The 144,179-nt window shown below is 35.6% G+C and overlaps 3 protein-coding genes, 1 long non-coding RNA gene and 1 pseudogene across 4 annotated transcripts; 2 read left to right on the forward strand and 3 right to left on the reverse strand.

Annotated features, from left to right (window-relative positions):
* Positions 1 to 7,502: 7,502 nt before the first annotated feature.
* On the reverse strand, positions 7,503 to 81,759 carry LOC137398483 (G-protein-signaling modulator 2-like). The gene is made up of 16 exons (XM_068084601.1): positions 81,593 to 81,759; positions 75,763 to 75,871; positions 73,159 to 73,276; positions 67,141 to 67,276; positions 66,437 to 66,509; positions 62,781 to 62,974; positions 59,991 to 60,106; positions 57,243 to 57,408; positions 54,462 to 54,642; positions 52,796 to 52,883; positions 50,929 to 51,022; positions 44,589 to 44,730; positions 33,467 to 33,657; positions 15,129 to 15,257; positions 13,649 to 13,741; positions 7,503 to 7,994 (listed from the first exon to the last, which is right to left on the reverse strand). Exons 2-16 carry the CDS (start codon positions 75,863 to 75,865, stop codon positions 7,941 to 7,943), a joined length of 1,878 nt encoding a protein of 625 aa, XP_067940702.1. The 5' UTR covers positions 75,866 to 75,871; positions 81,593 to 81,759; the 3' UTR covers positions 7,503 to 7,940.
* A 76-nt stretch (positions 81,760 to 81,835) lies between these two features.
* Positions 81,836 to 99,832, forward strand: LOC137398690 (polyisoprenoid diphosphate/phosphate phosphohydrolase PLPP6-like). The gene is made up of 5 exons (XM_068084882.1): positions 81,836 to 82,112; positions 96,954 to 97,082; positions 98,036 to 98,158; positions 98,572 to 98,631; positions 99,180 to 99,832. Exons 1-5 carry the CDS (start codon positions 81,905 to 81,907, stop codon positions 99,254 to 99,256), a joined length of 597 nt encoding a protein of 198 aa, XP_067940983.1. The 5' UTR covers positions 81,836 to 81,904; the 3' UTR covers positions 99,257 to 99,832.
* On the reverse strand, positions 85,677 to 89,003 carry LOC137398779 (uncharacterized; annotated as a pseudogene).
* LOC137398749 (uncharacterized) lies at positions 92,122 to 92,910 on the forward strand. Its single transcript, XR_010979017.1, has 2 exons — positions 92,122 to 92,263; positions 92,417 to 92,910. It is a non-coding gene; the product is annotated as an uncharacterized lncRNA (long non-coding RNA).
* A 1,905-nt stretch (positions 99,833 to 101,737) lies between the features above and the next one.
* Positions 101,738 to 103,108, reverse strand: LOC137398203 (P2X purinoceptor 4-like). Its single transcript, XM_068084309.1, has one exon. The coding sequence runs from the start codon at positions 103,106 to 103,108 to the stop codon at positions 101,738 to 101,740; it is 1,371 nt and encodes a 456-aa protein (XP_067940410.1).
* Positions 103,109 to 144,179: the final 41,071 nt, after the last annotated feature.

Here is a 144,179-nt window from a genome sequence, read left to right on the forward strand (position 1 = left end):
TGAATTAATGAATCAAAGGGCTAGAGCCTTTTGTGCTGAGTCATTGCCTGAATACTATTAATTTATAGGAAATTCCAGAGTGGCATAAAATTATTTCTACTGTTTTAATTACTAACAGCTGGTTTCCATTCACTGCTACAAGAAAAATGTGGTGACCCAACTATTCTCCTACTGTGTCTGGCATGTGTTCATATTTTCAACTTTGTCATGTTCAGCTGCGGTTTACCTGCAGAAATTCATAAACTGCCATATATTCCTTTAAATATTAGATGTTTAGCAAAATGATTGAATTTCAATATCGATTTGAATAACTACCAATTTCAATGTATTGAATAATTCTGGAAAACCTGTTAAGAAATTTTGCCAAAGAGCTCCATAGTGAGCCACTTGGACTCAAGAGGAGATAACACCAGCTAACTCATTATCTTATTAATAACTAGTACTCTGGCAGTCTAGTAAGATATGAGAGGTCACCATGTGGGCCAATAAAACACAGAGAAGTACTGCACCTTCTGCACAATAATTCTAAACTACGTGAAGGTGGACAAGTGTCGCTGGATGCTCTGAGTTCAAATCTTCTGGGATGGAATCATTTTCAAATGGGAATCCGAGCTTTTATAAAGACGGACATGGCTCTTATTACATATAATAAATATTACAAGTAATACTTATCAGTCACATTGCTGTTGATAAATTTGATGGTGCTTCTTTTATTTAGAAACCCTTGTTCAGTAGCAAGAGCAGCCCATATTGTAAGCACTCACCTTTATTATATGCTCTGGTTAATAAGTATTTGCTTTGTTATTGTTACCTGTTTATCTTTGTCAATACTAGAAATTCAACTAGCTCTGAAATAATGCCTACACAATGAGCATTCAAATGGCAGTGTGCCTACAAGATATTGTAAAAGACGCTGCCCGGTCTTTCACAGCACACTAGCTAATTCCCCTTTTTCAGGCTACCAAATAATCACGCATGTGAGTAGAGTGGTTTAGTATATATTGGCGTATAACAGGCACAGTCGCAGCCAAGGGCTGCTCTGCCATCACAGAAAAAGTGCCAGCCTTTTATATGGTTGGCCTATGACAACAACAAGGCTTACATAAATTAGTCAAGATCGTGATGCCAACTACATAAGGCATGGCAATACTTAATATACAAGGAAAATTATATGATTACATAAATTGTAGCTCATTTCATTGATGTCATTAAATTAAATTCTCATTAAATTGACGTCATTTAATACACAAGGAAGACAATAATAAATGACTAAATACAGGTTAACTGTAAAGATGTTGCTGGCATTTACTTAAGGTGAAAGCACACTAGGAGATATTTAGAGCGATATCGCTGCGTGGCGCCAATCTGCGCTAGAATTCACTCAACGTGCTTATGCAGAGCGATAACGCTAGACTTTCTCTACACAACTTTATCACTAGCGAGATGCATTTCGATTGGATAGTTAGGCACGATCTAACTTATGATAATTGTTGCATAGATGTAAGAGAATGAGTGTGGTTTTCCTTCATTTTTATTAGCAAAGGAAATTCCATTAGTCGGGGAGCTTGCGACTACTGCTCTGCTCTCATCAAGAGCGCTCCATATATACACATGCATTTTACCCGTTCCGGATAATCGAACTGAGTAGGAAAATTCCGGATAATCGAACCGAGTAGGAAAGTTCCGGATAATTGAACCGAGTAGGAAATCGTACAAAACTAAAAATGACAGAATCGCTAATACCTTGGCATGGTTATTATAAACGAACCAATTATTATTGAAACAATATAAAAGAGCACACACAGCAAAATACAATATGAATAGTTATATGAATAAAATGCTAACAGAAAGTCATAGCCCGGCGTCCACCACAATACACACAATTACTTCTACTGAAGATAAAATAAAGTACAGTGAAACTCGGCTAACTCGAACTACACGAGACAGAGAGAAAATGTTCGAGTTATCATAGCGTTCAAGTTATGAGAACACTGTCACAAGTGCGTGTATTTATCAGTACATTTACAAACTATATACAAATCAAAAGCATTGATTGCTTGTTGCGAGTTAAGGGACCTTTCATGTAATGTTTTAACATTTTTCATCAGAAAGTATAAATATTTTCCTATTACATGATATTTGTTTGTTTGTTTTAGGTGATGTGACTGCCAGGACGTTTTCAAATTAAAATAGGCAAAACTTGATCGCGGTTGAAATGCTTAAAAAAGACGTATTTGTCTTTTGAGCATTATAAAAAAACAATTCTGTCGATTTTTCTTCAAGTTTATCTGAAGATTACCTCGCTTCTCCTTGCTTTCGAAGGGATATCCCAAAGCAGATGTTTGGTAAAATTATATTTTTGCAAACCTTTAGAAAAGTGGCTAACGAAGATATTTTGCCGATAATCAAATATAATGACGCCTAATAATTACTAAAAGTTGATGTTTATCTCTATGGCTTGGAATAAAGTGATAATCTACAACGATAACAATCGTCTCGGTCGCCATTGGGCAAAAAACTGTTCGAAATAAAGAAGTAAAGGCCGAGTAATCTAAAGCAATTTATCATTGCGTGAGAACAGACCAAACAAATCCATTCGAGTTAACCATGTGTTCGAGCTATCCGATGCCGAGTTATCCGAGTTTCACTGTACATGTATAAGGTTTTTCCTAAAATGTAGCCGGCGATGTCTATTTCACTGCACACTAAGTCTTCTCCGATTGGAGGTGCCGGGAGCCTTCAATCACGGTTCAGTGAAGACCATAGTAGTTTGGCTAAGCCGGCGTATCGTATGCTCAAAAGTTTAAGTAGTCTAAGAGCTGAGTCAATAGTAGTGTTGGGCCGGTATATAATTTAGTGCCGGATAGGATATCCGTGCACTTTTTTATTGGTTTTCCCGGTGTCGGTATCCTCGGTATTTACCATCTTCGGTATCCTTTTCTAACTAAGAAAGTTCGGTATTGTCAGTATTGTAGTTTGGCATATGGTTATCAGTGTGTGTTTAACTTAGCTTACCTACTGCCCATTTTTATATAACGCAGGTGGAGGATAAATCAAATATAAAACGTATACATATATCAAACGTACCAAATATCAAATGGGGGTTTATCAAATATAAAACATAATATACATTTTATATTTGATAAAATATAAAACGTATATTACGTTTTATATTTTGTCAATGTAAAACGTAATATAATACTAGATACCTATAGGTAGCGTGATAATGTTTGTTGAAGAAAGAGTTATAATATAATTCGCATGTGTTGTGTTTTCAGAATGTCTGAGAAAAAAGTTGTGATTGCCAATGTGCGCTGAGAGACTCTTTTTGATTAGCGTGTTTGTCAAAGATGCGTTTTTCAATTAACCATAACATCAATTGATGCATGATTGTAATCTCATTCCCTTAAATGGCGATTGTGCGCGAGACGTCAAATGAGCTCTTTCATAAGCAGCTTATAAGCAGCTCTCTCATCGCAGCTTATGCGTGAGATTCTCCGTCGCATCACATCGCTGGTAATGCTGTAGCCTGTCAAATAAAAAAATCTATCCGGATAACCATTTACCGATAGGCTTTTACGGATAAATACCGATCATATCAAACCGGCCGCGAATATTTAGCCGTCACCGAAATTATTGGTTTTCCCGGATACTGATAATCCCTCGGTGTCGGTAAGAGCGGATAACTCCTTCCCAGCCCAACACTAGTCAATAGTCATTTATCGTCAGGGCTAAGTGTCTCGTCGTGACCTTTTATATCCTTAGTTGCGTCTCTGGCTTTTCTCCAATGGGCTGCATCTTCTAGCAGCTGTCTGTAGCGGGGTCTGTGTCTTTCACCCATAGTCTGGCTGAGCATATTTTACCATAATAGTAAGTCTCCTGCGTAGCCGGAGAAGCTGTTCCCTCCCGTAGCCTAATATGACCCACTCTGGCTGGTTTGTTTGCTGTCACTTTTAAGGCAGGTCTACGAGTCACCACTTTTAAGGCAGGCTCTGCACCATCCACCGATACCACCACTTTTTAGGCAGGCTTCGAGCTGGCAGTACCAGAGTTCTCTGAAAAGCTGGTGTCCCCAGCATGTGTGATGGTATGGTATGCCCAGTCTCTGTACCGATGTACATAGTGTAAAGACACATTGATTTATATATCCATAGATTTATACATCCATTGACTTATATATAGCCATAGCAAGATAATCAAAATTACTGCAGATAATACTTACTTCTGTTTTGCGGATATATTGGGATGAGTGTGACCATAAAGGGTACTCCATGTTGCTATTCATCGTTCAGATACTGCGACTGCAAATGCAGCAACACATGCGGCGAGCTCGCGTGCACACCAGGTGCTTCCAATACACCCTTAATTACACCTGCATACTTAGTTAAGTGAAATGCTACAAACTCCTTCACTTTAAAAAAAGACATTAGCTTTGGCTTTGGATTTTTAGTCTGAGAATAGAGACTCTCTCCATAAAAGTGCAGATAGTTATGAAAGTGCAACCATGGCAACTAAATGCTACTTAAGAGTTTACTTAGCTGAAGTCTTGCTAAAAGAATAATTGGGAACAGACTGAAACCTTCTCTGAACATGTGCCAAAAAATATGCCGAGTGCAAATATTATAGTGCAATATATTCACACTGTAGTGAATGATCAAATATAGTACAAATCGGAGTTTTCTTCTCAACTTTGAGAAAAAACTTCAGCTTCATTATTGCTTACTGGTGATTCGCATACCACATACATTGTGTTTGTACTTGGTGGTAATTGATGACAATCAAGCTTTGAAATTATGTCTTAATAAGAATAAAAAGACAAAGCAGGAGAACCCAACTCCAATATATTAATTATACCACTAGCTAGCAACAGGTACAATAATTAGTTCGTATTCTGGTGCGGATCGTGAGTCTCTATTTTTTATCTAATAAATTTTTACTGTTAGTCGTCACGGACATCTAAAATAAAGTGCACAGACACACAGTTCATTAATACGTGTGACAATCCATCACCTGCAAGCCGGAGTTTTCTTCTCAGCATTTAGAAAATGCAAGGAAAAAGCAAACTCTCAAAACAAATAGGTAAAGTTGGCTAATGTGTCTAATTGTTTAACAAAAGGAGTGACTTAGAGAGCAAATGTATCGGTAATACAGCTCGGTAGAGAAACTCCCACTTCAGACCAAATTTTCAGTTTTTTTACTATTTGACAGTTGGTGAGTGGGTCGACCATAGCAGAGAGGTTTTTGGCTATATACGTTATAAATGTGAAATGACCCTGCGATTAGTTTGGTTTGCTGCTAAAAACTGTCACGCCATTCATTGCCTTCTAAATCACAATTGAATCAATCAGGTGTTGAAAACTATCAGTATTTTCGGCAGCACAACAACCTAGCCTATGTTAGAAACTTTGGCTAGGGAAATAACTCAAAGTAGTCAAAGTAACTGAAGAATAAAATCTCGCAACCAGCTTCAGCTATCAGCTTCAGAAAAGCTCAATTTGATTGGCCAGATACCATCAATGGTCACATTTGATTGAATGACATAGAGTAGTATTCGACAACACAATATGTATTTTCCATACCCAATTGATTCAATTGTGATTCAAAACTCAATAAATTACGTCATAATTAAAAAAGAAAAAATATCAGGAATTACATCAATTTCTGAATTTGATTCTGACAGCTTCACCTTTAACCTTTTCACTCCTGACTTCGACTATTTCGGGAGTTGTGTTCCCTTGGTTCGAAGCATAACTTTATCTGGGTCACATTATTGATACTCCCTTCATGTTTATGAGTTTTTTAAAGCATATTTTGAAAGATGACAGTCTGATGTTCATTTTGATACCTGAAATGTGGTTGATAAAAACATTTTACCAAGCAAATCTCATGATATGTTTCAACTTCCTGAACTTTGAAGGCCGCCATGTTTAGTACATTTACTGAAAGTCGGTGCTAGATTTCTGAGTCAATCCAATAAGTAGCAAAAAACAATTTTCAATTATTTTGAACGCAACATAATCTATGCTCAATCTATTCCGGCTCACTTTACTAAATTACGAGTTTGAAAAATTAATTAGGCCTGACCTGAGGTCAACTGGAAAATAACTCGGACTGAAAGGATTAACATACGTCTATGTTAACCCTTTCAGTCCAAGTCATACATAACTCTATGTTTCCATTGTGTGGATGATGCAGATTTGGAGTTGTGTTACCATGTGATAAGTGTTTCAAGGTAAATATGCATGTTGCAGATTAACCAACAAAGATAAGGAATTTTATGTCAGAGGTCATAGCAGCGCACTTCTTTCTCGTTTCGCAGCACTCTTTTGAAATAGGAATGACCTAAGTGTGGAAAATGTTTAAAATGAAATAGGTTCGGTGGCATTTTCCTGCGCATCATTCGTAAGTGCTGTTTTCATCATTTGCAAGCATGAAGCATTCGATAACAATTTGCAAATAAAAGAGTGAGAGCCGTACCTTCTGCTTCCTGTCAATCATGACAGGAAAAGCGGTGCCATGACAACATGACATGATATGCTTCCTGTCACGACAGGCTGGCAAAAATTTAGTGTAAGGTTAAAAAAGTAAAAAATACTGAGCAAAATAGTGGTCATTATCAATATATTCACAGCTTCTCCAATTACCTACTGAAAATTAGCGAGAAAGCAACTCCATATAAATGCAATGAATAATGTTGGAGTTGCCCATCTTGTTGAAAATTTTATGTCTACTGTATGGCTCGAAACAGTAGCGCTAGTGAGCTCGATAAGATTTCCCAAACTAAGATCTTCAGATCGAATATGATTACTATAACAGCAATGAACACTGAAAGTTCAAAATGCATGAGTAATAGCAAAAATTAAAAACCAAAAATTCAACTTACAGACGGATTCTACAATACTACTTAGACATTCTTGTCAGATGATGGTGAGTAGAGATTGTGAGCTAAGTTGGAGTTTTTCAGATTCTTTCAGCTACTTCTATGACCTCTCCGTCCCAAGCCATGGAGCTGATTATTGAGACCGAAAAGCATTGTTGAACATGACAGTTGAATGCATTGTTATCAAAAATGTTGCAAAATGAATTCTCATTTTTTCATTTTAACACCAGCAACCTCTTGCCAATTTCAGAGTCCATTCTCAGTTCTCACTGCCCAGTCTTGTAGAAGGTATTATCCTTGAGAACCAGGTCTAACTTAGCCAGCGTTGTAGGTTACAAAGTTATCGATATTGTCGAACAAGGTGACAAAGTATGTTTCAGAAACAAGCAGAACCGAAAAATATTGACTATTAGTGACAAAGCAACCTGCTTTATACCGTATTCAAACTTATCTACCAACAGAAGGCAACGCCAATACTAAATAAACAACATTGCTAGATTGCATCAGTAGCCAAGTTTAAATCTTTCTGGGTCTTTTCTAAGTCACCCACCATGTCAACAAATACCTAAGCCTTTTTGAGTTAAGAATGAGTGACACCCAATAAACTAGGGTTACATACTGAAGATACCTTTTATTCTTTCTTTTGCTTAGACACAATAAAATAATTACGTTTCATGTATACAAAATAATATCGTTCGATAGTAAGCAGTTGCTTAATAATACATGATGTTGAGCTTCACACAGTCGATACAGATCTAATGTTTGATTGGCTACTACCTCGAGTACAAACCAATAAAAAATGGAAATGCTTCAAATATTGAAATATAGTATTCAATAAGCGGGTAAAAAGAAATCAGCTTTACTATAGCTCACGTGTGATATGCATACCACATACATAATATTGCTGTTTGGTGTACATCGATTACATAAAAAGATTTTCGGAGTTATGCTTTCATGGAAAAAGAAAAAGCATGAGGACGCAACTCAGAATATATAAATTATTCAACTAGCTAGCAAATGTACAATAATTAGTTGGTATTCTTGCAAGGATCATGGCTTCCTATTTTTTCTTTTTTTTGTCTGATGAGTTTTTGCTGTTAGTCGTCATGGAAACCTAAAAATAAAAACACACAGATTAATAATACATATGACAATTTACAGACCGCAAATCGGAGTTATGTTATGTTTTCAGCGTTAAAGATGAGCTTACACAAAGTATTTGTAGACTTCATCAGAAAGTATCCGTATTTTCCCATCATTTGCGTTTGTTTTTGATATTTGAGGTGATCTGATTGCCAGGATGTTTCAAGATTAAAATTGATAAAACTTGATCCGCGATTCAAGCTCCAAGAAAGAAAAAGTGAGAAATGGCGTCACTAGCTGTTATGGTGACAGTTGATATCAGCTATTGTGTTCAAGTTGAAATGTTACCCGTGTCTATTCTGTCAGCCTCTTTGCAATTATGAATGTCATAATAGCGTTTTCGCTTGATTTGAGCATTTTAATCACAACAAGTTTTATCGATTTTAATCTTGAAACATCCTGGCAATCCGATCACCTCAAACATCCAAAACAATCGCAAATGATGGAAAGATACCGATGATTATGAAGATGATTTGTGAAAAATTTATGTAAAATTCTGTGCAAGTTCATCTTTGAGAAAAGGTGGAAAATAAATGTGTCTGATTGGCTAATGTGTCTGATTGGCTAATGTGTCTGATTGGTTGACAAAAAGGAGACTCAGATCAATCACATGGATCATATGGCTCGATAGAGAACCTACCAGCAGTTACCAACTACCATGTGGCAGTTGGTGAATAACTCAACCATAACAAAGGTTTTTGGCAATGAAGCAGTTACAATGCAGTCAGACATGAAGACCACTTCACATTTTAAGAGGCATTTGCTGGTAGTGATGATTTACTCCTTTATTTTTGCTAGAAACCACCATAAACCATATACCTTTAAATGCAGAATCTTTTAACAATTAATACGAAGTGAGTCTCCAACAAGCAGCAATGTAATTAGTTTTTTTCGAATGAAAATACGTATGCGACTGACCTTGACCATGATCAAAATATAGCCTAATTATTCGCTTATTAAATTCTCAACTAATTAACTTCGTGCTCCTACAACATAATTTGAACAACTCATGTAATAACTTGTGATCCTGAAAAGGTTCATAAAGCCTGGTTTTCATATACGTCGCAAAGCGCCGGCGACAGCATCGTAGGCTATTACCGGTGAAATGGGAACCTACGCGCAAGTTACCGCCGACGACGGCCAGTAGTTGCCGACGCCAACACAATAGTTTAGCACTGTTCAAATTTCGCGAACGGCCGCAGGCAAAACTTTCCCGAAATGCACTGTACAGGTGAAGGTCACCATTACAGAAACGGCATGGTGAGCGAACATTTTACTTGATTACGCGATTATGTTTAGCGATACAGCGTATAGGTGAACAGATGCCGCCGAGCCTAACGTCGCAAGCGTTTTGCTGCGCAAGTTACCGCCGGAGTCTGGCAATCGTTATGGGAATCAGGCTTAAGAGTGTGTAAAGCAATTTGTGATCGAGCGCTGAAAATACAACAGGACAACACAACTCCATCACCTAGGCCATAAAATGAGACTTAGGTTTTTGCTATATTTTACTAGAACAAGGAGAAATTTTTGCACAAAATGAGACAGAAATCGTGACAAGGATAAACAGGTGTGAATTACTGGGGTCTATTAATTTCTGGCTGTAATTAACGGGAATGGTTGACTACAGTCACCAGTAGAAATTCTTTTAACAAATGAAGTTGCGCAAAGTTTTAGTAAATTTTATCATAAAGCATCCATATTTTTTATCACTTGTGGTGGTTTTGTTTTCAGTGTTTGAAATGATCTGCCATATTTAGCCTTTTAACAAATGAATTTGCATAAAGTCTCAGTAGATTTTATCAAAAAGTAAGTATCAGTATTTTTCTACCATTTGCAATTGTTTTTTATGCTTGAGACAATCTGACTGCCAGGATATTTCAAGATTGAAACCAACAGAACTTGATCGCGATTAAAGTGTTCAGATCAAGCATAAGTGCGATTATGATATCTATAGTTGCGAATAGGTCAACAGAATAAAGACGCTTGATGGCACAACTTGAACACATTAGTCAGTGATGTAATTTCGCACATATATTTCTTCTGAGCGTTTCATTTCAACACGTTCGAGTTTCATTGATTTTATTCTTGAAACAATCTGGCAGTCAAATCACCTCAAACATCAATAAGAATCACAAATGATTGAAAAGAACCAAAATACTTTCTACTAAAACTTTTACTAAAAAATCTACTGAAACTCTGTGCAAGTGCTATAAGCATCTGTAAGTGTCTATAATGCTCAAAATGTGAAACAAAAAAATAAAAGCCCTAATCACTGGGGAAGTGAAATCAATCACTAGTACTTTTACGGATAATGGGAATGAACCAACTGATAGTAAAATATATTAAGAGATGTAGAGAGGCTATTCACAGTCATATAACAGTGAATAGCCTCTTTCACTGGCTTCATGCCGCGTTTCTATTAAAGCTGGGCGGTATGTCGGTATTACCGTGTTTTTGCGGTACTTGGTTTTAAAACCGAGCGGTAAAAATGTCACAATGAAACCGCGTGGTGCGGTTCGGTCGTTCACGCACCGAGAATACCGAACAATTATGTCAACATTCAATCGGTATCGGTACGCACTCAGGTAGACCGAGCAACTGTTGTCACATGGTAAAAGTGGCTCCAAAATAGAGCAGATTGATTGGTGGATGGAGATGATGATTCGTCGCAGGGGGCTATCCTTTGCAGGAAGAAGAGTCGTCATGCTAGAATGTACGGCGAGAGTATCGCAGAAGGTAAATGCTTTCATTGTTTCTTATTATACTCGATGTTAGGCCACGAGTGGTCACACTTAAGGTTTGTGTCGGTACTTGGTGCATTAGTTGGTATGGCTGGGAGGCATTTGATTTTTCATTCTACTCTCTAAGTCTAAATCTATCGTATGCATGGGTGCGGATCATCATTTTTTTATTTTTGATTCAATAAAGATTGATGCTAATCAGATGGACAGCCGTGAACATTGACTTGCCAGTTATTGCAGTTGTAGTGTCCGTACTATTTTTTTATAAATTTAAATGGAGAGGAAATATTAGCTAGGCAGCAGAATTAATGAGAATATTATTTATTCAATACTCGAACTCAAAATTTTCGAGTTTGTTATGACTGTCAATGATAATTTCCAAACCATACACTCTATCAGTTGCATTATCTTTTTAATTGTAATAATTAATTCCTTATCATTAGGAGTTTTGTTTCCAGTCTGGACATAACTAACCGCCTGAACTTAAATAAAATCTATCATTTTAATAATGTGCGTTATTTCTTTGAAGCTCTTGAGAACAAAATTTTATGATATAGACATTGTTTAAAGCTTTTAGAATGACAATTACTGGTATAGACATTGTTGCTTGCAAAATTTTACTCTTCGCCGACTGCTCTATATTTTATGTTTCTGTTTACTTTGTAGTTCGTACTCTAATTGATTTTTGTCATCATTGGTAGGTGAAGACACCGAGGATGCTGATTTGGGGTTTTTATCACCATCATCATCATTGAAATCTACCGAAGATGCAGATTTGGAAGTTTTAACACCGACATCATCGAAATCCGATGTTTGGCAATGCTTTGATACACTACATTAGATGTAGAAACCACGCTGCTTACTTCTTCCATGTTAGTTATTAATAAGCACGCAATTTATTTGTAGATGTATGTAGGATTGCAGTAAACGCTGTCAAGTTGAATGATGTTTTATATACGGTATTTGTAATTACATATATAAATAAAATAAATTGTCGTTCATTGCTGAAGAGCTGGGTTTATTCTCAACAAACATCATACATGATTTTATGTGTGTCTATGATTTTGTATTCTATGGTCGCTTTCTACACGCTCGCCTAAAATAAAGAATACACAATATTCAACTTTAAAGTTAAGAGTGGTGGAATGAACCAACAGGTGGATTTTGCAACCTAAATGCCATCCCTTGTACCAAGGGACCCTGTACTCAAGTAGAGCTGGCTAGTGTTGAGTAGCAATGGTAGGTGAACACAACTCCCAAAAATTCATGCGGTTTTGTCTCATTTTGCGGTATTTGTTGGTGTGTAAACCGAACCGTGTGTTTTTGGGAGTTGTTCTCTCAATGTCGGTATGCGGTACGGTATCGGTTTAAACACGTGCGGTCTCGGTATACAGTTGGCGCCCAAAACCGCCCAGCCTTAGTTTCTATATGTTTATTACTCATGTCCCGTTGTTCCGCCCTTTGACCTTTGATTACCCAGAGACACATTCTAAACCCCAGGGTCAGCTGTAGATGCTATTTCAATAATATCCATTTTGCGCTTACTTCTTAAAATTTTGCCATTGTAATACTATTGTACTATTCGCATGCAGAACTAGTACATCAGCCTAACTGCCAGCATGATCAAAACGGGTAAAGGATGTATGTATACATTTTTTTTGCATAAGCAACCATCAACAAAATGATGTTTTTCTTAACATGCCAAACACCAAATGAAAATACAGAATTCAGGAATTGTTAAGCGAGCTGAACAAACTACTTCAAAAATTGATAATCGAATAATATTGAGGAGTCGGAATAGTGAAGGTGAATTGAAGGTCATAGTAACAGAAAGTTCATAAACTGAAACATACGGTGGTGGGTGCAGTATTTTCGTGTCAGGAAACAGATAACAATGTTTGTCATGCGTGTGGAAGGATGGATACAAATGTTCCGGGCATAGTTTACGAAGAGTTTAAAAACCTGATAACTTTCCTTGATCATTTTAACCCTTTCGCCACCGTAAGCCGATGTATCGGCATATCAATAGGGTTTCACTTTTCTTTTCATTCCGAAGCCCTTACATTAGCTAGACCAATCCAATTTTGTCTCCAGTAAAACAACCTTGTTGTCAATCACTTGTTGTCAATCACTTGTTGTCACTCACTTGTTGTCAATCACTTGTTGTCACTCACTTGTTGTCACTTGCCAAAAAAATAAAAAGTATCTTGGTTCAGTGATTCTATTTCTAATTATTTTTCAAAACGGCAAAACCAGATCGTTGTCGTCATGACAAGGAGAAACACACCACGTTCGTTCAACGCAAATAAAACGTTAGAGATTGTACGAGAGTGAGATTCACTTTGTACTCATCTTGTAGAAACTTTTGTTCTGAATAAGATGCATTTTACAGTAAAACGATAACTGCTTTTATTCTCGAGATATTGCTTAAATACTAGCGGTCTATCGAGTTTTTGAAAACTTCATTTTATTAATTCAGGCAGAATATTCATTCGGTAAGATTTAATGAATGAATTTTAGTGAAAGAGTTAACAAGCATTAACAATGCAAGGGCAGTCTTGACAAACAATGAAAACAAAAAGTACTTTCTTGGCATCGCCACAATGCGCATCATTTAAGAAGTTATTTGCAGCTGCGCACAGAGACAAGGCTTAATATCAACAACTACAGCAAGAGCCCTTCAACCAGGTAATTTATGTATACAGCCGATATTGATGCATGAAATTAATTCTGTTGAACAAGAAATAGTATTGCCGACTCGGATGTACATATGGCAGGGACGGGTATGAAGTAACCAACCACATCCACATATGGCAGGAACTGGTATGAGTCAACCAATCGTATGCAGATATGGCAGGAATGGGTATGAAGTACGAAGACTCACCTTGCTGGTGCTAGCTTTTGGTGTACTTGCGGTCACTCTTGCCTGTGAATCCGGTTTTTTGAATTCGTATCGCTGTTCATCCAGCCGGTTGGACTATAACGATACAAGATAACTTTCGCAATTAAAAGTTATCTAATCTTGTCTGTTGCTGCCATATGCATATTAGTATGTATGAATTTTTATAGGCATTCTAAATAAACAAAGTGACGTTTAATAATTGAGTGTAAAAATCAAAAAAATGATGCTTTTCGTTAGAAGAAAAGGGACAGCAGCATCAGGAATTGAGTGAGTTGAAAAGTATATATTCAAAGTTGAACGAAACATATAAAAATAATATATTTAGTTTGTATAGAGACTCATCTATAACTCTCTGCGATATGATAGGCTTAGAGGATGTGCTATACATTATCAAAGCAACAGATCAACAATCCTTTAACGTGTAAAAAGCTCTAAGGGATGACAACTCCAGTACTAATGACAGGTACATCCATAAAATGAAAATTATCCCTTTCTATGATCTGAGAGCTTTGATTATTACAGTTAGCTTTGTATGGCTAGTTGCTATATAAATATATCTATATATACTTATTAAAGTTTCCTGTTTAGACATTTGAGTCCCCCAACAAAAGAAATTTATGGAAAACTATAAAAATGTGGATCTATAAGTGTTGATTCCAATGACCCTTTACTGACCCTTCTCTTCACAATAGTCTATGGGAAGAGTTATTTCAGCACTTGTGATAACATTAGCTAATTTCAAAGCAAAGTGAAGCCACTTGACATCGGAGAAAGGAGTTTCTATTAACGCAACTAGATATTTTTCAGGCATTTTTAAGTATTTCTTCAAGGTATATTGTTCAAATACTTTTTCTCAGTGTTTTATCGGCACACCAAACGATCTCTCACAGAACATTATTCTGTGAGGTACTAGTAACATGCCTAAAATGTGTAACATATCTGCACTTCAATAAGAACTGAGCCTATCTGTCTCTCCGGAGCCATGACGGGAGAAAAAGATTGCATCATACAAGATTTGAACCTGCGACATTCAGCTTTAACATCTGGCGTGCTATCATCTGCTACCGATCTTCCATGGTGTTAGAATTATTGTTCATACACTTATTGTCAGTGCTTAATTGGCAGACCAGACGACCTCTACCAGCATATTAGTAATTATAATATCACCTATGCTATAATAATAATGCTCATTCTAAATACAGAAGCAAAATGAAAACAAAATGTTTTCATATTTTGTCATTAGCAAGTTAATGACAAAATATGAAAACATGTTGATCCCCTTGCTGCCAGGGGGTTATCCTCCGGCAGCAAGTGGTCAACTTTTACTATGCTGTCGTGACAACCTTAAAGGCTAAAGTTCAGCAAGCTTAGGCCTACTATATATCTCAGAGAAGCCTAACACTTAGACCTACTATATATCTCAGAGAAGCCTAACACCACCCTCGCCTGGATATGCACCCACCTGCAGTCGAGATATCATACTGAAGAAGTCTTCATCCGGTACAGTTGGGGCAGACATTTGGTTGACGTCTTTTCCAGTGGCAGCACCCCCACGAGGCAAAGTGGTACGCTGTTCCTCTAGCCGTGTCGACTGCAACAATGGAATCATCGAATATCACATTCAGATTGTGACAAATCATACACCGTGTATGTAGTGCGATGGAGATGAACATGATAAATGGTAGGATAAGTTATCCTACAGGATGAAATTATTCGTGGAATTAAATTTCGCAAAAAATGTCTTTTCATGCATATTAGTGGACCAAGTTATTCGCACATGAACACATTGGCAAATAAATTGATCCGTGAAAGCTGCTATCAATAGAGAAAAACCTTCCCACGCGTATACCATGTGCTTAGGTTTCTATTTAGCTGAGAAATAAATGTCGATCATGCTAAGCTATAAATTTTTGGCTGCATCCGGAGGTTTTCATGAATGTTCGTCAATTTGGGGGCCTTCGGTGAGCCAACAACTTGTAGTAAATTATGAGTTTTTTAACGTAAAGAATTACAGGAGAGACTTTTTCGATGACGATGCTGTGCCATTTCCGAATAACTTGTGACAACCTTGAAAACTTTGTAAAGAAGTGTGATGCATTGGCAATGGGCTCAACTCAAAGCACCAGCGAAGAGTTTAAAAGAGTTTGGAACTCAGCAACGTTTACTAACTTTGCCTAGTGGCTAGTTTTTAATTTGAGGTAGTAGTTGTTCCCCCTTGTGTTAAAAATAAAAATAATTATTCGCGGATTTTAATAATTCGCGAAATTGACTGTACAGGAACTCACGAATTATTAAATTCATCAAATAATTTTATCCTGTGGGGTATTATTAGGAGAGAATGAGTGGAGACTATGGGTTAGTGGCCCATGACTATGTAGACAGTAGCTCTCTCTAAGGAATCGATGAATTGTGCCAGGAACAGTTCCATACCACTGAAATAAGCAAGTATCGAGTTTCACCTCATCCCGGTGCTGATTCGCAACACTGATTAGAAACGCTGCCTTTGACAATGGCAAGTCTTGCAGCGAATCCCAATGAGACTATGTTGGCACTGTCCAAGGGAATACATGCATTGTGTAATGATAGTGTCCGGACAGGTTGCAACGCAATGCATGCTGGGCCAGATAAATTTATCTCCCGAATTGTCCAAGCCGATACAATGATTGCGTTGCATATTAACATTGGATCTGGCATGGATGAATTTTTTGATTTCACAAAAAATCAGATGTTTACAAACTTGACAATCTTTAAAATGAACAATTTCAAAGCCCGCTTCAGTCTTTGGGATGTCATGAGCTGTGCACACAAAATCAACATAGAATAATAAGAGCCTGAAAGCCTGTCAAACAAAAACTTGCTTCAACTCTCATACAATAAAAGGTCCTTCATGACAATCCAGCGAACTTGACCCTTCAACCTGAGTATAATTATGTTAAAATGAATGACACATAAATCAGCGATTCCAAATACTTCAAATTTATGTTTCAGCATCAACACATATTTATAAACAGTATACATATCTAATTTACAAGAGTAGGAGTGAAATGGTGCGCTAACAACAGGGATAAATACCTATTATAGCTTCGAGAGAAATTTTTTAAATAGCCATGATATATATCAACTTTTCTTACATACAAAAGCTAAGAAATTTTTACTATAATATTAGCAGGGTCTGTTCATAGTTACAGTTGGAGGCAGGGAAAAAAGATTGCACCATCCGAGGTTTGAACCTATAAGAAAGAGCTTCAGCACCCGACACACTATCACATGCATCAATCATTTGCCTTCCGTGTTTAAGAATGATTATGCGAATACTTATTTTCTGTGCTTTATTGGCACACCTGACGATCTCTCATGGGGCACTCGCCTACCAGATTACTCGGGTCTATAAAACCTGCTATAAACAACATTATGACTGTATTGAAGCAACAAATGTGACATTCAAGGCTCAAACTGTGACATCTGGACTTCTACAAGAAAGAATATGGAGTTGCTTACCCTTGCTACGATGAAAGGCTCAATTGCTGCCGACAACAAGCTGTTACTGCTGCCTACACTAATTCTCATGCATGTGCAAAAATAAAAAAGCTAGAAACTGTTACTTGGAATCTTTGGATGGTCTTGTCAGCCTTTTTATAATATTTTTATTATATTTAGGAGGCCAAATAATGACAGAATAAAATATATAATAAATAGCACAAAAAACTCAGTAAATATTTTAAAATATTACAATAGTGATGTAATCAATAGCGATTAACAGCAGCAGACAATAGACTAAATTCCTTAATCGTGTGCAAAAAAATTAGTGTTCGTAGCATAGCCCCCAACTATATTTGGTTGGAAGCACGCACAACTATATTTAGATTAAATATTTTGTTAAAGTATTTGGATTAAAATTTGGTTGGATTAAAATGAAATGGGATAAGGTTGCCGTAGAACATATGAATTTGTAACGAATGGAGATTGCTGAAATTGATTCAGAGAGCTCCTCCGCAAAACTGCAAGTGGGGTCACTTCTTGGACAAGCAAATACAGTGGAACCACGCTAGACGATATTGATTCGTTCCAGTGTTGGCATCGTAAGGCGACAATGCCATATGGAGAGGTATAGAAACCCATAGTAAATATCTAATGCAGACACCCTCTGGTAAAACAACATCAAACTTCTATATATAGAATGTACAGTATGTATATATACGTACTGTACATATTAAAAATTAGTAACAAAATAGTATTGTAACCTCAGTAACTATAGCTACCTACAGTAACTTCAGTGTATTTAGTGGTTATGATCTGCAACAAAATGTAACATTACAATGTACTGTGCCGTACCGGAGGGAGTTCTTACCTTTAAGACAGACTTTAATATAATATAAACTTTGAATTTAACTTAAACAAATTTAGCTAATTAAACACACACTTAAAATTGAGTTTTAATATTTATTTTACTGAACTTGAAATTTTTCATCATCTAAAATTTTATCACTCATCTGTTTTCAGTTACGTACGGTTTCACTATGATTTATAATGCTGAACTGAGAGAGCGAGCATCGTAACTCTTTCAGGCGTTGTGAAGATTTTGGAAAATAGCATGTGCATCTCCATTATTTCGACGTATTCAGCACACCGATTGCCTAATTTGAATTTTGAAAAATTTTTTGACGTCATATGTCGACAGAAATGTCATATAGAGGGAACGGAAAAACATTGTGTTCCACATTGTAAGACGACATCGTAACCCGTGGCGCACTGTACATAAATACGATCAACATGGCCAATGACTCAGGAGTTGTCGGCCTAACAACTCTCTTTTTTAAATACCAAACCTCGTTCTTAGTAAAACTCTGTCTTATCTAAGAAGCATAACTTTTAGTAAACAAGTGATGCAGGAGAAAACAAATCCAATGAGGTGAAACGTGGAGAAGTAATCAGGTAGACGTGTAGTTATCCCTAGCGCTGCCGTGGGTAGAAGCTGCCTGATAAACTGCAATTAAAGTCTTATTAGCCAACATTCTCAACAGACAATAGATATTGACTCTGTGTAAGCTCGTGTCTGGAATCCCCGCGGACCGAATGTCCGGTATATTAGTAGGGAGATGTAGACAGACTGTGACACAGGACACAAAAGAGAGTTCATATCAGCATCTGATATCAGCTCAAGACGCTCTTCAACAATCAATGAGTTCGTGTGAGCCAGTGCTCTGACAATCTTGTCCCCAGTTTTTTATAACAACAGCTTAATAATCGAAGAGTTCTGTTATATACTTCAGATTATGTCGAACTAAATTTACAATTATTTACTATATATAATCCGACCGTGTCAGTCCGTAGGCACAGTCAGATGTTGAGGAAAAGTTTGCATTGCGAGGGATTTGAAATCAGAGAGTCGGCTTGGCAGCCAGGCACAACACCATCAGCTCTACTCGACCACATTGCTGCATTTAGGAATGATTGTCTACTTGTTTATTACACCTGATGAACTCTCATAGAAACGTGAGTGTACGAGTAACTACAGCAACAGACACATGATCTCAACACACAACAATCGCCTAAAACATGCTCCAATGAATTCCAGCTAGGAAGGGTTCTTTCTTCTGGTGCTGATGGTAAGAATAGCCAGAAGGAACCTTCTTGAAATCTAACTTGAAAAACTTCCTGAATCTAACTGGTTCAAGAAGTAATACAACCAGCCCAATAAGTAGTCATGAATCAGGTCCAAATGCAGGTATTTGGCTAAGTCCAGGTAGTAAATGCTGAATAGAGACGAGGAAATAAGACAAAGTAATACACATATCGTAAAAGCATCTAAGCATTGCAGATGGCGACACAAATAAAGCAATATTGGCCTGTTGGTACTTTTGTCAAATGGCTGGTTCACACTCTATTGTCGGATGTTGGTGTTAATTCCACAATACTTTGGAAGTCGTCTGTGATTTATTAATAAGATATTATGGGATATGTGAGATGTGATATTATTAATGAGAGGACATAGTCGACGTATTAATACTGAGAGGACATAGTCGACGTGTTATTACTGAGAGGACATAGACAACATATTATTACTGAGAGAACATAGTTGACGTGTTATTACTGAGAGGACATAGTCGACGTATTAATACTGAGAGGACATAGTCGACGTGTTATTACTGAGAGGACATAGACGACATATTATTACTGAGAGGACATAGTTGACGTGTTATTACTGAGAGGACATAGTCGACGTATTAATACTGAGAGGACATAGTCGACGTGTTATTACTGAGAGGACATAGACGACATATTATTACTGAGAGGACACAGTCGACGTGTTATTACTGAGAGCACATAGTCGACGTGTTATTACTGAGAGCACATAGTCGATGTGTTTTTACTGAGAAGACATAGTCGACATATGGCATTGTGCGCACCAGCCTTACAAAAAGACTGGTCATCATGCAATGCTACTGCTATCACTGTACTACGGATATACAACTGCAAGTATTACTGAACTATAAGTAGTGCATTGTAACTAGTACACTGATGTAATGCATTGTAACTAGTGCACTGATGTAATGCATTGTAAACAGTGCACTGATGTAATGCATAATAAATAGTGCATTGATGTAATGCATTGTAATTAGTGCACTGATGTAATGCATTGTAAATCGTGCACTGATGTAATGCATTGTAAATAGTGCACTGATTTAATGCATTGTAACTAATGCACTGATTTAATACATAGTAACTAGTGCACTGATGTAATGCATTGTAAACAGTGCACTGATGTAATGCATTGTAACTAGTGAACTGATGTAATGTATAATAACTAGTGCAATGATGTAATGCATTGTAAACAGTGCACTGATGTAATGCATTGTACATGGTGCACTGATGTAATGCATAGTGAATGGTGCACTGCTCTAATACATAGTAAATGGTGCACTGATGTCACGCAGATATCACATAGAAATCACAATGTACTTGAAAAAATGTGAATACAGTAGCCATTCCTACAATGCAAATAATGCATTACGAGAACGTCTACACTATAGGAAATTTACGTTATAAGAACAGTAAAATACATGTAAATTGCCTAATCCATGCCAAGATCTCCCCAAACTCACCCCTTTGGCCATAAAAAACAACTAAACTTAAGTTTTTAATTTATCGACTACAGTAACTGTAGCGTTATTGTTATTGGTTCGCATACACAACTTTTATTATTTTGATCTTTTCGTATCACTTCCACTTAGTCTATGATCCATTACTATATTAATTTTACAACACATTAAGAGAAGTGCACACGTTCAATGTCAACTTACATCAATTTTTTTTTCTTGACAGGAAGGTCTACTGTGCAAAAAAAAATTTTCATGTTAAAATGTGTAAAATATCTTCACTACAATAAGAACCGTGCTTATCTGCCTCTCCGAAGCCATGACTGGAAAAAAATTGCATCATACGAGATTTGAACCCGCGACATTTAGCTTTAACATGCGGCATGCTACCATCTGCTACCGATCTTCCATGGTGTTAGAATTATTGCTCATACACCTTTTCTCAGTGCTTAATTGGCAGGCCAGCCGATCTCTACCAACACACTAGTAATTATAATATCACCTATGCTATAATAATAATGCTCATTCTAAAAACAGAAGGGCTTGTTAGCAAGCTAATGACAAAATATGAAAACATGTTGATCCCCTTGCTGCCAGAGGGTTATGTCCACAACTTTCACTATGCTGCCACGACAACCTTGAATATATTGACAATATTGAATATCTGTCATTTTTATTAACAGCAAATGCTACAAATTAAATAGTACATTGAAAGATACGCTAAAATCTTCTTTTACTACCATGAAAAAATTATCAAAATATCTGACATGAAGTCTTTAAAACTTGTAACACTAAAAGGTTATTAAAACTTTTTTTTAAAACCATTTAGGGACAACATAACTGTGATTCTAAAACAAGATTATATTAAGTTCTGTTGAACGCCCGCTTTTTCTATAAAAAAATAATAAAAATCAACAATAATAACAATGGTGGCTGATGAATCGAGTGGACTGAATAACATTCATAGAGTACACACATTTATAGAGTATACACATTCATAGAGTATACACATTTATAGAGTATACGCATTCATAGAGTATACGCATTCATAGAGTATACGCATTTATAGAGTATACACATCCATAGAGTATACACATCCATAGAGTATATGCATTCATAGAGTATATGCATTCATAGATTATACGCATTCATAGAGTATACACATTCATAGAGTATACACATCCATAGAGTATAAACATCCATAGAGTATACACATTCATAGACAACATAGTTAAACATATCATGAACATTTTAACTGCTTCAAAGCTCTATGAAAAAACTGCTAAAACCGGAAATACAACAATGTTTCATTTTCATATCTTGACGATTAGGAAGGAATCTTTTTTAACGTAAATCCATATTTTAAAGAAAATCATGCATCCGACTTTAGCAGGCCGAGATGACATATCACTTTATGGAAACCGCTTAAAAATAAACTCAAAACTGTTCTAAAACAAAGTTATTATTTATAACAAGTTGTACAGTGGTCTCTTGAGGTATCTTGAGGTACATGTTTAATCCGTTTCAGACCTGAGCTTAGATTCCAAATAGCTCCTATTTCAAATAATTATTTTTTATTTAAAACAAAGGAAATAGATTGAATCCATTCCAACCATTTAAAACGCTTCTAACCCACCCATCATAACTTCCATAACTATTATACCACTATACAGTACTGTATATTTTAACGTAAAACGTCCTTAAAACTAAAAATCAAAAATATATGAAAAATGTTATAAATGAAGTGAAAAATTTATACTGTATTCATACCTTCATGACAGATGAATACACTAACAAAGAGCTTTTCCTTATCATGCTCTTTAGGATATTCTGGAAATACTTTGAAAATTGGGGGCGTTTGCATTAGATAATGATTATAGGTTGTAATGTCGACAAAATGTCATATGCACCTCCATACGACATTCTCACCTTACGATGTCAACACCAGAACGAATTACTGTTGTATGGCGTGGTTCCACTGTAAATATATTTACAGCAACATTTTACAACAAAGTTACTTGAAAGAAACTGTTAAAATGTGTTGTTGGTAAGAATGCAGATTTTAATATAGACTAACCACTAGTTGACCCTCTACAATCATAAAGTGACCTTTACGCACCCTTCTGTACCATAAAGACTCATTTCAATGTATCCAGATAACAACTCTATAGGCATGGCAGAAAATGTCTAAGAATATCTAACAACAAAAGCCACAGGCTATCTAGATAATGATGCCACTAGAGCAAAGAATGGACTAGTTTATCAACAATGCAGAACAAAATCAATAATTCATTAGCCTGTGAACCTACCTAGGTTTTGGCAATTATAATTTATCATATTTGGCTAGCTATGATCAGATCTAAACCCGACTACAATCATTTCACTAAGTAATGATGAATTCCATCACAGATTTCAACACAGTGAGCGCAGCTAGCATGCCATGCGACCCTGTCGCTGAACACAGCTGAAAATGGGACTATTTACAACTGTCAGCCTTTGGAGGTGATCTGGCAGTAGAGGATGCGGTCATATAACAATATACAATGAACGCTGCCAGCTGTCCCCTAGGCAGCTTTACAAAGGGATCAAAGTATGCTGACACATATTCCTCTCATCAAAACAAATACAGTAACAATGGAACTAACATACGATTAAGTTAGATATCTCGTGGAGAAATCCACAGGATTGTACTTTACAAAGCGTATGGACTCATGTCACATTTTGTATTCAAATTAAAGAGTCATTCCTCGAACTAGTACCAAAGAGATACCTTATGATCTATCCTTGACCTCGCCTTGAGTGACTCGCCACTCTGATATAGCTATACCATTTCTGTAGGAAACCACTTAGCGGGTGTCGCAAGTACGATAAGACATTTTGAAATAGTGACCATTACTCTATGGAACCATAGAGGCGCTAACAGGTTGGGCAGACAGGCTCACTAACTATGATAATCATTTCGCAGCGTGAAAAGACATGAAAGAAAATACTTTGATAACTTGGTAAACAGCGAAATGATTGGCTGATGTGAGTGACTATGAATCTAATTGGTTTCTGACTTATTGACAAGCTGACTATTCCCTATTAATATTACAAAACTGGAACGAAGACTTTCACTAGTGTTACACGCTACGAATTTTTGTCGTACTTTTCATCTTTGAAGCATGTAAATGGTTTAAAATGTTGAACCTTTAATTCTTCGAAGCGATTCAAACCTCCGATTCAAGAGAGGCATATTTTTAAAAACATTGTATCAACAAAGAAGTACTGCGCATGATGTAAACACCAATATTGGTATTATTGCATAAATCTTGCGATTGGAGGTAGGATTTTCATCGTCTTCATTAGTGACGTCCTTACAGCATCTTTACGCAGCTCTGTTTTAACGCACGTGTTTTAAAAATATTCTCTCTGAAATAAAAAATATTAACTCCGAATTTGAAAGAAAAATTTCTTACACGTTTTGACATTGACATTTGACCTTAGACACACTTTAGGAGTGTCAGCCACCATATAAAATATGTGCCCCGTTGTAGCTAAAAACGCAAGAAACCAATAGGAAACCTATGGAAAACGCGGAGCTGCGTAACAATTTCTTCGTAGCAAGTGAACTCGTCAGCTATGAATAATTGGGAGTTGTGTGACCATTCCTACATATTATGTAAATACATCCTCCTCATTTCTACAATTAAAACCACAACTTTGAAGCTCAAAAATTCGTAGCATGTGACATTAGTGATAGTAGCATGTGAATTATGAAAAGTTGTAATGCAAAGGTTTCAACACTGTATTAGAATGTAACTATCTGACCAATTATACTGCTAGAGGGACAGCTGAGCAGTGAGCAAAATTGACAGGAGTCTCAAAGTGACATTTATTATAAATAAAAAAGTCACATCGACTTCTATGTTTATCTGGTGTGTGACAGACGGGTAAATAACTCATGTGCCACTTAGCACGAGCACCGTAGTGGCGCGAGGCAATGCTCCTTACTTCATATGGCAGCTTTTCAAAAATACAGTCAAATGAGGAGATCCACGATTATTACCGGTACCCAGACAGTTGGGTGTGTTGTGAGAGAGTGTCAGGCCAATAAGGTGAGTGTCAATAAAGTACCAAAGTGAGAGGTCAATAAAGTACATAGAATCAGTATGTGCATAATAATTATAATGCAGGCATTAGGAATGATTGGTACAGCGGTTGCAAGGCAGTCCAACTAGCAAATGGTCACGAGTTCAAATCTAGAGTGAAACAATATTTTTCCCAACATCCCAGGGTGGCTACGGCTGAGCCCTGTAGTAAAAGTTGGATAATAATGACTCTACGACATAGCAATACAAAGAACTAGATGCATCGACTAACAATGTATAATCCTCATGATATGAATAGCTCTCTTATGCATATGGCTCACTTAAAATTTAATAGTGGCCTGAGCCATGAAGATCATCTAGTTGGCCCCAAATACTAATTGTAAAAACTTGATTTCATATTAACTTTATTTCATCGACCAATTTTTACTATAATAAGATATGTGTCCGTCTGTCCATAGCCATCTTTGGATGTTTGGCAAAAATGATGCATTACACAGGAATTGAACTTCAGTATTTGGCTTAGCAGCCAGGTACACTACCAACTGAGATACTCGATCTCTATATGGCGCGGCGGATTAATTGGGTACATAGTTATTACACATGACGACCTCTCATACACGTGACTGCCAAGGTACTAATGTTGATAAAAAAGTCAATCACATCGTGTGAGTGAAAAAAAAATATAAAAATATATATACAGAAATGCAAACAAGAGTATTACTATGATCTGCTGTCAGAGAAAAAACTCAAATCAGGGCCAACAACCAACCTGTGAAAGAGTGGCAGCAGGCTGAGCCTTGAATAATCCAATGATGCTATTGACAGCCTAGTGGTAGGTTACTGTACAGAGAGATCAATTCAGGATAGATAAAGAATATGAATATTATGTGATAACAACGCATAAGTATATATATACACTTTTATAAGCGTAACAACAGCGGCTCTGCCACACGAGAGATAGAGAGACCTACTGAAGGAAAACAATTAAATGACCGCAAGAATACAGAGCTATTTATAAAATTAATTCATTCCAGAAACCAATTTGTAGGTAGAAATCCATTTTACAATATAAATTCCCTAATCTGTTCCAACCCAACCCACAAAACTCGGATATGGCATTTGCTCAAATTACAAATACATGAAATGGTTAAAACCTGTAATAAATACATGTTGGAGTTAAATTACCGCATAATAAATAAAAAGTATGCATAGAAAGAAAAAACATACAAATAATGAAAAAAACTACAAACGCATGTTAGCGGGCATTCGCTGTCTAAACAAGGCTAAGGGAAGACCGCTGGAAGTGGGAAGAGAGCGGTCAGAGAAGGTGGCTGTTGTGATGCTGTCTTGATTTTGCTCGAAAAAATGTTTTTAAAAAATTAGTGTAAAGTTTTATTTAAATCTGCATGAACTGAAAAACTGTCATCGTATAGAAAACACCCAACTTGAATTGTTAGAAACAAAAGTTGTCCTACACTATATGTAACTAGTTGGATGCCTGGCGTTGCCCAGTTAATAAAAGCCTTTGCACAGAAAATTCATTTTTATTTAACATGCAACAGCAGTTACCATTCTAACTTTCAAACTTCATATCACAAGGAAAATGTTTTGTGCAGGTCAAATAAATTAAGAAACAAAATAAAACAACTATAAAAGAGTTTAAATGTAAATGCGGAATAATTAGCAAGTAATAGCTAAATTAAGTCTGTATTCCTACGATTACAATAAAAGATGATTTGGTAATGATAGAATTACTAAAAACTGAAAAAAACAAAATAAAAATCTATAAAAATGCTAGGAGCTGTATAGCTCAGTGGTTAAATGCATAGTTTGAGACTGTTGCGGGTGCAACATCCATGAGATCAAATTTATCGCGTTACGAGCTTTTCTTTCCAAGATATTAATAGCTATAACTAGACAAACAGACATTTGAACAGATGATGAAAAACTTTGGAATTTATATATGTGAACTCCAAATTATACTACTGACGGAAGAACAACCCGTGTCGTTCCCAGATTTTGAAATTGAGTGAGATGTGTCGTACCCACGGGAAGCAACTGGGCCAGGATATCAAACAAAAACACCAAACTGTAAAAGGTCTTCCAAATCTAGAAACATTTTTCATAAGTTGAAGTACAATTTATACCAAAAGACGACATAACTTAAACTATTTCGTAAGTGGTCTTCTGTATAGTGTAATTGCACTATCCTGCAATTACCTATAGTACATTACTTATTGCAGTTACTTGTACCTGCCGTTCGAGACGGGTGCCTCCTGCGATAAGTGAAAATTCGTGACATAGAAATAAGTTTTGAAAGTCAATTTTTTTGTTAATTAGACAGAGTTTCCTCTTGTTCTTATGTTCATTAGATGATGCTGAGAGTCTTAAGAGGGTATTTAAGAAGGTGAAGAAGAACGTCACAAGCCACTTGCTCCTTCACAAAGCATATCAGAAAATGAACGAGACGCAAAAGCTGCTATCGCAATGATACCCATAGAGGTAACCCATAGAGGTATCTCACGGAGTATGAAAGAGATTTATGTATTTAATACATTCAATTTTTTTATTTCCATTTTTGCTTATATTTTCTAACTTTTCATGAAGATACTTTTTCCCTGCAAAACACTGCCATAAACGGTGAGCCGCAGTGTTGCGACGGATTGGTTGCTGTATCTCTTTCAACCTTGAGAACTCATCTTCGGGTCACAAGTACAAGCAAAAAGTGGCATGCAGATCCTCAGATCAAATCTAGAATAACATCATTTCTCTTACAGGACGGCCCACCAGAAATACGCTATGCCTGGCCCATGCCAATCGGTTTGTGCTAACCAAGAGTGTTAACATGAACACAACTTTGTTATGAAGTTAAAACTAAATGTACTGTAAAACCTCTAATTGAATGCCACCTCTATTTGACCAACACCATAGAGAAAAGGTGGAAAGGTAGGGCGCTATGGCATTCAAATAAAGGTTTTGCGGTACATGTAATCTGAAGAAGGAAATATTTAAGTTACAGGTCACAGAAGAGGTTGCTATTTCATGATAGCTAGAGCAACAGATCTCCAGCCTACCGCTTCAAATCATGAGGAATGCTGAGGCAAACAATTCCATGTTAGTTTTTATTATTTGATACTAGTAAATTGGCGGCTGTGAGAGATAATCAGGTGTAATAACCACATGTACAACTAATCCAAAAATATAGCAAAGTGGTTGAGTGACGCAGATGGTAGAGTGCTGGTCTACCAAGCAAAAAACTGTGAGTACAAATCCTGTAGTAAGTAATCTTTTTTCCTAATGCTCTAAGCATGACCCTGAACAGAGCGGAAATGGCCCATTAATAAGCTTGTAATCATTACGAGTCATGAGCTCTCACACAATCAATCATGCTAGTAGTAACCCATACTATTTTGGCAAGCACTTCAAGTGTGCGTATTTTACCAGTTATAATAAGTGTGACCGCAGTTATTCCATTGTATTGCAATGTAGTCGCTGGGCCTAAAGCCTGGTTCCCATATACTTTGCAAAACACCGACGACAGCACCACAGGCTATTGCGATGAAAGAACCTACGTGCCGGGTATCGCCGAGTACCACCGGTAGTTGCCGGCGGTCAACACAAGAGTTTAGCACTGTTCAAATTTCGCGAAAAGCCGCAGGCAAAACCGTTCCGAAATGCACTGTACAGGTAAAGGTCACCATTATTGAAACGGCATGGCGAGCGAACATTTGCATGCGGTTAATGGCAATGAAGCTTTATGTGAACAGAAGCCGCCGTCGAGCCTAGTGTCGCAAGCGCTTTGCTGCGCAAGATTACCGCCTGGGTCTCGCAATCGATATGGAAACCAGGCAAATGGGATAGCACATCTGTCCAAGTTCATATCCAGTGCAAACCAGATTTTTGCTTCTAAAACTACCGCTACAACTGAACATACGGACAATAAATGACTAACATCAAGATTTATACAGATTGGCTCCAATGAAGTCTATTGTCTAAAATACCAAAGTTTGAAGTTGTCTGTCCCTTGAAAAAAGCCGATGATCTATGTACCTATTCTCATGTGGGTGGTCTCTTAAAGCCACAATTCTACAAGTGATACGTCTGTCAGCTCGCTCTCTGCAACTACAAAGCCTTTTGGGTGACAAAATATTTGGAATGCTTTTTTTCATTTCAAACCTAAATAGGACTAATTATATATTCATATCTGAATTTATCACTGTTACAGGACATTTTCACGGCAAAAACAACTGGTAGAACAGTGAAGTTGAGCCAATCTTAAAACATGCACGCTGCGTATAAAACTCAAAGTGAAAGGAAGAACAAAGATATTCTGACTGAATGTTGCGCAATGTGAGTCAATCATTAAATGGCAGATGAATGCAAATTAAACTGTCTTATACACCAAAGAGCAGGTGCGTCTAGTGCTTTACTATAGCACATGAAATGGGCTCGCTACAGGCATGCCTCTTTGGAATTGGGCCGACAAGCAGCTCATTTGAGGAACGCTAAAAAAGTGATTGTCCTTTCGCATCTCATATTCCATAGCTTGCAGCATCCTGACTAACCTCCAGATGAACATGGAATAATGGTAACAGAGAATTACTTCTAAATATCCATTCTCTAGATTAACTTTTTCACTGAAATCCATGTCCAATTTTAGCTATCGGCTCACTGCAGCCATTTTACCAAAAATTGTTTAAATTGCTTCATGATATGTATACAATATTTTTTTCAATTGGAAACACTATCTAGAACTTTATTGTTATATATTTTATTTTGCCAACACATTAACATACACTGCTATGCAAAAATTCAATGTATCTATACTTTGTGCATTGATGAAGCGATGTAAAGCTATGATCGCTACAAGGATCCTCTACAATGTTCCTTATTCTTACAAAACTATTACTTTCACCACCATCAGAGTCAGTGCTGATACTTTAAATATCTGTGTAATCACTAAAATCTGAATCAGCTATATCATCAACATATGTAATCATCTGTTTTCTAACTCTGCAGGTACTTACATAAAACTTGCACAAAAATCTTCGTTTTAAAGTTGGAAATTCCCTAACAAAAATTTAAAATTGCTTCGTGATTTAAGGCTAATTTTATAGATAAATCTTCGGACATCATTGTCAACACCATAAAAGTCCTAAAGTTCGTTGGTTATGTTGTCAACGGATAATAAAATTAAGCTACTACGCAATTGCAGGGAAATTGGCAAAAATGCGCATACGGCAGTCGACCATAAGTTTTGCATAAATACGCATATGACAGTAAAAAGGTTAAACTAGTCGTTTCCAAATCATTGGCTGTAGAAAACCAACAAATACCTTTAAAACATTATCCGCCACAGGACATCATTGGGTATAGAAATAGCTGGATATAGGCATAACATAGAATGGAAACATTATTGGAGCTAAACAAATCTATGTGTTTAGCTTCATGTGTGTTTGTATTTATGTATTTATGTGTTTGTATGTATGACCTATAGGTCATACATACAAACACACACGTATTAAAAGTAGAGTACCTTGACACGCATTCATCGTATATGAGTGCTACTAGTCGGCATGACGATAAGTGCTAACATGATCGTATGTGACGATTAGTACTAATATGATTGTATGTGGCGATTAGTGCTAATATGATTGTATGTGGCAATTAGTGCTAACATGATTGTATGTGACGATTAGTGCTAACATGATCGTATGTGGCGATTAGTGCTAATATGATTGTATGTGACGATTAGTGCTAACATGATTGTATGTGGCGATTAGTGCTAACAAGATCGTATGTGGCAATTAGTGCTAACATGATTGTATGTGGCGATTAGTGCTAACATGATCGCATGTGACGATTAGTGCTAACATGATCGTATGTGACGATTAGTGCTATCACAATCGTACATGATGACTAGTGCTAACACGATCGTATGTGATGACTAGTGCTATCACAGTCGTAATGACGACTATTGAAATTACCATTGTATATGACGACTAGCCCAAATCTGATTAAACTAAGAACATGCGTCTAACATAAATAACTGCACCATTTAATGTGATTGTGACGACTATAGGATTCAAATTACATAATATAACATTAACATTTAACATTCATAAAACAGGTAGTGCTTAGGATTGTTTAGAAGAAAGCTGTATTTTCTTTGAGATGTTTTATAAAGCACCGAAAAAGGCAAACAAAATTTGTTTAAGATATTTGTTGAAATCACATTGTTTACAAGCATAGGGAAAATAATACTTTAATTTAGCTGGAATATTAGCTGCCAAGGAGAGGGTTTCTACTAAACTGTAAGTGCAATATTAAATTACAGACCTTTGGCACACTTATAAAAACCAACTCTATGATTGGAGAAATTTATATAGACTTGGTGAGACACCTTGTGGACCACTATATGGACCCTGTGGACCACTATATGGACCATGTGGACCATTCTATGGACCCTGTGGACTACTATATTGACCCTGCGGACCACTCTACGGACCCTGGAGACCACTTTATGGACCCTGTGTGGGTCCATAGAATGGTCCACATATATGTGGACCAAATATATGGGTAACATATAAATAATATATATATTATTTATATATTACCCATATATTTATTTATATATATTTGGGTCCATATATTTACCCATAATGTGTGTATTATGGGTAAATATTATTCATTCTATAAATTCTATTCCTCAATACTACGAACACTCCTCATTTCTAACACTACACAAGAGTTGGTGCCTATAAGTAGCATCTCGATTCCAACAGAGCCTAGTTGCTAAACGGGCTGGAAGCTAGGCTTCCTTTACGTATGATAAAACTGCAAAAGTAACAGTGCATCTTTTATTTAGTCAATTATTTATCGTCCCTACATTTATGTCAGATCGTCCCTACAGTTATGTCAGATCATCCCTACAGTTATGTCAGATCGTCCCTACAGTTATGTCAGATCGCCCCTACAGTTATGTCAGTTCGTCCTTACAGTTATGTCAGATCGTCCCTACAGTTATGTCAGATCGTCCCTACAGTTATGTCAGATCGTCCCTACATTTATGTCAGATCGTCCCTACAGTTATGTCAGATCATCCCTACATTTATGTCAGATCGTCCCTACAGTTATGTCAGATCGTCCCTACATTTATGTCAGATCGTCCCTACAGTTATGTCAGATCGTCCCTACAGTTATGTCAGATCGTCCCCACACCCTGGTTATGTCAGATGATAACCAAATTAAACACATTACATTTAGTATTGAATGCAAATAGAAGCAACGCTAGCGATCAAAGGGTAAAGAATTATTACAATTTCCCTGCAGTAGGTGTAACTTATACACATGCTCTGTCAGTATTTCTTCTTTTTTGTAAATATAATAGTTTACACGATGCAATAAGTGCCACACGAGGTGCTGCCTCACCTTAACCGTTCAAAGCATTTCATGAAAATTTGCTGTACTAAAAATAGCCTTAGTAAAAACTACCGTAAGTCTTATGGTTCGACCAACGCTAAGTCATTTTCCTCTGGTAGAATATTATGTCAACCCGCAGCGACTTGTCTAATGTTTGATTAACCGAGTCTAGATAGAGACTAGCTTGATGAGGACACAACAAGGACGTTTCAAGCACTTGCAGCACCTGTCATTCATGAGAGCGCCTGCTCACATGCAAATTATCGCTGGATTAGATGATGGCGACAGACAGTGCAAGACAGCAAATTAAGACACGCAATAAGCACCGCATGGTTTTTCAGGTTTGTACATGAACAGCATTCAAGTTTCTACAGATAGATTCCCAAAACTACATTCTACATTAATTCAATTTCATTAATTCTACATTAAATAAATTTACAACTGCAAAACTATATATTCTGATTACTTATACTGTTAAAAATCTAATGAGTGCAATTCTATCACTTTTTAGTCAATCTAGACACAATTCAAGGGCACACAACTACAAGTATCACCAATTGTGGCATGTTTATAAAAAACTTTCTGATCGGAACTCTCTAGTTTTTTTGGGGGTTCGAACATCTCTTTGCAAATTGGTGGTCCAGAGAAAAGGAATTAGTTTTAGCATTTGGTAGACTAATCAACCAGTAGGAGACCTTTAACCGACCTCTTAAAATTTGAATTACAATGAAAACTGCTGGGTAAGTGGAGAGATTAAAATTTTTCTATGAAACTAGATTAGTTGGCCTCCTTAGAGTCTATTGATATACTATAGTCTATTGATATATAAATATCATCTGGATGAGAGACAAATATGTTGCGATAGCGAATTTGGTCTGAATTAGCCTATTAAATACTGTGTACCAAATATCTTGTCCGGCTCTGTAATTCTTTAGGTATGTGAAGTCCCTTGAAATCTTAAGTTTTCTGTCAAGTGAATCAGCTCTAAAGTAAACTAACTCTCCTGCTGGCATGTCTCCCCCATCGCCAAGGCAATATCTCATGGCAAGTGAAAAACACGTATATTATCACTTAAAGCTCCAAATCTATATTTCTGCTCCTTTTCAGCACCAATTCTACCAGAAATAACGAGCATCTTCCAAAGATGTAGATATCCCAAGCATGATGCTGTCACAGAACCTGACACTGACCTGGCAGCGCATGAGCTGATCAAAGAAGTTGTCGTCAGGGACGCCATCCCCCTGCCCCGCCTGCTCCGACAGCAAGTGGCTCATCACGTCCCGTCTGTTGCGCAAGCCAGGAAAATTGGCTCGCTGGTCGTTTATGCGTGATCCCTGCACGCCGGCTACTATGTCCATCAGCTGCTCCTTTTTTGTGTGATCTGTAAAGGGAGACAACAAACAGATACAAAAAACATTACAAGGTGTCAGATGACCTCACCGGAACACAAGCAGGACTTCATGTTTTTAAATATGAACTTGCACAGAATTTTAGTAAATCTTTTCAGCAAGTATCGACATTTTTCTGTCATATTTTCTATCATTTGGTTTCTGATGTTTAAGGTGATCTGACTGCCAGGATATGTTAATATTAAAATCGATGAAACTTGATTGTGATTAAAACGCCCAGATCAAGCAAGAGTGCGATTACGTCGTCTATAGTTGCAGACGGATCGACAGAATAGAGACACGTAATGCTCCAACATGAGCGCAATAGCTGATATCAACTACATTTGTATAGTAATCATAACAACTAGTGATGTCATTTCTCGTGTAGTGTCTTCCGAGCGTTCTTCCTTCTCAAGTTTTATTGATTTTAATATTGAAACATCCTGGCAGTCAGGTCACCTCAAACACAAAAAAAAACAATCTATAAATGATAGAAAAATGCTGGTATTTCTTGATGAAATGTACCAAAGTCCTAGCACAGGGGTCAGCAACCCGCGGCTCTTTCATCCCCTCGCTGCGGCTCTCTCTGACTTAGGATTTTTTTCCTTTTCCCTTTTTTCATCATATGCCAAGTGATTCATGAAAATATAGATGTTTTATTACTAGATTTTGTAATATAATTTAAAAAATTGTAATTATTGTGATAAATCAAACATTGTCGCTTGTTATGCGTCATTATTTATGCTCCAAAATTGCACCAGCCTGCACAACACTTCTTGAATTTTTTACCCCAGGTAGGCAAACTATGACGAATACTAAGAAAAGAAAAGTGAATGGAGAAAGTAGAACATTTAATCCTACGTGGGCTGATTCGTTGGCTTCTTCTGCTGATGAGACTGGTTCACCAGTTTGTTTAATATAATATAGTATATATATAATTTCACTAATATGTAATGAGAAATCTGCAAACAACCAAAAGTCAAATGTCGCAAGACACTTTCAAAATAAACATGCAGCCTTTTCCCAAAAATATCCAGAGGTAGATGAGACGTTTCAGAACTGATGCGTAAGACTACTTTGAACAAAAATCATTTCAAGAAGTGGGTGAAATCTGCAAATTCAACTACATATGCTAGTTTTGTCGCCGCTCAAGAAATAGTCAGGCATGGAAAGCCGTTCACCGATGGAGAATATATAAAATGATCACCTGTTAAGATTTCTGAGCATCTGTTCTCGAACATTAAAAATAAGACTGAAATTGTGGTCCAGGAGATGAAATCACATTAACCAAGTATAATAGCTTAATATTTTAATTAGCTATTTTGCATATATTCATATTTTGTCAATGTTTGAATAAACTGTCTTTTATTATTCAGATTGACAGCTTACTCACCGTACCCATCGAATCACAGCATATAGAAGAGACGTAGCATATTTGCTGCAGTTAGAATCTAAGTTTGGCGTTTTACTAAAAGAAAGACTGAATTAAACATGAAGTTGCAAATTTTCTTGAAAGCAACATTAAAAACAATGTAATGTTTTCACATTAAGTTCAAGTTATTTGCTTTTTTACCGCTTTTTGCAAGTGTAATTTTTTTCTCAGCAGTCAAACCATTATCATTAAATCATGCCACACCTTTTCCTTTTATGGTGTAAACATGGTATAAAAGCAATAAAAGCTAAACAAAAACGTTACGTGTAGTATTCAATTTTTTATTTATTTAAAATATCAAAGGGGGTTTGTGGCTACTACAGTTCATCTTTAAAGTTGGCTAAGCGAAAACAATTGTAATCAAGCTCCTTTCATTTTATTGTCTTTAGCAGGAGGCGCCAGATTTAAATCTAACCGAGAGTTACCAACAACGATGAAGAATTCAGTTACTTGGTGAAGCTTGGCGACAAAAACTGAAGAAAAATAATTGAATTTCAATTATTATTATTATTATCCTTGTTTCTATGGTTTGAACTGCCAATAAATTCACAGTTTTAACGATTCAGAGTTGCACTATATATAGAACTTTATGAAATTGGCGATGTATCCATCAAAACATAACTTGTTCAAGTAGACACACTTTTAGGTGACAGTCACTTTCTAATTCATATGTAGTCAACTGGGTGCACTAAAAATTAATTATTTTATCATCCTTGAGCAGCCCATCCTTGGCACGTAAATTTAAAACCAAAAAGTCAAGCAGAAAGAGTAGTGAGAAACTGTCGACAGTTTTCCTAGCAGAGACCCGGATGGTTGTGTGCAGAAATGTATTTTACCTCGACTGAGGAAAGCTTATCCAAGTACAGTCAAACATGGATAACTCGAACTTCACGGGACCGAGCGAAATTGTTAGAGTTATCAGAGCGTTCAAGTTATCAGAGCACTGTCACAAGTCCATGTATTTATTTATTTATTAGTAGATACATGTACAAACTATAATATAAATCAAAAGCATAAATGGCTAGTTTCAAATTAAATGCTTCTAATGTAAAGCTTAAAACTTTTTTATCATATAGTATAGATATTTTTTTATCACTTGAGATTGGTTTGTTATTTGAGGTGATGTTATCGCCAGGACGTTTTTTAGATTAAAATTGGCAAAACTTGATCGTTGTTGAAATGCTCAGAAGAAAAGACATCTTTTTCTTTGGAGCATTTTAATCAAGATCAATTTTGCAGATTTTTCTTGAAGTTTATGCGAAGGTTACCTCACTTTTCCTCGCTTCCGAAGGACCATCGCTAAGCGGATGTTTGGTAAAAACCAAATTTCACCAAACCTTTAGAAAAGTCGTTAACAAGAATATTTTACCGATGGTGGTAATAACGACGCCTATAAATTACGAAAATTTGAGGTTTACCTCTATGGCTTGGAATAAAGTGATTTTCTAAAGCGATAAACAACCGTTTCGGTAGCCGTTGGACAAAAAACTGTACGAGTTAACAGAGTTGAGGTCGAGTTATCTAAAGCAATTTATCATTACGTGGGAACGGACCAAAGAAACCGTTCGAGTTAACCATGTGTTCGAGCTATCCGAGGGCGAGTTTTCCATGTTTGACTGTATTCTTGATTCGGAACCATCAGCAGTGAGTGTTTCTATGATTTCAAATGTTGGCTCTCACAGCGATTGCTTTCGCACAAATTTATGTCTAGATGTCGAATGCGTTCGGATTTTACCGTTTCTATGATTCAAAGTGGAAGTAACTCCAAATCCCATGAAAATACATTGACATGGAAACACGTGAATGTGACATAGAAACACATAAAAACACAGTGACTATGACAAGTAGAGGGAACAGACAGACATGGAAGGGCTGCATGATAAAATATAACCGCATAAAACACAACCAGTTTCATCTACATGAATGTCGGCCCCTAAACCAGTAGAAATAGCCTGAGTGCTTACAAACTATGAAAAATAGCTGCTGTTCCAAAACAGTTTCGTAATGTTTCTAGACATTTATTAGGCTATCTGCAAACAATAAATATGGTAAACGATGTAAATGATAAATTTTAGTTACAGAAAAACAAAAGTTCCATTCTATAGTAATTTATACAGTAATCTGTTACATTGTAATACTGTAACAGTAAATACAGTATTGTATTTACTGTTACAGCAAGTATAATGCTGTATTTACTGTTACAGCAAGTATAATGCTGTATTTACTGTTACAGTAAGTACAGGAGTACTGTTACAATTTACCAGTGATATTCTGTTAAAGTGGCAGAATACACTAGTTCCATAGAAGACTCATTTCTCATTGAGCTTTTAGAAACAAACATCTATAATTCAGCTTTCCGTATTCTCATTTACCACAGAGGAAACAGCAGCACTGCCTGGTTGACTCGTCAGGAATGAGTTACAAGTGTCATGTGTTCATATCAATGCTCATGTGAAAGGAAAATGAGTGGGCAACTCTAAATCTATGTTCTGCATATTGGGACTTCATGAATCCTGCTATTTCAATTCTGATTCTGGCGAGCTTATTTAACAGATATGAACATGTTCAGATTTAAGTATAACATGGAGATTATGATAATTATAAAGAATAATGTGCAGATACTCCAACAGATGATAAGTTATGCATATTTTGATGCTTCTAGCATGAACATTCATGTCAAACAGCGCTCTATATAGGAATAAGTTTAATGAGATTTAATGAGGAGAATGGTAGAATGGAGAATGTTTGGAGAATTAGGAAAACCGTGTTGATTACGTGTTAGTAATGCATAGCTTTCAAATGAGCCTATTGGCCTGTTTAAAACTGACGCAGCAGTGATTGGCTGACATAGTTATACAAGATCTTGCATTCAATTTTGTTCATTTCCTGTAACCAAGTTGCATCCATAACCAGTCTTTTTGAATGATGATAACGGGGACATTCATCACACTTGCACCAGCTATATGACAGCTACTATAACATCAGGTCTCAAAACTAATCAGTTGGTTAAGCGCGGAGTTTTCTGGAGAATTAAAACATGTGTATTCTCACAGACACAGGAACGTAATCGCTTTATCAATGGAGTCAAAAGACTTATCGGTACACAAGATTTCTAACCATGACTTCAGTTATGTTCAGTTTTATTGGCTGATCTTAGGCCTACTTACATTTCAGTATATCTAGCCTGCCTCTACACTTACCTCAGAGAGTCGGCCCATTGAGAATTATTCCTAATCTACCTACGATTACCTAAAGAAGCACGTTTTTCATGAACTAAGACGCTTCCAAATTGACACGGAGTTCACTCCCCTTAAGCTAATGTAAAAATAATGAATTAATTTGAAAATAAGAGAAAAGTAAATTAAATTTTTTTCTTTGCACAATAGACCTTGCTATCAGACCAATAGACCTTGCTATCAGACCAATAGACCTTGCTATCAGACCAATATACCTTGCTATCAGACCAATATACCTTGCTATCAGAAAAAATTGATGTAAATTGACATGGAGGGTGTGTTCTCCTCTTTAGCTAATATGAAAGTACTGTAATCATCGACCTACATGTAAATATGAAAGTGCTGTAATCATCGACCTACATGTAAATATGAAAGTACTGTAATCATCGACCTACATGTAAATAGGAAAGTACTGTAATCATCGACCTACATGTAAATATGAAAGTACTGTAATCATCGACCTACATGTAAATATGAAAGTACTGTAATCATCGACCTACATGTAAATATGAAAGTACTGTAATCATGAACCTACATGTAAATATGAAAGTACTGTAATCATAGACCTACATGTAAATATGAAAGTACTGTAATCATCGACCTACATGTAAATATGAAAGTACTGTAATCATCGACCTACATGTAAATATGAAAGTACTGTAATCATGGACCTACATGTAATATGAAAGTGCTGTAATCATCGACCTACATGTAAATATGAAAGTACTGTAATCATCGACCTACATGTAAATAGGAAAGTACTGTAATCATCGACCTACATGTAAATATGAAAGTACTGTAATCATCGACCTACATGTAAATATGAAAGTATTGTAGTCATGGACCTACATGTAAATATGAAAGTACTGTAATCATCGACCTACATGTAATATGAAAGTACTGTAATCATCGACCTACATGTAAATATGAAAGTACTGTAATCATGGACCTACATGTAAATATGAAAGTACGGTAATCATGGACCTACATGTAAATATGAAAGTACTGTAATCATCGACCTACATGTAAATATGAAAGTACGGTAATCATGGACCTACATGTAAATATGAAAGTACTGTAATCATCGACCTACATGTAAATATGAAAGTACTGTAATCATCGACCTACATGTAAATAGGAAAGTACTGTAATTATCGACCTACATGTAAATATGAAAGTACTGTAATCATCGACCTACATGTAAATATGAAAGTACTGTAATCATCGACCTACATGTAAATATGAAAGTACTGTAATCATGAACCTACATGTAAATATGAAAGTACTGTAATCATGGACCTACATGTAATATGAAAGTACTGTAATCATCGACCTACATGTAATATGAAAGTACTGTAATCATCGACCTACATGTAAATATGAAAGTACTGTAATCATCGACCTACATGTAAATATGAAAGTACTGTAATCATGGACCTACATGTAAATATGAAAGTACTGTAATCATCGACCTACATGTAAATATGAACGTACTGTAATCATCGACCTACATGTAAATAGGAAAGTACTGTAATCATCGACCTACATGTAAATATGAAAGTACTGTAATCATCGACCTACATGTAAATATGAAAGTACTGTAATCATCGACCTACATGTAAATATGAAAGTACTGTAATCATGAACCTACATGTAAATATGAAAGTACTGTAATCATGGACGTACATGTAATATGAAAGTACTGTAATCATCGACCTACATGTAATATGAAAGTACTGTAATCATGGACCTACATGTAAATATGAAAGTACTGTAATCATCGACCTACATGTAAATATGAAAGTACTGTAATCATGGACCTACATGTAAATATGAAAGTACTGTAATCATGGACCTACATGTAAATATGAAAGTACTGTAATCATCGACCTACATGTAAATATGAAAGTACTGTAATCATCGACCTACATGTAAATATGAAAGTACGGTAATCATGGACCTACATGTAAATATGAAAGTACTGTAATCATCGACCTACATGTAAATATGAAAGTACTGTAATCATCGACCTACATGTAAATAGGAAAGTACTGTAATCATCGACCTACATGTAAATATGAAAGTACTGTAATCATCGACCTACATGTAAATATGAAAGTACTGCAATCATCGACCTACATGTAAATATGAAAGTACTGTAATCATGAACCTACATGTAAATATGAAAGTACTGTAATCATGGACCTACATGTAATATGAAAGTACTGTAATCATCGACCTACATGTAATATGAAAGTACTGTAATCATCGACCTACATGTAAATATGAAAGTACTGTAATCATGGACCTACATGTAAATATGAAAGTACTGTAATCATGGACCTACATGTAAATATGAAAGTACTGTAATCATCGACCTACATGTAAATATGAAAGTACTGTAATCATGAACCTACATGTAAATATGAAAGTACTGTAATCATGGACCTACATGTAATATGAAAGTACTGTAATCATCGACCTACATGTAATATGAAAGTACTGTAATCATCGACCTACATGTAAATATGAAAGTACTGTAATCATGAACCTACATGTAAATATGAAAGTACTGTAATCATGAACCTACATGTAAATATGAAAGTACTGTAATCATCGACCTACATGTAAATATGAAAGTACTGTAATCATGAACCTACATGTAAATATGAAAGTACTGTAATCATGGACCTACATGTAATATGAAAGTACTGTAATCATCGACCTACATGTAATATGAAAGTACTGTAATCATCGACCTACATGTAAATATGAAAGTACTGTAATCATGGACCTACATGTAAATATGAAAGTACTGTAATCATCGACCTACATGTAAATATGAAAGTACTGTAATCATCGACCTACATGTAAATATGAAAGTACTGTAATCATCGACCTACATGTAATATGAAAGTACTGTAGTCATGGACCTACATGTAAATATGAAAGTACTGTAATCATGGACCTACATGTAAATATGAAAGTGCTGTAATCATGGACCTACATGTAAATATGAAAGTACTGTAATCATCGACCTACGTGTAAATATGAAAGTACTGTAATCATGGACCTACATGTAAATATGAAAGTGCTGTAATCATGGACCTACATGTAAATATGAAAGTACTGTAATCATGGACCTACATGTAAATATGAAAGTACTGTAATCATCGAGCTACATGTAAATATGAAAGTACTGTAATCATCGACCTACATGTAAATATGAAAGTACTGTAATCATCGACCTACATGTAAATATGAAAGTACTGTAATCATCGACCTACATGTAAATATGAAAGTACTGTAATCATGGACCTACATGTAAATATGAAAGTACTGTAATCATGGACCTACATGTAAATATGAAAGTACTGTAATCATGGACCTACATGTAAATATGAAAGTACTGTAATCATGGACCCACATGTAAATATGAAAGTACTGTAATCATCGACCTACATGTAAATATGAAAGTACTGTAATCATCGACCTACATGTAAATATGAAAGTACTGTAATCATCGACCTACATGTAAATATGAAAGTACTGTAATCATCGACCTACATGTAAATATGAAAGTACGGTAATCATGGACCTACATGTAAATATGAAAGTACTGTAATCATCGACCTACATGTAAATATGAAAGTACTGTAATCATCGACCTACATGTAAATATGAAAGTACGGTAATCATGGACCTACATGTAAATATGAAAGTGCTGTAATCATCGACCTACATGTAATATGAAAGTGCTGTAATCATCGACCTACATGTAAATATGAAAGTACTGTAATCATCGACCTACATGTAATATGAAAGTACTGTAATCATCGACCAACATGTAAATATGAAAGTATTGTAATCATCGACCTACATGTAATATGAAAGTACTGTAATCATCGACCTACATGTAATATGAAGGTACTGTAATCATGGACCTACATGTAAATATGAAAGTACTGTAATCATGGACCTACATGTAATATGAAAGTACTGTAATCATCGACCTACATGTAAATATGAAAGTACTGTAATCATCGACCTACATGTAAATATGAAAGTACGGTAATCATCGACCTACATGTAATATGAAAGTACTGTAATCATCGACCTACATGTAAATATGAAAGTACTGTAATCATCGACCTACATGTAAATATGAAAGTACTGTAATCATCGACCTACATGTAAATATGAAAGTACGGTAATCATGGACCTACATGTAAATATGAAAGTGCTGTAATCATCGACCTACATGTAATATGAAAGTGCTGTAATCATCGACCTACATGTAAATATGAAAGTACTGTAATCATCGACCTACATGTAATATGAAAGTACTGTAATCATCGACCAACATGTAAATATGAAAGTATTGTAATCATCGACCTACATGTAATATGAAAGTACTGTAATCATCGACCTACATGTAATATGAAAGTACTGTAATCATCGACCTACATGTAAATATGAAAGTACTGTAATCATGGACCTACATGTAATATGAAAGTACTGTAATCATCGACCTACATGTAAATATGAAAGTACTGTAATCATCGACCTACATGTAAATATGAAAGTACGGTAATCATCGACCTACATGTAAATATGAAAGTACTGTAATCATCGACCTACATGTAATATGAAAGTACTGTAATCATCGACCTACATGTAATATGAAAGTGCTGTAATCATCGACCTACATGTAATATGAAAATGCTGTAATCATCGACCTACATGTAATATGAAAGTGCTGTAATCATCGACCAACATGTAAATTAAGTGAATGATAAAAAAGAGAAAAGTTGTCGACACAAACCAATAATATCAATTACTGTCAAATTAAAAACTTTAAACAAACAAACGAACACGGCTCGTACTACAGTGATGATTATAGGAGTCTCAATAAAGATGTTAATTCGTAATACTATAAAATATTATATATTATAATAATATATGCATATGATATACTGATATACAAGACACAAGAAGGTGTATACAAGAAGTATACAAGGAGATGTACGTTATGGGGATTTTACGTTATAAAAACAGTAAAATACATGTAAATCGCCTTATCCGTTCCCAGATTTTTTCAAACTCACTCCTTTAGCCATATCAAGGGGCAAAAAACTGGACCTGACCTTTCAATTTAATGACTGCGGAGTAACTGTAGTTTGGTTTGTATCGTCCACTTTTTTCCTTATCATTTTCACCCAGTCGGAGGTAATTTTACATTAATATAATAATAATAACAATAGGTTTAGGGGAGCGCTGACCTTCAATGTCAGTTTAAATCAACTTTTTCCTTTTTGTCACAGCAAGATCTACGCTACGATAACAAATTGTCAAAAATAAAGCAAAAAAACCTGTATTTTCACCTGTAATTGTCAAAAATAAGGCAAAAAACCTGCTTTTGTATTTACATAAAAAAGCAATGTCAGCAGGTCTATCTGTCTGAAGCCCGGCTAGACGGTCAAGATGAAACACCGTTTTTAACGAGACTCCAACTCGTGACATTAAGCATGGTAGACCAATGCTCTAACACGTGCCCTAACAATGCTCTAATCAAATGGATTATGAATTTTTGAAAGGAATGTTCTAGGAAAACTCACAAACCTCTGAATCGTGCAACAAGCTGACCCATGGCTGCTTTTTCCTACCGCAGTCTTGAATACTTGTGCACATATTTTGCACGCATCATCATAACACGCTCTACCATGTGGGGATAATAACCCAGTCAGACTATTATAATAATAGGCGACCTAAATTTAGTCTGTGACCCCAGCAATGTCACCAAGACAACTGCATATGACTTATTTGTTTCCTATTGCACAGTCTTTCCTGCGCTATGAACACAGGGAATCTATTACCAATAATGGTAATAGATTGGAATCATGATGAAAGATGAGCTTGCATATAATCTTTAGTAGATTTTATCAGAAAGTATCTGCATTTTCCTATTAATTGCGATTGTTTTTTACGTTTGAGGAGATCTGAATGCCAGAATCTTAAGATAAAATTGATTGCGATTAAAACCCTCAAATCAATCGAAAGTGAAAATATCATGTCTATAATTACAAAGAGACCAACACAATAGAGACCCGCAATGCTTCCACTTCACGGCAATGGCAGTGAATAGCCGATATCAACTATCGCAACGATAGCAACTAGCGACATGATTTTGCGTGCGTCTTTTTTCCAAGCGTCTTAATAGGGATCAAGTTTCATCAACTGGATGCACGCTATTTACCAATTCTGTGAGGAGTTGCCCCATTTGTAAGACGGAATGAACTTCTCTGGTCATCAAGTCGTCTCCCCTGAAACTTGGTGAGCATATCAAAAAAGCTATCCTCATCATTACTCGAATTTGGTGACATGACCGTCTTCTGCACCTACAAGGAATAACCAGAGACATGTACATGACCTGTTGGTGACATGACTGTCTTCTGCACCTACAAGGAATAACCAGAGACATGTACATGACCTGTTGGTGACCGTGTGTCCAGTGCTGACCAGTCAAGGGTGACCAGTCTTTAGTGGTAGGGTGCTGATATGATGTATTATGTAATATATTACAGAACATTCAACAATTTTCCATGTTGAAGACAAAAAAATATGGAGGACAGATGATATGATTTGGTTAGATCAAATCTTTACTAAAATCTAAACCGATACATAAGTAGTTAGTACAAAGATATAAGGAGGCAGCAAATGCAGGATTATGTTCCTATTTTCAAGAGGACTGGAGAACATATCTATTAATGGTCTATCTCAAGTGTCTATATCTGGTAGATTCGTTTTGTTTATATGCTTTTTTGCGTGATTTATTTTCATCAACAGAAGTAGTTAAACAAAAGAAAAAAGCTGGAGGAGTGATGAAGCCCGTAACACGCAATAGCATAGCTAGTTGAGGCGTTAGGCTTGTCGTCATCGTGTAATCGAGCAATTTTTATGGGTAATTAGGTTTTATTCACCTGTAAAAAGATGTAATTTAATTCGTTTCTTGAAACTGGTGACCTCTGCTTTGTATAGTATTAAGGAGTTGGTTTAAGAAAATGGCCCGTTGCTTTGATAATTAAATTACCGTAATTGTCACACCATGAAGCACTATTGAAAGTGTAACATTTTCTATAAAAAAAGAATGTGTACCCTTTAATACGGCCTTGTGTGTACACTGTGTTCAGAAATCTGTTGTGTCCCTCTGGTAAGTGCGCTACGGTCACCGCTCTGCCGACCATTTTCGCTGAAACATTGATAACTGCTGCTAAGCATACAGCTGAGGTGTGCTGCTACTTGTCTAGGAAACTCCTTAAAGATGTGGTTGCGTCAAAAAATTCAATTTAATGAAATTAAGACCCATAAAAGGCTAAAACATCAGCTACAATTTGATGCCATTTTTGTCTTTGTAGACCAACCCTGTCCAGAGATATATGCGTTTGAATGAGGCCCTCTTTTAAAAAGCTCACGTTCCAGCGGGTGCTTCTTTCGTGACGTCACAAGCAAGATATCTGAAATGAAACCACGAGCGATAAATATGAGGTCGCTTCGTTAGCCAATCATGAGCGCGAAATTTTTATATAGGCCGTAATGTTATCACTCGTAAAACGTGTTGTCTGTGATCTCGAAGATTCTCATCGTTAGAGAATTCATTCTCATTCGTTAGAGAATTCTCATCATTACTGATTCAATGCGTTTCAACAATTACTAAGTGGGTATACATAGTTTTAAAATGGCTTCAAGTTCGAGCGACTGCGACTCAAGAGTTATCTGAGCAACTTTTTTAGTAAAAGATTGGAGTAGACAGCCTATGGTCAAAGCTGACAGGCGTCAGCAGCGTTTTGCTGCAGAGGAAGACAGAATGGAGGTAAATTAACTGTACTAATACTAATTCCATGTACTAATTAATAAAATTAAAACTTTTTGCTATCACTAATCATCGTTTTATATTTTTTTATCGGTTCACCTAGCTACATTCGCTTCAAATTTTCTGAGGCATCTTTATCTAGTAAATTAGATTTATGATTTGACATTAGATGTTCACTTTTCACTTGTAGAAAGTGAAGAAAATCGATTGATCAATGCAAATCTTTAATTTCCAGAACCAAAGCTTCGAATCGTTGGCTTGGCGTACTTGTGCCTTTGTTAAACGTTTATTCGTTTTTAAAATTACACTCGCTATCTATTTAACTCCCAATTTGGAAGCTGTCAATAGATACGCTTTAGAATGACATATCTATGAATGACATATATTTATTGCATTTGTTTTACTGATTACAGAATGTTTATGTCGTCCCACTAGCCGAAGAAGCTTTGTCAGTGTGAAAACTGCCATAAAGGGGAAAGAGAGACTTGAATGTGTGCTGCATAAGCCATGATGTTTTGTTTGAGTTTGTTGCAGTAGATGAATTTGTCTTATTGTATCAGCTAATACTATGTGAGTGGCCACGACTTGATGAATATTTTTAATAAAAGCTTTATGCCGAGATGAAAATATTTTTGCTTGTAAAAATTGTATAATAAAATAATATTGTTGAAGATAATGCAAAACATGATTTGCAGAATATCGTAGTGAATTGGATATGGTATATGGATGTCCGCAGAACTGGAGAATGTGAGTTCAAATCCAGTTTGCAACAGACTTCTCATCCTTTAAACTCTATCCCTATCTATATTCTTTTCAAAGACGTGGCTTGCTTATTTCACTTCGGTAGTATTCGGTAAGGATACTACTAGTAAAAAACTAGTACGTAGATGGTGTAGGCAATGATATACAGCCCCGCCCCAAGGATAGGCGACAGACATAATGTGGGCGGGACTTATGGGAGGCTGTATATCGTTAGTATGGATAGCTGCAGAACTGTGCTGATACAAAGACCTCGTTCTACATAGTTGGCTTGACAGAATTACCGTAGACCGGTAGAATTGGTAGTCGGTACCCAAATGTTTACACAACATTTGGAGAATGTGAGTAGAACAAATTTTCAATTTTCGTTATTTGAGGCCTTTGAAACATTCATAATAATGCATCTGTAGCAGGATTTAAAATTTTATTCTAGCCAACATGAGCAAATACAAAATAAGATATATGCCAATAGAGCCGCGTAAGACTAGACTTCTATCGCAAATAGCCGATGTGAATACGAGAGATAGAGACAGGTTGTCTAACGCGTGACATCATTTTGGGCAAGTCTGGGCACGTTTTCGTGGCCTGAGCGTTTTTACGGCGATCAGATTTTTTCGGTTTTAATCTTCAAATATCTTGGCAATGCGATCGCGTAACACAACAAACATCATATCAACTGATAGAGAAAAAAAGTGCTTTCTTTTAAGATCAACTTAAATTTGACGCAACCACATCTTTAAAATGGCATCAATAAAGGGACAATGCTTATGAAGCGCAGTTTGAACTCGGGGCAGCGACGGGCAAGTTATACCATCCTATGAAAGTGGATTGTGAACGCATAAGCTAAAGTAAAACCAGCCTCTATTGTTAGAGCATTCGAGAAAGCCGGCATCAATTTTGACTCGCAACCAGTTGGCAACCATCTTACTTGAACAATGATTAAGAGGAACCTGGAATTTTGGACAGTGAAACTACACACTGTTTAATTCAGATATCGAAGATGTAAACCTTGAGGGGTTGTAGAAAAAGAGTGAATATTTCGTCAGTTGATTTAAGTCACTGGTTTTCTTTTGTTTTTCCATGTTTTGAAATGCTGCCTTATAATATGGTGTGCCCTATGGTATGGTGCACCCTTTGGTATGGTGTGCCCTATGGTATGGTGTGTCCTATGGTATGGTGTGCTCTATGGTATGGTGTGCTCTATGATATGGTGTGCTCTATGATATGGTGTGCCCTTTTAAAACAATTAAAAACTATAGTTTTTAGTAAACGTTCACCACAAAAGGTTTAACAAAAATATGATGCAAAAATGAAGCAAATAGTAGGGGTAACCGGGGCACCGTTGGCCAAAATTCACTTATTTCACCATAACTTGTGTGATAGTAATTACAACTTTCTGAAATTTAGACAGGCAATTCACATATATTTGATGTATTAAAACAGATATTTTCAAAAATCTAATACTGCTTTTGTTACCGGAAAAACAGATTACAAAAGTACCTGGCTAATGGCCAAAGCTGCCCCGCATCCGGGGCAGCTTTGGCCACCACTGGGGCACAAATGGCCATTCCCTGAACTGTTCAAAATTTCTAACTACTGTTGCATATATGTATTTTTTGATTATTCAAACATATCAAGGTAACTAATTATTGTATTTAAAACATAATATAATACTCTTTGAACTAAATTTTGACATTTTTCATAAAAAAATTTGTCCATTTGTCAAGGACTTGCCTTGACAAATGGATGTATTTCTCTGGGACCACCATGGTGTCACTTATAATAACTGTACTCCACTGTATGAGCAACTAGGTTGATCTGATGGTATAGGCTGTTCCAGAGATGGGATCTCACATGATGCTGCATCTGTGTTTGGATGATCAGTTACAAATGTGCCTAGAAACTCATCGTCAGCAAAAGCGTGTCTGTCAAATGGTGAAATTCCTGGACGTCTGAACCCTCATGTGATATTTGAGATAGTCATTGCTAGTGGGGATGATTTTCCTAAGAGGCTAGCAACATCATATATGTAGACAGTCTGTCCTCTGCGATTCAAGTGCTATGGGTTTACAGCATCATTTAAATAGCGTTTTAGAAGGCCATAAACGGTTATATCAAGTGATTGGAGTTTGTTTGTCAATGGGGAAGGAAGGTTAACATTACCACACCATTTTGCTTAGCAAATTCAATTGCTGCGAGGTGTAGGTGGCTGTCCTGGTTGTCAAGTAATGACAGGGCAGGTGGTTCTCCTGAGCATCGACTATGCTTGATGAAGTGCTGAGGCCACTGTTTGAAGATCTTGGCATTAATCCACTCTGAAGGGTTCGCCGCACCAATAGTTTCAGTTGGTGCTCTTGAAAGCATGGGGAAAAATAGAAATGGTGAAACACATCCTACAGAAGCATTTACTGCTCCGATCATAGTCACCAGAATTCCATGCTCAGCAGATATTACTTGGACAACTTGGCAAGCTTTTTGGTCAGTTAAATTCTTGTTCCACGGCATAAACTAGTAGCCTCTGGCTTGTGACATGAAATATTTGAATGCCTCTTCAAGAAACCACTCATCCAGTAATCGCCAGCACATTTGTTAGTGTCCCACTGCGGTGGGTGGGCCCTGTCATTTCTTTTAGCATATTCTTATGCTAGCTCACGCGCATGTTGCTTTGTTAGCCCATGATGGTGCGTTGACGACAGAAGCAGGTGATCCTGTAACTTTTCTTCTTGGTCTGCAGAGAAGACCTGTGTACTGACATTTGACTTCACAAATTTTGTGTTGTCAAGCCCATTTAGTTTAGCTTCATTAACATAGGTGTGTAGTGAGGACTTTGGTATGCCAAGATCTTTTGACACCTGCCTTACAAAAAGTCCACCTTCCAACACATTATTGACTGCAGTAAGCATTACATCCTCAGATGTCTATGTTGGTCTTTTGCTGGTATAAGTTCAAACCAAAGTGTCACACTCCAGAAAATAACAGTAAACCCTATCCTTTAAAATACAATAATAATGTAGAAATCTAGGCAATAAAATGCATTGTTATATCAGTTAAAGCATAAAATTCTCAGAGTTAAATAATATCAGACAAGTAATTTTATATCGGGGCACATTTGGCCATGGCCAAATGTGCCCCGAACTCTGTGGCCAAAGCTGCCCCATCAGCTCATAATTGACAAAATACTCACTCACAAATTACTAAGTGATTGGATATTGGCTTTGACTACTTGATTATATTAGCAACTAATGCCTACATTTTACCTAGTTAGCAAGCTGGTCTGCTATTTGCACTTCTTTAGAAAAAAACTTCCAACTAATGTCTTTCAAATGTACTTTAGGTCACTAAAACAATAATTTACTTACCACTTCCACATTACTTCACATATAGGTCCAAGATTACAATGGGTGATCTATTAGATCATTTCGTGTTTATTATGACAGAGAGAACAATTTCAATAATGTTTTTCTTAGTAAAACTAGGGTGGCCAAAGCTGCCCCATGGCCAAAGGTGCCCCGGTTACCCCTACATATTCCGCAAAATAGCTAGCAATAAAATAAGGCACAACTCGCCTTGCCCTTATAGGACAACTTGCCCTTACCCGACGACTCGCCCTTATTCTTTTGTGATGACTCCCCTTATTCTTATGTGACAACTCGCCCTTAAATATATGTGATGACTCGTCTTTACCTTTATAGGACTTTTCCTAATCCTGATGGAACAACTCATCCAACGACTCGCCCTCACATTTGCATGACAACTCGTTGCTATAGTGATGTGATAACTAGGCATTAGGACTTGTGACAATTCACCTCCACGCTTTTGTATTAATCTACCCTTACGCTTCTATGTTCTCATGGCAACTCGCTCACATTGTTTGGATGATTTTCAACATTGCTATCACTCTGTGTCATGCAAGAATAAAATGGCAGTAATCACAAGTGGTATTCCTTTACAAAGAAAGACAACTCACATGGTCGGGCCGAGATTTTATAGGAGTAATGTTGCCCGCTCCTCCATTCCGTTCTGAAGGTGGTCTACTTGGTCTGGGTGCATCTCCATTCGAGCTGAAAGAGAGAGTACAAGTAGGACCATCCAGACTCGGTAACAATTATTCCGCTGCTGATGTTCCTCTGAAAACTCTTGTACTTAACATGCCTGTTGATTCGTACTTAACATTTTGGTGTGGATTAGTTCGGATTTATCCTCCCAGGTGACTAGACACTTATTGTATGATCAAATACTTGTGCTTTAGTTGCTAATTATTTTTTGTATCGCTGTTTTGACAAACTCGTTTTTTACTCAGTTGTTAGACACCTCAAAAAGCTGCTAGACTTACTAAAATGCCTGAGACTTTTATGACAAGTAAGTGCAACTATTTGGAACTGAGTTTGACAACAATCCCTCGCTAGTTCGTGGTTTAAGCGTGTTACTAATTGAGAAAATTATTTTTAAAAAATACATTAAATAAAAAACTGTAAATATACATATATAGAATACCTAAATTTCATAAATTAAAAACATGTGACATCCTTCTTACAACGAACCCAGTTAATCATAAGTATGAATATTCAGGTCAGATGAAGTCCAAACTATGTTCATACTATGTAAGTCCATTCTCTGACTTAAATGACTCGGACTGAAGTTGAAATATAACTGAAAGTCAAAGTAACTTAAATTTACTTACTTAGTGTATAGAAAATAAATACAATATGTTTAGAGAGAAATTTAAGTGTTCTGGTCTTGAACTTTCACCCTTACATATACTTTTAAAAAACTAGTTTGTATTCCGTTGATTTTCACTTATTGCAGGGGAGACCGGTATTCATTAACCTCGAAAAGTGAAGGATTACTGTAGATTGATGTGGCATCTGTAGATCGTGAGTACAGTGACGAAAACCTTTACGTAGGTATGTTAGAGTGTCACAAGTTTAAACTGGTTTGACTAGTTTAAACTGGTTTGACTAGTTTAAACTGGTTTGACTAGTTTAAACTGGTTTGACTAGTTTAAACTGGTTTGACTAGTTTAAACTGGTTTGACGAAGCATCTGTAAATCATAAGTAGGAAGGATGAGTATTATTTTACGCATTGCAGGTGCATATGAAGTGCCAATTTTACCAAAAAACTGAAATTCAGTTTAAAATTTAAGGTTCAATTTACTATTATGATATGCTCAATTTTTATATCTATAAATTTATATAATATCAATATTACTAGTTAAATACAAAAGCAATATGCCTTGGTGAAAATAATAATCACCCATTAATGATTAATGGGTGATTATGATTAATTAATGAATAATGGTGCCCATTAATGATGTAGCGAGTCTACAGGTTTTAAATAACTTTACACGTTTACCTGACATTCAAGTCAGATACTCAATGTTTCACTTCAATTTATATCAATTTTCAAATCATTTATAACAATAACAAACTAATATTTCATAACATAAGAACCAAAATTGCGTTTCTATATTATTACACTACTTTACACATTATTACGATTTTTCTGGTCAACGTTTTGTTTAAGAAAGCAGCCGTCTTAGTCAATAATTATAGAGTGGAATAATCATTTTAAACCCGTTTGTTGAAAATGCAATTCATATGTCGAGCCTCTTATAAAACAGTTGGGAAGAATCAATACAATTTGACTAATTCATGACATCAAATACAGTCATGTGCAACATTATAGTCTCTTATAAATCTAATTCTTCTAATTCATTTAATGAATTTGAAGTTGCCTGCTCATGCTGTACACACGGAGTTATCATATCACTTTCTGCCACAATAGGCATGTCCTTAGTAACCTTAGTAACCTTCTAGATAAGTACACCACGTACCTGCTGCCGATAGACGACGGAGCCCGTGGTACTCCAGCTCCCAAGGTCTCCAATCGATCCACGCTGCTTCTCTTACTTGAGGATGAATCTGTGTGATAATTTCATAATATAAGAGGTCTGACAAGATCATTCTAGAATGATCAACTTGAATTTTAACTTGGCTATCTTCTTCTCCCAGTCACTTAATGATATAATCATATGAAGATAAGTACAAATACAACTGCTTCGCATCAGGAATTTTGAATTGTTGAATTTAACTTCAATGAATTTAACTCACTAAACACAAACTTGAAGCTAAGTTTTAGTCTTTCACTAAACTTACTGGAATTAATTTTTTGTCATCTTAATTTTTTACTATCCGTTTCCAGTTGGAGGGTTTTTGTCTGGCTACTACTCCATAACTTTTAGCCAACCTTTTGTCTGGCTACTACTCCATAACTTTTAGCCAACCTTTTGTCTGGCTACTCTATTACTTTTAACCAACCTTTTGTCTGGCTACTCTATTACTTTTAGCCAACCTTTTAAAAACATCGAGCCGATTCGAATAGAACGACCGAGCGATGCTGTTCTTAAAAGCGACCTCTTCCATACTTGGTCACATAGTGGCCATCGAAAGCCGGCTCATACGCTCTCAAATTTAAATGAAGAGGACGAGACTTAGGCTATAGATCCCTCCAACATTACAACAGTTGATAAGATGTCAACTGTCAGAGTGACAGTTCTGACAGTTGATAAGATGTCAACTGTCAGAGTGAAAGCTCTGACAACGGAACCCAGTGAGCTGTACCAAAGCTGCTCATACGCCGACACCATTAAAGTAGTGTGACCTTTGATCCGTTAGACCTTGAAGGTCAAACTGATCAAAGGTCACATTACTTTAATGATGTCGGCGTATGAGCAGCAGTTTGACCTTGAAGGTCAAACTGATTTTGATTTGTGACTTTTTGAAATATCGGTTCATATGAATTCTTAATTTAGTAATATAATTTTATTTGAACTCGACTTTCACTGAGCAGTAAAATCAAAGTTAAAGTACAAAACAAAGCTTTGCAATGTTAACAATGTTAACAAATGTTAACATTTGTTAACAATGTTAACAAATGTTAACATTTGTTAACAAATGTTAACAAATGTTAACATTTGTTAGCAATTAATTCTATTAATGGCTAACAATTGTTAGCATTGCAATTGCATTAAATCCAATTATTGCAAATTTTAATTGTTAACATTTGCTGACAATTGTTAACAACTGATAGCAATGTTAACAATTAACATTGCATTGCTCTGTGAAATACTAAAAGTATCGACGATGATTATTCTTGATGAATCCGGAATTCATATCTGCAGACATCCAAGCTGGTATTTGTTGTAATATTAATGCTTTTTTATCTTTACGAAACTAGGATAAAACTTCAACATAGAATTATCGAATGACTTGACGCATTCCTAGCAATACACACAATAAAAAATAGATAAAAATATATCAATGACATGATAAACAGCATAAATTTCAGTTTGTCATGAAAATCAAACTTATATAAAAAAAATCATAAACATTGAAAAAATCGTTTGAATGGAAAAAATCAATTTAAACCAAACTTTTTTCAAAAAAATCATGACTTTGTAATCTGGAAACATCTGCACATGTAAACTAGACAATACCGACCTGTGTGAGGGGAGCCACCCATAGCCATCCGAAGGTCTCTCAAATTGTTTGTAGCAGCGACTCTGCCCGCCTCATCTCGGATCTCCTTGGATACCTCAAGATGCCATTGGGCAAACTGAAGGGCCTTTGAGTGGTTACCGAGAGCTGTATGGGCATTGCTAAGGCTCCAGTAAGCTCGACCCTGTTTGACAGATAAAGACAAGTGCTTTATGTCAAATAAATATATTTCTCAAAGTATGTCCGTATGTGAATTTGTACGCATTATGGCTATAGATATACCTATAACGCACGCTGATTATTTTTCCAATGCAGCCAAGCGTTACGATGCCTCTGTTAAAAAATATTTTTCGTAAGGTTCAATCACTATATCTGAGGTCAAGGCTAAATCTTTCCGCGCTGACAATTACGCTGTCTCCGTGGGAAGAGTCGCCGTAGAATAGGAGTGTCTCCGTATTCAAAATTTTGATGGATAGCTTCTGGTGGCACAGTAACCCTTGTTATACACGCACTTCTATGCAAGAATAGTTACTACTAATTCTACATATTCAGGATTTTATTTTGTTTGTATCATTACTGTAGCAAAACCCATTTAGTTTAGCTATTACTTGCAAGCTATTTCCCATTTACATCTTAGCCTTTTTACAGACTTTTTTAATTTATTTGACCTGCACGAAACATGTTCCTCATGATATGAGGAAATATGAGTTTAAAAGTTGTTTGACAACTTTTGCAGTTGCTTTTATTTTCTCTCTTAATTTATTTCAACTATTTTTCAACTTGAAATTTTCAATTTTTTTTCTTGATAGTTGTTAAGTTAGAGTGGCAAATGTTGTTATATGAAAATTTTGTCTCATGCAAAAACAAATCCCAGGAGTTAAGATCACTAATTGTGTCCTGCACAGACACGCTCTTGTACTAAAAATGTTGCCTCAGGAACTGAAAAAAACATTTGAGTCATGCGTAACAATTGTTAGTATAACTCAGAGTCGTACTATCGTAACTAGTCGTACTATCAATCACCGACTGTTACGATCTTTCTGTGAAGAAATGAGAAATAGACACTGTGCTCTTGTATCAGGATGGAGAAGTAAGAAAGCTGTCACATGGCAAAGTTCTACTTCACGTGTTCGAACTTCGACAAGATATCAAGCAGTTTTATATTGATCGTGGAACAGACTTGGCAGAGCTGTCTGAGACTCTGCAGTTTGTACAGCAGCTGACTTATTTGGTTGATATTTTTACACACGAACTTAATATCTCATTGAAAAGAAGCAGAATCTAACATGAATGGTTGGTAGTGAAAAACTGATTGCATTCAAAGGAATGCTTGCGTTGTGGAAAAGGTAATCTCCGAAAATTTTCATCACCGGATAGCACAGTTGCTGAAAGTGGGCTGCTGAACCCGGTTGTTGCTTCTGAAATAACATAAGACCTCCTACATTTCCATAATCACAAAATTTTCATGCTTGATCATTTTATTCCTTTAAAATCATTTATGATTATTTATTATTTTATATATACAGTCAAACATGGATAACTCGTCCACGGATAGCTCGAACACATGGTTAATTTGAACATTTCCTTTGGTCCGTTCCCACGTAATGATAAATTGCTATAGATAACTCGAACTCAACACTGTTAATTCGAACTGTTTTTTGCCCAACGGCTACCGAAACGGTTGTTATCGCTTTAGAAAATCACTTTATTCAAAGCCATAGAGGTAAACTTCATCTTTTCGTAATTCATAAGCGTCGTTATTACCACCATCGGCAAAATATTTTTGTCAACGACTTTTCTAAAGGTTTGGTAAAATTTGATTTATACTGCGATACGATGAGTAGCACGGGCTAGCCGGGTCACGCGCGCAAGGATTTTCGCCACGCACATACAAAACAAAAATCGCATGTTGTTTTTGTTTTGTATGTGCGTGGCGAAAATCTTTGAGTGCGTGACCCGGCTAGTCCGTGATGAATAGTTTTCCGACGTTGATTCCGTGTTGAATCAACGTCGGAATGTTGAATGTTTAAAACGTCTTAAAAATTGTTGTAATTAAACTTTAACGTTGTCTGAGCTACAAAAAACTATTCATCGTTTGACCTAAACGCAGAATACGTGTGTACATTCAATAAGTATCTATTAAAAAACGTGAGTGATATAGAATGTACGTAAAACCTCGTAAAACTTCTAATTGAACTGCCTCGGAGTGTTGTTCTTAACGAATCCCAGGTAAAGTAAGATAATCTTTGCATAAACTTCAAGAAAAAACGGCAAAATTGATCGTGGGTAAAACCCCAAAAGAAAAAAATGTCTTTTCTTTTGAGCATTTCAACAACGATCAAGTTTTGCCAATGTCAATCTGAAAAACGTCCTGGCAATAACATCACCTCAAACAACAAACCAATCTCAAGTAATAGAAAAATCTCTATACTTTTTCATAAAAACGTTTTAAACTTTACATTAGAAGCATTTAATTTGAATAAAGCCATTTGTGCTTTTGATTTATATTATAGTTTGTCCCTTGAAGTTCGAGTTATCCATGTTTGACTGTATGTTATTTCATATATATCTTATTTTTATTTTATTCATTATTTTAACAAAACCAACAACGTGTAATAAAGTGTAGAAGCATCTGACCTCACTTGGGAACTACCATTACCTAGATTGATTAGCAATCAATCTGATTGACAACCGCTCAGAATCTTCCAGAACCCATCATCATACTCAACTTTACATTGAAAACGTGTCTAAAGCACATCAAATAAAAATTGCATGATCATCTACCTGTCCCAATCTATCCTGAAGTTCTTGGGCTATATGTAGGTGCTTGAGATGATAATCAATGGCCTGGCCATAGTCCCGGAGCAGGGTGGCTGAATTACCCAGACTGTAACAGGCTTGGGCCTCTAAGGCTAGATCTCCGAGCTGTTTAGACAGTTGCAAGGCTTTTCTGTAAAATCACATAATTTGGTATTATATATAAAAAATATATATATATTTGGTACAGTACGGTATTTTGAAACTCTTCCTAACAGAGCCAAGCAAACGAAATAGCAATATATGTATACAGTACATAAAAATACAAACACAAATAGCAATATATGTATACAGTACATAAAATACAAACACAAATAACAATATATGTATACAGTACATAAAAATACAAGCACAAATAGCAATATATGTATACAGTACATAAAATACACACACAAATAGCAATATATGTATACAGTACATAAAATACAAACACAAATAGCAATATATGTATACAGTACATAAAAACACAAACACAAATAGCAATATATGTATACAGTACATATAATACAAACACAAATAGCAATATATGTATACAGTACATAAAATACAAACACAAATAGCAATATATGTATACAGTACATAAAAATACAAACACAAATAGCAATATATGTATACAGTACATAGAAATACAAACACAAATAGCAATATATGTATACAGTACATAAAATACCAACACAAATAGCAATATATGTATACAGTACATAAAAATACAAACACAAATAGCAATATATGTATACAGTACATAAAATACCAACACAAATAGCAATATATGTATACAGTACATAAAATACAAACACAAATAGCAATATATGTATACAGTACATAAAATATCAACACAAATAGCAATATATGTATACAGTACATAAAAATACAAACACAAATAGCAATATATGTATATAGTACATAAAAATACAAACACAAATAGCAATGTATGTATACAGTACATATAATGCACACACTTGTAAATTCCATCAGAAAGTATCAGTATTTTTCTATAATTTGTGATTGTTGTTGATGTTTGAGGTGATCTGATCACCAGAATGTTTCAAGATTAAAATTGACAAAAGTTGATCACGATTAAAACACCAAAAGAGAAATATGTGTGGAATGACATCACTAGTTTCTATCGTTGCGATACTTGATATCGGCCGTTGTATTCAAGTTAAAAATGTGTCGTGTCTCTATTCCGTCGGTCTCTTTGCAATTACAGTCATACTTCGACTTACGAGCTTAATGCATTCCGAGACTGAGCTCGTATGTCAATTTACTCGTATGTTGGTGCAATTTATTTATATATAGAACAATTAAATATGTATTGATTGGTTTCCATACTCTAAAAATGCAAATAAAACACTCAAAACAAGATACTGTAACAGAAAGAACATGTTGGTTATTGTCCTAACTTTTCGTATGATTTCAAAAAGAAACAAATAAAAAATAATGCAAGGAAATGTGATAAATTAAAATGTAAAATTAAATACATACAGCAGGGAGGGAGATATAAGTTATTCTTCATTACAACAGTTGACTTTGATAAATTTGAATTTTATCAAAGTCTTAAAAGACAAACTTAGAAGCAAATCTAAAAGCAAACTTTCATTTTTAACTTAACGTAATTAAAATTTCTTCGGCGTTCAAAGTTTGAAGTTTCTCGCTGGTTAGCCAATTTTTCCATTGTTTCGCTTTCACGACTAGCCGGCCGTTTTAAGATGAACCTATCTAAGGACGTTGGCCTTTGTCGCCCTTTCAACATGTTGCGATTAGGACAAACACAGGTGTCGTCACAAAGGTTTTATGCACGACCACTAGCCAACTTGTCCGAATGTCTATTTTTATAGTTTTGATAGATAGCACCGGCCTTTTCAAATAGCATCATTTCAGTTACGCTGTCACCGGCCAATTGTTAATCTTTTATCCAATGCCTGAGCAGTCTCTCCATCAGCGGTCGTGAAGATCGCTGCGCCGTTTAGAAACTATGGTTAGTCATTTTGCGAGCTAAATGCACTGAATATAATCCTTCTGTTTGATAATTGTGGGTGTATTTCTGTCATATTGCTGAGCTAGCTCAATCACGCTTACACATTTCGCATATTTTTTCAATAACTTCCCGTTTAATATCAATTGTTATCATTTGCTTTTTCTTTGCATTATTTTTCATTTTACTGACAAACTTTCGGTCTACGAGCAGTAGTTTTAATTCACATAATTCTGCACTAAAAAGCGCGCACAAAAACATGGTACAAAAGTATAACCTGAGCAGTTGAAAAATACAGATTGATGCTGTTGTCATAAAACACCTCCGGCATACTTGGCAACTGACTCACGTGCTCTTATCTCAAACATGGCTCGTATATTAGTGCTAAAACTTGCTCAAGTTTCTCGTACGTTGGAGCACTCGTAAGTTGAAGTATTACTGTATAGACATAATAATCACACGTTCGTTCGATCTGAATGTCTTAATCGCGATCAAGTTTTACCGATTTTAATTTTGAACATCCTGGCGATCAGATCACTTCAAACATGCAAAAAAAAGTTGCATATGATAAAAAAACCATACCTTCCGATAAAATATACAGAAACTGTATGTAAGTTCACTTTGACAAGCCCCGCCATACGGCGATTTCATCTTACGATCTCAGCCCCAGAATGGATGGCGTATTCCGCAGTTCTGCTGCATTCAAAACAAGCATTAATAAACTCATAGATTAGACTCACTTGTAATAGTCGATGGCGAGCTCGAACTCTCCAAGGAAGATGTGAGAGTTACCAAGATTGCTGTAGGCGCGCCTCTCGGCTGCAGTATCACCAAACTCTTTCCCTATTGCCAGCCGCTGTAACAAACCGAATTAAACTTTTGTGGAAATATGATCTAGGAATATATGTACAGTAGACATTCACACAAATTTGCATGAACCGTAGACACTCCTATAATTCCGGATAACGTAAAATTTTATGTGAATTTTTTTCTTGCAACTGTGTAGAAAAGTCCATATAACATGTGCAAAGTCGAGCGAGTTCCCAAATTTGATTTGAATGGTGATCTATTTCGCCAAACTTGCAAGAGATAAAACGGCGTGTGTATTGCGTTATATCTATTATATATACAACTTTCGCAACAATCTAGTTCGTCCGATGTGTCAACACAACAGAGAACAGCTAGCGGCGGAATTGTTCATAAATACAAAGGCGATCGGTTGGTGCAGCGTCAGTCTACCAATCTGAATGTCACAATTTGGAGTATCATCAGTGGTTACTTTTCATTTTAACCATGACCCTCTAGATACAGATAGACGACAAACAGGTAGTACTGCTTGTTTACAGTAAGAATATTTTGCTATTTCGCTCAATTGTAGACGCAAAATATTTGTTATTAAATTTAATCTGCAGAATGAACTTTGCTATTTAGAAAAAAATAAGCAAATCGTTGTGAATGAATGTCGAGGATGTGCACTCCCCATCAACTTATCTTCAAATTACTGCAAACATGGTCGATATAATCCTGTAAGATTGGTCATAAAAAAAAGTTGTCGATACCAGTCAATGGTACTGCAGTTACGGTACGGCCAACAAATTAAAAAAGTTAAGTCAAGTTTTTCCTTTTTGTTGGTGAGTTTGGAAAGATCTTGGAACGGATTAGGCAAATTACATGTATTTTAAGGTGCTTATAACGTAAAATCCCTAAAATGTATATGTGACTGGAATGGATTATTCACGTTGTAGGAATGCCTTCTGTGTAATGATATATATACAGTCAAACATGGATAACTCGCCCACGGATAGCTCGAACACATGGTTAATTCGAACGGTTTCTTTGGTCCGTTCCAACGTAATGATAAATTGCTATAGATAACTCGAACACTGTTAACTCGAACTGTTTTTTGCCCAACGGCAACCGAAACAGTTGTTATCGCTTTAAAAAATCCCTTTATTCCAAGCCATAGAGGTAAACCTCAACTTTTCGTAATTCATAAGCGTCGTTATTACCACCATCGGCAAAATATTTTTGTCAACAACTTTTCTAAAGGTTTGGTGAAATTTGATTTATACCAAACATCCGCTTAGCGATCGCCCTTCGGAAACAAGGTAAAGTTTGTGAATATTATTTATTGAGGTTTTCATGAGAAAATAGTGTTCTGTTGACCTCATAGTTAAAAGTGAGGTAATCTTTGCATAAACTTCAGAAAAAATCGGCAAAATTGATCGTGGGTAAAACACTCAAAAGAAAAAGATGTCTTTTCTTTTGAGCATTTCAACAACGATCAAGTTTTGCCAATGTCAATCTAAAAAACGTCCTGGCATAACATCACCTCAAACAACAAACCAATCTCAAGTGATAGAAAAATCTCTATACTTTTTGATAAAAAACGTTTTAAACTTTACATTAGAAGCATTTAATTTGAAACAAGCCATTTGTGCTTTTGATTTATATTATAGTTTGTACATGTACATGCATCTACTAATAAATAAGTAAATACATGGACTTGTGACAGTGCTCTGATAACTTGAACGCTCTGATAATTCGAACACTCTCGCTCGGTCCCGTGAAGTTCGAGTTATCCATGTTTGACTGTATAATATAATGATCTTGAAATATATACATATTTGAAGTTGCCTGAAAATGTTGTACGTACGGAGTTATCATATCATTTTCTGTAACAGTGACCTTTGTAACATTCTTGTGTCAGGTTAGATGTGAATAGATAAGAGATAATTAAATGGCATGTGAAGTTTTGTATGAAGACCTAACAACTTCGTACTTCATCCATAAAATAACATTTTAGATATTTCCGTACTTTAGATATTTTCTGGTATTCTTCTTACAGAAATCTAGACTGCGACGTGTGTAGGATCAGGTATTCCAACTTACCACACTTACCCTAATTTACCACACTCACACTTACCATTGAACTTACCACACCAATCCCACCTTGAAATCTTTGAACATTTTGCCTTATCCCACCTTGCTTGCTCACTTTTGTATTTGTGTTTAAAGGTTTCTAAATAATGCATACATTATGCCCAGAATATTTGTATTTATGTGAAAAACATCATTTTCTATTTTGCGACATCAACACACTACATCCACCATCGCATTTTCCAGTTTATGAAACCTCTGTTACTACAACCTTCGATTCACTACCTCGACTCTTCCGCAATACTATTAGATTATCAACTTTTGAAACGCTTGCCATTCTGAAATTGCCATTTGAAACTCGATTCCAGATTCCTGCTGTTTTATTTTTATTCTTTCTTATGGAACTAACAGCACCATTTCAGATTATGATTAGCAATGATTAACAGCACCATTTCAGATTATGATTAGCAATGATTAACAGTACCAATAAACAGTTATACATGCACACATCTACATCTACAAAAAGCTTTATAAACAAAAATTATCATACATCAAAGAACAGCCATGAAGTTATCAATAGATGTAACAAGTTTGTAAAATCAAAATATATATAATAATAAAACTAGCAGCAGCAATAGAGTTATTCTCACCTGTTTATGAAAGTTTATAGCCTCAGTGAAGTTTCCGAGAAGATAAAAGGTGTTTCCGAGATTGCCAGCGGCCCTTCCCTCAGCCGCCCTGTCACCCAGCTCTTGGACGAGGTCAAGGTTGGTCATATAATGATCGAGAGCCTTGAGCAATGCATCCTTAACTGGTTCTGGGAACTCACCAGGATCGTGTGAACCTGAGATAGTCAATAAGTTTTGACTAAGGAAGGATAACTCCGAGTGTGACTTCAAGATGAACTTACACAGAATTCAAGTAGTGTTTTTTCAGAAATGATCGGTATTTGTCTATAATTAGCGATAGTTTTTCATGTTGGAGGTGATCTGATTACTAAGATGCTTCAAAGTTAAAATTCAAAAAACTTGATTGTGGTTAAAACACTCATATTTAGGGAAAGTACAATTTATAACATCTATAGTTGCAAAGAGACCGACAGAATAAAGATGTCTAATGCTGTAACTCGACTGCAATAACTGATATCAACTAGTGACATCATTTCCTGTGTATTTTTCTTCTGAGCATTTTAAGCCCGCTCCCTTTGTCCATTTTAAACTTGAAACACTTCGGAAGTCAGATAATCTCAAACATCAAAAATAATCGGAAATGATAGAAAAATACCAATAATTTCTGATAAATTAGAATAAATTTTTGTTCAAGTTCACCTTTAATAGTAAAGTGTAGAAACGACGGCACAAAGGAAAATGGTAAGTCGACTGTACTAGATATTAAATGGTATGTCGACTGTACTAGATATTAAAAGGTAAGTCAACTGTACTAGTTATTAAATGGTAAGTCGACTGTACTAGATATTAAATGGTAAGTCGACTGTACTAGATATTAAATGGTAAGTCGACTGTACTAGATATTAAATGGTAAGTCGACTGTACTAGATATTAAATAGTAAGTCGACTGTACTAGATGTTAAATGGTAAGTCGACTGTGATAGATATTAAATGGTAAGTCGACTGTACTAGATATTAAATGGTAAGTCGACTGTACTAGATATTAAATGGTAAGTCGACTGTACTAGATATTAAATGGTAAGTCAACTGTACTAGTTATTAAATGGTAAGTCAACTGTACTAGATATTAAATGGTAAGTCGACTGTACTAGATATTAAATGGTTAGTCGACTTTACTAGATATTAAATGGTAAGTCGACTGTACTAGTTATTAAATGGCAAGTCGACTGTACTAGTTATTAAATGGTAAGTCGACTGTACTAGATATTAAATGGTATGTCGGCTGTACCAGATATTAAATGGTAAGTCGACTGTACTAGATATTAAATGGTAAGTTGACTGTACTAGATATTAAATGGTAAGTCGACTGTACTAGTTATTAAATGGTAAGTCGACTGTACTAGATATTAAATGGTAAGTCAACTGTACTAGATATTAAATGGTAAGTCGACTGTACTAGTTATTAAATGGTAAATCGACTGTGATAGGTATTACATGGTAAGTCGACTGTACTAGATATTACATGGTAAGTCGACTGTACTAGATATTAAATGGTATGCAATGAACTGATGCCAACGATGAACTGATGTCAGCGATGAACTGATGTCTGCGATGAACTGATGTCAACGATGAACTGATGTCAGCAATGAACGCTAGCGTATTCGTGTGCTTCATATTTACTCCCTATATTTACTACCATTATTGCCTAGTTGATCATCAGCAAGGATGTTTCTCAACGAAACACATAAAATAGTTTATCTTATAATAAAAATTCAGCCGCTCAAAAATAATACAATAAAACAATACGCCTTTCAAAATACGAATTATAAAAATAGGATTACTAATGAAAAAAAGAAAATGTGCATTACATAACACTGTCATAATGCAAGCTTGTTTGCATAAATATCTAAGACAAAAGAACACAGCATCTGACAGTGCAGATGCTTGGAAAGCCAGCAGTGTCAGTTGATCCACAATATCAACTTCATACTAATGGGTAGCTACAGTTCACATGCAATTTCAAGTTTTTTGAAGAACTGGCCTTCGCAGTATGCATAAGTTGCTGGATTTCAGGTAATGGGTCATGGAAGTAAATGCGCAGTAGAATAACAATTTGCAGTAGCGGTAAATGTCTGCTTGCATTGGAAAGTTGTATTGCACTGCAAAGATAACTGCAAACCACACTGCAATGACGCAGTGCAGTTCCATTTGGTAATGATTTTAAAGAACGTCTGGGAAATAAAAGGGAAGGATAACTCTCAATTACAACAACCTACTTGACAACAATATGTGAGGCACATTTGGAACAGTTTTGCATTGCTTGAGTCTCACTATGTTGGCCCAAGTGCAATCTTTGTTCATTTAACAGTTCTTAAAAACAGCAACAACTCTTTTTATGACGAACAAAAATATTTCTTAGTGCTGGATAACGATTCAAGTGCATTCGATTTTTCGATAGTTGTTCTCTCTCGGTTCATCGATTCAGAAGAAGACAACTGCCTATGAACCGAATTTTACATCACGATTCGATTCAGTGTTTGCGCATGCCCACGCAGCAGTTTCCTAAGCAAATTTTCGCGAGAGCATCGATCGGTCAGCAAATGAGTTTTGAGTTATTTTTTCATCCAAATTGTAGCGATAGTCTTGACTCTTGCCAAATAAACTCATGTGATGTTTTGTAGTTAAGAGACTTATATTTGTAATATCTTATTATGGTATTAATCTTCATTGATTGTATTTGTCCTGAGTATATTGTAATTTTTTATTTATATTTATTCAATTGTTTTTAAATTACGTAATCAATTTGATGTTGATTCATTAAATTTTAAAGAGGATAAAATTTTTCAAATTGTATTGGTTAATTAATATTAATGTAATTAAAATTTTCACCATTACTTAAACGTTTTTTTGCAAATATTAGTTTACTATTTATTAATAAATATACAAATCTCGGTTCGATGCGGTTCATAATGCCGTAAAATAATATGAGTAAACCGAAGTAAGAATTGAAGATTCGGTTTCATTCAGTTTACAGGAGAAAACAACTCTGAAATTGAATGCATAGTGCGGGTAGACATCGAACAGCTCTAATATTTCTTTAAATATCGCCTTGACTAACACACCACCAACGCAGGTATCAATAAAAATAGTGAATACATTGAACATCCGAAGTGCACTTTTTGCCGGAATAGCCGTGTCAACGTCTTCAGTACAATGTGCACCGAGTAATGAGGACTTATACACCCCGCTGGTTACTGACTAGCTAATTTACTGCCAGACAAAGGCGTGATGGTCATTAGCCTTCTGAGCATCATGTCCATTTCCTATTACACGGCTCGATGAAGTTCAAGTGGACAAGATATTACAGCTGCCGATGGCATACATAGCAAGCATACGCATTCATGTAAACCAACACAGTTTAACTATGTATGAGTTTTTGTACGTACATGAAATGTTTATAGCTTGTAGTTTTATAGCTTGTAATTTTATAGCTTGTAGTTTTATAGCTTGTAGTTTTATAGCTTGTAGTTTTATAGCTTTTAGTCTGCTTGATCTTAGAAAACACAATGAATGCCATCAATATGACTTTAGACGGAGAGTACATAGAGGGGACCTACTCAGTGATCAATGAAAAAGATTTAAGGCTATATAAACGAGAGGGTTGGATCTATACTTACCCAAACTGCCCATGTGCTTAGCTTTGGTGTGATAAACATTTCCCAGATTATACCTAGCTCTGGCAATGCTAACCTGCAGAATAAAACCAAGGTCTAAGTAAACAACACGTACTGAACTATGCATAGGAAAGAAGACGATTCCTAAATAACATATTTACTTTGAAGAGGCCCTTGTTGCTGCTCCTGTATTACATTACTAGAAGGCGAAATGTTTTCAAAATATCTGTTCCAATCAAAAAATATATTTTTTCATAACAAAACTACTCAAGGGTTACAAGGGGAAGAATACCCCCATTTATTGATCATTGTCCTCCTTAAACTACCTAAAACCACAAGACTGTTCACATCTCAAGAGATCGAAGCGCACACACAACATGTGTCAATACTTCAAGATGTGTATGTACATATAGACTGCAAGTGCTCGGGTCTGAAAATATCAGTGTACATTTGTGCATATGTACCACATCTATGGTGAGAAATCACTGTAGTAATGCATATAGCAGAGCAAATAATTTTTCAAAACAAAAAACAATGCGAACAGAGTCATTCAATTAAACACGGAGCCATATGTACGCGAACATATGTACACAGTAAGCTTACACGTTGAGATATTAATAGTAAAATGTACAGTCTAAGTGTGTGCATGTCGATGTATAGATATACACAATAAGATGCCCATAGAATAGACAACATAGAGGCATCACCTTGTCATTCATATGCTCAGCGAGATCAAGATGTCTTTGGCAGCAAACGATGGCCTCGTCATAGTTACCGAGCACTTTGAGTGTGTTTCCTAGGTTACCAGAAGCCTTGGCCTCACCCTGACTGTCCCCCATCGACCTGTGAATAAAAGCAACTGTCATATTCCTGCATGACAATCAACTACCAACTACAGTACCGGTGAAAAAGCCATGTATATAACGTAATAATATTTTAAAACAAACAACAATGCTAACAGAGTTATTCAGCAAAACACGGAGCCATGTGAAAACATTCCCAAAGAACCTCGGTGCTCGACCTCCGTTGTACTCCAAATATTAGGTGCTCAAACAAAGAATTCAAATAGAAAATGCATTTAATAATTTTAATAAATTTAGCGGAGTTGAGCCGGAGAATGCCAAGAATGGAAACAGCTGAGTCGAGCTGAACGCACTCCTCAGCCCTCTTCGAACATATGGTAAGCCTCTATTTGACTCCAACTGTTAGCGGAGTAAAACATACACAGTTTTTATGAGTTTTTGTGTGCTATTTTTCTACCTTTTGTGTTGCTTTGGCCCTTGATAATACCTCAGGTATTTTTACAGAGGTGAAAATGCAACAGTTTAAAATACTTAACAGCACTTCTTATAGTGAAATGGGTTTCAGTTTTCAAACCAACAATTGCTCAAACATTAAATCCAAACCAACTTTGGTCGAGCACCGAGGTTCCACTAGGCCTATCTACGACACGCTAATAATTTTTCAAAACGCAAACAAACGTCCTCGTTTTTAATAGAGTCGTCCTATGAAACAAAACTCATGAGAAAACAACTCCAACAAACACCAGCGCGTTATTGTTAGTGATGTTACCACTGCTGGCATCCAAACATGTTTGTATAAGCAACCAGTGCAGTCAACAAGATTGGGGAAAAATGTTTCTTTTAAATCAGACTTATTTTTATCGATTTTTTGATTTCAATCGACTTTTTTGACTTATTGTCAAATCTAATCTCTTTTGCTCATGCAAATCATCCATGAATTGGCACATCAGAAAGCTTGTGAACCCACTGTTCAGTATCAGTGACCTACATGCTTCCGTTTGACAAGAGCTTATATTTCTTGCATTCAACTGCCATATAAAAAATAACAAGCAAACCTCGTGCAAGTTAGTGAAGTAGAGCTATTAGCAGTTTTACACAAAGTATGAATGACAGCCAAAGACATAAAAAGTGGAGTTGAGTTCCACTTGTAAACTTTGGCCACCAGTGTGAGCTTTTAATCAAGGGAAACTCAAGGACAAGAAGGTTAGCACATTAATGAGTTCCACAAAAAATGACATACAGAATTTGATGGCAAAAACGTTTGACTTATCACAAGACAGAATCCATGCAATTATGCAGGGATAATTGCATGCGATTATCCATGCAATTATGCAAGGATAATTGCATGCGATTATGCAATACTTTTCTCCCCTGTAATTATAATCATTACAACAATCTAAAGCTCAAAACTCTTTTTACCTGCAATTACAATAATTTTATGTCTTTCAAATGTGTACTTCAGATTTAACCAGCTGTACTCACATCTGCTATAATACAACTTATACTGTTATAATATAATTATATGTAATATTATTTAAATTAAAAATAGAAATCAGTACATACATTATCTTTATACTGAGTGTAAAAACAGAGCGGCCACACAAATGTTTAGCAAAAAATGTTTTTAGAAAATTTAAACAGCCTTTCGGTAAGCTAGATGAGGATATATCACAAGAATTTATGAAGAGTTGTATTCTCCTTTATTTTTTGATCCCAATAAAACAGCAGCTGAACTTTATAGCTGAACTTACACAAATCTATTTTCCAAACCGACCAAAGGTTAAAGGTCATTTGCTGGCAAAGAGGTCATGAGGTCATCAAAGAGGTCATGGCAAATGAGGTTTCAAAATCCGGCAAAAATTATGCCCAGAATATTTGTATTTATCTTTCCACACATATGACAAACATTTTATAATCCGTGACACCAACATACTACATCCACCACCGTATGTTTCAGTTTTTGAACTTCCTATTAATACAACCTACCATTCACTATCCCGACTCTACAATACTATTAGATTATCAACTTTCAAAACACTTTTGTTCAACTCACTTTATGATTCTTAATATCTGTTTGTCCACTTGTTTCTTTTGCATGGAATAAACAAGATTTTTTTAATGATTATAAATGCTAATACAGTCAAACATTGATAACTCGAACTTCACGGGACCGAGCAAAAGTGTTCGAATTATCAGAGCGTTCAAGTTATCAGAGCACTGTCACAAGTCCATGTATTTACTTATTTATTAGTAGATACATGTACATATGCAAACTATAATATAAAGCAAAAGCACAAATGGCTTGTTTCAAATTAAATGCTTCTAATGTAAAGTTTAAAACGTTTTTATGAAAATGTATAGAGATTTTTCTATCACTTGAGATTGGTTTGTTGTTTGAGGTGATGTTATTGCCAGGACGTTTTTTTAGATTGACATTGGCAAAACTTGATCGTTGTTGAAATGCTCAAAAGAAAAGACATCTTTTTCTTTTGAGCGTTTTACCCACGATCAATTTTGCCGACTTTTCTTGAAGTTTATGCAACTTCAAGAAAAAGTTACCAAAGAAAAATCCCTTACTTTACCTGGGATTCGTTAAGAGCAACACTCCGAGGCAGTTCAATTAAAAGTTTTACGAGGTTTAACGGTACATTGTATATCGCTCACGTTTTTTGAATGGATACTTATTGAATGTACACACGTATTCTGTGTTTAGGTCAAACGATGAATAGTTTTTTTTAGCTAAGACAATGTATACGTTTAATAAAAACAATTTTAAGACGTTTTAAACATTCAACATTCCGACGTTGATTCAACACGGAATCAACGTCGGAAAACTATTCGTCACGGGCTAGCCGGGTCACGCACTCAAGGATTTTCGCCACGCACATACAAAACAACATGCTGTTTTTGTTTTGTATGCGCGTGGCGAATATCCTTGCGCGCGTGACCCGGCTAGCCCGTGCTATTAATCGTATAGCAGTATAAATCAAATTTGACCAAACCTTTAGAAAAGTCGTTGACAAAATTATTTTGCCGATGGTGGTAATAACAACGCTTATGAATTACGAAAATATGAGGTTTACCTCTATGGCTTTGAATAAAGTTATTTTCTAAAGCGAAAACAACCGTTTCGGTAGCCGTTGGGCAAAAAAAACAGTTCGAATTAACAGTGTTGAGTTCAAGTTATCTATAGCAATTTATCATTACGTGGGAACGGACCAAAGAAACTGTTCGAATTAACCATGTTTTCGAGCTATCCGTGGCCGAGTTATCCATGTTTGACTGTATAATGTTATACAAATGAACTTTGCCAAAAATTAGTAAGAATTCCGCACAAAGATTTTCCGCAAGATGATTGTGATTGTCGACTAAAGACTGCAAATAAAAACGCTGGTTCCACTCGCCAATTATCAAAAGTATGAAAGCTTACCGATTACTGAGGCAACCAATAAAAAGAAAAAATGATGTCGCAGAGTAACCTCGGCGTACGACCTCACCAAGCAAGAACGATGACGGTAATAACGACAGCCACTCAGCCTCAGCGAACAGCGGCGCGAGTTGATAAACGTCAATACTTGACATGAACTGCTCAAACCAGATGAACTCTCAAGTACAGGACAGAAAGTTTTCTCATTGTAAACCTTTTGAGCATTGATTTCACACGCAAGACAGAGTTGTCCTGAATTGCTCGTCGATAATACAATGACTAATGATAATATCAAGTAGACCATGGTATACCTAGCACAACTGTTTCCTGTCTTCAACTTCACCGCTATATTGAACACGCAGTTGCTTTAAAACATATTAAATGGATCAGAGAGTTTGACATCATTTCAGCCTATGAATAATAGGTTTTGTGTTGGCAGGTCAACAGCATAAAAAATGCTATCGATCAAAACATAGTAGGCTATACACAAAAGGTCAATGTAGAAGACGACAAATGTAATATACTGTCTGTAATATATACGATATGTATGATAAATGTAATAGCCATGATATACTGTCTGTAATATATACGATATGTATGATAAATGTAATAGCCATGATATACTGTCTGTAATATATACGATATGTATGATAAATGTAATAGCCATGATATACTGTCTGTAATATATACGATATGCATGCTAAATGTAATAGCCATGATATACTGTCTGTAATATATACGATATGTATGATAAATGTAATAGCCATGATATACTGTCTGTAATATATACGATATGCATGCTAAATGTAATAGCCATGATATACTGTCTGTAATATATACGATATGTATGCTAAATGTGATAGCCATGGTATAATGTCTGTAATATATACGATATGTATGCTAAATGTGATAGCCATGGTATACTGTCTGTAATATATACGATATGTATGCTAAATGTGATAGCCATGGTATACTGTCTGTAATATATACGATATGTATGCTAAATGTAATAGCCATGATATACTGTCTGTAATATATACGATATGTATGCTAAATGTGATAGCCATGGTATACTGTCTGTAATATATATGATATGTATGATATATGTGATAGCCATGGTATACTGTCTGTATATTCGACATGTATGTTATATGTGATAGCCATGGTATACTGTCTGTAATATATATATGATATGTATGCTATATGTGATAGCCATGGTATACTGTCTGTAATACGCGCTATATATGTGATAGGCATGGTATAATATAATAATGCGTACAATATAATATGCATATAGAGAAGGAGGAAACAAAGCTATACGAAATTCAGCAATAAAGCCATTAGAGTCATTGTCAAAACAATCGACTGCAAGAGACAATATGCAACAACCCTATGAAACATTGTCTATATATAGAGGCAGTCCTCACTTAGGGATATGATGAATGCTTAACGATAACTCTGAGTTATGACGCCATGTTAAGAATCCTGAAAATTAGCAAAAAATATGCATAAATGTATAGATATTTCCCATGTACGCTGGCCATGACATTGCTTGTATGCCCAAAGGTATTGGGTGTTCGGTTATTATCCGCAGTAGCTGAAGCACCATATAAAGTACTAAATGGTACATACAAATACATGATGAAATGAGAAATACCAAGGAAATAAACAAAGAATAATACATCTACCGCAATCTACTCTTCGGTAGCCTAATATTAGTTTAGTGCACACGCAAAAGAAAAAGTTGAAATGTAATTTTCTTGTTAAAAGCTGACACTTATAATCATTGGGTTCTCAGCTTCAAATGGGTTTGGAGTTGCCCGCTGCTGATGAATTCGTACCCTACCGCTTCAATGATTCAAATATGCATTAGATATATTTATCTCTCAAAACAAAACTTGTCAACTAGTTGCACTAACTATTGACTAATGCCTGATAGTAATGCTGAAATGTTTTTACCTCGACTGAGGAAAGCCAAATATTATCGATTCAGATCCATCAGCAGTGAAAGTTTCCAAGATATTGAATAATGCTACTGGACACGCCAATTAGAATGTGAAGCAAATTCTAATAGGCGCAGCGAACTAGCTAATGTCTTTGCAGTTTTATAAATTAGGCGAAACAAAATGGCGTCAAATGCCTCCAGATTTTACCTCTTTCATAAGTTGGAGTGAAATAATCTCTGAACCCTTTCGGATTAAAAAACAGCAAAAAGTAGAGAAAGCGTAGTACAAGTAATGGGGAAGCACAGCGTACATACATGACAGTGTAATTTGCCTATACATAAGAGGTTTGTCAGACGACAAATTTGTTTAATGACCACATATTTAGAGCAACATAACATCATCATTATGTGAAAACTATCTGTAATCTGAACGCTGTGATCGGATAATCTCATAGTTAGCGAACATTTCTCCTCTATTCAAGTTTATCCAGATACCTTTGATCGAGAAGACTTCAGGCCGATTCGACAACAAAATTTAGCCAGCACTGACCTTGTGAGATTGAGGTCATGTTTGTGGTAGTCAAAGGCTTTGTCATATTGTTGGAGGTAGAAATAGGCATTACCGAGCTGGCTATATATCGCTGATAGCACCTTAAGGTCATCTGTACCTATAATTATAAGAGCCAAAGCTATACACAGGCTATAAACTGTATGGAGGAGTCTGGCAACTATTAAAAGAGGTCCTAATCTAATATCAGTAGAGTAAAGAAGACATGAACTTAAATTGTTATAAGTTTCCATGGAGTGATAGTGTAGAGTAGTGCTGGGTACGGGTAATAGTTTCCATGGAGTGATAGCGTAGAGTAGTGCTGGGTACGGGTAATAGTTACCATGGAGTGATAGTGTAGAGTAGTGCTGGGTACGGGTAATAAAACTCAACAAACTCGCAGGTTTATCTTCTCTCGTGTCTCGGGTAATTGAAATTTTGAGCATTTTAATCTTGCAGGTTCGAGTTTTGACTTACGAGTTTGAATTTTGGTACACGAATCCGTAGAATAGTGTGGACAAAAACTCGGCCTATTGCACTCTGCGCTCTAAGCGCAGAGTTTAACAACCCGTCTGTTAATGCTGCGAGCACGAATATCGGTCGGTAGAAAATAGTACAAAATAATAAATAAATTGAATATAATTATAACTGCATGTTAAACTTTAAGATATGTCTGATGTTTTGAAATTTTAGACATAAAACCCGTATCAACAAACCTGATACCTGAAAACCTCGTTGGCCAAAAAGTACTCGTGCCCAGCACTACCAGCTACCCGATACTCGAACGGAAGGTGGCAAGTCAAAACTCGTCGACGAAGAAGTACTCGTGTCCAGCACTAGTGTAGAGACACTTCGGTGTGCCAGCAACCAAGTGCTACGGTGGCAAGCAGATCATGTTTCCATAGGCATATGTCTGCTTATGAAGCAACAAGAAAACAAGACCTATGCGCGCACACAAGTGTGACACTGTTTGTTGATAAGGCCGCTTTCTTGGCACAAAGAAAGAGAATTGCCCAGGTATTTTGTTTCCAAACAGTGACACTGAACCATGACAGAACGAGAGTGACACGGCTGTTTTCATGATTGCATTGCAGCGCCATATGGGAGTGTGGCATTATAATATCGCTCTATGGAAACTTACTAGATAAATTTCTCAGCGATCTTTCGGTATTTGCACCCCTTTTATTCAGCAATAAATGCCATAGGCCGACTCAAGGCATTCTCACAGCTAAAAAGACATCTGACCAAACTTACAAGATATTTTAATCAGGAGTAATCTTCTCATGAACTGTGTATTATAATGCGCAATATAACGATCCACTAAAAGGTTTCACACCATGGGCAAAACATTAGATAGTTTTATCTGAGGCTCTTGTAAAACTTTATTGAGCACACTGACACCTCGTCATGTATAAGCAGGTGCCCTGATCCTAGACAGTGTTAACAACAATCCATCAGCTGTGAAAGTACTTAGAATACTCCAATTCCTTTGTAAATGAATCTCTGAGCTCGTAGAAAACAATGAAAATTATGGAAACCTAATAAAGTGAATAGTTCGTATTTCCAATTTTTAACAGCTGACTTGTATAGATGTAAGTACGGATGATACACATGTAGAGACTATGTAAGTACTTAAATTATATAAAAAACTAAATGTTAAAGATGGACTTGCAACCAAATTCACATTACAGTTGTTTGGTATGAAAATGTTCACCATGTCTTACTCTGCTGTGTTGTAGGTGCAAAATATGTGGAAATGTGATTACAAGCTCTTAAAAGCTAAAAAAAGAACAGTTAATCGCAGCCATCACGAAAACGCCGTAGATCGGAAATCATCTACTAAATATGGTTACAGTATGGTCTATTCCATAGTTATTAATAACAAATGCATAGCAGGCAGCTTTCCAATGCACCATCCTATACAGGGCAGACCAAAGAAAACAAATCTGAAGCTGAACTTGACCTATGTTTGACCTTCCTGAAGGCTGCAACCTGAGGATAATTATTAATGTCTGGAACTAAAAGTAACCACTTGTTCGAAAAACAAATTTAACACAAGTTATTCGGATGTGAGACTTATTTAACACAAGTGAACTGTAATCAGCATATATTATAATATTTTCCCAATATTCTAAGCATATTAATAATACAGTCATACACCGACCTACCAATATGACTCATTTATCGAGTATGACCTTGAGTATGACCCCAACATATGAAAAAATGGAAATATGAGCAAAAACTTTGAGCGAGTTTCAACTTTGAGATACGAGTAACCTTTGCGATACAAGCATACGAGCCGGCTCAAGATGGCTACTATATGGCCACGTATGCGGCATTTTGCTTTTGAGAACAGCATTGATTGGTCTTTCTCCTCAAATCAGTTTCAAAAACTTTTTTAAAAGGTTGACTAAAAGTTATAGAAAACGTGAGGCAAGAAGCGTCCAACCGAGGTTTTTTAAAGATAACAAATTTAGTTAAATTTCATTATATTTTTAATAAAATCGAATAAAACATTAAAATGAGAAAATTAAAGAAATTGTAGTAAAAGATCAGTTACTTCTTTGAAATTGGAAACGAAACGAGTTCAATAAACAACTGACTTACCAGATTTCACAGCTGCCTCAAAAAACTGTACTCCATTCACACAATCTCCAGACTTGCAGAGTCGTTCTCCCTCCAACGCGAGCTGAAGACATGAGCCTTCCATGCAAACCTACATCAACAGATGATGCAGTGCTGAGACAAACAGCGTAACATTAAATTTATATGCATATTAATTGGCAAGGCTGGGCTACAAAACAACGAATACATCAACTCATAACATAAACTACTGCTATGACTACACACTACTAAATGACACTTTGGGTTGATAAATACATTGATCATGAAAAAGATTTCTGGTGAGACGCTGAGTTTGTCGGAATTCCCATCACCATTATTACCATTGGTATTGTTAGTACGATTATAAAACTATCCTAAGCATAATAATTTGAACTGTTATACTCAAAGTGAAAATGACTACAATAAAAATAGGCTACAAAAACATCTTCGGGACCAAAAAAGTGACAAGCAACTACTTTCAGTAACTTTTATGATTCAGATCTTTCATGGTTTGTGTCCTCACATGTTTTCGTTTTTTCACTTAACAGTTGAAGGTCTTTCTCATTCAACTCACAACCTCAGTTGTATACAACCTCTTACAGCTATTTTGAAAATATAATTGCATTGTTAATAATCGTCCTTCTAATATTCTATCTCTTAACTGAGAAAAGTAAACAGATTAGTAAATAAAGTAAATAAATAGATTTTATTGGCTAACTGCTGCCCTTTTTGTCTCATCATTCAAATTTGTCATATCATTCTTGTATGGCATAATTTGGAAAACATTTTCATTTTAAAATAAAATAAATGCTAATGAAGTCATATATATACATAAACAATTTTGCTGAAGTTTTTTAGTGAGAAGTTCCAATTGAAAATGGTGACCTTCACATCAGTTACAGGGAAATCTCAAACAAAACCAGCTCGCACCAGACATGAACATAATGAAATAATTATTAAGTCATTGGGAAACAGCTGCTTCAGTCCACCCAAAATGCATCAGTTTCCTTCCTCTTGATGCAGCCACTGTATTAGATATTGAGTTTGTTTACAGTAACACATGCTAACCTCTGTGACTTCCTGTTTAACAAGTACTGCTCATCGATGCGCTAGCCAATTGACAGGTAATATTCATCCACATATTATTTATTTTGTATGTTTTTTAAGTTAATAATGTGGTTGGTAATTTAAAATAAATGTATTAATACATGACTATGTTTATAAATATATCACTAAATATAAATATGTAATATATTTATATAATAAACATAAATAAATATATCACTTCACAAATTCTAAATTTAATTGATGCAATCGGACACATGAGGCTTGTGCTGTCATACTAATGCCCTTGAAGTTTATGAACCATGATATGTGGAGGGGACATGTAAAAAAGAAATAAGGCCTAATACATGGATTTATCGAAGATGATGTTTGTAATCAATTTTAGCTCGGGATCTTGCATAAAATTTTAAGTACAGAAAATGGTCTGGTGTTCTAATGTCTCTTAGTCTGGTTTCTTGCGGCTTTTGATCGATTGATTTGATTGATTGCTTTATTGTAAGTAATTTCTTTGGTAAGCTTACTTTTATCCCTATTAATTTTGAATTCTATTCTAGTTTTAGACTATAAACCAATTATTAACATCTACGTTGTTATTGTGAATGTTGCAAGACCATAAAAAAGTTTTATAGAGTTTGCTCTGACATAAATGCATTCTTTAACTCATTCGCACCCAAGCGCGAGTTAACTTGCCTATTTATAACGTTGCTAAGCACCCAACGCGAGTTAACTCGCATCTGAAATCTACCGACTCCTTGCACCGTTATTTTCAAATTATCAAAAATAGTTTCTGATTAGTTAGAAAGAAAAATTTTTGGCCAATCAGAGAAACTTTAAATTATGCCTCTATGACGTCCCTGGCAAAAATTATAGGCCCTAACCAAATTAGTACACCCATCTCAATATCTACCAAAACCAGAAATCACCGTGCTAACTTGAAATTCTATCGTTCGCGATAATTTTTTTCAACTCCAGAAGTAAATATGCAGATTCAGAAGTGGTAAGACATTGAAAGACTGCATAAATTAAATTAAAACATTATTTTTAATGTTTCTAAGTTTTTATCAACTTTTAATTTTGCCAATTTGAATCGTTATGCTAAAAAAAAATGCAATCTTCAGGCTGGCAGCCGCAGTCAGACTAACGTTATCCTTCAGTTTCGATAGGATCATATTGATTCTTAGAGCTGTCTATGAATTCTGAAAAGTCAAGAACACAGTTGGTGAACATATTTTTATTATTTGAAACATTTTCATGACGTTTTATTTGAGTTATAATGGCATATAGATTTGCTATGCTTTTGTTTGAAGGATGATACTCGTGAGGAAAAGTTAGAGTTTCATGATTTTCATGTTCATGACTAACTGCATATGTATCAATAATACTCATAACTATGTATTGTGTGTAATAAATAAGTAATTTCAGTCAAACTTTGTATATTTTGCAACTTTTATGGTGCAAATCTAACTTTGTTTCAGCAAATGACAATGTTTTCAAAATTGGAGATTTTCTGAAACTACCTTCTTTGAGGCACGAATTTATATAAAAGAGATATGAGTTGTCTATATTAATATAATATAATTTGAAAGAGACTTGGCTGGTTCTTGTGAAATTTGAATGAGTAAATTATCTCAAGTCTGTCTCCTGTAGTTGTAATTTGAATTACGGCAACTTCCAGAAAAATCAGCGGTATCTGGGGCTAATCGCCTAGAAATTAGTCGGGTGCGAATGAGTTAAAGGTTGACTTGCAACAAAATTCACATTACAGTTATTTGATATGAAAAGATTCACTGTCTTACTCTGTTGTGTTGTAGGTGCAAAATATCTGGAAAGGTGATTACAAGCTCTTAAAAGCTCAAAAACGAACATAAAATCGCAGCCCCACGAGACCGCCGTAGTTTGGATTCCCTTTTCAAAACGGCTCAAATGTGATGTAGTTGTGAGAGATGGTTTCTGTTTACACTTCCATGCAATCTTATTCGTCGAAATATTTTTGCAAATATACTTCACGCACTCAATAAAACCATGTCTATTGTTCTTACGCGTCAGTTTTATCGTTATCGTAATGCTGTCACTTTTAGCAGTGATATCCTATAACTTCCCGTAAAAATTCATTAAACATTTTAACTTTACCTCGAAGGAGTACATATCATTGTATGATAATCATGACGAGCCTGTTGGTCACCTGTGGTAATCGAAAAGTGCTGCAAAAATTATTTGCGCAGTATTGGGTCACATGATCAGATTACGACTTGCCAATTAGACCAGGCCGAAACAAAACTGTAAAGTAGCGAGCATCTATAATTGATACGGGGTCTTCGGTAAAACCCGAAATGTTTGTCATAAACTAGTACTACGATAAGTTTTATATTGAGCTTTGTATTGGCCTTTCAATTCTCGTGAGAACATACGTGACAAGACGATAACCAAATTTCGTGATTACATCATCGAAATAAAGAGATTCTAATCTACGGCAGCTTTTCGTTTTTGAGCTTTTAAGAGCTTGTAATCACATTTCCACATATTTGGCACTTACAACATAACAGAGTTAGACATGGTGAATCTTTTGATATCAAATAACTATGATGTGAATTTCGTTGCAAGTCAACCTTTAAGATAAGTTGATGAACGCAATTGAAAAATCATACTCTCAACCAAAACCAAAATTTGAAACATTCAAAATGTCATGTGTATTATGGTTATATGTTTTATGCTTTTTTTATATATTATTGCTATTGTTATTATTATACATGTATTATTGTTATATATGTATTATTGTTATTATTATATATATATTATTGCTATTGTTATTATACATGTATTATTGTTACCGCTCATGATCAACTTGAGTGCAAATGCAAGTTGTTTGAAATATGGATGGTTTTGCCATTATGAGTGAGGTTTTAGTGACAGGGGCACACCATTGCACGACAAAGTGTTTCACATTTTTATGTAGTAGCAGAATCATTACATTTTTGGTGCAAGTTAGTTATTCTGGTTTGTTGGAGAAAAAATTCTAAAATTACAACTTATTCCCAATAAAAAACTCTAATTGCAGGCAAGATAATTAAAACAACATGTAAACAGAGTTAAAGATTGACTTGCAACAAAATTTACATAACAGTTATTTGGTATCAAATGGTTTACCATGTCTTACTCTGCCGTGTTGTAGGTACAAAATATGTAGAAATGTGATTACAAGCTTTTAAAAACTCAAAAACGAACAGTTAATCGCAGCCATCATAAAACTTCCTCTCAGAAACTTCCTCCGCTCAAATGGGATGTAGTTGAACACAATGGCTTCTGTTTACACTTTCATGCAATCTCATTCGTCGAAATATTTTCACAAATATACTTCACGCATTTAATAAAATCATGTCTATCATCCTTACGCCTCTATATTATTATCATTGTAATGCTGTCACTTTGAGCACTGATACCTCAAAGCCTAGCCTATAAAATTAGATTAATTATGTATATTTAACCTTAGCTCGAAGGAGTGCATATTATCCTCTGATTACCATGAGGAGCCTGTTGATCACCTGGGATGGTTGAAGAATGCTGCAGAAGTTGTTTGCACTATTTTGCGAGAAATATTGGTCTGATGGTCAGATTACGTCTAGATGATTAGACAAAGCTGAAACGGAACTGTAAAGTAGCAAGCATCTATATTTGATAAAAGCTTTCTGGTAGAACCTGAAGTGTTTGTCATTTATACGTGCTAATATGAATGTTTTATACTGAACCTTTTATTGGCCTTTTATTTCACGTGATAACATGTGTCAAAACAATAACCACGTCGAGTTGAATGTCATTGAAATAGAGGGATTCCAACCTACGCACGTTTTTATAACTTCGTTTTTGGAATTTTAAGAGCTTGTAATCACATTTCCACATATTTTCAACCTACAACACAGCAGAGTAAGACATGGCAAACCTTTTGCTACCGAATAACTGTAAAGTAAATTTTGTTGCAAGTCAACCTTGAAGTACCATCTCTTGTGGCCACCAACAACACCAGTATCACAGACAAAACTGCGAAATACGCCGCAGAACCATCCAAGCATAGGGACAGCAGGCAAACACCGAAACATGCCTGCAGAAACAAACACCATATTCCCCATCAATATGTGCCTGGGTGTCTGGCACTTACCATTAATTTTATTCCTAATGTCATATCGGTACAATTGTATATTTAAGAGTTATTGGTGTGAGTAAGTTGGCTGCTGGATATTTGAGTACTTGTGTTGAAGCCATGTGAATGTGAGTATTTGTTGCTGATTATCAGTGAAGCTGATGTAGAAAGAATATAAGTGAGATTAAGTGTCTCAAATTCACAAATGAAACATGACGAAGTTGTAGGAAATGGCAATACTCGTACCGACATATATAATCTGACAATATAAAAGTGTGCTAAAATATTTATTCAAACTTTGGTTTATATAATTTTCGATACTAAGAAATAATTATTTGAATGCACGTACTCAAACCACGCATTCAAAAGTTACAGAACTTAACTCTGTAACAACAAATAAAAATATCTACTACGATAGCTTTTTGCTTCGAACAATTCGAGACATCACAGGGCACACAACCAAAACTCAATAATCCTAAGCAGCAGTGTGCTGCTCTCCAAATTATACCCTGACTAGAAAAACCCAATAATTAGAGGCTTCCCTTTAGATTTAAATTAAATCGCTAGTAAGTTCTACCTCGTCTCAGGTAAGAGTTTACAAAAGCATAAAAACTGATATAGGACTATGGTTCTTACCTGAGGCCTACCAGCCAATTGGTGGTATTAAATATACACTAACAGATCATCTAATTTAAACGAACATGATTAACTACGGTAAAACGACCATGAGTTTTCTTCATTTAAATAAATATTGAACGATTGCTAGATTTATAAATACAGAAAACGTTGAAGACCCACGAAAATCCCGAATTCAACTTTGTAGAATAGTTTTTATTGGGCCGACATAAAGTCACGTGGTTATATTAAAAGATGGCGCTCTTCATTCCATACATCCGGTAAATAATAGGTTTGGGTTAAGCGGTCCACTCGTAGTTGTATTCATTTGAGATGGCTACGATATTGGAACTTGATACTTGTGCTACAAAGTCACTTGCTGTTTGTGCGCATCCATCTACTTCTTGGGTTGCATTACGATTAGCCTCTAGATTGCTAGAGTTTTCTTTTCATGGCTTACCATGGATTATTTTTTCGTGCATCGGGATTGTGATGGCTTCAAACGATAAGGAAACACATCTGAAAGTGAACTTTTTATTAGGTAAGGGGATAAATAAATGTTTTGTTAGCTTTGCATGTAATGTAATTTGAGCTCAAACTTGCCTTGGTAGTGAGAAGCTTGCGCCATTACACAATAAAATGAAACTTGTTGATCTAAATTTATCGTCACTTCCTTGGCAATGTATGTGATATGACAGTAACGATATGGCTACATGTTGCTGGTAACATACAAAACTTTAGTTGAACAAGCTTTTGAATATGTCAACATTTTTGCAAGAGCATTGAAACGACTGTTCTCCCCAACTAGGCGCTAAGCTGTCATGGGGGACATGGAGGAATTATGTTATGCATAACTGATCTGAATCTACGCACAACATAAGTGTTGAATTTGCCTTGTTATTTTGACTATGTTAAGTTTGTGTGCTTTTGTTCTGTCACATGGGAACTAATTTGATTATTACTGGTTCAGGTACAAGTGAAGGTGTTAAGCTATTGTAAGCAATACTGATAATAATCATAAAAGGTACTTATCTATGCTATGTCAATATAATATATAATAATAATATATATATATTATATAATATATATATGTATTATTTTGTTTACGGATAATTAATTGGTTGTACAGTTGAAAGTTAGTCTAACTGGCTTTCAAGGGTTTTAAACAATGATGCTAAATATCTTGCTCTGCCAATTATATTCTCAGGCAGTAGACATTTCTTACAGCTATTTACTAAATTCACAATGAGTAAATGTTGGTAATGAGAATTTCAGTTTGTCAACAAAGGAACCCAGTTTATTTCTCACACCACTGTATATCTACTACTGTATATCTACTACTGTATGTCAACTACTGTATATCAAAAGTATGTCTATATAAATTTTTCCACTATGTCCATGGTTGTTATATAATGCTATCAGTATATCCTGAACTCTGGCAAATATAGTTCACCAGTAACTTCATCAAAGTTTGAATTGTCTCTAAAATTTATAAACACTTACTTTTTATAAATATATTGTTCTAGTTTACAACTTCTGATTGCTCAATAAAATTATCTAAAATTGAATGTCGGTGCTACATAGATATAATAAACCCAAACATAGATATTAATCATACTATATAATATAATAAATATATTTATTATATATAATAAATATATATATTAAATATAATGTATAATGTATATAATAAATACATAGATCTATAATGTATGTAATAAAAATATACATAGATATAATAATATGTTTTTTATATCTATGGAGTGATATAATATGTGTTACTATAACTTGCATTAAAATTACATTTTATTGCTATTAACTTTGTACACCTAAAAAAGGTATAATCATCGGAATAAATGATAAAAGTGATATCTACTAAATATCGCATTCTGTAAGCCAAATGGTAGAAATAAAAGGATGTAATTGCGGAGGCAAACTTACATTTTGACATTGTTACAACTGTTAGTAAGTTCATTTCTACTATTAAGGCTGACTGTTCTTTTTGAAAAACGGAGACTGTAACTGTAATGGGCAAGACTTGCTAAAGCTCTTGTTTTTTGAACAGTTTTCTATTTGATGGTTTATTCTTGTAGTTTTATCCTTCAGCTTGTAAAATGTCATCCCCTCTATCTCACGATAAAGGTGTATGAAACAAACAGTAATAAAATTATTTTAACCTAAAATCTATCAACACACATATTATACGCTACTAGTACAAAGGCAGCCTAGTGTGTTGGGTGAGATATCAGGCGTGACAATAAAGCATAGAGAATAAGAATACGCACAATAAATCCAAATCATAAAAAGTGAAGCATTGGTGCAGGTGTGTTCCAAGCAGTCAAAACCATTATTGTGGACTTGAAACCGTTTGTCATGAGTTCAAATCTTTTATTGTGTAACCTTTTTTTACTCTCCAACTGCGACTTCAAACGGATAGACGGGGCTCTTACTACGATGATGTCTATGTTTAGAACGTTAACAACTATTTCACGCCCTATATACTGTATATTGCTATTAAAATTTGGATTTGTAGCCAAATACAGTTTAATATATGGAATACTAACAGGGGTGCGCTGCGATGCCTGGGCAAAGCAAGATATTTAAAAACTATGATCGAGCAAATGTAATATAACAGTTTTTTTATTTTACTTGGGAGCAAATGTGTACTATGGCCTATGATGAAACTACACGGTAATAATTCAGACTATTTTCGTGATGACGCCACTCTGCATATCTTGTGACAACCTTGAATAATTTTGGAAAAAAAGTGTGATGCATTGGCAATGGTGTTAGCTCAAAGACCAAGCAATGATTTTAAAAATGTTTTGGAACTCAACTAAGTTTAGTATTTATATTAAAAACTAGCGTAGCAGCTAGTTTTTAATTTGATGGAGTAGTTATTCTCCCTTGTGATTAAAAATAGAACTAATTATTCACGGAATTTAATAATTCGCGGAATTGACTGTTCGCAAATTTTTATAACCAACGAATATTTTCATCCTGTACGGTATATATATTGTACATCAGTTATCATGAGAGACCATGTTATATACTATATATATTGTACATGAGTTGTCATGACAGACCATGTTATATGCTATATATATTGTACATGAGTTATCATGAGAGATCATGTTATATGCTATATATATTGTACATCAGTTATCATGAGAGACCATGTTATAAACTATATATATTGTACATGAGTTGTCATGACAGACCATGTTATTTGCTATATATATTGTACATGAGTTATCATGAGAGACCATGTTATATGCTATATATATTGTACATGAGTTATCATGAGAGACCATGTTATATGCTATATATATTGTACATGAGTTATCATGAGAGACCATGTTATATACTATATATATTGTACATGAGTTATCATGAGAGATCATGTTATATACTATATATATTGTACATGAGTTATCATGAGAGACCATGTTATATGCTATATATAGTGTACATGAGTTAACATGAGAGACCATGTTACACTGTATATACTATATATATTGTACATGAGTTATCATGAGAGACCATGTTATATGCTATATATATTGTACATGAGTTATCATGAGAGACCATGTTATATGCTATATATAGTGTACATGAGTTAACATGAGAGACCATGTTATATACTATTGTCACAAAGTGGTGATACAATGTGACAGGTTTGAGATATCTGGTGTTGTGATTGTATCCTGATGTCTGCACAAGGCTAAGAGTTAAGACGTCCGGGTGTAATATTGCGGCTAACTATGTATAAGTAATAATATGCAGGAGATTGCTGTGAGAGTATGATATAATCCTTTATTGCTGACTTGTAGCCATGCACGCTGTAAACTGAATTCTTAATTCTGATGAACTGCTGCAGTCAGGCTATTTATACCTCCTTACAATTATTCTAGAAACCTCCAGAAAATCCATTCAGGAAAAATCTAGTAATAGAACAATGCTTCTAAATTTATGATCATGACTCATCAGCGTATTGCGCAATAGCTATTGTCATGCTATTACATTGTTTATGATACTATATACAGCACTCAGAATCTGTGACAACTCCCCATTCAAGAGGAAATTTATAGTCAAATTTCCAGCATTAAGATTCTGAGTCTATTCTGCTCATGTAGTCCGCTCCTACGTTGTCTTTCCCTTTGATCGATTCCACCGTCATGCGATAATCCTGTAGATATAGCGCCCATCTCATCACTCTGCTGTTCTCATACTTTGCTCGATTGATGTAGGTTAGTGGTTGGTGACCCGTTTGTAGTATGAACTCCACGCCGTAGAGATATGGTAGATATTTCTTTACAGCCCATACAATTGCCAGGCATTCTTTCTCTATTGTTGAGTAATTCCTTTCTCGGTCCAGTAGTTTTCTGCTAGCATAGCTGACAGGAAATAGCTTTCCATCATGTTCCTGTAGTAGCACCGCTCCGAGTCCAGTGTCCGACGCGTCAGTCCTTAGGGTGAACTGCTTCGTTATGTCTGGTAGTTTCAGAACTGGTTTCTCGGTTATGGTCGCTCTTAATTTCCGGTATGCCTTCTCTTGCGCATCTGTCCAGATAACTTTATTAGGTTGTCCTTTTTTAGTCAAGTCCGACAGAGGACTTGTTATCGCCGCGTAATTTGGGACGAACTCTCGGTAGTAGCCCGTCAATCCTAGAAACGACCGTAGTTGAGTTTTGGTCAGAGGCCTTGGAGCTTCAGTGATTTTCTCCACATTGTCTTCCATCGATTTCAGTTCTCCCCGATCGATCTTGTGACCTAGGAACTCTATAGATGTTCCACTGAGGTAGCATTTCGTCGGTTTGATTGTGAGCTGTGCCTTGGCCAAACGAGTGAAGAGTTCTCTCAGTGCGTCCATGTAATCCTCCCATTTGGCAGTGTGTATGATGATGTCATCGATGTAGTTGTCTACTCCTGGTAAATCCTTTAATAGCTTCTTCATGCCACGTACAAATGTTGCTCCAGAGTTGACCATCCCAAACGGCATCCTGATGAACTTGTATTGTCCATCTGGAGTGACAAATGCAGTCTTCGGTATGCCATTCTCCTCTACGGGAATCTGCCAGTAGCCCTTAGTTAGATCTACCTTCGAGAAGTAGTGATCACCGCTCATCTTTTAAAAGAGATCGCTTGCTGTTGTCATTGACTCTGGATCAAACACTGTTATTTTGTTCAAGTTCCGGTAGTCAGCACATAGTCGATTGGATCCATCAGGCTTTTTCACGAGTACGACTGGTGATGCATATGGAGAGTTCGATTCTCTGATGATCCCTGTGTTCAGCATATCTTTTATATCTTCTCTAAGTGATTCTCTCACCGCATAAAGTAATGTGTAGGGTTTGGATTTGATGGGCTTGTTACTGGTTAGAGTAATCGGATGCTTGATGAGATTGCAGTTTCCCGGTCTGTCTGTGAATATATCTGTGTAGTCCTTGACGATGTCCGCGATCTGCTTTCTCTGCTCATCAGATATATTTTCTCCCATCTTCAGATCTTTCACAGTTCCGACTGACTTTCCCGAATACAACTCTGCCAGTGTGCCTTCCTCTTCTTCTACTTCTCTGATACCAGCTACCTCAGTTATTTCCTTTTCACTATCTCTCACGTAGTATTTCTTCAGCAGGTTAGCGTGGTAGGTTCGGCTTTTACCTTTGACCTGAACTCGGTATGCGTTTATCCCGACCTTCTCTTCTACGTTGTATGGTCCCTGCCAGTGCATTAGTAACTTGTTGTGGTTAGTAGGGAGCAGGATGAGAACTTTGTCACCTTCTTGAAATTCCCTTTTCTTTGCCTTCTTGTCGAAGTAATGCTTGTACCTCTGCTTATTTCCTTCTAGCGCTTTCTGGGCCAACTCCATCGTATCTTCCAGCTTAGCACGCAGATCAAACACGTGTTGGTAGCTACTCTTGGTCTCTCCATCGGCATCATCCTGTGTCCATAGCTGTCGTAGAATATCCATCGGCCCTCGTACTGTCCTTCCGTACAACAGCTCGCATGGTGAGAATCCCGTAGATTCCTGTGGGACCTCTCTGTAGGCAAATAGTGCCGGGTTTATGTATCTGTGCCACTGCCTTGGCTCCTGATGGCATAACTTTTTTAGCATTGACTTCAGTGTGCCATTGAATCGCTCCACCAGTCCATTAGCCATAGCATGGTAGGGAGTTGTCGGCATCTGCTTCATGCCGAGTAGTCTGGCGAACTCCTCCATGTACTCAGATATGAATTGGGTCCCTCGATCACTGATTACTTCTTCAGGTATTCCAACCCGACTGTAAATGTCGATTAGAGCTTCAGCCACTGCTTCTGAGCTTATCTCTTTCAGTGGAACAGCCTCGGGGTATCGAGTAGCGTAGTCCACCAGAGTTAGTATATATCTATGCCCTTTTTCACTCGGAGGGTTAATCGGTCCAATCAAGTCGACAGCGCAGCGCTTGAATGGAGTCTCAATTAGTGGAGTCCGCTGTAGGGGAACCTTCTGTACTGAACCTTTCTTTACAGTGCATTGACAGATGTCGCAGGATCGACAGAATCTCGTAACCTCATCATGTAGACCTGGCCAGAAGAAGTTGGTTAAGATTCAATCAGTAGTTTTACAGATTCCCAGATGTCCACTCAATAAAGAATCGTGGGCGTGTCTCATCACAGCGACACGTAGAGTTTTCGGTACAACTACTTGTTTTATCGGCTGTCCGCTGTTATACCCTGGGTGATAATATTCACGATAAAGGATGTCCTTCTTCACCATGAACCTGGTTTGTTGTTTGCCTTTCGTTATTGCTTCTGTAGCGTCATACAGCCTCTTTAGAGAATCGTCTTCTCTCTGTGACTTGATGAGGTCTTCTCTGTTTACTTCGAGGTTTTCATTGCTGACAACTGATAATGGTTTTTCTCCTCGTTTATTTTCTATAGCTTGTGTGCGTGTAACCACAGAACACTCCTGATCCTGTTCTGGTAGTGGATCACATGGGGATCGAGCGCCTGAAATATTTCCAAGCATTAGATCATGAATGGGTGTCTCCATAACCATCGCTGTTACATCTCCCTGATAGAATGGTGTATCGATGCTGATTTTGGCAAATGGCAGTTTTCTAGCAGTGTTATCTGCCATTCGTAGATATCCTTCCTCTCCTGTGTACTGATCAGCTTTTACCAGTGATTTCTTGACCACTACTGTGGTGCATCCAGTATCTCTAATCATCTCTACCTGCTTACCATTTACATAACCTCCAACCAGGTTTACTCCATTCTCCATTTTACCAACTTTACCTTTACAACATGCTACTTGTACGTAACGCTTTCCACTTAGCTTAATTTCATCCGTATTCTGTCCTTCTGGATTTGTCTCCCCTTCAGCCACACCCGCCTTGTGCGTAGGTGTCTTGAGTCTTCGACATTCGGCTGTGTTATGGTTATTCATCTTGCAGTGTGCGCAGTACTTTTAAGGCTTCTTATTACACCGATTTGCAATATGCCCCTTTTCGTTATAACTGTGGCCGGTGATGGTTGTCTCATTTGGAGTTGTCTTCCTTGTGAATGACATCTTGCGACCATGAGCTGTCAGGTATCGGTCAGCAGCTTCAGCCAACTCGTCACAGCTGTCAAATTTCATCTCCTTTAGATGTACAGCGAGATCCGTAGGACATGCCGCTATGAATTGTTCTCGCAAGTTGAGTTCTTTCAGGTCTTTGCAGTTTGATAGCTCCACCCACTTGTCAATGTAGGTACTGAGTCGAACTAGAAATTGTTGTGGTGTTTCGTCGTGCTCGGCTTTACTCTCTCTGAATCGCTTTCTGTAGCCTTCCTCCGTGAGATTGTAGCGTTTTAACAGAGCTTCCTTCACCTGATCGTAGTTCTTCCTATTCTCTGCCGCCATTCTAGTGTAAGTCTCTGTAGCCTTACCTTTGAGATATTGGCTCAAATGGAATGACCATTCATCTTTATCCCACTGATAGTTTTCAGCTATCCATTCAAATCGCTGCAGGTAACTATCCATGTCATCTGTTTTATCATCAAACACTGGTAGTTTGGGTTTAGGTTTATTGCTAACCCACTCTAGTCTTGTACTCTCATTTTTGGAGTCCTCCACCCTAATAGTCTCCACTTCCAGTTTTTTCATCTCGAGCTCATGCGCTAACCTCTTTTCTTCTATCTCTTTTTGCATCTCCAACTCTCTTGCTTGTTTCTGGCTGTCTATCTCCATTTGCGTCATTTGGAGTTGTCTGTTCTCAGCTTCGGCCTCTTTTTTGGCTTCTCGTTCCATCTGTCTCTCCTCGCGTCTCTCCTCGCGTTCAATCTCCGCTGCGAACTTTGGTTCGTTCTCTTCAATGAATTTGGCTAGCTCAGCATCCTTTAAAGGTTGACTTGCAACAAAATTCACATTACAGTTATTTGGTATCAAAAGATTCGCCATGTCTTACTCTATTGTGTTGTAAGTGCCAAATATGTGCGAATGTGATTACAAGCTCTTAAAAGCTCAAAAACGAACAGAAAATCGCAGCCACACGAGACCGCCCTAGTTTGGATTCGTTTTCCAAAACGGCTAAAATGTGACGTATGTGTGCTAAAACGGCTAAAATGTGTGCGAGATAGTTTATGTTTACACTTTCATGCATCCTTATTCGTCGAACTATTTTCACAAATATACTTCACGCTTGCGATAAAAACTATGTCTATTGTTCTTACGCGTCTATTTTATCGGCATCGTAATGCTGCAACTTTGAGCACTGATATCTCAAAACATAGCATAAAAATATGTTTAATTTTTTAAGCTTAGCTTGAACGATTGCATATCATTCTCTGATAAAAATGATGAGCTTTTTGGTCCGCTATGATGGTTGAAAAATGCTGTAGAAATTTTTCGCGCCGTATAGCGGGAATTGTAAGTCACATGATCAGATAATGTTAGTTTCAGTTCAAGTTTGATCTATCGCAAATAGCAAACACTATCTCATATTAAACTTGTTTATTTCAATTCGTCATAATGTCTAACGCGCCACATAGTGTTTGTGCAGCTGCCAAACTGAGAAGCACCTTTTTTTGGCCAAGAGCTGAGAAAAGACTAGACCTTCACCAGGCGTGGAGCAACTGGGTGAAGCTGGATATGACAAACTTTATTTATTCGTCTGCTTACTCTTACCTTTGTTTTCGCCAGTTCAAAGACGACATGTTTTCTAACCTGTTTGCATACTCCAAATATCACCAAAGCACGTGAGTAATTTATTTTATGAACTACTTGTATTAGTAGTTGTAACTCGGGTTATTATCTAGTATTCTCCTAATAGTACTGTATTAATCTATATTTAATATAACAATATTAATTTCATTTAATTGTAATATTATATTATTAGTATTTTATCTTTTTAATTACGTGTATTATTCTTATTATAATAACAAAACTAATTCATACTGCATATCTATCTGTAAAACGTAATATATTAATATATAATTGATAAAATAATGTTGTTTCACGATTAATTTCGCCAAATTTCTTAACCCCACTCACTTATAGATATGTTATATAAAATAGTTATTGTCATTTTCTGGTATCATCGTTAATAGCATATTAATATTATTAGTTGATTATTATTAGTATTAGATGAAGAGTTTGTGCCAACCACTAAAGACTGGGAAGAGTTTGAGCGCTATGTTGGCCAGCGTCAAACGCTCTCCAATTACATGTAAGATAGAGCTGAACTAAACCAAACTTGACAAAATATAAAAAATATCCATAGAGTTATTACTCACATTTTATGTTTACAATATCATGGATTCTGATAGGGTTTTGTAAAATCTGTGTCATGATTGCATGGCTATATATTTATTCTTTTTCTGATCAAGCAAATATGATATAATAACAGGAAATGATGTTGTACAAATCTTATTGCAAGTCAACTATTGTGTTGTGATTTCAGAACCGAATCCTCCTTCAAAGAGGAGAAAATAATAGTAAGTGTGACAGCACTCCAGCGACTATTTCACTGTCACACCTGCGCCCTCCCCTGCTCATTCACGATGGTGCGAGAAGGCGGATGGGTAGAGTTCAAGGTTACATGTGCCTCCTGTCACCGATCGTACACTTGGGAAACAACTGCCAGGGTGAACAGAGCTCACGTCATCAACCCCCTGCTGGCAGCTGCATCACTCTTTTCTGGCGGATGCCTTACGCAGAACCTCCGTTTTCTGTCGCTCCTGAACATCGCAATACCAAGTCACAGCGTTTGCCTCTACCAACAAAGATAATACTTACATGGTGTGAGTGTTAATATTTACTCATAAACTTGGAAAATGTGAGTAAAAGCTTGGCACACTAATTGAATAACAACATTTAGAAACAATTTTTTTTTGAAATGAAAATATGTCATCCTTCAAGCAAAATATATTATAATTCAAAATTCTGATTCATCATAATATAGCACAAAAAGGGGGAAGAGGATTCTACATTCTTAGACTAATGATAATGATACAAATTAATCTTGTATAATGAAGTTTTACAATATTTTACAGTGTATTGCTGAGCAGTACACCCTGCATAACGAGGGATTGATGGCAGCAATCGATTGGGAGCTTGATTTGGCAGGTGACGGTAGATGCGATAGTCCGGGGCATTGCGCACTATACAGAGCCTACACTATGATGGATCAGAGCTGCGGTTTAATAGTCAGCAGCCATCTTGTCAAGGTAAAACTTTGACAGTTTTTACTTCACAGCCTGACAAAAACCCAAATTTTTTAGTAGTTATCAATACATAAACATGAAGTTGCTCATCTAGCTAAATAGTTCATTCAAATAATGTGAAAGTAATTGTTGGTCGTAACTTTCTTTACATTGCAGTCAACAGAGACCACCAGCTCTAACACCATGGAGCTGGAAGGCTTCAAGCGATGCCAGTCCGATCTAATTTCCCACGGCCTGAGAGTGAGGTCCATTACAACGGATGTTGTTACAAAGGTTGTGTGCATACTGCAAGCTTGTGTTTTGGCTTATGCCGCAAATTTGTCGCCGTGAGCGACGGCCTCTACCTGCATGCTTGGTGTCTAAGATTCGGGCTCTTTTCCCACCAACGGATGATGAAGAAGAGTTTGCAGACTTGCAAACAAGATTTGCGGCATAAACCAAAACAAGATTGCGGTATGCACACAACCTTTTCCGAGCATTTGGCGATGGCTCTCCAAATGGGAATAGATTATCTACCAAAACAACTATTGAAAAACAATAATTGCTGATCATCAAAATAATCTCGATCTTTATATAATAAAATCATAAAACTAATACACTCTCTACTGTAGTAAGTGTACAAGCCAAATATACCAGTTCTCCTTGTGTTCCACGAGTTCAGAATATGTGTGTTCAACTGATGCATTAAATGTGTAACACAAGAATTGTAGATAATGCTTGACACATTAGCATAACCTTGGTGTTGTTGGCATTAAATGAATATCCAACTCACTATGATATCGCAGGTAATTATTCCACCTCAACTCAAGGGGTGCAGACGCCACAAATTCGTTTACACCAGGATGCATACGCAGGCATTCATGCTCCCCTCGGTGAAGGAGACAATGCGCAAACTCAGCATAATGGCAGCACAAACATTCAGGAAGAGATGGCATGTCTTGACAACGCTCGCAGGCACACCACTCTGTAGCCGGTGGTATTAGCTCCTAAAGAAATGAACAGATATGTCTATGCAACCATAGCTAATACATCAGGTCGATGTTATCCAACAGCATATCAGTGCAGCACTAGATTTAAATATTAAAATTGTTAATGTTGTCATTCGAAAAAAATCTGTAATTATTTTTTCGCAATATTGAAGCGATAATTATCATCATTAAAATCATATATAATAATATTCGTTCTATCACTCTCAAGCTAAAACTATTACTACTAGCTAGCTTGGCACATAAGAGCTGGCTAGTGGCGGTGCTTACTTGCTGGGAGGTTTTATTCTGTTGAGGATTTTCTTCAGATGGAGCGTCAGGCTCGAAACGCCAGGGTCTTAACTCTTCAGAATTTGACATTTTTTATGATCGCAACTCAGACATGAATAGTCGAACGGAATGGCCAAGCCGAAACTGTAAAGTAGCGAGCATCTATATTTGATACGGGGTCTTAGGTAAAACCCGAAGTGATTATCATAAACTATTGCTACGATAAGTTTGATATTGAGCTTTTTATTGGCCTTTCAATTCACGCGAGAACATCACGTGACAAGACAATAACCATACAGCGCGGATACGTCATCGAAATCAAGAGATTCCAATCTACGGCGGCTTTTTGTTTTTGAGCTTTTAAGAGCTTTTAATCACATTTCCACATATTTGGCACCTACCACACAACAGAGTAAAACATGGCGAATCTTTTGATACCAAATAACTGTAATGTGAATTTTGTTGCAAGTCAACCTTTAATCCAAGCTTCCCGCCCATATCCATTGCCCTCTGCATACTGCTCATACTAGTCTCCGCCATTACTGACTGTCTTTTGGTACTCTTTATGTCTTGCGTGAGTTAGACTGATATAATCCTGATCAACGGTAGATATTCCCGGAGCAGCCCCCAAGTTGTCACAAAGTGGTGATACAATGTGACAGGTTCGAGATATCTGGTGTTGTGATTGTATCCTGATGTCTGCACAAGGCTAAGAGTTAAGACGTCCGGGTGTAATATTGCGGCTAACTATGTATAAGTAATAATATGCAGGAGATTGCTGTGAGAGTATGATATAATCCTTTATTGCTGACTTGTAGCCATGCACGCTGTAAACTGAATTCTTAATTCTGATGAACTGCTGCAGTCAGGCTATTTATACCTCCTTACAATTATTCTAGAAACCTCCAGAAAATCCATTCAGGAAAAATCTAGTAATAGAACAATGCTTCTAAATTTATGATCATGACTCATCAGCGTATTGCGCAATAGCTATTGTCATGCTATTACATTGTTTATGATACTATATACAGCACTCAGAATCTGTGACAACTATATATATTGTACATAAGTTATCATGAGAGACCATGTCATATGCTATATATATTGTACATGAGTTATTATGAGAGACCATGTTATATGCTATATATATTGTACATGAGTTATCATGAGAGACCATGTTATATGCGATATATATTGTACATGAGTTATCATGAGAGACCATGTTATATACTATATATAGTGTACATGAGTTATCATGAGAGACCATGTTATATACTATATATATTGTACATGAGTTATCATGAGAGACCATGTTATATGCTATATATATTGTACATGAGTTATTATGAGAGACCATGTTATATGCTATATATATTGTACATAAGTTATCATGAGAGATCATGTTATATACTATATATATTGTACATGAGTTATTATGAGAGACCATGTTATATGCTATCTATATTGTACATGAGTTATCATGAGAGACCATGTTATATGCGATATATATTGTACATGAGTTATCATGAGAGACCATGTTATATACTATATATATTGTACATGAGTTATCATGAGAGACCATGTTATATGCTATATATATTGTACATGAGTTATTATGAGAGACCATGTTATATGCTATATATATTGTACATAAGTTATCATGAGAGATCATGTTATATACTATATATATTGTACATGAGTTATCATGAGAGACCATGTTATATACTATATATATTGTACATAAGTTATTATGAGAGACCATGTTATATGCTATATATATTGTACATGAGTTATCATGAGAGACCATGTTATATGCTATATATATTGTACATGAGTTATCATGAGAGACCATGTTATATACTATATATATTGTACATGAGTTATCATGAGAGACCATGTTATATGCTATATATATTGTACATGAGTTATCATGAGAAACCATGTTATATACTATATATATTGTACATAAGTTATTATGAGAGACCATGTTATATGCTATATATATTGTACATGAGTTACCATGAGAAACCATGTTATATACTATATATATTGTACATGAGTTATCATGAGAGACCATGTTATATGCTATATATATTGTACATGAGTTATCATGAGAGACCATGTTATATACTATATATATTGTACATGAGTTATCATGAGAGACCATGTTATATGCTATATATATTGTACATGAGTTACCATGAGAAACCGTGTTATATGCTATATATATTGTACATGAGTTATCATGAGAGACCATGTTATATACTATATATATTGTACATGAGTTATCATGAGAGACCATGTTATATGCTATATATATTGTACATGAGTTATCATGAGAGACCATGTTATATACTATATATATTGTACATGAGTTATTATGAGAGATCATGTTATATACTATATATATTGTACATGAGTTATCATGAGAGACCATGTTATATGCTATATATATTGTACATGAGTTGTCATGAGAGACCATGTTATATGCTATATATATTGTACATGAGTTATTATGAGAGACCATGTTATATGCTATATATATTGTACATGAGTTATCATGAGAGACCATGTTATATGCTATATATATTGTACATGAGTTATCATGAGAGACCATGTTATATACTATATATATTGTACATGAGTTATTATGAGAGATCATGTTGTATACTATATATATTGTACATGAGTTATTATGAGAGACCATGTTATATACTATATATATTGTACATGAGTTATCATGAGAGACCATGTTATATGCTATATATATTGTACATGAGTTATCATGAGAGACCATGTTATATACTATATATATTGTACATGAGTTATCATGAGAGACCATGTTATATGCTATATATTGTACATGAGTTATTATGAGAGACCATGTTATATACTATATATATTGTACATGAGTTATCATGAGAGACCATGTTATATGCTATATATATTGTACATGAGTTATCATGAGAGACCATGTTATATACTATATATATTGTACATGAGTTATCATGAGAGACCATGTTATATGCTATATATATTGTACATGAGTTATTATGAGATACCATGTTATATACTATATATATTGTACATAAGTTATCCATGTTCTCTGTATCCAGAGACCATGTTCCTCAAACCTAATCATAAGGGGGTTGTATTATCTGTAAATAAAGTTCAATACAGGATAAAAATCAAACTGAACAAATCTACCAAAGATAATTAAAATAGATTCTATGACCCAATATACTGTATGAGAGGACAATTCCTTTACCTTCAAGGTTTCCATTCTGTCATCGTTCATACACAGCTAGCAGTTGTAAATGATGATAAAGATGACACTAATGATCTTAATCAATTTACATTTTCCTCATTTCAGAACCGATTCAGAGACTTTTTAGAAAGTTTTCTCTCTCGTCCTTTTATTGATGTTTGTTTTTTAGCGCTGTTCCTTGACTTAGTCGTCGTGGTGATTATCAAGTCCACCGTGCAGCGTCCTCGTCCACAGCACAATAGCCCTGGGGATAACATGGTCACATTTGACTTGGATAAAAGATTTTCATTCCCTTCTGGCAAGTACGCTCAGCAAATAATTGACACAAATATTAGGATTTATTTGTCTTTTACATCAATTTATGAAAAATATAGACTGGTAGTTGTTTATTACAAGGTCTGATCCAAATGTTCCTGGAATGGTTTTGTATACACTTGCATATTCGCATGATGGAAAAACTCATTGCAGCGTTTGCTGGCAAACACCTCTGGAGTGTTGTCACAAAATTTCAGGTTGCTATGACAACGCATTCTCATTTGAGCTGACGATATGTCAAGATCTGTCAGGTGCTTCCGTCGATTTTCAAAAATTCTTTATCGTCGTGTCTAATAAACCGAAACAGCGTATTTGCATTAAATTTTGTGTGAATTTAGGGAAATCAAGGATATTATGACCTTCGAAATAAAGTTTTGACCATTCCTGAAAGCTTCCTTAAAATCCTCGCAAGCGTGAATCCTGAGCTCTTTTTGGTCATCAGTCAGCAAGCGTTGCACGAACTTTGCTGCAACTCGTCTCATGTTTAAATTGTCGGTTGAAACTTTTTGAACAGTTCCAAGCCCACGTCCAGTCTCTCCAGATATCTCTCTAATGGTTATAATGGACATATTATGGCTGACCTTGACATATCATGTCATAGCGACCTGAAATTTTGTGACAGCACTCCGGAGGTGTTTCCCAGTAAATGCTGCAATGGGTTTTTCCATCGTGCGAATATGCAATTGTATACAACTCTATTCCGGGAACTTTTGGATCAGACCTTGTATGTCATTAGTTAAAATCATCGTAATTTCTCACATGCTGCAAGATGGCTGAATGTTTGATATAATTTGACATGAGTAAGCAACTCTCTTGTGAAAAGCATCGATTACGCTTAGACTGTTGTGATGAAATATCATCTGTGAATGTCCTTCAATAATATAATCAAAGTAGGACTTATTCGTTTGTATTGACATTCATGAATTGTATTTTTAGGACATACAACACGAGCTATAATGTGTGGATGTCTATTACTGCACTGCTTTGACTTGAATTTGGTCTATCAATATGGCGTCATTTGCTGGGCTATTTCTGCTTCAGTATCTAGAATAATTCTAGGTAAGCAAGGGATTGCCTGCTCAGCTGGGAGAAGATAAATTCTATAATTGTTGTCTGATATGCTACATGTAGTTATCTGAATAAGATAGCGATGTTAGATTACAAATAGAAAGCTTTTTTATTTTTACTTTCAGTTCATTAAAGTAGAATATTACTAATTAAATTATAACTTGCATGACCAAAAGGATTTGGCTTTTTTCTAAAATGTCTTTATTTAAAATTTAAACATTTTGTAAGACATTAAATTTACTAGTTGTCCATGTGTATAAAAGGCATTCTTATTTGAAAATAGAAAAACTTTTAGTAAACAATCATAAACAGCATTTTCATGCCTGCCAGCATTTATTCTCATGCTGACATAATTTTATTTTTTAAGTTGGATTACTGTAACATTCTAGAATATTCTATTACAGGCCGTCACTATGTGTCAGATGTCGTTGCTGGTGCTGGGATAGGTTTCCTTCAGTTCTATGGTGAGTTTTGATTCTTATTGACATCACGACGCTTGATGCAGGTGCTTAAAAAGCTCCATGTATGTGATTGCTAACTAAACTTTGACTGTTTCAAACTGAGGCAGTCAGTTCAGCCAAATGTTCACATGACTCAGTTGCTGTAGGCTTTGGTAAAAGTTGGCAGTCATTTTTATACTGCAATGGCAGCTAGTCTTGTGTCACACCAATTAGGCAGCTATGTTCATGCTAGTGTCCTGGCAGTCTAGTTTTCCAGGAGAGATTTTCAGGTGTAATAACTGCTGTATATGTACAATTATTCTAAAATATCGGTGGGCAATTGATAGGGTGACTTTGTTAAAGTGTCAGTCTGGATCACTGAAACCCGTGAGCTCAAATCCTGTATGATGTAATCATTTTTCTCAGCCTCCACCCATAGCTTAAGGCAGACGAACAGACACAACTTTCATCATAGCAAAGATTATTATTGGGGAAATTTTCACTTCTATTAATTCTGTGATGATGTAAACTACGCTCATAATTAAACTACCTTTAGGTATTTCCTGTTGTAGTGATGATCCATTACCTGTGGCTAGACAAACACTATTGCTGGCAGTTTCACACACTGACTCGGTCAGTTTTTGGCTGAAATACTTCAGATTTATAGGAGCCACAAGCACCTGCTCAGACATATCATTTTGAGCAAATGTCGATCGGTACTACGTGCTAATGCTTCATGCATAGATGGACCGACAAGTTGCACTTGTATCATCAGTTCATTCCATAACAGGCCAAAATTTCTCTTGGTTTTTTGTTTAAAAAATCCGCCCTATCAAGTTTATAAATCTAGCCTGTGATCCATGGTTGCTGGAATTTGCTGTTGACGTTTTCATTCATAAGATTTTTTGCAGACCGCCTGCACAGGTTTTTCCACATCTACTTTTATATTAATATATGTATACAGAAATATGCTTGTGTGTACATCATGCTTGCTACCACACATATTTGGGCTGACAAGTTTGTAGGGTAAATTGCATGTTTCTCAAATTGTAAGTTGTTCTTTCCTTGAAAATTACCCTTTTATGAGCTGTTGATTTTATCCAGTTTGGGTTTTTAATCCTGTTTTAGATATACCTGTTTTATCACAATATTTTGTCTTCAAAGTTTTACTAAAACATTAATAAAGTAAAGGGTGTTAATCCTTTTTGTGTTTCTATCCCTGTGAGTTGTCCTCCCTCTCCTGCCTACTCTCTTGTTATTAAAAACTAGGAAGTAGCACAGTCTAACTTCGTTTTTTCAATCTCAAGTCTCTAACAAACCCAAATTCAAACAAACAGATTAATACCTTTTCCCTTTTACCGCTGAACAGAAATTTGATAATCAAACGCATGTGTAGATGTGTAGAATTGTACATTGAAGTAAACCCTACTAATCAAGGGTAGGCAACTCCCAACTCAAAGGCCAGCCCACATAGACTCATAGGCGAGCCGATAATCGGACTCGAGGGCAAGCCGATAAATAGGCTCGAGGGTGAGCCGATAAATAACTCGAGGGTGAGCCAATAAATAGACTCGAGGGCGAGCCGATAAACTGACTCTAGGGCGAGCTGATAAACAGATTTCTGGGTACCTTCTCCCAACTTTTACACCCTAGTAAGCCAATCGCAATAACTTTTGATGTTCGATCAGTAGAACTTATAGTGAATGCAGCTACGATTGATAGCAAAATACCGAAGTCAGAAACAGTGACATGAATAATCCTTGTATACTCTATTAATACTAAAGCAATAAGAATTCTTGGTGTTCAGCCAATAGCACAATGCTCAAGTCAGAAATAGTGACAAGAAGGTGACCTTGGAAAATCAAGCAGAGCTATAGTTAAATAATGCAGTGTCTTTATTGGTACTATTACTCACAGCACAAAGCAGTAACACACCCAGCAATGGCAAAACTTAAGTTTATATAGCAAACTGAGGAAAAAACCCAATGTTGATTATCGTTATTTACCAAAAGTTTTTCATTATATCCTCAAATACTCTGTAATGTACCTCTGTTTTAGGACTATTAACTATAAGTGCTGGATTGGTGGTTCAAGTAATTGGTTTATGATTTACGAATGTAGAGGACTGTATTTTAGGTGTAGATTTAATTTTGCGAATTAGACGGTTTGTTTTAGCTGGAAAACTTTAAAACAGATTATACTTATTTAAAATTTAAATTTTCAATCAGAAAACAAAATATATAAAGGTTAATCAAGTCAATGGCTGATGCTAATTGCGCAAGTCTAAAATATAAAAGTAATACAAGAGCAGAGTTATACCTAGAGCATGAGTAAAATATGGAATTCGGATGGTTTCTGATTTACGCATGCTTATATACGTTTGCCTGGTCATTATGACTAATGTCGAAACTTCCTAGGCAGTAAGCGATTAAGTAAAAAGAAGCAAATAACATTTATGCTATGCAGTGAAATAGCAGGTGCTAGAAATTTAGAATAACAAATCAGCGCGTCAAGAGTCCAGAAATCTGTTTCCTAATTATATCAAAAATGGTTAAATATAAGAGATGAGTGGTTCCATAAGAGGTGTATAGTACCCTTATGACAGGATTAATAAATATTAATATAGAAGTGGGATCACATTATGAGTTCCTTTGTCTCAGAATGACGAGTCTTAATAGGCTGTGTAATCAAGAATAACAAAAACTGGGTGCTGCACAACTCACATAGAATGAGTATTGTACATGTATATAGTATTTATATATAATATAGCATATAATATTGCAGGGTCAAGATAGTGCATCGAAAGTTTTAAGTATTAATAACCGTATTGTAACAGTGTAGCCTAAGCATATCTGTAGCTTCAAATCCATAATAGCAAATACATTGCTACAATTGGTATAAAATTATGACATATTATGAACATGTAAACATCACTTCAAAATGGAGGTACTAAGTGCGATTTGCCTATATGATATTAAAAGTGCGCAAAAATACCACTTAGAAAATCGAAGCAACAATTATGCACGATAGCAATATTGATAGAATTGTGTGAAATGAAATAGCTTGGTGTAAAGATAATTCGTAGAATATCAACTTCTAGCTATTAGTTAAGTAACTGAGGCTACATATTTTAAATGTCTGTGGAGGATGTTGAACCTGAATCTAACAATGCCTGACTTTCAGCATTCTCATCCTCATCCATCTCAGCGTCATCAACGACAACATCATCTCTTTGTTTCGGTCTACCTCGTTTGTTATAACAATGGCGACACCAGAAAATTATATCAACTATCAAACGAGCCAAACTTTTGGCTGACTTCAACATTATGAGAAGAGAAGCTGACACGATGATAACATTAATAGGAGATATTTTAAAACCATAAGCTTGTACAGTGACGATGAAAAGGATTCCCGTAGAGCGAGTTAAGTCTCTCATACTTTTGTTTTCATAGGAGTAGGAAGCATCCGTGAAGTTGTATCCATTGTCATCCATATTTTTAGTGGTGAGCTGATTGAAATGATACTCTGGAAGACATGTTTCTTCATCTTTATTTGTGTTGCAGTAATACTGAAGTCGAATGGAGACAACTCCACCATACTTTATGAGCTTCTCATACCCGTTGTTGTCGGTAGAGATGTCGAGAATGTCGGTGATTCTGAAAAACGGGCAATGCTTGTTTTGTTCTGTGTCATATTTGCATTTTGCTCCTTTATCTGTGTATAGCTGTCCATCTATGTTATTGTATGATTTTGTCTTGTTTTCTCCGTCATATGTGAAGCTGATATGTGACTTAATGAACAAGGTGAAGTGCAAGTGGCCATCCAGCACTTCAGTGGCTGCCTCGCTATCTTCCTCATCAAGCTCGTGCGGACACCAGCCTTTTACTTCACAGAAACCATTCAAGCAGTTTCCGGTAGAGATTCCATCCGGGTCTTCAGGATTGCCAGATGTTATATCAGCTTCACAATCATTTTCTGATCTGCAAGGCTTCCTACAGTCAGTGCAGTCGCTGATAGTTTGTGGTCCGGTTCTTACCCGTTTAGTAGTTAAGAAAAAGACATTATTCTCAGCAGCTGGGTGAGCGATATCAGTCGGATCCCAAGCAGCTGGCTTATTGATGAACCGCTTTGCAGCAAAATTAATTCTTGTTTTAGCCAATCCAGCAATATTAATCGTTGTACCGACATCAGCCTGAGCTTTTTCATGCAGCGAGTTTGTGCCAAGAGCAACAGCTGTGAAGGGTAGAATCACAAAAAGAGCAACCACAATCCAGTAAACGATCACAAATACCTTTGATTTATTAAGTAGCTCGACTTTTTCTTCATCGTCTTCAAGTCGTTCATACCGATCTCGATGCCATCTTTCCCACCTGCTTGATCGATAGGCTTTCTTCCAGTCGAAAACGCTCTGCACTATTTCATAGATAATAGTTGGTATTACTATAGTCAAGATATATATAAATGCAACTACAACATCAACAGGTGCGTAATAGGAAGCCATGATATCTGATCGTTCTCTCTTGCGACGAAATCTCCTATTACTATCGTAACTAGTGAGCCAAATGTGCAGCTAAAATAATTTTTCGACTTCTTAGGCTGCTGTTCAAACAGTGTAATTATTTGCACTGAACTTGGAAAGACCTTGTTTAAATATGTTTATGAGAACAATCACTCGCTTAGTTCAGTAGAACAAGACATTACAATGTGAAAGCTGATAGGCAGTGGATGCCTACAGCTCAGCCAATTATCTATATATATACTGTATATTATCTATCTATATCTCTATCTATCTATCTATCTATCTATGGGTTACAGTGTAAAGTAAAGTGCTCAAAATTAGGTCAATTAGAGGTGTGTATGAAGTTTAATAAAAACTACAGGTTAAAATACTAATTTTAACCTGTAGTTTTTAATAAACTTCATATATATATATGTATATACACATATATATATATATGTATATACACATATATATATATGCATATATATATATACATATAAGTAGTATGTAGAGAGCAGATCTACACACGTTTGCACTTAAAGTGAGATTTTGGGTACATTTTAGCCCGAGAACCTCGGAGAATGGTGTTGTCTGTTGGAAAGTTTGGGGGGGGGGGGTAGGTGTGTGAGTGTTGGGAGCTAAGGTTATGAAGTTTGAGAGGAATTGTGGGAAGGATGCGGTGCTGGTCGAGAGGAATTGTGGGAAGGATGACGTGAAGAGGGCGATGGTTTCGGGTTTCGATGCGATGGGTTTGGGGTTCGGGTGTCGACGAGTTGAGCGATCGATCGTCGAATGGTTGGGGTTGGGTTGGCGACCGGTGGGGTGAACGGTGTTATGTCGTTTCGGTTGAATGAACGCTGATGTTGGACGAGTTCGGGCGTGTCTATTCGTGGAATCGGTTAAGTCTCCCTTCATTATAAAACTCTTTAAAGATGAGTAATAAGAAAGGGGAAAGTCGAATGATTTATTCATTATGAAAAATTTCGTTCAACTAAAAGGAATATAAAAATATATAAAATTATGGAAACTATTCATAAGGATAATTCTAAAGTTTACAAATCTTGTGTAGAAGAAAAAGATAATACAGATGGATTAGTTGAAGATGCTGTATTATTACATAAACATTTTGATAACATCACTAAATCTACATCAAAACCGCTTCGACAAAGTTTGCTTCAATTTTTTGGACCGGTTTTAATATTACTTGCAATAACTGTAGCTTCATCTTTGATTGAATATTTTTTTATTCGGATTACAGGAGAAAAGATGAATGCTACTGTGAACTATGTAGAAGTATTTTTTCAAAATCTTATGAATAATGAAAGTGTGATTTTTGAAAACATCTCCTCATCATTATAATTAGTTGAAATGAAAACTTCAATGTTAGTAATTATCAAAACATGGAGAAAGACGGACTACAATCAATTGATGTGAGGTTACATTCTCCTTTCACATCTATGATAACAGGACCAACAGGATCAGGAAAAACTCAACTCGTTAAACGGTTGATTGAACAATCTCAATTAATATCTACCCCTTCTCCAATCGAAATTATATATTGCTATGGAATATGGCAGGAAGCTTTTGAGGATATGAAAGGAGTGGAATTTCATGAAGGATTGAAAGATCCGAGTACTTTTCCCAAAGATGGAGAAAATAGATGGATGATCATTGATGATCTAATGGAGGAATTATCATCAAATATCAAGATGGCTAACAATTTGTATACTCGAGAAAGTCACCATCTAAATATTAGTATTTTTACTATTACACAAAACTTATTCTTTGGTAAACTTAGAACAATTTCGTTGAATAGTCACTATTTTTTTATAGGAAAAAACCCCAGGGATTCTACATCAATCACATTTTTAGGAAAACAAGTTTTTCCTGGACAAGTTAAATATTTTCAGGAATCCTACCGAGATGCAACATCTTCACCATATTCCTTCATGAGACTGGACCTCCGACAAGAAACCGATGATACAATGAGAATTATGGGAAATTTCCCTCCTGTTGACTCTACGCCTATGATTATTTATAAGCCTAATTAAGCAATCGATTTTGATTGGTATTCCATAATTAAATAAAACAAGTATATATTCCAAGTTCTCTTTAAATATTCATCATACTACTTCTGTATCTTCCTCTGAGTGATTACTATAACATCACTAAAATTATCACATAGATATGGCTGAAACAAAAAGAATTCAACGAAATTTACTAACTTTATTAACTCTAGTTGGTGATTCCATTTCTTCTCAACATTCAATTATTAAAAATGCTAAAACGGATTTAATTTTAGCAATTATTGATTGTGTGAAATTACTCATTAAAAGAAAAGAACGACTAACTGATGCTCAGTATAAAGCTTTGAGTCGACAAAGTACGAACATCGCTCGACTGATTAGTCCTAAAACATCGAATTTGGAAAAGAAACAACTTTTGCAAAAAGGAGGGTTTTTATCGGCTTTACTAGGTCCGATCGCGGGTGCTATACTCCCAGGATTAGTTGAACCATTGCTCGGAGGATTGTTTAAACCACGAAAAAGAAGATAATTAAGTTATCATGGATAATTCTCCACTTTCTAAGAGAATGAAAAAAAACAGAGTAATTCTGCAAATACTGAACAGTCTTACAGATGAACTTGCAAGTTCTGCTTTACCTCATATGAAAGAAGAAGTAATTAGAACATTACTTGAAATTGTTAAAAATATTATATATGGGAATGTACCTTTAACGAAAAATCAATACCATTCTCTGAGTCAACATATAAAGGAGTTGATGAATATTATCGATGAAAACAAACCTCTTAAATATAAACGAAAGATTTTGCAAAACGGAAGAGGATTATTGAAACGGATTATAAAGCCATCCCTCAACTTGTATTAATCATTCAGCAGGAAGATGAGCTTTCCTAAGTACACAAAAAAATTTTTTTTGTTTTCTGAAGACGAGTACAAAAGAAACCAATTTAAAAGTCAACAGGATTAAAAAATTATCAATGATGGCTATAGTTCGTCACTTCGTTTTAATCCAATAGAAAATCCAAGAGTAAGTAAGGTTAAGGAGACCAGAGATAGGATGCGTCAAATTAATAACGATAACACTATTTCAGACTATAACAAAGTTAATTTGTATGCAGCTGAACTTCAAAAATTTTTAGATGAAATGAAATCAATTCGGAGTTATCCAATTCAACAGTCTCCGACTATTCGAAAACCGATTTCAATGATGTCACAAACACCTTCAGCACCTCAAAACTCAAAAGAAACTCTAAAGAAAGACACACCTGAATTACCCGAAGATAATTCGTCTCATGACTCTACAGTTTTAAAAGAATCGCCAAAAAAAGAAGACACATTATCACCACCGAAGTTAAACGAAGAAGAACCATCGTCAAAATCTTCTAGATCTTATTCCATTTCTTCAATAGTTGAAGACTTCGGTTCGAAACAAGATCAAACTAAAGCGAAAAAACTTCTGGAAAAATTGGAAAAGTCTGGAAATTATGATTCTTTAACCGGGAAAATAACAGGATCTACAGGAGAGATTAAACCTGAGAACTTACGAAATCTTCTTGAAAGAAAGTTTCGTGTTAAAGATAGATCAATTGTATCTTCTCCCTTTTCTCCAAGTTCATTTGAGAAACAATTTAACCTATTTGAAAAAATTATCAAGGAGTCGAACTCGAATTTATCAAATAAATCAAAATCCAACTCGAATAGATCGTCTTCACGAAAACCTTATGTAGGAACAAGAGGAAAATGGACGACTTACTAAATGAATTCTATTATACCCCGGATCTAACATCTTCATTAGGTGGAGCACGAAAACTGATTGAAGCACTTCGGAGAAAAGAAAGCGAACAAGAAGTTAGAGATTGGTTAAGTGGTGAAGATGCTTATACGTTACACAAACAAATAAAAACGAAATTTAGAAGAAGACCTACAATTGTTGCAGGAGTTGGTGAACAATTACAGGCTGATTTAATGGATGTTAGATCTCATCGAGCTGAAAATGATGGAATTACATTTTTACTTACATTGATTGATGTTTTTTCAAGAAAAGCATGGGTAGAACCTCTTGTTAACAAATCAGGTATATTGGTAGCAAAAGTCTTAAAAAAAGTATTGGATGGAACTAATTATAGAGTTTTTCAAACAGACAAAGGAAAAGAGTTTAATAATCGAGATGTCAAAAAAGTTTTGAAAGAAAATAAAGTAAAATGGTTTACATCTGAGAATGAGACAATTAAAGCTTCCATCATAGAACGATTCAACAAAACATTACGGATGAAGGTGTATAGATTCATGACATATTCGGATGAACGAAGATATATTGATGTTTTACCACAAATGGTAAAAGCATATAACAATACTATTCACACAACATTAGGAATAAAACCGAATGATGTAAATTATGAAAATCAAGAAAGAATCTGGAATAGGATTTATGAAAATGGAGAATATAGTTCTGACAGTACTCCCAAATTCAATATTGATGATTACGTTTGTTATGTTTCTGCACAGAAGCAATTAAATAGAGTATTAAATTAGAGAAATGGTTTATTGCACACTCCAGAGACAACTGATTTGATAACAGAAAACCCAAGTATTTATATGTTTGGTCATAGAAAAGCTTTGTAAAAAGCTACAAGCATTATTAATAGCTATAATGAGACAGTACTATATAATATTAGCTTGTATAAAGCTTTAGCTAAAAAGCATAATGTTTGTTGGCAAAGTACCAGTAATACTTGGCACTTGCATGACACCTCCTCACTAAGCTAAAGGTTCTTTCTGGTTCTCTTAGACCTTCGGGGTTTGTCTCTGCTATACTCATCTCCATCAGGTAGACGAGGGTTGCGTGGTCTTCTTCTAGACGGAGGTTGCTCTGTTACAGTTGTAGGGGCTGGTAGTTGCAGTTTTGTCTCCTCTGTTATATCAGGTTTATCTCCAGGGTCTTGATCTTCTTCTGTTGAGTATCTTGGTCTGAGTTGTTCAACATGTCTTCTCCAAGTAGGTCCCTTTGGTACCACTTTGACATTGAGACTACGAGTTCCATATATCTTAGTAACAATGGCTGGAACCCATCTAGGTTGTCTGTTGCGTTTAGGTCCATGATACAAGGCATAGCATGGTGCTCCAAGATTGTAGCTGTGTATCTTGCTAACTGTCTTTTCTGCCGATCGGTTGACTTCTCTGGATTGATGAAACTGTGCTATGTGTGCGGGTGATGGCAATAAGGTGTCAGTCTTGCATCTCATCTGTCTTCCATTCAGCAGCTGACTGGGAGAGTATCCTGTAGGAAGTGGTGTCCTTCTATAGTGCATCAGGAACTGTTGTAGTGCAGATTTAGGTGAGAGTGACGATTTCTTCATGGCTTGTTTGAAGGATTGTACTAGTCTTTCAGCTGCGCCATTTGTAGCTGGATGGTAGGGTGCTCCAGTGAGGTGAACAATGCTTCTCTCTTGACACCACTGCTGAAACTCCTGAGGTGAAGCTGGTAGCATTGTCAGTGACTATGGTGTGAGGGTATCCAAAGTGTGCGAATATCTCCTCTAAGATGTCTGTGGTAGCTCTGGTAGAAGTAGATGACGTCCTGTGTATGCATGGATACTTTGAGTAGGCATCTATCATCACTAGCCATTGGCTGCCCATGAAGTTCACTGCATGATCTAAGTGAAGACGACTCCATGGCTTCTCAGGTAGCATCCAGGGATGTATAGGATACTTCTGTGGAAGCTTCTGGTGTTCAGCACAGGCAGTGCACTGTCGGCTTGTCTCCTCTATATCAGAGTCAATGCGAGGCCAATAGACAGCAGTTCGAGCTAGCTTCTTCATTCTTTCCATTCCAAAGTGTCCAAGGTGAAGGATCTTTAATACTTCCTGTTGTAACTTGACAGGAATAACTACTCTGTTGCCATATAGAAGACAACCTTCAGTGATAGAAAGTGAATCTGAGATCTTGTGGAAGAGTGACAGCTGAGTCTCCTTCATCTCTTTGTTACCAGGCCATCCTTCTGCTGTGTAGCGCATTACTGTGGCTAGTGTTGTGTCTTTCTTTGTCTCCTTTGCTAGAACATTGTAGTCTGTAGAGTTGAGCTGTTGTCCAATAGTGTGAATAGTGCATACTGTATCAACATCATCCTCATCTTCTCTTGCATCAAACTCTTTTTCAGGTCCAACTGGCAGTCTTGAGAGGACATCTGCATTTTGATGATGCTGGGTAGATCTGTATTCTATGGTGTAGTCATACTGATTTAGTACCAGTGCCCATCTTGCTAGTCTGTTGGCTGCTAGAGCTGGAACTCCTTTGGTAGGTCCTAGAAGTGTGAGAAGAGGTCTGTGGTCAGTTACCAAGATAAACCGTCGACCATACAGGTACTGGTGATACTTCTTTAGAGCAAATATGATTGAGAGAGCTTCTTTTTGTATTTGTCCATATTTCCTCTGTGTGCTGGTCAGTGTTTTTGAAACATTGGCTATTGGTCTCTCACTTCCATCAGGATAACGATGAAATAGTACAGCTCCCAGTCCAGTTTCTGAAGCATCACATGAGATTCCAATGTCAAGATCTGGGTTGAAGTGTGCTAAGACACTATCAGTTGATAGCATATCTTTCAGTTTGTTGAAGCTCTTTTCTTGTTCAGTGCCCCACTTCCAGGTCTCTCCTTTGCGTGTCAGTTTGTGCAATGGTCCTGTGAGTTGTGACAGATTGGGTATGAACTTGCTGTAGAATTGTGTAGCTCCTAAGAAAGATCTTAGCTGAGTTAAGTCTGTTGGGACTGGCATCTGTTGTACTGCATCTGCCTTCTTTCCTTTAGTGATTCCCTTTGAAGTGAGTTTGTGTCCCAGATACTCTACTGTAGGTTGAGCAAAACAGCACTTGTCTTTTCTACCTCTGAGCCCTCTTTCTTCTAATCTTTGAAGAAGTCGACGTAAGTTTTGTAGATGGCTCTCTGCATTGGCTCCACTCACTAGTATATCATCTAGGTATACTGCTACTCCTGGGAGGTCTTGTGTCAGTTGCTCCATGATTTCTTGAAAATACCCTGGTGCTGAGCTTATGCCAAAGGGCAACCTCTTCTGTAGTAGTACTCCTCGGTGTGTTGATAGTGCTAGTCGTCGTTGACTTTCTGGTGCCAACAATATTTGATTGTAGGCATCTGCTAAATCAATCTTTGTGTAGCAATAGCCTCCACCTAGTTTTCTGATTAGATCTTCTGGTAGTGGGATAGGTTTCCTATGTGTTTCTAGCTGATTATTGATAGTCTTGGAGTAGTCTCCACATACTCTGATCTTCCCTGCAGCTTGACCTGTTGTAGATTTGCGTACAGGTACAACTGGTGTTCCATACTGGTTGAATTGAGTTGGTTCCCATATGCCTTTAGCTACACCTGCTTCATATGCTTGGTTGAGCTCTTCTGTCAAGGCAATAGGAACTGGTCTGGGTCGGCAGAAGACTGGCTTTGTTGAAGGTTTGAAGTTTATCTCTAGTTCAAAGTTCTTGAGACATCCTAGCTCGTCTTTGAATATTTCTGGAAATTCTTTGCACATCTCCTTACACTTGATTTGTAACCTCCCATCTGGCTGGTTCTCTGTGATTGTTGATACAAGGTTCTGTTGTAGCTTGTCATCAATAGAGATGCCTAGTTGCTGTATAGCAGTTCTTCCTAGTAGGTTGAGATCTTGTACAGCACTAATCACAAATGGTAGTCTGACTTCTTTCTGTGCATCCAATTGGGCAGTTAGCTCACATCTGCCAAGCGTCTCTATGAGATGTCCTGAGGCTGATTTGTAGTTAACTGTAGTAGGTTTTAGGTTTGGCTTTCCTAGCTTCTCCCATATTGATTTACAGATGAAGTTGTCACATGCTCCAGTGTCCAGTTCAAGTGTGAAGTTGTCTCCCTCCAGTTTGATGTTTTCAGCAAGTTTCACCATCTTGGTTGATGTGCATTCTATCATCTTTACTGGTTTTTCTGCTGCAGATGATTTCTTTTTCTTGCATGCTCTTTCTATGTGACCTTGTTTAGAACAAAAGTTGCAGGTGGCTGCTTTGAATCTGCAGTCATCCGCTGTATGGTTAGTTCGGTCACATCTGTAGCATAGCTTTCCTTCCTTCTGCTTGTCAGGTGTAGAGTTGTTTTTCTGGATTGGTTTGTATCTTGATTTCTGTTGAGCAACCTTGTTGACTTTAGACGAGTTTCCATAAACTGTCTCTTTGGCAACTTTAGCTGCTTCTTCTGTTTCCTGTGCTACCTGTATAGCTTTGTTGAAGTTGAGTTCATTGTCCTTGACCTTGAAGAGAGATTTGAGAACTGCTTCATTGTTTACAGAGCAGATAAATCTTGTTCTGAGAGCCTCATCCAATGGATCTGTAATGTCTATGAAGGCACATGTAGTTGCATCTTGACGAATTCTGGCAGCTAACTCTTGAATAGTTTCTCCAGGTTTCCTCTGCATGTCACTCCAATACTTGTAACGCTCTCTAACAATGAAGCGCTTAGGGTCATACTGGTCTTTGAGAAATTCCAGTATTTCATCCATGTTGAGGTCGTTGATCTGCTTGGGTGTTGAAAGCTGAGCTGCCATATTACTAAGCTGCTTGTAGAGTGTAGGCTGTTGGTTGGTGAGAAAAGTGCCAGCAATCTTGTCTTGATGAATAGAATTTGCTGCAATGAATGTGTTGAATCTGTCTATGTAATCTGTTAGTAGCTCTGCTGTTGGGTCAAAACCTGGGAAAGCTGGAACAGCGGTTGCAGCTGTTTCTTCTTTCCGTTGTAGGTTTTGTAGTAGTAGCTCCATCAGTTTCTTATTCTCTTCCATTCTTTCATCTTGCTGACGTCTGTATTCCTCTTGTTGCTGCTTGAACTCCTCATGCTGCTGTTGTCTATGCTCTTCTTGCTGCTTTCTCTGCTCCTCTTGCTGCTGTCTCTGGTCCTCCTGCTGCTTCTGCATTAGCTTGATCAGGTCTGCTACTTCTGCCATTGTAGTGGTGCAATTTTGAACAGTTACTCTTGTAATAAACTAGAACTCTTTGTATCGATTTTATCAATGATAAAATCTGAACAAAACTCTTTGTAACTGTTCAAAAGAGAAATCCTTGTCGCCAATTAGCTTCCGTTATGTTTCTGCACAGAAGCAATTAAATAGAGTATTAAATTAGAGAAATGGTTTATTGCACACTCCAGAGACAACTGATTTGATAATAGAAAACCCAAGTATTTATATGTTTGGTCATAGAAAAGCTTTGTAAAAAGCTACAAGCATTATTAATAGCTATAATGAGACAGTACTATATAATATTAGCTTGTATAAAGCTTTAGCTAAAAAGCATAATGTTTGTTGGCAAAGTACCAGTAATACTTGGCACTTGCATGACAACGTTCGTATTAGTAAAGCTAGAACAGCTTTCGAAAGAGGTTTCACAATAAATTGGACGGTTGAAGTTTTTCAAATTACAGAAGTACTTGATTTTCAAAGACCGATTATCTATAAATTACGTGATTTGGCAAACGAACCGGTTGATGGAACTTTTTATGAAGATGAACTACAGAAAGTAAAAAAACCCACATTTTTTCGAATCGAGAAAATTCTCAAATCTCGGAAACGAGGAAGAACAAAGGAAATACTCGTTAAATGGATGGGATATCCTGATTCATTCAATAGCTGGGTCAATGAAAGAGATTCTGTTAAATAAAAGAGGATGATAAGGAATTGAACTTCATTGAAAGAATTGAAAATGTCGGAGTTCGTAACTCTTCCTTCTGATGCTAGTTTTAGTGACTTTCCTAAAAATACTAATTCAAACTTTACAGTTAGACTAGCCAAATATGTAGATTTTACAGAAGGACAATGGGAAGTTGCTCTAAAAGATATATCGTTTTTAAATAATTGGCCAAATGTAGTAGAAGGGATAATAAGCATCACAAAAGCGGAACTTAATGGGAGATTTCGTCGTTTCGACATAAAAATTGGAAATGGAAGATACGAAGATATAGATGAAGTAATTCAACGAGCTCATGATGTTCTAAAATCCTTCAATTTCCATCCAACTATAGAATTCAAATACGACAAAATATCCAACAAATCTATGTTGTATGTAAGAGATTCGAGTGTTCAGGTTTCGTTTTCACAAGATTTCGCAAATATCTTAGGATTAGATCCGAAGATAACTTATAATGTGGGAAAACACGGAAACATCACATCTCCGGATATCAACTATGGATTTACATCATTATACGTATATTCATCAATTGTAAGTAACAGACTCGTTGGAGATGCAAATGTACGATTGTTACGAGTTGTCCCAGTAAGTGGAAAGAAGTTCTCTCGAGTTTATACAGAATTCAGTCAAGCGCATTACGTTGAAGTAGATAAAATTTCTACTGATGTGATAGAGACCCTTATAACAAGTGATGATGGAGAAAAAGTACCATTTGATGGAGGGAAGGTTATACTAACGGTTCATTTCAGAAAGAAACAATGAATTCCATATTAGTTCCATATACTCCAGAAGACTCAAAAAACTTTTACATTCAATATTACACGTCTAATCAAACAGGAAATGGCGGATTGACACCATATAAAGGAAAAAGAGTGATGGGAAATGGACGACTATCAGAAATATTTAAAAAATTAGCAAAAGCTGTTGCGCCTCTAGCAAAAAAAACGGCTATCTCATTAGGGAAAAAAGGGTTAGATGCTGCATCCAATTATCTTTATAACATGGTAGAGAGACCAAAAGAAGAAGAAGAAGAAACAGATGAAGTAGTAATTCCAAGAGTTAGAAAACCTGGGAAAAGAAAATTAAATAACCGTAGCAAACCTGCAAAACGACGGAGAAAAGCCACTCCAAATATTTTTTAAAATTTGAAATGTTTTATATATTATTATCTCAATATTTTTAGTTCATTTCATTGACATACATCAATAGTGAAAGATGAGTTCTGGAGAGATTGGTTCAACAGGTTTAAAAATAACGGGTTCTCCTTTTACGATAAACGAAAGTTTGGGTATATTTGATGTTCCGGGCACACATAGTTCGGTGGAGCACAGATATTATAGTGAATTAGGTCCGTCACGACTCAGTGAATATGGACCAATTGAAATTGAAATACCTGGAGATGTAGATCACTATATCGATTTAAGTAATTCATATTTGCAAATCGAAGGAAAAGTAGTCAAGGACGATGGTTCCAATTTAGACAATACTGTTGGTAACGTAAATGTTGTACCAGGGGATGCGTTTTTTCATTCGCTAATCAAAACAGCAACATTCAAAATTAATGGATCCGTTGTTGAACATTCAAGTGATTATCCTATGAGATCGTTCATAGAAACCCTTCTCAATAATAGCAGAGAAGCAAAACAATACCAATTAAAAGCAGAAGGATGGTTTCAAGATGATAATCTTGCGAAAGATGGTGCGGATTTCGATAATACTGCGTCTACAGCAAGAAAGAATCTTATTAGAGGATCAAACACATTTGAGTTTTTTGGACGACTCCATCTTAGCATTTTTCAACAGGAAAGATATCTCATTCCAGGATTGAATTGTAAATTAGAACTAGACCGAAGTAAACCAAGTTATTGTCTGATGGCAACAGGAGCTGCTCCTGGAGGAGGGGGAAAAGTAAAGTTGACGAAATGTGTACTTCATCTTCGAAAATTAAAAATCAACCAAACAATTCAGCTTTTACATAACGAAAAACTACTCAATGGTGTTAATGCAAAGTATCCTCTTTCTCGGGTATACACCAGATCTTATAATGTGAATACTGGATTAACCCTTACTCAAATTAAAATTGCTGATAACACACTTAGACCAAATTTAATACTTGTTTCACTTTCATCACACGATGGAGAAAATGGATCATACAATCGTAATCCTTTCAAATTTGGTCATTACGATGTGAGTCATGTAGAACTACAAATTGATGGACTACCTTTTGGAAAACGATATACTCCAAATTTTGAAAATAGAATGTATACTCGACCATATGTACAACTTCTAAATGCAATGGGAAAAGATCTTTCTTCTGAAGGAAGTGGAATTGGACTGACTGAATATGAAACTGGACTTGCAATATACGCTTTCGATTTGACAGGAGATCTCTCATCCGAAGGTTTTCATTTAATGAGACATGTTTCACTAACAATCGATATCGGTTTTTGGACTGCAACACCAGAAAATGTCTATCTTAATACATATATACAAAAAGATGGAATGATGGAAATCGCTTCTGACTTTAGCGTTCGACTCAGTGGTGGAAGCATATTCTAAGGATGAATACAGCAAATATTTTCGATGTTCTTTCCCAAGATCACATGACTAATAATCATTTTTTTGCTGTCTGTGCAAGAAATGAATTTAAAGAACAATTTTTATCGAATGAAGGAATATATATTTTTAACACACACTATTCTTATCAACCAGGAGAACACTGGATAGGAGTTATTCGAACAAAATCCGAAATTAATTATTTCGATTCAACAGGACGAGATCCTTCAACATATCCAGATGTCGCTCAAATCTTAAAACTTTCTGGAATAAAGTTAATTAAATGGAATGATGTTCTACTCCAAGGATTTCTTTCAACAACATGTGGAGATTACTGTCTTCTCTTTGCAATATTTTGGAGCAGAGGATTTTCAATAGAAGATTTTCTAACAGTTATGCTAAAAATTTCTGAAACAGATACACGAGATCATGTAGTTCGAAAAACTATACTAGATAGATATGATTGGAATGGAAAAATTAGTAAAAGTCTTAATAACGAAGAAAATGAAGGTGTTGACAATGTACATATTCAAGGAACTTCCCAAATTGTTAAATTACGAGAAGAACTGACATAAATTTTTTCTATATTTTACAATTGAATATACATATATACTTTATATCGAAATAAACTTGGTGACAAATACAACCGAATATTATTTACTTTTTTGATATAAGTTTTATATATTGATATACTCACGCTGAGTTGGAGCTATCCTCAAAATAATCCACATATTAATCCATGTATGCCCCTTTACTAGTTCATCATCTTCATCTATTTACTGGTCGAGAGACTGTTATGGAATGGTTAAGCCAAACCAAACAGGAGAATTCCATAGGTAAACCTAGAAAAACAATCAGGTCAAATGCCAAAGCGCTTGTCCACACAACAGCCTGAACACAGCGACACTCAACGAACTTAATCGCGAGTAGCCGGCTAACAGAATTCTAGCTGAAGCATACAAGCCTTATGGTATCAACGCTCGATCGACCCAAATTCTCAAGTCTGTATATAAGTAGGCATCAAGAGATGGTTAAGGAGGCAGAATATTCCATCAGTTCATGCAACGCTTATATAATGAATTGAAGAATGATGGGTGTGTCCAAAGGAATTAATGAGGTGAAAATAGTAAACAGATTTTCGCGAAATTCAATTTCGCGAAAGTTGACTATATAATATATATGATGTAAAATTTCGCGAAATCCAATTTCGCGAAATTCACTTTCGCGAAATTCAATTTCGCGAAAGTTGACTATATAATATATATGATGTGAAATTTCGCGAAATCCAATTTCGCGAAAGTTGACTATATAACATATATGATGTAAAATTTCGCTAAATCCATTTTCGCGAAATTCACTTTCGCGAAATTCAATTTCGCGAAAGTTGACTATATAATATATATAATGTGAAATTTCGCGAAAGTTGACTATATAATATATATAATGTGAAATTTCGCGAAATCCAATTTCGCGAAATTCACTTTCGCGAAATTCAATTTCGCGAAAGTTGACTATATAATATATATAATGTGAAATTTCGCGAAATCCAATTTCGCGAAATTTAATTTCGCGAAAGTTGACTATATAATATATATAATGTGAAATTTCGCGAAATCCAATTTCGCGAAATTCACTTTCGCAAAATTCAATTTCGCGAAAGTTGACTATATAATATATATGTGTAATTTCGCGAAATTCATTTTCGCGAAATTGTAAGCATAGAGGAATGTTTTGTAATCTATTTATAAATTTTCATTAAACTCACTCAAGCGTTTTACAGACGTTCAACTATATAAAACAATCGAGAACAAATCATTATTATCATAACACTCTTCATAAGCTAACAGAATTCTGAGAAGGGTAAAATGTCAGAATGGAAATGTACAGATAGTTGTCTTCAAATTTGGGCTACACCACGGGAATATTGTACACACGGACTACTTTCCTGTACATGTGGACATGTATATGATGAATTAGCACAATGTGTACATTGGTAAGTACATTTTGAAATTTTAAATTCTAAAGTTTTATATGAATATATAATTATTCATTTTATATACATCATCTTTTCTCAATTTTCAATGAATTTTCAAAAAAAATTAAACAGGTATCAAGAAGGTGGTAAGGAAACTGATGAAAAAAACAACTCGAAAGAAACAAACTCTCAAAATAGTGAAACGGAGTTGCAATTGGATTTACCATTGGATTATCCTATAGATGGATTACCTTCCTGTAAATGTGGACAAGACGTATACGATGGCTTAGCTCAATGTATATTTTGGTAAGTAGATTTTGAGAATTTTAAATCCAAAGATATATAGTTATCCATTTATTTCATCCTTTCTCAATCCTCAATGTTTTATATATTTAAACAGTAATGATGCAAAACAAAAAGAAGTTGATGAGAAAAGCGAGTCAAGCATCACATACTTCTATCTCGATAAGAAAGAATTACAATATTCTGAAGTGACAAGCTCTTCAACTCCACAGAAAACTGGCAATTAGTATTTATAAGAAAGAATTTTTTTTTTTTTTTTTTTTTTTGAATGAATATATATGCAAATCAATAGAACCTTTAGAAATAAAATCTTCATCTCCAAAGATGGAGAATTTATATTTTATTGTATATTTTAAGATACTATTATTAAAATAAAATCAATACAATATTCACATATCATTTTCATTGTGGAATAAAAATTTAGAAAAGCATGAAAATTAGATTACAACTTTAGCAGCAGCATGTGATTATGATAAAAAATTTCGACATCCTGTAATTTGTCTACAGAAAAACTTTCATTTCCATACTCTCTTTCTTTATTACTTGGATTATATAATCTTAAGGCTCTTGGTATGAATAAGATATCAGTTATATTTTCCTTAAGATTTTCAGATGATGTCTGAGTTGTCATTCTGCTCACTGGAATAGTGGTAACGTCCGTAGTTGCAATGTTGGTAGGAATTGTGGAAATGTGTGTAGTTCTGATGGTGGATCTTTCTACAGAAAAACTTTCATTTCCATATTCTCTTTCTTCATTATTCGGATTATATAATCTTGAGGTTGTTGGTACAAATGGGATATTAGTTATATTTTCCTTAAGATTTTCAGATGATGGAAGAGTTGTGATTCCACTTGCTAGAATGATGGTATCGAGTGTAGTTGTGGTGGTAGTAGGAATTGTACTAGCGAGTGTAGTAGTGGTGGTGGTAGGAATTCTGGATGTGTGTGTAGTTCTGATGGTGGATCGAGTAGTGGAAGTATTAATTGGTGCTGTAAATCTACCATTATTTTCTTCGAAATGTGGATGATGACAAACAAACTTAATAGGCAATGCTCTCCTTCCACAAAACCTTGAACGAGCTGAGTTGCCTACACAATATCTCGCTAACCGTGAAGATGGATTAGCCCATTGAACAAGTCGTTCAGTAATTCCCAACCTTTGAATAGTTTCATAACTAGCTATACCATAAGTACAATCCGAGGGGTTATGTTCTAATTGAATTATATTTCGTAAAAATTCACCGTTAACCGAAAAAAATCCAAAACTAATAAATAGTATTGGAGAAATTTGAATTATATCATCTAGTTTTCTATAAAGACTCTTCATGTCTTCTCAAAAGAATTTTTTCATAATGAATAAATCATTCGACTTTCCCCTTTCTTATTACTCATCTTTAAAGAGTTTTATAACGAAGGGAGATTTAACCGATTCCACGAATAGACACGCCCGAACTCGTCCAACATCAGCGTTCATTCAACCGAAACGACATAACACCGTTCACCCCACCGGTCGCCAACCCAACCCCAACCATTCGACGATCGATCGCTCAACTCGTCGACACCCGAACCCCAAACCCATCGCATCGAAACCCGAAACCATCGCCCTCTTCACGTCATCCTTCCCACAATTCCTCTCGACCAGCACCGCATCCTTCCCACAATTCCTCTCAAACTTCATAACCTTAGCTCCCAACACTCACACACCTACCCCCCCAAACTTTCCATCAGACAACACCATTCTCCGAGGTTCTCGGGCTAAAATGTACCCAAAATCTCACTTTAAGCGCAAACGTGTGTAGATCTGCTCTCTACATACTACTCATATATAACAACAAGGCAACTCCAAACAAAAATCTATCACACTAGAGACAATCCTAGATGCAGACTGTGCAAAGATGCACCTGAGACCATCCAACACATCATGAGTGGATGCAAGCAGCTAGCAGGAAATGCATACACTAAACGGCATAATCATGTTGCAGGTGTTGTGTATAGAAGTCTATGTGACGAGTATGGCCTTAATAAACCACAACACTAGTGGGAAACTCCTGGTAAGGTCAATGAAAATGATCGCGCTAAAATCATCTGCGACTTCTACATCCGGACTGACAAGCATGTCCTAGCAAACCAACAAGATATAGTGGTGGTGGACAAGGAGAACAAGAGAGCTACTAAAATAGATATAGCAGTACCCAATGACTACAATATAGACAGCAAAGAAAAAGAAAAGGTAGAGAAATATCTCCCTCTTGGAGAAGAGATTGAAAAATGCTGGGACGTAAGAACAACTGTAATCCCAGTAGTCATTGGGGCACTGGGCGCAATAACACCGGCGCATAAAATGTGGCTTGCCCAAATACCAACAGCCATCAACTCAGGTGAGTTGCAGATAAGTGCACTACTGGGAACAGCTAACATCTTGAGGCGAGTGCTCAAACTCCCAGGTCTCCGGTAGGAGACCCGAGTTAGAGCAGAAACTACCACCCATTGGGGTTAACTGGGGTGAGGAATCAATTTTTTTTTACATATATAATATACATTTTTTTACATATATATATATATTGTTTGTATATTTGTTTCCAGTTTCTTTGCGACAATGTATCGACTGCAGTAGTCAACTATCACCAGATAACTTTGACTGTCTTTGTCGCACACATCCGATGCTATCCTCCACCAAGGGCGTTTTGGTAGGGGTGTCTGACTCAGTGGCTCCTTAGGAATCCTTTTGAACTCAACACATTTTGTGCAGCTTCTTACTTGTTCACGTATCGTTGTAGTCATTCCTGGCCACCACACGACGTCTTTAGCTTGACTTAAGCATTTGGTCTTTTCTTGTTGGCCGCGAAGTATGTCTTCTAAGACCCTTTTCCTCACTGATGATGGTACAAACACTTTATCATCTTTGTAAACTATACCCTCAATGGTTGTCAAGTATTCTCTGTAGCTGTAAAATTTTTGTAAGTCTAAACACATCTTGTGAAAGACTGGCCAACCATTGTTGATGTACTGAAGCAGCTCCCTACCCTCCTTGTCATTTACCGTTGATGCCTGTAATCGGGCTAATCTTGCAAGAGAAATCGGAAGCACCTCTACCATATCATTCGCAATGGCATTCTTCTCTTCTATTGTACAATCCGGAAAGAGTGAGCGCGACAGGGCATCTGCCAAAACTAGTTTCTGACTAGGCGTGTATGAAAATATCATAATCGTATCCCATTAGCTTTAGACAAAAACGCTGAACTCGCGTCGGTAAACTGGCTAATTCTTTCTTCCCCAGAATTTAAATGAGTTGTTTTGTGGTCGGTCTTAATAAAAAATTTCTCTCTGCCGGATAAAAAATCAATATTTTTACATGCCCAAGCAATTGCGAGTACTTCTTTCTCTATCTTGGCATATTTGGTTTCAGCAGAAAACATGCTTCTAAACGCATGTTACAAGCCTCCAGGCATCTTCAACCCTTTGCATTATGACAGCACCAAAGCCATAAGATAAGGCATTGGTGCTTACCATCGTTTCTGTCTCTAGCTTATAAGGTGTGAGGGTGACTGATGACGCCAGTTTGTCCTTAAGACTGCAAACTGCTTGGCTTGATCTGCTCCCCAATTCCACTCCTTTCATTCAGAAGCAATTCTCTTAGGGCCGACGTGTCATTTGCTAATGAAGAAGAGACTTCCCAATATAATTGATAATACTAAAGAATTGCCTTGGTTCTTTTCGGTTCCTTGGCGACAGGTAATTTTGTATAGCTGCTGTCTTTTTAGGGTCTACATGCATCCCATGTTCATCAATTACGTGCCCAAAACTTGGCACTCTGCTTGCTGAATTCACATTGGTTTGGGTTCAGCGCAGTTCCAGCGGCCTTCAACTTTACCAACACATTTTCCAGTATCAAGTCATGTTCTTCTTGGGTTGGAGCGTGCACTAGAATGTTGTCCATCTGACTGATGACACCTTGAAAACCCACAAGTTTTTTGCATCTCCTTTGAAAAATCTCAGGAGCTGAAGAGATTTCGAAAGGCAAGCGTTTACAAAAATATCTATCAAATGGTGTGATGATTGTGCTTACCCTCTGAGACGTAGTATTCATCTGCCAGTACATGCTGTTTGCATTTATCTGGCTGAAATATTTTGCATTCCCTAAGTTGCTGAATGTCTTTTCCGTGGTGGGAAGTGAAAGGAATTCCCGACGTACTGATTTGTTCAGTTTAGTGAAATCAATGCAGACCCGGATTTTTCCATTTTTCTTTGGGATGACAATACAAGGTGCGCATCATTCTGTGGGAGTTTCAAATTTTTTAATAATTCCAAGGGCCTCCATTTGCTGTAGTTCCTGACGCAGTGGCTTTTCTCTTGCTGCAGCTACTCTTTGTGGCACAGCTTGAGCATGTGGTTCAGCATCCTTTTTCAATTTAAAGTTCACTGTCGGTTCTATAGTATCCAGTCAATTACACAATCTTGGATATCTCTCAAACCATCCATCAGTAGTGATACCATCATTGAACTCCATCATCCGTAATCCTGATATGGCCGGTTTACCAAGCAAAAGTGTCACTAACTTTTCAATGGAGTAGCCATTTTTACAGTTTCTCTGGATTTATACTTTAGTGGTATATTGGCAGACATGCATACATTAAGCTCTTGGTTACCTGCTGCTCTCAGCTTCTTGGTTGCTTTCTGAAGTGACACTGCTAACTTTCTAAATCATGTCGCTGGGAGAGCTGTCACAGAGGCTCCCGTGTCAACTTTAAAACGTATTTTTACATTGTTTGAGCTGGGGTCACAATATCATGCTTTACGGATTTCTTGTATGCTGTCGAGTGTATGCCCATTAAATCCATATAGACCGAATGATTTGGATCCAAAAGTAAGCCATCAACAAATTCCGACTCAATGCTCTACTCTCGTTGACCAGCTTACCTGCCGGCTTCTTGCAGAGTGTAGACCTTGGCCAATGCTCTCTCTCTTTCTCTTCTTTCTTTCTCTTTCCCTTTCTTCCTCTTTCTTTCTCTCTCTTTCTCTCTTTCTTTCTTTTTCTCTTTCTTTCTCTCTCTCTTTCTCTCTCTCTTTCTTTCTCTCTTTCTCTCTCTCTTTCTTTCTCTCTTTCTTTCTCTCTCTTTGTTTCTCTCTCTTTTTTTTCTTTCTTTTTTTTCTCTTTCTCCCTTTTTTTCTTTCTCTCTCTCCACATGCTTTGCAGATTGTAGATTTAGCCGGACACTTCTCAAACCTGTGGAGCGCCCTCACACACGCTTTGCAAGAATGCTTGGATGAAGGGAATTTCTCATTGGCATAGTGAGGCTCTCTGGCAGCATTGTTGACGGTGTCTAGATTGTCAGGTATTTGCGCAGATTCTGCCAGTTCAGACCTTTGATAATGATTGGCAATCCACTGCTTCGCTTTTTGGATGCACCTGTTTAAATCTAAATCATCGAAGTCTATGAAATACTCTCGCAGTTTTTCGTCATTGACACCTACGACAATTCTATCGCGAATAAAGTCGTTCTTTACTGCACCATACTCACATCGGTCTACCTGTAGTTGTAGAGCCACAATAAACTGGTGAATGCTGGCCTTGCTTTATGGTGTTGAACTTAGCCCTCTCATATATTATGTTTTTGACTGATTCATAGTGATTGTCAAAACAATTACATGTAATTGTTTTGTCAAGTGTGTTCTTTTTATTATCTTCTGACTCAGCGTATACAAACTGCGAGTAGATTGGCACGCTTTTCGCCCCCATCTGAACCAACATGTTAGCAACCTGTTGTTCTTGAGACGTTTTAATGTAGTTTACATTTTACTGGAGTCTACAGTAGACATTCTACCGTAGACATGGTACTGTACTTCGGTAAAACTTAAAACGTTGTAAAATGTGTAAAATGGAATAGCTGGGAGTAGTATGTAGAGAGCAGATCTACACAAAAAAGTGACGGATCCAGCAGGGGGATAGAAAAAGGGGGTTGCGAATTAAATTGGCTAGGGGTGTAGATTGAATTGCGTGGAGTTGAATGAGATGTTGGGGTTTGGGGGGAAATTGTGGTGTAGAGTAGGGGGTTGAATTCGAGGGGGTATGGATCCGCTCCCGGCGTAATCGGCGGATTATCTGTGGATGAGTCATCCGATTAGTGGGGGATGAGTCATCCGATTAAACGTGGATTATCGCGGGATTAGTCGGGGGAATCGTTGCGGATTAGTCGGCCGAATCGTCGCGGATTATCGGTGGATTAGTGGGGAGTGAATATCTGGGACATCGAGGGCTGGTTGGTTTTCCGGAGTGGATCTCGCGGGATAATATAGTATAAATGAAACATTGAATATATATAAGAAAATGTTCATGTACAATTTTTAAAACGAAGTTTGTATCGAGTTGTTCATCAATCACTCATCGTCATCAGAAATAGTTATGATAGCAGGATCCTTTTTGCATTGTGCCGAACTCTCGTAAAATCTGCTTGCTTCTTCATGTCCCATGACTACTACATCGTAGTATTCGCGAGTATTGTGAGATGTTACTAGCCCCTTGTATATAATGATACCCGGATAATTCTCTTTCAACGAAAGGGCATATCTCGAAGGCAACGTCTTCATAAATTCTGAAATTATCCATCACTGTTATGGATCCACTACTTTTTTAAAGATAATGTATAAATTGATGAAGTATTATTAGTTAGTGTTGATTGTTACTGGAGCTTCTGAGGAGTCAACTTCCAATAGTATGAATATCGACAATATTTCTGAAAGAACTCCCCAATTGAATATGAAACAAAGACAGTGTAGAAGACCAACCAAGTCTAGATTGAACAGAACTACGTCATTACGAAGATCATCAAGAAAAAGTTCGGTAGTAAAGCGGTTATTCGAATCCAAGGAAAATTATATGGAAGGAGATGAGAAAATTACGTCACCTATTGCAACAGTTTTTAAATCCGAGGAAATGCAAGAACCATGGAAATGGATTGATCTAAAAGTTTTGGATATTCCAGCTTCGTTAGAAGTAATACAAGCAAATAAGTCTGAAGAAAATGACAATTGTGAGATTGCGTTGCAATTCTTCGTTGAACGTAAGGGAGAGCGTGTGGCATTATGTTCGATCATCGAACCTCAAAAGTATAACATTCCCTCATCATTTCAATGGTTGACACCAGCTCTCATGATATTGGATCGAAGTGAGATTTACATGAACTCTAAGTCTTCATCAGGATTAAAACTTTTCACGATTGACGGAGCGTGCAATCTGAAGGAATTCAGAGAGAAATTAAACAAAGATTATAAACTCTGTATATCAAGACAGTAATTAGTTAAGGAAATGTTATTATGATTAAATTTTATATAGTTTATTTGATGATATATCATAGGAATTTAAACTTACTATCAATGGATATGTTATTGAATAAAAGTTTTGTATATAAAAATGCTAAAACATAATATAAAAAAAGACTATTGAATATTGAATATCATTCAACCCTAATTTTCTTCTTCTTTCATTGACGAAAGAGAATGAACTGTCTACAATCAAAACATACATTATTTTTAGTGAGATATAGTAAAAGTAAGTCATACAGACAGATTAGATCATTCATTCAAACTAAAAAACAAATATAATGTAATACTTACTGAAGAAGAAGATCCATCTTTTTTCTGAATGGAATCTTCCTGTTGAGATACGGTAGCCTGCAATTGCAATGATTACAGTCAGGATGGTTTACTATAACCTTGTTGAGATAGTAGACTCTACATTCACAATGGACTCCAACTTAAATTGTAAATTTCAATTGCATTAGTCATCGAATCATAGAATGATATGCAAGATGTAATGCAGACAGAATAGGATATGCAATCAGCTAGAGTAGGACATACAGACAATAAGAAAAACAAATATGTTACATCACATAGTCAGACTAGGACACACAGACAGAGGAGGATATTCAGTTAAAACAAAGAAATAAATATAATGTGCTACTTACTGAAGATTCAAATTTATAAACCCTTCTCCGAAAAGGTCTATATTTAGTTCGCTGATACCCAGGATCCTACAATTGCAATGATTATAGTCAGAGTAGAATACGCAGACAAATTAAAACACAGTAAGGTCTTACTTTGAATTTCAATTCCAACACCTTTTGTTTTAAAGTGAAGTTATACAAATATTAATTACTGTTTTCACAGACTGTTACTCATTTTAACATTCCTACATACCAATTGGAGTGAATTTTGTTGAATGTATTTGATCTTTAGTTACATGTTTTATCATTATACAACGATATTAGACGAAATAAATATAATGTAATACTTACTTTTAAAGTCAATGTAACATCGAAGTTACAAAATAATTCTTCTCTTTGTCGCTGCATGACCAATGATTTCTACAATAATTTCCAAATTACTTTGTATAATTTAATTGTTTCATTTAAGCAAACCCTATAATTCGAAATATATTTAATATGTAGTTTATATTCTCAAGTTTCCTTTAATCAAAAATATAATTTAGTAAAATATTATAATGTAATACTTACTTTCTTTTGAAGCTTGATCTTGTTCCGAAAAGCCTTCTGTTTTTCAGGATCTACCTCTCTACCCCAAGGGCAGTAGCCCCATATCTCAACACACGTGTCGATGCATTTTGTCTGAGTTAGGAGTCTATCCACGTTTTTGTCTCGAGCACACATTGTAAACTATTATAAATAAAATGAGATGAAAAACTTATTCTTTCTCGTTGCTTATATAGTAAGTAGAAGCAATGTTATGGTTCATTAAATTTGTGTAATTTATGTTCACGAAATTGTAAAATCAGCTAAACAGTTTTCGCGAAATTCACTTTCGCGAAATTCAATTTCGCGAAAGTTGACTATATAATATATATGTGTAATTTCGCGAAATCCAATTTCGCAAAATTCACTTTCGCGAAATTCAATTTCGCGAAAGTTGACTATATAATATATATAATGTGTATTTTCGCGAAATCCAATTTCGCGAAACTCATTTTCGCGAAATTCAAGTTCGTGAAAGTTGACTATGTAATATATATAATATGTAATTTCGCGAAATCCAATTTCGCGAAATTCACTTTCGCGAAATTCGATTTCGCGAAAGTTGAGTATATAATATATATAATGTGTAATTTCGCGAAATCCAATTTCACGAAATTCACTTTCGCAAAATTCAATTTCGCGAAAGTTGACTATATAATATATATATAATGTGTATTTTCGCGAAAACCAATTTTGCGAAATTCACTTTCGCGAACTTTAAGTTCGCGAAAGTTGCCTATATAATATATATACATGTATATAATGTGTAATTTCGCGAAATCCAATTTCGCGAAATTCACTTTCGCGAAATTCAATTTCGCGAAAATTGAGTGAGACAAGTTGGATTAGAAGTAATTTATAGCTTTTGTGAAGATTCCACCTCCTTGAACTTGACTAGTATAAATACAGCCAAGCTTGATGGACTCATCAATGTTGATAATTTTTTTCCTTGTAGTTAATATACATGAAACAGAAGTTGAAGTTATAAAATTATTTCAAATATAAAAGATACAGTTTGGAACACTTCATCTAATTAAATCGATATTCTCAGATCTTCGAAATATTTCTATGACTGACTGTATTATATATCTCAAATTTTGGATATCTACATATAATCTTCTCTCAGAAGTTTGGATTATATCTCTCTGAACTTTGAATATAGAGAGGAAATCTATCCGAAAACTACCCATTCAGAAGGAGAGTGGAGCAAATCAGACGGGGTAAGTTGTTTTAGAATTAATTGGTGGAAAGTTTTAATAATTGAATAATAGTAGAGAGAATAGTAAAATGAGTTTTTAACTTTTACATCTGGAATTCTGCCTCACAGCTGTTCAAGTTTTCACAAAGAATTGTATCATTCGTTTCAACTGATAAATATATCTGCTTAGTTTGTTCAACTTCATTTAAGAAGAGTTCAATCCTCAAAAGATGTCAAAATACATTCATCCCCAAGCGAATAAAAATTCAGAAAATGTTTACGACACCAACTAAGGATTCTTCGGAATGATATCATGATGTTGCATCGAATATTATATAAGTTTTCAATCCCCCTTTCAATTTTGACTGATTTTGAAGTGAAGTGAATTTGTTGAAGTGTAGGTTTTGTATCTCACTGTGTATGGAAATCTCAATGAGGAGTAGTGAAGCAGAAAACACATTCATTAAATAATCTGAACTTTCTATTGAGTGTAAGATAAAAAAACTGAATGATGTAGTTAGAATGTAAATTGACTATGCATATATACTTCAGAGAAGATATTTTACAATTTGATTTCATCATTCTAGGATGACAATTCCTCAGTACCCAGATAATTACAATTCACTTATATCACTGAGTATACAAAAAGAGCTTGAACAAAAATCTCCAAAAGATTATCTCAAGTATGTTAATGAAAATCTATCCATCGACGAACGTGAATCTTTAATGATCGATGAATATCATAGAAGAAAGACATTCCTGACAGACTGGACTCACGACGGAAATTTAGTAGCTGAATGTATATATTATTTATTCTGAATACTTGTAGCTGAATGCATACATTATTTATTCTGAATACTTGTGTTCTGAGTACTTGTAGCTGAATGTATATATATTTATTCTGAGTACTTGTAGCTGAATTTATATATTATTTCTTCGCTTCAAGTATTCAGAAGAAATAAAATATACATTCAGCTACAAGTAATCGGAGTAAATAATATATACATTCAGCTACAAGTACTCAGAATAAATGATGTATGCATTCAGCTACAAGTACTCAGAATAAATAATACATACATTCAGCTACAAGTATTCAGAATAAATAATGTATGCATTCAGCTACAAGTATATTTATTCTGAATACTTGTAGCTGAATGCATACATTATTTATTCTGAATACTTGTAACTGAATGTATATATTATTTATTCTGAGTACATGTAGCTGAATGTATATACGATTTATTCTGAGTACTTGTAGCTGAATGTATATATTATTTTTTCTGAATACTTGTAGCTGAATGCATACATTATTTATTCTGAATACTTGTAGCTGAATGTATATATTATGTATTCTGAATACTTGTAGCTGAATGTATATATTATTTATTCTGAGTACTTGTAGCTGAATGTATATTTTATTTATTCTGAATACTTGCAGCTGAATGTATATATTATTTATTCTGAATACTTGTAGCTGAATGCATACATTATTTATTCTGAGTACTTGTAGCTGAATGTATATATTATTTACTCTGAATACTTGTAGCTGAATGTATATATTATTTATTCTGAATACTTGTAGCTGAATGTATATTTTATTTATTCTGAATACTTGTAGCTGAATGTATATATTATTTATTCTGAATACTTGTAGCTGAATGTACATATTATTTATTCTGAATACTTGTAGCTGAATGCATACATTATTTATTCTGAATACTTGTAGCTGAATGTATATATTATTTATTCTGAATACTTGTAGCTGAATGTATATATTATTTATTCTGAAAACTTGTAGCTGAATGCATACATTATTTATTCTGAGTACTTGTAGCTGAATGTATATATTATTTATTCTGAATACTTGTAGCTGAATGCATACATTATTTATTCTGAGTACTTGTAGCTGAATGTATATATTATTTATTCTGAGTACTTGTAGCTGAATGTATATACTATTTATTCTGAGTACTTGTAGCTGAATGTATATATTATTTATTCTGAATACTTGTAGCTGAATGCATACATTATTTATTCTGAATACTTGTAGCTGAATGTATATATTATGTATTCTGAATACTTGTAGCTGAATGTATATATTATTTATTCTCAGTACTTGTAGCTGAATGTATATACTATTTATTCTGAGTACTTGTAGCTGAATGTATATATTATTTATTCTGAATACTTGTAGCTGAATGTATATATTATTTATTCTGAATACTTGTAGCTGAATGCATACATTATTTATTCTGAGTACTTGTAGCTGAATGTATATATTATTTACTCCGAATACTTGTAGCTGAATGTATATATTGTTTATTCTGAATACTTGTAGCTGAATGTATATTTTATTTATTCTGAATACTTGTAGCTGAATGTATGTATTATTTATTCTGAATACTTGTAGCTGAATGTACATATTATTTATTCTGAATACTTGTAGCTGAATGCATACATTATTTATTTTGAATACTTGTAGCTGAATGTATATATTATTTATTCTGAATACTTGTAGCTGAATGTATATATTATTTATTCTGAATACTTGTAGCTGAATGCATACATTATTTATTCTGAGTACTTGTAGCTGAATGTATATATTATTTATTCTGAATACTTGTAGCTGAATGCATACATTATTTATTCTGAGTACTTGTAGCTGAATGTATACATTATTTATTCTGAGTACTTGTAGCTGAATGTATATACTATTTATTCTGAGTACTTGTAGCTGAATGTATATATTATTTATTCTGAATACTTGCAGCTGAATGCATACATTATTTATTCTGAATACTTGTAGCTGAATGTATATATTATGTATTCTGAATACTTGTAGCTGAATGTATATATTATTTATTCTCAGTACTTGTAGCTGAATGTATATACTATTTATTCTGAGTACTTGTAGCTGAATGTATATATTATTTATTCTGAATACTTGTAGCTGAATGTATATATTATTTATTCTGAATACTTGTAGCTGAATGCATACATTATTTATTCTGAGTACTTGTAGCTGAATGTATATCTTATTTTTTCTGAATACTTGTAGCTGAATGCATACATTATTTATTCTGAATACTTGTAGCTGAATGTATATATTATGTATTCTGAATACTTGTAGCTGAATGTATATATTATTTATTCTGAGTACTTGTAGCTGAATGTATATATTATTTATTCTGAATACTTGTAGCTGAATGCATACATTATTTATTCTGAGTACTTGTAGCTGAATGTATATATTATTTATTCTGAGTACTTGTAGCTGAATGTATATACTATTTATTCTGAGTACTTGTAGCTGAATGTATATATTATTTATTCTGAATACTTGTAGCTGAATGCATACATTATTTATTCTGAGTACTTGTAGCTGAATGTATATATTATTTACTCTGAATACTTGTAGCTGAATGTATATATTATTTATTCTGAATACTTGCAGCTGAATGTATATTTTATTTATTCTGAATACTTGTAGCTGAATGTATATATTATTTATTCTGAATACTTGTAGCTGAATGTATGTATTATTTATTCTGAATACTTGTAGCTGAATGCATACATTATTTATTCTGAGTACTTGTAGCTGAATGTATATATTATTTACTCTGAAACTTGTAGCTGAATGTATGTATTATTTATTCTGAATACTTGTAGCTGAATGCATACATTATTTATTCTGAATACTTGTAGCTGAATGTATATATTATTTACTCTGAAACTTGTAGCTGAATGTATGTATTATTTATTCTGAATACTTGTAGCTGAATACATATATATAATTTATTCTGAGTACTTGTAGCTGAATGTATATACTATTTATTCTGAGTACTTGTAGCTGAATGTATATATTATTTCTTCTGAATACTTGTAGCTGAATGCATACATTATTTATTCTGAATGCTTGTAGCTGAATGTATATATTATTTACTCTGAAACTTGTAGCTGAATGTATGTATTATTTATTCTGAATACTTGTAGTTGAATGTATGTATTATTTATTCTGAATACTTGTAGCTGAATGCATATATTATTTATTCTGAGTACTTGTAGCTGAATGTATATATTATTTATTCTGAATACTTGTAGCTGAATGCATACATTATTTATTCTGAGTACTTGTAGCTGAATGTATATATTATTTATTCCGAGTACTTGTAGCTGAATGTATATATTATTTATTCTGAATACTTGTAGTTGAATGTATGTATTATTTATTCTGAATACTTGTAGCTGAATGTATATATTATTTATTCTGAGTACTTGTAGCTGAATGTATATATTATTTATTCTGAATACTTGTAGCTGAATGTATGTATTATTTATTCTGAATACTTGTAGCTGAATGCATATATTATTTATTCTGAATACTTGCAGCTGAATGCATATATTATTTATTCTGAGTACTTGTAGCTGAATGTATATATTATTTATTCTGAGTACTTGTAGCTGAATGTATGTATTATTTATTCTGAATACTTGTAGTTGAATGTATGTATTATTTATTCTGAATACTTGTAGCTGAATGCATATATTATTTATTCTGAATACTTGCAACTGAATGCATATATTATTTATTCTGAGTACTTGTAGCTGAATGTATATATTATTTATTCTGAATACTTGTAGCTGAATGCATACATTATTTATTCTGAATACTTGTAGCTGAATGTATGTATTATTTATTCTGAATACTTGTAGCTGAATGTATATATTATTTATTCTGAGTACTTGTAGCTGAATGCATACATTGTTTATTCTGAGTACTTGTAGCTGAATGTATATACTATTTATTCTGAATAGTTGTAGCTGAATGTATATTTTATTTATTCTGAATACTTGCAGCTGAATGTATATATTATTTATTCTGAATACTTGTAGCTGAATGTATGTATTATTTATTCTGAATACTTGTAGCTGAATGCATACATTATTTATTCTGAATACTTGTAGCTGAATGTATGTATTATTTATTCTGAATACTTGTAGCTGAATGTATGTATTATTTATTCTGAATACTTGTAGCTGAATGTATGTATTATTTATTCTGAGTACTTGTAGCTGAATGCATATATTATTTATTCTGAATACTTGTAGCTGAATGTATATATTATTTATTCTGAGTACTTGTAGCTGAATGTATATATTATTTATTCTGAATACTTGTAGCTGAATGCATACATTATTTATTCTGAATACTTGTTGCTGAATGTATGTATTATTTATTCTGAATACTTGTAGCTGAATGTATGTATTATTTATTCTGAATACTTGTAGCTGAATGTATGTATTATTTATTCTGAGTACTTGTAGCTGAATGCATATATTATTTATTCTGAATACTTGTAGCTGAATGTATATATTATTTATTCTGAGTACTTGTAGCTGAATGTATATATTATTTATTCTGAATACTTGTAGTTGAATGTATGTATTATTTATTCTGAATACTTGTAGCTGAATGCATACATTATTTATTCTGAATACTTGTAGCTGAATGTATATATTATTTATTCTGAGTACTTGTAGCTGAATGTATATATTATTTATTCTGAATACTTGTAGCTGAATGTATGTATTATTTATTCTGAATACTTGTAGCTGAATGTATATATTATTTATTCTGAGTACTTGTAGCTGAATGTATATATTATTTATTCTGAATACTTGTAGTTGAATGTATGTATTATTTAATCTGAATACTTGTAGCTGAATGTATATATTATTTATTCTGAGTACTTGTAGCTGAATGTATATATTATTTATTCTGAATACTTGTAGCTGAATGTATGTATTATTTATTCTGAATACTTGTAGCTGAATGTATATATTATTTATTCTGAGTACTTGTAGCTGAATGTATATATTATTTATTCTGAATACTTGTAGTTGAATGTATGTATTATTTATTCTGAATACTTGTAGCTGAATGTATATATTATTTATTCTGAGTACTTGTAGCTGAATGTATATATTATTTATTCTGAATACTTGTAGCTGAATGTATGTATTATTTATTCTGAATACTTGTAGCTGAATGCATATATTATTTATTCTGAATACTTGCAGCTGAATGCATATATTATTTATTCTGAGTACTTGTAGCTGAATGTATATATTATTTATTCTGAGTACTTGTAGCTGAATGTATGTATTATTTATTCTGAATACTTGTAGTTGAATGTATGTATTATTTATTCTGAATACTTGTAGCTGAATGCATATATTATTTATTCTGAATACTTGCAACTGAATGCATATATTATTTATTCTGAGTACTTGTAGCTGAATGTATATATTATTTATTCTGAATACTTGTAGCTGAATGCATACATTATTTATTCTGAATACTTGTAGCTGAATGTATGTATTATTTATTCTGAATACTTGTAGCTGAATGTATATATTATTTATTCTGAGTACTTGTAGCTGAATGCATACATTGTTTATTCTGAGTACTTGTAGCTGAATGTATATACTATTTATTCTGAATAGTTGTAGCTGAATGTATATTTTATTTATTCTGAATACTTGCAGCTGAATGTATATATTATTTATTCTGAATACTTGTAGCTGAATGTATGTATTATTTATTCTGAATACTTGTAGCTGAATGCATACATTATTTATTCTGAATACTTGTAGCTGAATGTATGTATTATTTATTCTGAATACTTGTAGCTTAATGTATGTATTATTTATTCTGAATACTTGTAGCTGAATGTATGTATTATTTATTCTGAGTACTTGTAGCTGAATGCATATATTATTTATTCTGAATACTTGTAGCTGAATGTATATATTATTTATTCTGAGTACTTGTAGCTGAATGTATATATTATTTATTCTGAATACTTGTAGCTGAATGCATACATTATTTATTCTGAATACTTGTAGCTGAATGTATATATTATTTATTCTGAGTACTTGTAGTTGAATGTATATATTATTTATTCTGAATACTTGTAGCTGAATGCATATATTATTTATTCTGAATACTTGTAGCTGAATGTATATATTATTTATTCTGAATACTTGTAGCTGAATGTATATATTATTTATTCTGAATACTTGTAGCTGAATGTATATATTATTTATTCTGAGTACTTGTAGCTGAATGCATATATTATTTATTCTGAGTACTTGTAGCTGAATGTATATACTATTTATTCTGAGTACTTGTAGCTGAATGTATATATTATTTATTCTGAATACTTGTAGCTGAATGCATACATTTTTTATTCTGAATACTTGTAGCTGAATGCATATATTATTTATTCTGAGTACTTGTAGCTGAATGTATATACTATTTATTCTGAGTACTTGTAGCTGAATGTGAATTTCGCGAAATTCAATTTCGCGAAATTACACATTATATATATTATATAGTCAACTTTCGCGAAATTCAATTTCGCGAAAGTGAATTTCGCGAAATTCAATTTCGCGAAAGTGAATTTCGCGAAAATCAATTGATTTTCGCGAAATTACACATTATATATATTATATAGTCAACTTTCACGAAAGTGAATTTCGCGAAATTCAATTTCGCGAAATTACACATTATATATATTATATAGTCAACTTTCGCGAAATTGAATTTCGTGAAAGTGAATTTCGCGAAATTGAATTTCGCGAAATCTGTTTATATATATCACAAAATTAATGAACCACGTCAACACTTCTACTTGTTATAAAACCTTCGGGCGAATATGCCTTTTCAATTCAGTTCATAACTTCACAATGAGTACCAGAGACAACAGAAAAAGGATATTTCAAGAACGATTACAATGTGCAGATAAATGTGTGAAGCGATGGAGTTACTGCTTTCATGGAATGGAAATAAGCGACTGGAAGCGAAAAGCTTGTCAATTTCTCTTACGTGAAAAGTTCTATCAAGATCTCAACGAAAGATTACGGTTTACAGTAAGTACTACAAATTCAATCTAGATGTTATGTAGGAATGTTACAATGAATCTTCTCTTCTGAGTAGTAACTATGTGTTCTAGGCTGATTGTATTCATTGCAATTGCAAACTCCAATATCTTAGCAAAGTGTATGTTATATCCCTACTCAGATTAAAACAGATGAATTTGGTTCTTCGGAGTTAATTGAATGAGTTGGTTTGAATGTATATTGTAGTCTGACTGTAATCAATGCTATTGTAGATTCCCATATCTCACCAGCAAAATGGATATATCCCTAAACATATTCAGAACTCGAAAAAGAAAATTTCACCTGTAACTCTTTCTAACACCACTCCTCCAACGAAGAAGAAGAAATCCAACCAAATCGAAACGAATTTGGAGCAAAAGGCAAAAGATGTGGCAGACAAGTTAAGAACATTAAGTAAGGCTACTTTAATGGAAGCAAAATCACTGCAGAGAATGACAGACCTTTCAGTAGGATTGATTATGGAGGTGACAAAAACGGAAGAAGCTCATTCGTTCCATGGAGCGTGCTGTATCATTCACTTCAACTATGTGGAAAATGGGATTAGTAAATCTACTGCTGTATTTGCTCCAAAACGCTTTCTAGATGGATCGCTGTCTTATCCAAGTATTATGGTATATCTTGGATTAAAACCTAAGGGTAATGGACAGGGAAGTTACCATGACTTAAGACGAGTAACAGAAGGAACCTCAACTCCCTCGGACATGAAACGTACTCTAGTCAATCTGAGAACGAAGAGACTTGAAAAACTTATACAACATTTCGAGATTCGTCATCTCAAGGAGTTCAAAGCACCATCTATTTTCTACTATCACAATGTTGGAGCAAGTGAATACAAAGATGCTGACGGCAAGGTGGATGTGGTACCAACTGTAGCATTTTCAACCAAAGTTGATGGAGAGGAAGTTCAAGGAACTTTAACGATGCCTTCGAGATATGCCCTTTCGTTGAAAGAGAATTATCCGGGTATCATTATATACAAGGGGCTAGTAACATCTCACAATACTCGCGAATACTACGATGTAGTAGTCATGGGACATGAAGAAGCAAGCAGATTTTACGAGAGTTCGGCACAATGCAAAAAGGATCCTGCTATCATAACTATTTCCGATGACGATGAGTGATTGATGAACAACTCGATACAAACTTCGTTTTAAAGATTGTACATGAACATTTTCTTATATATTCAATGTTTCATTTATACTATATTATCTTTATTGTGACCTATCTACTTGAACATTTTCATATATTTCAAGTTAAACATAAACTATTTTATTTTTATTGAAACGAAATGATGATGGAAAATAATGAATAATACATATAAATATATCTTTTAAAGTGAATAATTTTGTAATAAAACTGATCTTTCATTCAACATATTAATTTCTCCAACAAATTTCAATCTTACATATATACAAAAAAACTCGAAAATAAAATCCTTAAGATTCTTAACCATTCAAGAGCTTCAACATTACAAAAACATCAAATCTTCAAAAAAATAACTTTGTACATAAACACTTTCTCATATATATTCAATGTTTCAAATATATAACAATCTCCAGAAAATCATCCCCTCGGTGTCCCAGATATTAACCCCCCTCACTCATCCGGTAATCTCTCGCTCTCCTCGATAATCCGCGAGATCCACTCCGGAAAACCAACCAGCCCTCGATGTCCCAGATATTCACCCCCACTAATCCAGCGTTCATTCAACCGAAACGACATAACACCGTTCACCCCACCGGTCGCCAACCCAACCCCAACCATTCGACGATCGATCGCTCAACTCGTCGACACCCGAACCCCAAACCCATCGCATCGAAACCCGAAACCATCGCCCTCTTCACGTCATCCTTCCCACAATTCCTCTCGACCAGCACCGCATCCTTCCCACAATTCCTCTCAAACTTTATAACCTTAGCTCCCAACACTCACACACCTACCCCCCCCCCCCAAACTTTCCATCAGACAACACCATTCTCCGAGGTTCTCGGGCTAAAATGTACCCAAAATCTCACTTTAAGTGCAAACGTGTGTAGATCTGCTCTCTACATACTACTGCTGGGTGTAAAGATAAATCGTAGAAACTCAAGTTCTAGTCGTTAGTCAAGTAACTAAGGCTACATATATTACATGTCTGTGGAGGATGTTGAACTTGAATCTACCAATCGCTGACTTTCGTCATTCTCATCCTCATTCATCTTGGCGTCATCAACGACAACATCATCTCTTCGATAATGATGACGACACCAGAAAGTTATATCAATGATCAATCGAGCCAAGCTTTTGGCTGACTTCAAAGTTATGAGAAGAGAAGCTGACACTATGATTATGTTAATAGGAGATATTCTAGAACCATAAGCTGTACAGTGACAATGAAAAGGATTCCTGTAGAGCGAGTTAAGTCTCTCGTACTTTTGTTTTCATAAGAGTAGGAAGCATCCGTGAAGTTGTATCCATTGTCATCCATATTTTTAGTGGTGAGCTGATTGAAATGATACTCTGGAAGACTTGTTTCTTCATCTTTATTTGTGTTGCAGTTATACTGAAGTCGAATGGAGACAACTCCACCATACTTTATGAGCTTCTCATACCCTTTGTTGTCGGTAGCGATGTTGAGAATGTCCGTGATTCTGAAAAACGGGCAATGCTTGTTTTGTTCTGTGTCATATTTGCATTTTGCTCCTTTATCTGTGTATGTAATGTAATGATTGAAATGATACTCTGGAAGACATGTTTCTTCATCTTTATTTGTGTTGCAGTAATACTGAAGTTGAATGGAGACAACTCCACCATACTTTATGAGCTTCTCATACCCGTTGTTGTCGGTAAAGATGTCGAGAACGTCGGTGATTCTGAAAAACGGGCAATGCTTGTTTTGTTCTGTGTCATATTTGCATTTTGCTCCTTTATCTGTGTATAGCTTTATATTTATATATAATATAGCATATAATATTGCAGGGTCAGGATAGTGCATCGAAAGTTTTAAGTAATAATAACCGTATTGTAACAGTGTAGCCTAAGCATATCTGTAGCTTCAAATCCATAATAGCAAATACATTGCTACAATTGGTATAAAATTATGACATATTATGAACATGTAAACATCACTTCAAAATGGAGGTACTAAGTGCGATTTGCCTATATGATATTAAAAGTGCGCAAAAATACCAATTAGAAAATGGAAGCAACAATTATGCACGATAGCAATATTGATAGAATTGAGTGAAATGAAATAGCTTGGTGTAAAGATAATTCGTAGAATATCAACTTCTAGCTATTAGTTAAGTAACTGAGGCTACATATTTTACATGTCTGTGGAGGATGTTGAACCTGAATCTAACAATGCCTGACTTTCGGCATTCTCATCCTCATCCATCTCAGCGTCATCAACGACAACATCATCTCTTTGTTTCGGTCTACCTCGTTTGTTATAACAATGACGACACCAGAAAGTTATATCAATGATCAATCGAGCCAAGCTTTTGGCTGACTTCAAAGTTATGAGAAGAGAAGCTGACACTATGATTATGTTAATAGGAGATATTCTAGAACCATAAGCTTGTACAGTGACGATGAAAAGGATTCCTGTAGAGCGAGTTAAGTCTCTCGTACTTTTGTTTTCATAGGAGTAGGAAGCATCCGTGAAGTTGTATCCATTGTCATCCATATTTTTAGTGGTGAGCTGATTGAAATAATACTCTGGAAGACATGTTTCTTCATCTTTATTTGTGTTGCAGTAATACTGAAGTCGAATGGAGACAACTCCACCATACTTTATGAGCTTCTCATACCCTTTGTTGTCGGTAGCGATGTTGAGAATGTCAGTGATTCTGAAAAACGGGCAATGCTTGTTTTGTTCTGTGTCATATCTGCATTTTGCTCCTTTATCTGTGTATAGCTGTCCATCTATGTTATTGTATGATTTTGTTTTGTTCTCTCCGTCATATGTAAAGCTGATGTGTGACTTAATGAACAAGGTAAAGTGCAAGTGGCCATCCAGCACTTCAGTGGCCGCCTCGCTATCTTCCTCATCAAGCTCGTGGGGACACCAGCCTTTCACTTCACAGAAACCATTCAAGCAGTTCCCGGTAGAAACTCCATCTGGGTCTTCAGGATTGCCAAATGGTATATCAGCCTCACAATCGTCTTTTCTTCTGCAAGGCTTCTTATCGACAGTGCAGTCACTGATAGTTTGTAACCCAGTTCTTACCCGTTTAGTAGTTAAGAAGAATATATCATTCTCGGCAGCTGGGTTAGCAATATCAGTCGAATCCCAGACAACTGGCTTATTGATGAACTGCTTTGCAGTGAAATTAATCCTTGTTTTAGCCAATCCAGCAATATTAATTGTAGTACCGACATCAGCCTGAGCTTTCTCATACAGTGGATTTGTACCAAAAGCAACAGCTATAATAAATAGAATCACAAAGAGAGCAACCACAACCCAGTAAACAATCAAAAAAGCTTTTGACTTATGGAGTAGCTCAACTCTTTCTTCATCGTCTTCAAGTCGTTCATACCGATCTCGATGCCATCTTTCCCACCTGCTTGATCGACAGCCTCTCTTCCAGTCATAAATGCTGTGTCCTATTTCATAGAAAATAGTTGGTAGTGCTATAGCCAAGATACATATACCGGCAATTACAACATCAACTAGCTCATAAGAGAAAGCCATGATATCTGATCGTTCTCTCTTGACATTTGAATTAATATAAAGATTCCCGTTGTTATCATAATCAATCAACCAAATGCACAGCTAAAATTGTTTTTAGATTTATAGGCTGCTGTTCACACAGTGCAATTATGTATTTGCGTTGAGTTTACAAAGACCTTGTTTAAACATGTTCATGAGAACAATCACTCGCTTACTTCAGTAAAACAAGACATTACATTGTGAAATTGAAGGCGACTAGCAGATAGAAAGCAAATGCCTGCAGTTCAGCCATTCTTATTGAAATCACGACACTTGATGCAGGTGCTCTCTGTTCAGCCAATTGTCTACAATAAAACTTCCTTGTAGATACTTGGTTGAGGAAGCATGGAAGCTTCCATTGCTGTATGTATTAAGTTTCCATACAGCAATAGCTTAGCAACACACCATCAGATGGGGCTGCTATACCAACATCAAAACAGTTGTGATGCTCTCATTCTGTCGTGATTCAGTCTTGCTGTTTGGGAGCAAAACACTCATGTGATGCGCCATCTTTTTGCCATGAAAACGTTTTTAATGACCAATGGCGTTGCATTTTTGCGTTTGCATAGGTCATGCTTCCCTGCTGCTTCATATGCAGACATATGCCTTAACATAAGGCGTTGCACAACCACTGCTCTACTGTAATGCCATATGGAAACATGATCTGCTTATTGGCCTAGCATAGGGTAGTGCTTCGGCACTGGTGTACCCAGGTGTCGTTACACGATCATTGTATGGAAACTTAGTAAGAATCACAAGTTTTACTTTTAAACAGTAAACATTGACACTGACTCCTGCTACACAGTGACTGCTGCACCTGTCATTATAAGCAGACCATAATTTGTGCAAGACCCGCAGTCTCTGTTTGCAGTTGTCTAAGCAGACATCATACTCCATGTTCAAGGGATTACTCACAAATAGGTGATACATGCTCTATATTTACCTGCTATATTGTTAGATTGGTTAGTTTTTATACTATTTAGAATAGACCCCAAGACTCTCCTTTTGTTTTGCTCAAGAAGAGAATTTTTTTTCAACTACCACTTGATATGGTCACATTCTGAACAAGTCGTAAAAAACATGAGACTTGAAGACTAAATATAGTGGTAGCTATTAAACTTTGTAGTGCTTTCCACTTCCCTATGCTTACCCTGACTAGGTACTCATTGAGCAGAATGCAATACCTTATTTCATAAGCCTTTGTTTAGACCAATCCATCTATATATAAAATTGGAGTTATCAACCTCATGTGGCTTTCAAGACGGAAATGGTAATTACTCTATCGATGGCCTTATGAAAAATGCGATAAAATGATGTTAGCATACACCAAATTTGTTTTATAGAACAAGCCTTTAGGTTATAGTTGCTTCAAACCTTGAACCCTTTATTAGGATCTCAGGCTACGGCTTTTAACGGCGTGTTGCTATGCATATGCTTAATCGTTATCAATGAATCCTACTCAACTTGCCTATTGTATATATTCATGTGAGCCAATGCAGTTTATTACACCCAAACAGTTTATTTAAAGTTCTATAGTAAATTAGATAAAGATTGAAATCTAAACACCTCACATACCACTATGCATGGGGAGCAAAACGCTTCTAAGCTAAACACATTATACAGCCATATATGTATACTATAATGCATACAGCCTATATGTATACTATATATGCTGTATACAGCCATACATGTATTTGATGTACAATAGTCTAGCATGGCAAGCACCTATTTAAAACTTTCACATGATTAAAAATAAAGCACGTAAAATGCTTAGGTGGTTCTTTCATACTTCGCCCTCACATGATTCAGAGATGTCACATAATTTGACACTTCCTTATTTTATAAAAGGAACCACGAGTGTGCATAACTTCTGAGAAAGATAAAAGGTAAAATGTTCCTACAGATGCGCTGCTTGCCTAACCAAGTGCAGCGAGTGCCTGATTAAACCTGTCACATGACTACAGGCTGGTTCATACGATATCGCTGTATCTCGGCGTTGATGCCACAATACTTCAGTGATAGTCGATGTACCAGATCTACTAGATATTGCATTCTGTAAGAATGCAATAGGAGTCAAGTTGCGGAGTCAAACTTACATTTTCTATTATGTCCGATGTCTGTTACTATTATGTCCGATGTCTGTTACTATTATGTCCGATGTCTGTTACTATTATGTCCGATGTCTGTTACTATTATGTCCGATGTCTGTTACTATTATGTCCGATGTCTGTTTCTATTATGTCCGATGTCTGTTACTAAGTTCATTTGTAATATTAAGGCTAAGTTTTTTTCTGAAAAACAGATTGTAACTATAATGGGCAAAGACTTTTTAAGGCTCATGTTTTTCTGACAGTTTTCTATTTGATAGTGTATTCTTGAACTTATGTCCTTTAGCTTGTAAAATACTACAGTAGAGCTGGTCTCTTTATAATTTTTAGCGGTTAGTTTTATTACATTCATCTCATGATTAAGGTGTATAAAAGTAACAGTAATAAAACTATTTTTAACCAAGTTCTATCAACACACATATATATTATACGCTACTAGTACAAAGGTAGTCTAGTGTGTTGGGTGAGATCTCAGGTGTGACAATAAGGCATAGAGGATAAATGTGTGCACAATAAATCCGATATACAAAAAGCGAATCATTGGTGCAGGTGTTTTCCAAGCAGTCAAAACTATTTTTGCAGACATGAAACCGATTGGCACGAGTTCGAATCTTATATCACGTAACCTTTTTCACGCTTCAACTATGACTTCAAATAGACAGGTGCGGCTCTGACTGTAATGAAAATTATACTGAGTTTTATGTATTTAAAAGGTGAACAGCCCTATTATGCTTTAAGCACTGTAAAGTGCTATTAAAAATTGGATTTGTTGCCAATTACAGCTCAATATATGGAATACTAACGTAGGTGCGCTGCGTTGCCCGGGCAAAGGCAGATATTTAAATACTATGACTGAGCGAATGTAGTATAACAACAGTTTTATTTTACTTAGGAGAAAATGTGTTCTATGGCTTATAATAAGACTACACGCTAATCATACAGAGATAATTGAAATGTGATCTTCAAAAAGACCTTGCGAGTATTCTGAGCACAGCTTTGAGACGCCATTTCTTGAGCGCTTTTTGGTCCTAAAATCTTTAGTTTTCCGTCTGCCTAAATTTTTAAATTTACAACTTCTGAGCAGCCTCCGTAAAGTTGACCATAAAAGAACACAGTCTCTGTAAGGTTCAGCCTAATGACCTTGAAACTTGTTTACAAACGATACAGAGATAGGTTTGATCAGAAACTGAAGTCTATTGAATTCAATTAGCAGATCTGATAGAACTTCTGGGGAATTCTGGGAATGAACACATTTCCACCTTTGTGTTTACCTGTTAAAATGGTGGCCTCTCAAACATAGGCCATCATCTGATCTTAATTAATTGAATTCTACTGCAGAGCTTTGGTGGAGTAAAGTTTCAAAGAAGGTTAACTGAGGGATTCTGTTTTAGAATAAAATTATGAAAAGCCCATAATGTTGCCTCGAATGTTGCGGGATGTTTAAAAATTCTATTGAATAGTTGGTGATTTTATCTGGATCAAGCATTTTTCAACCGCTCGGTAGCTCTTGTGTTCATCAACTTGTGTTCATCAACTTGTGTTCATCAACTTGTGTTCATCAACTTGTGTTCATCAACTTGTGTTCATCAACTTGTGTTCATCAACTTGTGTTCATCAACTTGTGTTCATCAACTTGTGTTCATCAACTTGTGTTCATCAACTTGTGTTCATCAACTTGTGTTCATCAACTTGTGTTCATCAACTTGTGTTCATCAACTTGTGTTCATCAACTTGTGTTCATCAACTTGTGTTCATCAACTTGTGTTCATCAACTTGTGTTCATCAACTTGTGTTCATCAACTTGTGTTCATCAACTTGTATTCATCAACTTGTATTCATCAACTTGTGTTCATCAACTTGTGTTCATCAACTTGTGTTCATCAACTTGTATTCATCAACTTGTATTCATCAACTTGTGTTCATCAACTTGTGTTCATCAACTTGTATTCATCAACTTGTGTTCATCAACTTGTATTCATCAACTTGTGTTCATCAACTTGTGTTCATCAACTTGTATT

Source organism: Watersipora subatra, chromosome 6, assembly GCF_963576615.1.
Source record: "Watersipora subatra chromosome 6, tzWatSuba1.1, whole genome shotgun sequence".
NCBI lineage: Eukaryota > Metazoa > Bryozoa > Gymnolaemata > Cheilostomatida > Watersiporidae > Watersipora > Watersipora subatra.

Coding starts and splice junctions, on each gene's coding strand:
- LOC137398483 (XM_068084601.1), bottom strand. CDS start 75,865: ATGGAAGGCTCATGTCTTCAGCTCGCGTTGGAGGGAGAACGACTCTGC. Junction 44,731..50,928: donor TAAAATCTCGGCCCGACCAT/GTGAGTTGTCTT, acceptor TATTCCTTGTAG/GTGCAGAAGACGGTCATGTC. Junction 13,742..15,128: donor GTATGATATCTCGACTGCAG/GTGGGTGCATAT, acceptor GTATCGTTATAG/TCCAACCGGCTGGATGAACA.
- LOC137398690 (XM_068084882.1), top strand. CDS start 81,905: ATGGCTACGATATTGGAACTTGATACTTGTGCTACAAAGTCACTTGCT. Junction 98,159..98,571: donor AGTATCTAGAATAATTCTAG/GTAAGCAAGGGA, acceptor ATTCTATTACAG/GCCGTCACTATGTGTCAGAT. Junction 98,632..99,179: donor AGGTTTCCTTCAGTTCTATG/GTGAGTTTTGAT, acceptor TTCCTGTTGTAG/TGATGATCCATTACCTGTGG.
- LOC137398203 (XM_068084309.1), bottom strand. CDS start 103,108: ATGGCTTCCTATTACGCACCTGTTGATGTTGTAGTTGCATTTATATAT.